The 142,508-nt window shown below is 49.1% G+C and overlaps 3 protein-coding genes across 10 annotated transcripts in view; all 3 read right to left on the reverse strand.

Moving 5' to 3' along the window:
* Nucleotides 1-32,616, reverse strand: part of BMPR1A (bone morphogenetic protein receptor type 1A) — a 142,041-nt gene extending 109,425 nt beyond the window's left edge. Inside the window, exon 1 of one of the 2 annotated variants that reach the window (XM_030862811.3) lies at nucleotides 32,309-32,616. The gene's annotated coding sequence lies outside the window, so the exon portion shown is untranslated. The remainder of the gene's footprint in view (nucleotides 1-32,308) is intronic. The other variant, XM_030862812.3, reaches the window with a different exon arrangement.
* Nucleotides 32,617-50,443: 17,827 nt separating this feature from the next.
* On the reverse strand, nucleotides 50,444-110,291 carry LDB3 (LIM domain binding 3). 6 transcript variants are annotated; one of them, XM_060286507.1, is made up of 16 exons: nucleotides 110,110-110,291; nucleotides 108,116-108,231; nucleotides 98,604-98,755; nucleotides 98,046-98,121; nucleotides 92,479-92,501; nucleotides 91,200-91,403; nucleotides 89,146-89,160; nucleotides 86,457-86,626; nucleotides 85,946-85,982; nucleotides 73,510-73,692; nucleotides 70,255-70,397; nucleotides 64,549-64,963; nucleotides 63,191-63,371; nucleotides 62,455-62,575; nucleotides 58,498-58,613; nucleotides 50,444-53,143 (listed from the first exon to the last, which is right to left on the reverse strand). In XM_060286507.1, exons 2-16 carry the CDS (start codon nucleotides 108,206-108,208, stop codon nucleotides 53,054-53,056), a joined length of 2,019 nt encoding a protein of 672 aa, XP_060142490.1. In that variant the 5' UTR covers nucleotides 108,209-108,231; nucleotides 110,110-110,291; the 3' UTR covers nucleotides 50,444-53,053. The 6 variants fall into 6 exon arrangements, with proteins under 6 accessions (XP_060142490.1, XP_060142491.1, XP_030718665.1 ...); XM_060286508.1 differs by lacking the exon at nucleotides 73,510-73,692; XM_030862805.2 differs by lacking the exons at nucleotides 73,510-73,692; nucleotides 89,146-89,160.
* A 755-nt stretch (nucleotides 110,292-111,046) lies between these two features.
* OPN4 (opsin 4) lies at nucleotides 111,047-120,939 on the reverse strand. 2 transcript variants are annotated; one of them, XM_030862843.1, is made up of 11 exons: nucleotides 120,796-120,939; nucleotides 119,425-119,570; nucleotides 118,830-118,865; nucleotides 118,220-118,353; nucleotides 117,695-117,898; nucleotides 116,867-117,038; nucleotides 116,260-116,424; nucleotides 115,232-115,339; nucleotides 114,197-114,377; nucleotides 112,921-113,064; nucleotides 111,047-111,085 (listed from the first exon to the last, which is right to left on the reverse strand). In XM_030862843.1, the coding sequence occupies exons 1-11, from the start codon at nucleotides 120,937-120,939 to the stop codon at nucleotides 111,047-111,049; spliced, it is 1,473 nt and encodes a 490-aa protein (XP_030718703.1). The 2 variants fall into 2 exon arrangements, with proteins under 2 accessions (XP_030718703.1, XP_030718704.1); XM_030862844.1 differs by lacking the exon at nucleotides 118,830-118,865.
* Between the last annotated feature and the right edge of the window lie 21,569 nt (nucleotides 120,940-142,508).

Raw genomic sequence — 142,508 nt, forward strand, 5'->3', positions numbered from 1 at the left:
TTTGCCTATTCTGGATTTTCATATAAATGGAAGCATACAATATGTGGTCCTTTATGACTGGCTTCTTTCACTTAGCATCATGTTTTCAAGGTTAATCCATGTTGTATGCAGCATGAGTCAGTATTTCACTTCTTTTCAAGGGTGAATATTCCATTGTATAGGTAAACTACATTTTATCTATTTATCAGGTAATGGACATTTGGGTTATTTCCACTTCTTGGCTATTATGAATAATGCTGCAGTGAACTTTCATATACAAGTTTTTGAGTTAACATATTTTTAATTATTTTGGGTATATACCTAAGAGTAGAATTACTGGATCGTATGGTAACTCTTAACTTTTTGAGGAACTGTTAAACTATTTTTCGAAGCAGCTGAATCATTTTACATTCTCACAGCAGCATATAAAGGTTCCCATTTCTCCATATGCTTACCAACACTTGTTTTTATCTGTCTTTTTGATTACAGCCATCCTCATGGGTGTGAAGTGGTATCTTACTGTGGATTTGATTTGCCTTTCTCTGATGACTAATGCTATTGAGCATCTATTTATTTTCTTACCTATTTTACTGGCCACTTCTACATCTTCTTTGGAGAAATGTCTGTTCAAATCCTTTGCTCATTTTTAAATTGAGTTTTTTGTTGTTGTTAGTTACAAATGTCCTTTACGTATCCTGGACACAAGTCAATTATCAGACATGATTTGCATATGAATCTCCCATTCTGTGGGTTGTTTTCTCAACTCTCTTGAAAGTGTTCTTTGAGGTACACCGGTTTTTTAAATTTTGATGAAGTCCAATTTATCTGTTTTTTCCTTTGATGTCGTATCTAAGAAATCACTGCCTAATCCAAAGCCACAAAATTTACACCTATGTTTTCTTCTAAGAGTTTCATACTTCTAGCTCTTACATTTAGGTCTTTACTTTGAGTTATTTTTGTATATGGTATGAGGTAGGGGTCCAACTTCATTCTTTTACAGTTGGATATCCAGTTGCCCCAGCACCTCTGTTTTGGTGTCTTGGAATTGTCTTTTATTCCCTGAGGTATTTCCACCACAGAGCAAATGCATCATGGTAAAAAGTAGCAACAGGAGAAGAGTTATGCCATTATTTTGTAAATGGAAAAGGGGAATGGTAGAAAGGAATGTGGGAAAGAAGAAACCGCTTGAAAGACTGATTCACAAGAAGGTCAATTTTAGGAAAGAGCACATGTGGAAGTTTAGGGTCTATAAATTAATTCACTTGAAATTACCCATGTGTGTGGGTACCTCAAGGAGTTTGTGTCCCCATCCTATGCCCAAGACCAACATTTAAATACTGCTCTAGGGCTTCCCTGGTGGCACAGTGGTTGAGAGTCCGCCTGCCGATGCAGGGGACACGGGTTCGTGCCCCGGTCCGGGAAGATCCCACATGCCGCGGAGCGGCTAGGCCTGTGAGCCATGGCCGCTGAGCCTGCGCGTCCGGAGCCTGTGCTCCGCAACGGGAGAGGCCACAACAGTGAGAGGCCTGCGTACCGGAAAAACAAAAAACAAAAAAACCCAAAAAACTCATCTTATGAGCCCAGCATTACCCTGATACCAAAGCCAGAAAAAGATACTACTGGAAAAGAAAACTACAGACTAATACCACTAATGAATACAGATGGAAAATCCTCAAAAAAAGAACAGTAGGAAACCAAATTCAACAGCACAGTTAAAGTGTAATACACCATGACCAAGTGGAATTTATCCCTGTAATTCAAGGATTATTCAACATGAGAAAATCAATAAATGAGATACATCACATTAACACAACTTAGAAAAAAACCCACATGATTATCCAGCAGGTGCAGAAAAAGCATTTGACAGAATTCCACAAACTTTCATGATAAAAACACTCAAACTAGGAATAGAAGGAAATTATTTCAACATAATAAAGATCATATAGTTGACCCTTGAACAATGTGGGTTTGAACTGCACAGGTCCACTTATACTTTATTTTTGTTAATAAATATGTACTGCAGTACGACATAATCCTCAGATGCAGAAGCATGAATGCAGAACCACTAACTTATTAACACTGTTAAAATATCCATACTGCCCAAAACGATCTACAGATTCAATGCAATCCTTATGAAAATCCTAATGGCACTTTTTGCATGTATAGTAAAGGCCATCTTAAAATTCATACAGAATCTCAAGAACCCCTAATATTCAAAACGATCTTGAGAAAGAAGAACAAAGCTAGAGGCCTTACGCTTCCTGATTTCAAAACATATTACATAGAGCTACAGTAATAAAAACCATGGTGCTGCCATACATTCAGATGAAATATAAAGACAAACGTACAGATCAATGGAACAGAACTGATATCCTAGAAATAAACCCTTGCATATATGATCAAATGATCTTCAACAAGGCTGCCAACACTGCACAATGAGAAAGGACAGCCTCTTAAACAAATACTGCTAGGAAAACTGGATATGCACACGCAATAGAATGAAGAAGGATCCTTATCTTACACAGTATACAAAAATTAACTCAAAATGGTTTAAGAAGTTAAACATAAGACCTGAAACTATAAAACTCTAGAAGAAAATATAGGGGAAAACCTTCATGACATTGTAATGAACAACGATTTCTTGAATATGACATCAAAAGCACAAGCAACAAAAACTCAAACCTCTAGCCAGACTCACCAAGAAGAAAAGAGAAAACACCCAAATATACGCAATAAGAAATGAAAGAGGAGGGACTTTCCTGGTGGGGCAGTGGATAAGAATCCGCCTACCAATGCAGGCGACACGGGTTCGATTCCTGGTCCAGAAAGATCCCACATACGGTGGAGCAACTAAGCCCGTGCACCACAACTACTAAGCCAGTGCTCTAGAGCCCGCAAGCCACAACTACTGAAGCCCAAGTACCACAACTATTGAAACCCGTGCACCTAGAGTCCATGCTCTGCAAAAAAAGAAGCCACCGCAATGAGAAACCTGCGCACCTCAACAAAGAGGAGTCCCCGCTTGCCACAACTAGAGAAAGCCTGCGTGTAGCAACAAAGACCAAACTCAGCTAAAAAAATAAAAATTAAATTAAATCTTTTTTTTTTTTGCGGTACGCGGGCCTCTCACTGTTGTGGCCTCTCCTGTTGCGGAGCACAGGCTCTGGACGCGCAGGCTCAGCGGCTATGGCTCACGGGCCCAGCCGCTCTGCGGCATGTGGGATCCTCCCGGACTGGGGCACGAACCTGTGTCCCCTGCACCGGCAGGCGGACTCTCAACCACTGCGCCACCAGGGAAGCCCCAAAATTAAATCTTAAAAAAAAAAAAAGAAATGCAAGAGGAGAAATAACAACCGATACCACAAAAACACAAAAAATCATAAGAGAATACTATGAACGGTTATATGCAAACATATTGGACAACCTAGAAGAAATAGATGCATTTCTAGAAACATACAGCCTGCCAATACTGAGTCAAGAAGAAACAGATTATTTGACCAATCACTAGAAGTGAATTAGAATCTGTAATAAAAAAAAAACTCCCTGTAAACAAAAATTCAGAATCAGATGGCCTCAATGGGGAATTCTACTAAATACACAAAGAACTTATACCCATCCTTCACAAACTATACCAAAAAATTGAAGAGGAGGGAACACTCCCAAATTCATTCTATGAAGCCACCATCACCCTGATACCAAAACCAGACAAACACACCACCAAAAAAAAAAAAAAAAAAAATACAGGCCAGTATCTTTGATGAATGTAAATGCAGAACTCCTCAGCAAAATATTAGCAAACCAAATCCAACAGTACATAAAAAGGATCATACACCATGATCAAGCTGGATTCATTCCAGGGTTGCCAAGGATGGTTCAACATACACAAATCAATTAATGTGATACAACAGGTAAACAAAAGGAAAGACAAAAACCACATGATCATCTCAATAGGCACAGAAAAAGAATCTGACAAAATTCAACATCCATTTATGATAAACATTCTCACCAAAGCAGGTACAGAGGGAACATGTCTCAACATAATAAAAGCCATTTATGACAAACCCACAGCCAATATAATACTCAAAGGTGAAAAGCTGAAAGCCTTCATGCTAAATTCAGGAACAAGACAAAGATGTTCACTCCCACCACTTCTATTCAACATAGTATTCGAAGTCCTAGCCACAGCAATCACACAAGAAAAAGAAATTAAAGGTATCCAAAATTGGAAGGGAAAAGGTAAAACTGTCACTATTTGCAGATGACATGATACTATATAGAGAGAACCCTATAGCCTCAACACAAAAACTACTACAACTAATAAATGAATTCAGCAAGGTAGCAGGATACAAGTCTCATATACAGAAATCTGTTGCATTTCTTTACACTAACCATATGTCAGAAAGATAAAGTTAAAAAAAAATTCCATTTAAAAACGCATCAAAAAAATAAATAAAATACCTAGGGATAAACTTAACCAAGGAGGTGAAAGACCTATACACTGAAAACTATACAACACTGATATAGGAAACTGAAGATGATTCAAAGAAATGGAAAGATATCCCATTCTCTTAGACTGGAAGAGTTAAAATGTTAAAATGTCCATACTACCTAAAGCAATCTACAGATTTAATGCAATCCCTATGAAAATACCCATGACATTTTTCATGGAACTAGAACAAAACAGTCTAAAACGTATACGGAACCACAAAAACCCAGAATTGCCAAAGCTATCCTGAACAAGAAGAACAAAGCTGGAGGCATAACCCTTCCAGACTTCAGACAATACCACAAAGCTACAATAATCGAAACAGCATGGTACTGGCACAAAAGCAGACATATAGATCAATGGAACAGAACAGAAAGCCCAGAAATAAACCCACACACCTATGGTCAATCTACAACAAAGGACGCAAGAATATAAAATGGAGAAAAGACCGTCTTTTCAACAAGTTGTGTTGGGTAAGCTGGACAGCTACATGTAAATCAATGAAATTAAAACACTCCCTCACAATATATACAAAAATAAACTCAAAATGGTTTCAAGACCTAAATATAAGAGAGGACACCATAAAACTCCTAGAACATAGGGAAAACATTCTTGGCCGTAAATTGTAGCAACATTTTCTTAGATCAGTCTCCCAAGGCAAAAGAAATAAAAGCAAAAATAAACAAGTAGGGCCTAATCAAATTTAAAAGCTTTTGCACAGCAAAGGAAACCATCAACAAAACGAAAAAACCTATGGAATGAGAGAAAATATTTGCAAACGATGTGACTGACTGAGAAGGGATTATTCTCCAAAATATACAAACAGCTCATAAAACTCAATAGCAAAAAAAAAAACAAAACCCAATCAAAAAATGGGCAGAAGACCTAAACAGACATTTCTCCAAAGAAGACATACAGATGGCCAACAGGCACATGAAAAAATGCTCAACATTGCTAATCATCAGAGAAATGCAAATCAAAACCACAATGAGGTATCACGTCACACCAGTCAGAATGGCTATCATCAAAAAGTCTACAAATAAATACTAGAGAGGGTGTGGAGAAAAGGGAACCTTCTTATACTGTTAGTGGGAACGTAAATTGGTGCAGCCACTGTGGAAAACAGTACAGAAGCTTCTCAAAAAATTAAAAATAGAACTATTGTATGATCCAGCTATCCCACTTCTGGGTATATATTCAAAAGAATTGAAAAGAGGATCTTGAAGAGATATTTGCACAACCATGTTCATTACAGCATTATTCACAATAGCCAAGAAGTGGATGCAACCAAAATGTCCATCAGCAGGTGAGTGGATAAAGAAAATGTGGTATATAAACACAATGGAATATTATTCAACCTTTGAAAATAAGGAAATCCTGCCATACGTTACAAACATGAATGAACCATGAGGACATTATGTTAAGTTAAATAAGCCAATCACAAAAAGACAAATACTACATGATTTTAGTGACATGTGGTATCTAAAGTAATCAAATTCATAGAAGCAGAAAGTAGAATGGTGGTTGCCAGGGCTGGGGAAAGGGGGAAACAGGACGTTGTTGTTCACTGGGTAAAGTTTCAGTAGGGCAAGATAAAAAGTTCTAGTATAACAATGTACACATAAGTAACAATACTGTACTGTATACTTAAAAATAGTTAAGGGAGTAAATATACGTTCTGGTTTTTTTACAACAATAACAAACAATAACAACAAAAGTGAAGAGCAGGCACAACTGGATTTATCTAGCAGTGGAGTTTCTCAACTAAGCAATGTAGCAAGTGAGGGCAAGGGTGTTGAGAGTATTTGCAACTGAACAATTGTGACTGACCATAGAATTTAAAATGAATAAGGAGAAGGGATGGGACATAAGGGGGGCTACGGTAAGAAATGACTAAAAGCTAAAAGGGTCAATGGTCCCAGTGAGGTAAAAGGATAGTTTATACTAGAAGGCATGAGCTGAAAAGGTGAGAAGTGAAAATCAGAGAGTACAATACTTGAAACTGAAACAATGGGGGGGGGGGTATAATTATAAGCACATTATTATTGAATAACAGATCTGAGCTATGACCACAGGTGGCTGAAGTACAGTGGAAGACACTGGAAGAGGTCAAGAAACCAAGAGACCAGGAAGGTAGTGGAAGAATACCCACCTAGATGTTGAGATCCTCAAGAATTAGAATAAAGTAGTACTGGAGATAGTGAGCTGCATAAGATAAAATCTTCACAGAATAAGGGGCAATAAGTGGGAAGTAAGCCAAGGTTCAACAGAACACTGCAAGGAGCAGCAGTAGCTGGTATTTTCTGATGAGACGATTCAAAACCACCTCTTTTGTTTGACGTTAAGACTGGAGGGAGAGTGGTGTAGAAGTAGCAAAGAGGGGCAAGGAGGATGACCCATCTCCAGGCCCAAAGGAGAGGTGGTGTGGAAGAGAAACTTCCAACACTTTAGTGGGCTGCAAAAAAATCAGTGTCCTCCAGTGTGAATCAAGTTTCAGTTGCTAGCATTCTTAGTCGGAGGCCCATGACCTCAAAAAATTCAGGAGGTCCATAAACTTAGATGAGAAAAAAATTACATCTTTAGTTTCACTTTAGTTTCACTAACTCCTAACTGAAATTTAAATGTAATTATTTAATTATGAGAGTAGGCAAAGCCCACAGTAGTGTTAGCAGTACCTGTAACTTTGTTACCAAAAGAATCATAGTCTCATCAAATTACACTGTTGCAGATAACTCAGAGTATTATTTATGTTCATCATTATTTAAAAATTAGGGCAGTTATTAAAACCCATCTCTGGGTTATTTAATGAGTTAATAAAAGAAAATACACATTACTGTATCTTAAAATTTTTTAATTACTTTAATAGTGGTATTTCAATATAATTGGTTTCCTTTGTAATCCAATGTATTTTATTTTACACACATTTAAAAACATTAGTCTGTCCAAAAAACATAAGAATGCTTGAGAGCAAGAAGATGAATAGAAAGGTCAGAAAAAGAGGCACCATGAAAAGGCTTCAGGGATTGGAGAGCAGCAGGAAGAACGGGTCTGCCAAAGAGATTATACAGAGGCTTAGAGAATAAAGGTCAATGTGAGGTTAAAAACAATGAGGGAGCTACAGAAAATGTTTCACGAAAAAGTCAAGCTGCAACACAAAATGCATACCACCTGTACAAAACACAAGAAATGGAAATATATTTTTGTAAATGGAGAGGAAATTTTAGGATACATAAAGTAGCACCAGCGGTTACCAATGAAAAGTAAACTGAGAAAGGGCAGAGCAGAAAGAAGTAAAGAGGAAACTTCACTTTTCTGTATTGTTTGAATTATTTACTACGAGCATGTATTACACTAAAAACAAAACTACAAAAAAAACAAACAAACAGAAAAACAAAACTAGTTGTTTTTAGGGGAATCCCTTTTCTGTTTTCCTTACTAGTTTCTTTGGTATTCTTGCAGGACACTAGTAGGAGGCTAGGCCTCCAGGCTCTCCAGGGAACTCAGTGATACATTCTTCGAGGGAATGTTGTCCAGAAACATTTTTTACGGCACGGTGAGATGGGCATCATAGGGAATAGTTTTAGCTGTTTGGGGCTGTCATGAAACAATCAGCCTTGTGTTAGCCCTTCAAACATTTGACTTTTGTGCTGAAGCAAGCACAAAAAATTGGAAGCTTCATCTCCTGCAGCTCTCTCTTCATGATTCAAAGCATTCTGGGACAGGTAACTGCCAAGCAGGCTGGGACTAATAGGTGCTTCTTATCAAACAAAGCAAACACTGATAGCACTTTCAAGCTGAACTGCTATTGCTGGTATATAAGGAGCCTGATTTTTTTGTTCATCGTGTGTTCAGGAACCTTACTGAACTCATTTATTAGTTTTCCAACTTTATCAATTGATTCTCTTGGTTTTTCTAGGTAGATTATACGCTCTGCAAAGGGCATATGCAGAATACAAGTTTTGACTTTCCCTTTCAAATATTTACAGGCATACCTTTGTTTCATTGCAGTGTGTTTTTCACAAATCAAAGGTTTGTGGCAGCCTTGTGTCAAGTAAGTCTATTGATGCCATTTTTCCAACAGTATTTTTGCTCATTTCATGTCTCTGTATCACATTTTGGTAACTCTCACAAAATGACAAACTTTTTCATTATTATTATATTTGTTATGGTGATCTGTGATCTCTGATGTTACCACTGTACGTGTTTTGGGGCACCATGGACCGTGCCTACATAAGACAGCAAATTTAATCGATAAGTGTTGTGTGTGTTCTGACTGCTCCACCAACCAGCCATTCCCCCATCTCTCTCTCTCTCTCTCCTTGGGCCTCCCTATTTCCTGAGACACAACAATACTGAAATTAGGCCAATTAAATACCCTACAGTGGCCTCTAAGTGTTCAAGTGAAAGAAAGGTCGCACATCTCTCACTTTAAATCAAAAGCTAGAAATGATTAAGCTTAGTGAGGGAGGCATGTCGAAAGCCAAGACAGGCCAAAAACTAGGCCTCTTGCACCAAACAGTTAGCCAAGTTGTGCGTGCAAAGGAAAAGTTCTTGAAGGAAATTAAAAGCGCTGCTCCAGTGAACACATAAATGGTAAGAAAGCAAAACAGCCTTACTGCTGGTGGAGAAACTTTTAGTGGTCTGAACCGAAGATCAAAGCAGTCACAACATCCCCTTAAGCCAAAGCCTAATCTAGAGCAAGGTCCTAACTCTCTTCAATTCTCGGAAGGCTGAGAGAGATGAGGAAGTTACAGAAAAACGTCTGAAGCTAACAAAGGCTGGTTCATGAGGTTTAAGGAAAGAAGCCATCTCCATAACATAAAAGTGCAAGGTGAAACAGCAAGTGCTGATGAAGAAGCTGCAGTAAATTAGCCAAAAGATCTAACTAACATAATTAATGAAAGTGACTAAACAACAGATCTTCAATGTATGTAAATGAGACAGCTTTTTTTTTTTGGCCACGCCTCGTGGCCTATGGGATCTTAGTTCCCCGACCAGAGATGGAACCCGTGCCCCTTGCACTGGAAGCACAGAGTCTTAACCACTGGACCACCAGTGAAGTCCCGAAACAGCCTTATCTTGGAAGAAGACGCCATCTAGGACTTGCTTAACTAGAGAGGAGAAATCCATGCCTGACTTCAAAGCTTCAAAGCACGAACTGACTCTCTTATTAGAGGCTAATGCAGCTGGTGACTTTAAGTTGAAGCCAATGCTCATGTACCATCCCGAAAATCCTAGGGCCTTAAGAATTATGCTAAATCTACTCTGCCTATGCTCTCTAAATGAAACAACAAAGCCGGGGTGACAGCACATCTGTTTACAACGTGGTCTACTGAATATTTTAAACCCACTGTTGAGACCTACAGCTCAGAAAAAAAGATTCCTTTTAAAATATTACTGCTCGGGCTTCCCTGGTGGCACAGTGGTTGAGAGTCCGCCTGCCGATGCAGGGGACACGGGTTCGTGCCCTGGTCAGGAAAGATCCCACATGCCATGGAGCAGCTAGGCCTGTGAGCCATGGCCACTGAGCCTATGCATCCGGAGCCTGTGCTCCGCAACGGGAGAGGCCACAGCAGTGAGAGGCCCACGTACCGCAAAAAAAAAAAAAAAAAAAAAAAAATTACTGCTCATTGAAAATATCTGCAGATGATGCAACAGACAGGGGTTTAATCTCCAAAATATACAAACAGCTCACACAACTCAACAACAAAAAACCAAAGAACCCAATCAAAAAATGGACAGAAGACCTTAATAGACATTTCTCCAAAAAAGACATACAGATGGCCAGTAGGCACATGAAAAGATGCTCAACATCACTAATCATTAGAGAAATGCAAATCAAAACCACAGTGAGGAAAAAAAAAAAAAAAAAACCACAGTGAGATACCACCTCACACCAGTCAGAACGGCCATCACTAAAAAGTCTACAAACAAATGCTGGAGAGGGTATGGAGAAAAGGGAACCCTCCTACACTGTGGGTGGGAATGTAAGAAGATCCATGCACCCCTATGTTCATAGCAGCACTATTCACAATAACCAAAACATGGAAACAACCTAAGTGTCCATCAACAGATGAATGGATAAAGAAGATGTGGTACATATAGACAATGAAATATTACCCAGCCATTAAAAACGAATGAAATAATGCTGTTTGCAGCAATATGGATGCAACTAGAGATGATCATACTAAGTGAAGTCAGAAAGAGAAAGACAAATACCATATGATATCACTTATATGTGGAATCTAAAATATGGCACAAATTAACCTATCTACAAAACAGAAACAGACTCACAGACAAAGAGAACAGATTTGTGGTTGCCAAGGGAGAGAGGGATGGGAGAGGGAAGGACTGAGAGTTTGGGACTAGAAGATGTAAACTATATAGGATGGATAAACAACAAGGTCCTACTGTATAGCACAGGGAACTATATTCAATATCCTGTGATAAACCATAATGGAAAATAATATAAAAAAAAAGAATACCTCTAAGTGTATAACTGGGTCACTCTGCTGTACAGCAGAGATTGGCACAACACTGTAAAGCAACTAGACTTCAATAAAAAAAATAAAATTAAGGGCTTCCCTGGTGGCGCAGTGGTTGAGAGTCCGCCTGCCGATGCAGGGGACACGGGTTCGTGCCCCGGTCCGGGAAGATCTCACATGCCGCGGAGTGGCTGGGCCCGTGAGCCGTGACCGCTGAGCCTGCGCATCCGGAGCCTGTGCTCCACAACGGGAGAGGCCACAACAGTGAGAGGCCCGCGTACAGCAAAAAAATAATAAAATAAAATTAAATTAAATTAAAAATATTAAAAAGTAAAAAAATAAAATATTACTGCTCATTGACAATGCACCTGGTTACCCAAGAGCTCTGATGGAGATGTACAATAAGATTAGTGTTGTTTTCATGCCTGCTAACACAACATCCATTATGCAGCCCATAGATCAAGGAGTCACTTCAAAGTGTGAATTGAGTATCTTGTTCATTCAGGGTTTTTTTCTTGAATTTTAACATTTTTTACACAGCAGGTTCTTATTAGTCATCCATTTTATACACATCAGTGTATACCTGTCAATCCCAATCTCCCAATTCATCACACCACCACCGCTTCACCCGCCACGTTCCCCCCTTGGTGTCCATACATTTGTTCTCTACATCTGTGTCTCAATTTCTGTCCTGCAAACCAGTTCATCTGTACCATTTTTCTAGGTTCCACATATATGCGTTAATATACGATATTTGTTTTTCTCTTTCTGACCTACTTCACTCTGTATGACAGTCTCTGGATCCATTCATGCCGCTACAAATGACTCAATTTCATTCCTTTTTATGGCTGAGTAATATTCCATTGTATATATGTACCACATCTTCTTTATCCATTCATCTGTCAATGGGCATTTAGGTTGTTTCCATGTCCTGGCTATTGTAAATAACGCTGCAAAGAACACTGGGGTACATCTGTCTTTCTGAATTATGGTTTTCTCTGGGTATACTGCCCAGTAGTGGGATTGCTGGGTCATATGGTAATTCTATCTTTAGTTTTTTAAGGGACCTCCATACTGTTCTCCACAGTGGCTGTATCAATTTACATTCCCACCAACAGTGCAAGAGGGTTCCCTCTTCTCCACACCCTCTCCAGCATTTGTTGTTTGTACATTTTCTGATGATGCCCATTCTAACTGGTGTGAGGTGATACCTCATTGTACTTTTTTTTTTTTTTTTGCGGTACGCAGGCCTCTCACTGCTGTGGCCTCTCCCGTTGCGGAGCACAGGCTCCGGACGCACAGGCTCAGCAGCCATGGCTCACGGGTCCAGCCGCTCCGTGGCATGTGGGATCTTCCTGGACCGGGGCACGAACCCGCATCCCCTGCATCGGCAGGCGGACTCTCAACCACTGCAACACCAGGGAAGCCCCCTCATTGTACTTTTGATCTGCATGATGTTCAGCAGCTTTTCATGTGCTTCTTGGCCATCTGTATGTCTACTTTGGAGAAATGTCTATTTAGCTCTTCTGTTCATTTTTGGATTGGGTTGTTTGTTATTTTAATATTGAGCTGCATCAGCTGTTTATATATTTTGGAGATTAATACTTTGTCCATTAATTCGTTTGCAAATACTTTCTCCCATTATGAGAGTTTGTCTTCTCGTCTTGTTTGTAGTTTCCTTTGCAAAAGCTCTGAAGGTTCATTAGGTCCCATTTGTTTATTTTTGTTTTTATTTCCATTACTCTAGGAGGTGGATCAAAAAAGATCTTGCTGTGATTTATGTAAAAGAGTGTTCTTCCTATGTTTTCCTCTTAGAGTTTTATGGTGTCCGGTCTTACACTTAGGTCTCTAATCCACTTTGAGTTTATTTTTGTGTATGGTGTTAGGGAGTGTTCTAATTTCATTCTTTTGCATGTAGCTGTCCAGTTTTCCCAGCACCACTTACTGAAGAGACTGTCTTTTCTCCATTGTATATCCTTGCCTGCTTTGTCATAGATTAGTTGACCATAGGTACGTGGGTTTATCTCTGGGCTTTCTATCCTGTTCCACTGATCTATATTTCTGTTTTTCTGCCAGTACCATATTGTCTTGATTACTGCAGCTCTGTAGTATAGTCTGAAGTCAGGGAGTCTGATTCCTCCAGATCTGTGTTTTTCCCTCAAAACTGCTTTGGCTATTCAGGGTCTTCTGTGTCTCCATACAAATTTTAAGATTTCTTGTTCTAGTTCCATAAAAAATGCCGTTGGTAATTTGATAGGGATTGTATTGAACCTGTAGATTACTTTGGGTAGTATAGTCATTTTCACCATATTGATTCTTCCAATCCAAGAACATGGTATATCTCTCCATCTGTTGGTATCATCTTTAATTTCTTTCATCAGTGTCTTATAGCTTTCTGCATACAGGTCTTTTGTCTCCCTAGGTAGGTTTATTCCTAGGTACTTTATTCATTTTGCTGCAGTGGTAAATGGGAGTGTTTCCTTAATTTCTCTTTCAGATTTTTCTTCATTAGTGTATAGGAATGCAAGAGATTTCTGTGCATTAATTTTGTATTCTGCAACTTTACCAAATTCACTGATTAGCTCTAGTAGTTTTCTGGTGGCATCTTTAGGATTCCCTATGTATAGTATCATGTCATCTGCAAACAGTGACAGCTTTATTTCTTTTCCAATTTGAATTCCTTTTATTTTTTTTCTTCTCTGATTGCTGTGGCTAAAAATTCCAAAACCATGTTGAATAATAGTGGTGACAGTGGACATCCTTGTCTTGTTCCTCATCTTAGAGAAAATGCTTTCAGTTTTTCACCACTGAGAATGATGTTTGCTGTGGGTTTGTCATATATGGCCTTTATTATGTTGGGGTAGGTTCCCTCTATGCCCACTTTCTGGAGAGTTATCATAAATGGGTGTTGAATTTTGTCAAAAGCTTTTTATGTATCTATTGAGATGATCATATGGTTTTTCTTCTTCAGTTTGTTAATACGGTGTATCACATTGACTGATCTGCGTATACTGAAGAATCCTTGCATCCCTGGGATAAATCCCACTTGATCATGGTGTGTGATCCTTTTAATGTGTTGTTGGATTCTGTTTGCTAGTATTTTCTTGATTTTTGCATCTATATTCATCAGTGATATTGGTCTGTAATTTCCTTTTTTGTAGTATCTTTGTCTGGTTTTGGTATCAGGGTGATGGTGGCCTCATAGAATGAGTTTGGGAGTCTTCCTTCCTCTGCAATTTTTTGGAAGAGTTTGAGAAGGACAGGTGTTAGCTCTTCTCTAAATGTTTGATAGAATTCACTTGTGAAGCCATCTGGTCCTGGACTTTGGAAGATTTTTAATCACAGTTTCAATTTCATTGCTTGTGATTGGTGTGTTCATATTTCTATTTCTTCCTGGTTCAGTCCTGGAAGGTTATACCTTTCCAAGAATTTGTCCATTTCTTCCAGGTTGTCCATTTTATTGGCATACAGTTGCTTGTAGTAGTCTCTTAGGATGCTTTGTACTTCTGCAGTCCTGTTGTAACATCTCCTTTTTCATTTCTAACTTTATTGATTTTGAGTCCTCTCCATCTTTTTCTTGATGAGGCTGGCTAATGGTTTGTCAATTTTGTTTATCTTCTCAAAGAACCAGCTTTTAGTTTTACTGATCTTTGCTATTGTCTTCTTTGTTTCTATTTCATTTATTTCTGCTCTGATCGTTATGATTTCTTTCCTTCTACTAACTTTGCGTTGTTTGTTCTTCTTTCTCTAGTTCCTTTAGGGGTAAGGTTAGGTTGTTTATTTGAGATGTTGGTTGTTTCTTGAGGTAGGATTGTATCGCTGTAAACTTCCCTCTTAAACTGACTTTGCTGCATTCCATAGGTTTTGGATCATCCTGTTTTCATTGTCATTTGTCTCTAGGTATTTTTTGATTTCCTCTTTGATTTCTTCAGTGATCTCTTGGTTATTTAGTAACGTATTGTTTAGCCTCCTTGTGTTTGTGTTTTTTATGTTTTTTTCCCTGTAATTCATTTCCAATCTCATAGCATCGTGGTCAGAAAAGATGCTTGATATGATTTCAAATTTCTTAAATTTACTGAGGCTTGATTTGTGACCCAAGATGTGATCTATCCTGGAGAATGTTCCATGTGCACTTGAGTAGAAAGTGTAATCTGCTGTTTTTGGATGGAATGTCCTATCAATATCAACTAAATCTATCTGGTCTAATGTGTCATTTAAAGCTTGTGTTTCCTTATTAATTTTCTGTCTGGATGATCTGTCCATTGGGGTAAGTGAGGTGTTAAAGTCCCCCACTGTTACTGTGTTACTGTCGATTTCCTCTTTTACAGCTGTTAGCAGTTGCCTTATGTATTGAGGTGCTCCTATGTTGGGTGCATATATATTCATCCCTTGATCATTATGTAGTGTCCTTCCTTGTCTCTTGTAACATTCTTTATTTTGAAGTCTATTTTATCCGATGTGAGTATTGCTACTCCAGCTTTCTTTTGATCTCCATTTGCATGGAATATCTTTTTCCATCCCCTCACTTTCAGTCTGTACGTGTCCCTAGGTCTGAAGTGGGTCTCTTGTAGACAGCATATATATGGGTCTTATTTTTGTATCCATTCAGCGAGCCTGTGTCTTTTGGTTGGAGCATTTAATCCATTCACGTTTAAGGTAATTATCAATATGTATGTTCTCATTACCATTTTCTTAATTCTTTTGGGTTTTTTTTTGGGGGGGGGTTGTTTTTGTAGGTCCTTTTCTTCTCTTGTGTTTCCCACTTAGAGAAGTTCCTTTAGTATTTGCTGTAGAGTTGGTTTGGTTTAGTGGTGCTGAATTCTCTTAGCTTTGGCTTGTCTGTAAAGCTTTTGATTTCTCCATCGAATGTGAATGAGATCCTTGCCAGGTAGAGTAATCTTGGTTGTAGGTTCTTCCCTTTCATCACTTTAAATATGTCATGCCACTCCCTTCTGGCTTGTAGAGTTTTTGCTGAGAAATCAGCTGTTAACCTTATGGGAATTCCCTTGTATGTTATTTGTCATTTCACCCTTGCTGCTTTCAATAATTTTTCTTTGTCTTTAATTTTTGCCAATTTGATTACTATGTGTCTTGGCATGTTTCTCTTTGGGTTTATCCTGTATGGGACTCTCTGCACTTCCTGGACTTGGGTGGCTATTTCCTTTCCCATGTTAGGGAAGTTTTCGACTGTAATCTCTTCAAATATTTTCTCAGGCCCTTTCTCTCTCTCTTCTTCTGGGACCCCTATAATGCGAATGTTGTTGCGTTTAATGTTGTCCCAGAGGTCTCTTAGGCTGTCTTCTTTTCATTCTTTTTTCTTTATTCTGTTCCGCAGCAGTGAATTCCACCATTCTGTCTTCCAGGTCACTTACCCATTCTTCTGCCTCAGTTATTCTGCTATTGATTCCTTCTAGTGTATTTTTCATTTCAGTTATTGTATTCTTCATCTGTTTGTTTGTTCTTTAATTCTTCCAGGTCTTTGTTAAACATTTCTTGCACCTTCTCGATCTCTGTCTCCATTCTTTTTCTGAGGTCCTGGATCATCTTCACTAACATTATTTTAAATTCTTTTTCTGGAAGGTTGCCTATCTCCACTTCATTTAGTTGTTTTTCTGGGGTTTTATCTTGTTCCTTCATCTGGTACATAGCTCTCAGCCTTCTCATCTTGTCTTTCTGTGAATGTGGTTTTTGTTCCACAGGCTGCACGACTGTGGTTCTTCTTGCTTCTGCTGTCTGCCCTCTGGTGCATGGGGCTATCTAAGAGGCTTGTGCAAGTTTCCTGATGGGAGGGACTGGTGGTGGGTAGAGCTGGCTGTTGATCTGGTGGGCAGAGCTCATTAAAACTTTAATCCACCTGTCTGCTGATGGGTGAGGCTGGGTTCCCTCCCTGTTGGTTGCTTGGCCTGAGGTGACCCAATATTGGAGCCTACCCAGCCTCTTTGGTGGGGCTAATGGCAGACTCTGGGAGGGCTCACACCAAGGAATACTTCCCAGAACTTCTGCTGCCAGTGTCCTTGTCCTCATGGTGAGACACAGCCACCCCAAGCCTCTGCAGGAGACCCTCCAACACTAGCAGGTAGGTCTGGTTCAGTCTCCTACGGGGTCACTTCTCCTTCCCCTGGGTCCCGACGCGCACACTACTTTGTGTGTGCCCTGCAAGCACGGAGTCTCTGCTTCCCCCAGTCCTGTTGAAGTCCTGCAATCAAATCCCACTAGCCTTCAAAGTCTGATTCTCTAGGAATTCCTCCTCCCGTTGCCAGACCCCCAGGTTGGGAAGCCTGACGTGGGGCTCAGAACCTTCCCTCCAGTGGGTGGACTTTTGTGGTATAAGTGTTCTCCAGTTTGTGAGTCACCCACCCAGTAGTTATGGGGTTTGATTTTATTGTGATTGCGCCCCTCCTACCGTCTCATTGTGGCTTCTCCTTTGTCTTTGGATGTGGGGTATCTTTTTTGGTGAGTTCCAGTGTCTTCCTGTCGATGACTGTTCAGCAGTTAGTTGTGATTCCGGTGCTCTCTCAAGAGGGAGTGAGAGCACATCCTTCTACTCCACCATCTTGAACCAATACACCTCGTTCAATCAGTTTTAATCTTTCTTATTTACTAATTAATATTTAATTGCCATGAATTTCCCATAAAGTTTCACATTGGCTACACTGGTATTACAGTGTGGTCTCACTGTAATTTACTTCTAAATTGTGTGACTTCAGTTATGATTGTCCCTTTAAGCTATCTAAAAGCTATTTAAAAGCTATGTCTCTTCCCCCCTGCCAAGAATGTAGGTGTTTTTGTTTTAGATTTTTTGTTTGTTCTGTATGTTTTTGTTTTTTGGGGGAGGTAAAGCATCCTCTTGCTGTTCATTTCTATAGGCACCGTGGTCAGAAAATATAACCTGTTTGTTTTTTGCTTTCTGAAAAATCTACTGATTTTCTTTGTGGAACAAAAGATGCTCACTTTTGGGGACTATTCCGTGTGTTCCAAAAGCATATATATTCTCAAGAAATCTATGTGTAGGGGGCTTCCCTAGTGGCGCAGTGGTTAAGAATCCACCTGCCAATGCAGGGGACATGGGTTCAAGTCCTGGTCCAGGAAGATCCCACATGCTGCGGAGCAACTAAGCCCCTGTGCCACAACTACTGAGCCCTCGTGCCACAACTACTGAAGCCTGCGTACCCTAGAGCCTGTGCTCCGCAACAAAGAGAAGCCTCTGCAATGAGAAGGCTGCGCACCACAACAGAGAGTAGTCCCCCCCTCACCGCAACTAGAGAAAGCCCACGCGCAGCAACGAAGACCCAACACAGCCAAAAATTAATTAATTAGTTTAAAAAAAATGAATCTATGTGTAGGAACTACAGCCAGTCTTCATTAAGGATCTAGAACTGAGAAACGGAAAGCCACTGAATACCAATAGTTATTTTTTCTCCCCAAATAAGGTACACAACACCTTATTTGTTCAATGCATTTGATTCATTCTTCTCTCTACAGATAAATTTCTGATTGCTTAGGTATTTGAATCCCACCACCCTGACTAGGAGCAAACCCTCTGTGTCTAATGGCCTGAACACTCCAGTCACCAATGGCCCAAAAGCAAACTCCTAGGCAAAACAATCCAACTGGCCCCACTTGAATTAGAGGTCCATCTTCAGTCTACTCAACTATGGCCAGGAAGAGCAAGGTCGTTATTGTAAAGACTTTTTAAAGCTCACCCATAGCCAGGTCTCCTCTACTTCCAGGGACATGGAAGAACTACAATTCTTTACCCCCTTGCAGTTAGGTAAGGCCAAATGACTAGTTCCTACTACTAAAGTTACATACATAATTGCTGGTTACAAGATCCTCCAACGTTCTCCTTCCTTCCATAGCAACCAAGAAAGCCATGTATTCCAGAAGAACAGCTACAAGATGGCAGAGCCTCTGACAGGCTTTCTCTCAACTGCTTACTTGACCCAAGCTGAATATGGAATGAGAAACGAACTTTTCACTCTGTCAAGCCACTGAAATTTGAGAAATTTTTTCCTTAATGTGGCATAATTTAGCCTATTCTGATTAATACTGTCCTGTTAACCAATACCTCCGAAAGCTGCAAGGAGGTCAAATTCTCTCTATATTCTCTATTTATAATAAAATTGACATCACCAGTACAAATGAAATTTGGGGACAGAGTCTTTCTTTTCTATAGTCTCCAAATTTTTCTTAAAGTAGTATATATATTTTTTCACAATCAGAGAAAAATACTCTTTAAAGAGCTAATAAAATTTCAATGGAATTAGCACTTTGGAACTAGAAACTTAGCCATTATCTCGTCTAGTCCTGACCGCTTCCATTCTACATAACAGAGAACTGAGACCTAAAGCATGTCCTGAATGAGACTATCCAACAGTCAATACTGGACTAAGGATAACCACTCAGGCCTCTGGATTGTTGAAATCAGTTAAGATAACACATTTTAAGATTTATTCTCTTATCTTTTAAAAATATACTTTCTACGATTTTCCATGGGTCTTTTCCCCCGCTTTATTCTAATTTTTACATATCTCACCACATTCTCAACCTAAATAAGGTTAGGTCCCCTACTAACCACTCTCCTAGTACTCTACACTTTTCTTTCCTAGCACCAATACTGCATTGTCATGACATAACTGGGTGAGTTTGTGTTTTTTTAATCTGGTCTCCCCCACTAGAGCATAAGCTCTATGAAAGCAGAACTCAGGGCTATTTTTATTCACTATTGTATAAACAAGTCTGAACAGTCTCTAGTCTGTAACAGGTGCTCATTACACACTTATCAAGTTGAATTATACTTTCCAAGTCTTAAAGACTTAGAAATAATTACCAACACTAAACTGATCATCTCAGAATTCTTGTCTCTGCTTCCTCAAAAAGACTGTTTCTTTCTCCTTAGAAAAGTTAAGGGCTCTATGCAAGTGCCAAGAAAATAGGAGGTTTTCATAAAGGGTACTGAAGCCTCCTAGAAATCAAGTAAATTAGGAATCAAGCTTTGCGAGGGAGATGGAGTTCAAATGTACTAACAGAAAAACAAAATACACCTATTTTGGTCAATCACACCTTTCCTCCTGTCTTATTAAAAAGGGAATTTGATGTAAAACATGAAACTAAAATTCCCCCACAATCCATCCAATCAAACTTGACAAAGAGGAAATCCCAATCATTTTAATTTCTTGAGACGGACACTTAAATCGTTTATTTTTAGGCTTTCTACTTTTCTAACATATATTTTTAAAGCTATAACATTTCCTCTAAGTATGGAATTAACTGTATCCCAAATTTTGATATGACATGTATTTTCATTATTCTTGAATCCCAAATAATTCCTAATTCTTTTGTAACTTATTTGACCCATGTGTGGTTATTTAGAAGTGCACTGTTTAATTTCAAAGATTTTCTCATTATCTTTTGTTATTCGTTTCTAATTTAATTCCATTATCATCAGAGGACATTGTGAATGATTTCAATCCTTTGATATTTGTTGAGGCTTGCTTTAATGACCCAGCAAATGGGTCACACTCTATCCTTACTGGGTGTGATGTTCACTATATATTATGTTTTTCTGTTGCATCACCTGACCTTCCGTATCTTTACTAATGTTCTGTCTGCCAGTTTGATCAGCAGTCAGTGTGGTCATGGTCCCAACCTAAAAGTTTAGGTAATGTACACAGTGCTTACAATGGGTCAAATACAGTTCTAAGATATAAAATACATTTATATTATATACATATGTTTTATGTATACATATGACATATATATATATATATATATATAAAATATATAAACTTACAACCACTCCATGAGGTAGGAGCCGTTATTCCCATTTTACAGATGAGGAAACAGACACAGAGATGTTACTCAATTTATCAAAACTGCTGATGGCCCAGCTAGGAAGAAGCTGAGCTGGGATTTAAACCCAACCAGAGTCCATGCTCTTAACCACTATATATTTATAACACATGATCCTAGGATAAAATGTTTTCCCTCAAGTAGAAAAAAATTTTACTGAAACAGTACCCGCCCCAAATGGTTAAGAACTATTTTTTTATTAGAAATGCTTAAGATGTGAATTTTAAAAGGATACAAACATTGCATCCTCAGAATCAGGCAAACTACACAAAAACTATGAGTAGAAAAAGAAGACTGAAAATAATTATACTGAATGTCAACAATGGTTGTTATGAGATGCTGGGGATGTGTTTCCTTTTTGTTCTACTTTTCCATGTTTTCTGAGTCCTGAATATGTATCATCCCTATAGTAAGTAAAAACTAAAGAGCATTCTATAAGCACTGACTTAACTGACAGTGTTCTGCCTTAATTTTCAAGAGGTAAAAAATGTTAGCAAAACAATGAATCACCAGAGATAATGGATACTAAAAAGTGCTTTGTAACCTATAAAGCTATTCAAATATTAGTAATTTAAGCATCCCAAAACCAAATAAAAGCTTTTTTATGTCTTTCCCTTTTTAAATTTCAACTGTTTTATTTATTTTTTTAGTTTTTCTAGTTTTTGGCTGCACCATGCTGGTATGTAGGATCTTAGCTACCTGACCAGGGATCGAACGCACACCTCCTGCACTGGAAGGCAGCCTTAACCACTGGACTGCCAGGGAAGTCCCTCAACTGTTTTTAAATGCCTGATTATTTTAAAACGTAAATATTTTGTCTAAACAAATTCCTAAGAGCTGATTTTTGAAGGGCAGAACATTAAAGTACCACACATCCCTGAATACTAACAAAAACGAAAGCAACCAACAAATTTACAACAGATCACACTCTTTTAGTATCACTGAAAATCCCCTGATCTGTAATCTAATAAAATGTTGATTCAGTGCTGAAGATTTCAATAGGAAACCCACATTTAATCCCCCAAAGTGATCTGTTACTTTTGGAAAAGAATTTTTATAACTCCTTAAGAAAAGGGAATAATTCGTTTAAAGATGACTTAATACACACTGTAACACTAAAATTGTCCATATCATAATTAGTTGTAAGAATATCAGCTCAGTCTATTTAGGATATGTTTCTCTTTCAAAGTTTCTTCTGCTATTTCTGCAACAGAACCTATGAACAAAGAACACACAGCTGCCTCGCAGATGTATAATTTCAGTGTTTAGATTCCATTCTTCCTAGCTTCATTCTGCAAGAGATTTTGGATTTTCTATTTCCATATGGTTTTTGACCTCCCTCAGTTTAGGTTCTACCTCCTTACATCTTACTCTATTTTAGTCCATTATTATAGAAAAACACTTCAAATTTGAAACACCTTAATTTTTTTAAAACTTGCACAGCTGAAAAGAGGAGAATATACGCGAAAAAAAGATGAACAGATAACTAGAACAAGACAGCCAAATTTCCAAAACTTTCTATTTCTATTTAGATAACTCCCCCCCACCCCATCCTCTTAATTCTAAGTTTCTTATGTTTCAGGTTCAGACATAAAAGTTTAATGTATGCACAGAATTTCAGCTTTACTCACCTAATTTCATCAAATTCTTAAGTTATGGCAGAAACATTAAGCAGTAAGATTTTTTTTAAATGTACACTGTATATACCAAAATGTTTACAGATGTCACCTTTGAGTAGCATGAATATGACAGATTTTTACTTTCTTCTCGGGGCTTTTCTGTGTTTTAAATTTGTTCAGTGAGCACCACTTCTGTAATAAGGAGGCAAAAAAGGCTTTTGTTTTGTTTTAAAGAGAAACCTGCGAGGAAAAGGATTCTTTTTAAATGTCTACATGCCATAACCACTTATGTTTAAAAATTTTTTATGGAACAACATAAGCAATTTACTAATATTCCAGAGGACAGTCTCAGCATCATTAACAGGTAAAAATCAGGTTTCATTTCTCAACCTATTTTACTCCCAAAACTGCCCCCTAGAGCTTATTCACTTTCATTTTCAATTGATGTGGCAGTATTTTTAAATTTTTTTCTTCCTGTTCTCTCACAGGATTTTAAGTGTATTCTAAGAAACAATACAAATAACATAATTATGTTTTACAAATATCTACCCAATTTCAACTACTTTAAGAGTAAAAGCCATGGTAAAGCTGTGAAAAAGGCTTGTCTTTGTGATCATCATCAACAATTAAACTGATATATGTCTCAGAAATGAGATATACAACACTAATTTTATTTATTTTAATTAATTAACAAATTAATTATGGCTGCGTTGGGTCTTCCTTGCTGCACACAGGCTTTCTCTCGTTGCGGCGAGTGGCAGCTACTCTTTGTTGCAGTGTTCAGGCTTTGCATTGCCGTGGCTTCTCTTGTTGTGGAGCACGGGCTCTAGGCGCACGGGCTTCAGTAGTTGCAGTGCGCAGGCTCAGTAGTTGTGGCTCACAGGCTCTAGTGCACAGGCTCAGTAGTGTGGCACACGGGCTTAGTTGCTCCACAGCATGTGGGATCTTCCTGGACCAGAGCTCGAACCCGTGTCCCCTGCACTGGCAGGCGGATTCTTAACCACTGCAACACCAGGGAAGTCCCAGTATACTCATTTTAAAAAATATTTACGAGAAGGGTTCTGGATGTTTAAAAAGTAACTGTATTCCACTGACCTTTTAATTATCCTTTTTTCTACAATGCACAGGAAACATTAGGAAAGTCAAAGAATGCCAGTCAAAAAGTTACCCATGAAAAGTTTCTAACAAATCTTAAATATTAAAAAGAGGGGCTTCCCTGGTGGCGCAGTGGTTAAGAATCCGCCTGTCAATGCAGGGGACAAGGCATATTACTGAAATGTAGACAATAAAAGTTATCTGTTATCAAGTGACCATATTTTGTTGATTTGGTGTATATTTAAGATACTTCTGGATACTGTTGAAACATTTTTATTTCATGACATTTTTAAATGATTTTTTGAAAAATATATAAGTTTAACAACCTCACCAAATTTTAACAGCCTTTACTTTAACATTTCCCATCAGGAGCTCCTTTCAGCTAGAAATCTAAAATATTCTTAGTTAAATACAAATTTAAGACATTCAAGATCTTATATTCCTAAAATATATTAAAAAATTTTTATTTCGAATAAGAAAACTACCTAAAAATTTCAATATACACAAAACAGTATGACAACCACGCCAAGTCTCCTCCAGACTTAACTTCAAAATTGAGAGTCTGTAACATTGCAGATAATTTACCTAAAGGCTATGCTCAAAAGAGGAGATAAGAAAGCTGAGCATGGAAGAATACCACTGGTCACACGCTATTCCCTTCATTACCTGAAATGACTGCCAGGACAGGAAGAGTGACTTTTCAGCCAAAAGTCAGAAATCCAGTGCTGTCATCAGGACCCAAAGCATTATAAGACCTGCAATTTCTGTGACTAACTGCTCTACATTGAAGTCATGGAATTTTCTTTCTTTTTTTCTTTAAGCATAAAATAACCTTAAGGGTTATCAAGTCTTTTCACTTTTTAAGATAAGGAAACAGAGATCAGATAGTTAATGCAGTATCCAAGACCGCACAGTTAGCTCAGTGGTAGTACCAGTACTAGATGCTAGTTTATACAAAATTAGAAGCCAATACTTAAGTGTTCCACTGCTTCTTTAAAATTTTTCATATTTCCCAAATTATCCACAGTAGGTGTACTGCTTTTATAATTTAAAAAAATCTATTTATTTATTTATTTTTGGCTGTGTTGGGTCTTCCTTGCTGCGCTCAGGCTTTCTCTAGTTGCGGCGAGCGGGGGCTACTCTTCGTTGTGGTGCGCAGGCTTCTCATTGCGGTGGCTTCTCTTGTTGTGGAGCACGGGCTCTAGGCACACAGGCTTCAGTAGTTGTGGCGCATGGGCTCGGTAGTTGTGGCTCATGGGCTCTAGAGCACAGGCTCGGTAGTTGTGGTGCATGGGTTTAGTAGCTCCGCGGCATGTGGGATCTTCCCGGACCAGGGCTCAAATGCGTGTTCCTTGCATTGGCAGGCGGATTCTTAACCACAGTGCCACCAGTGAAGTCCTGCTTTTATAATTTTTTTTTCGCGGTACACGGGCCTCCCACTGCCGCGGCCTCTCCCGTTGCGGAGCACAGGCTCCGGACGCGCAAGCTCAGCGGCCATGGCTCACGGGCCCAGCCGCTCCACGGCATGTGGGATCTTCCCGGACCGGGGCACGAACCCGCGTCCCCTGCATCGGCAGGCGGACTCTCAACCACTGCGCCACCAGGGAAGCCCTATAATTTTTAAAAGAGCAAAAAATGTTTGCTTTAAAAACTACTAAATACTTCCGGGAGCCCTCTCCCTCTCCTTTCTGGTCCAAGGTCTCACTCTATATAGGCCACTTTCTCAGGAAGGCCTTCCAAAGCACCTGCACCCTAAACAGACCAGGTTCCCTTATTACACACTCTTATAAGCTCCCTGTGATTGTGTTTTGTATATCTTAATATAACTATAATTAGATAATTATTTGTGAAATTATTTAATGTCTATCTTCTCTACCTAGGTCTTAAATTGCTGTTTCTCAGGGCTGTTCTAGGCTCTCTGCTGTTATATACCAGGAGTTCCTGAAATGAGGTCCATAACATAACCGTGAAATTATACACTTGTTACATTAGTGTATTTTTCTTCAGATACTCAAAAAATGACCTTTAAAAGGGTTAAGAACCAAAAGTAGTAGATTTATGTTGTGTACCTACCCAGAGCCATCCTTTCTTTGGGGAAACAACCACTTGCCCATCTCACATGGTTCCAAGAAGGCTATTCGTCCCTGACTGCTCCAGTGGGCATATAAGCCAGTTCTGGCCAATGATGGTACCCCAGACTCCATGTAGACCCGATAACAATCTCCCCATGAGACAGAATACATGCACCTGGGAAAGAAGTGCTTTTTCCCTCTCTTGAATCCATAGCAATAAGGCCCATTATAAGCCTAGAGTTACCAGTGGTCCTCTCTGCCAGATGAGGCCAAAAAAGAGGTAAGCAGAGGGCTTCCCTGGTGGCGCAGTGGTTGAGAGTCCACCTGCCGATGCAGGGGACGCGGGTTCATGCCCCGGTCTGGGAAGATCCCACATGCCGCGGAGCGGCTGGGCCCGTGAGCCATGGCCGCTGGGCCTGCGTGTCCGGAGCCTGTGCTCCGCAACGGTGAGAGGCCCACGTATCGCAAAAAAAAAAAAAAAAAAAAAAGGTAAACAGAGAAGAGAGACCCCCGATTACATCATCTGAACACTTAGATCCAGCCATACCTACTTCCAGTCTTTTCAAAAACGTGACGGGCGGGGTAGGAGGGGAGCCTTTTTCCCCTTTAAACTATGAGTTAGGTTTGTCACTTGCAAGCATAAGTCACCTGAGAGAGCCACCCAATTCCCACTGTTGAAATATACAACTTATATAGTAATCACTCCCAAATGTCTACCTCCAGCCCAAATCACTGTCAAACTCCAGACCAATATATGCAAGCAACTGCCAAGTAGAGCTCTCTACCTGGTGTTTCAGAGGATCAAAACTATTTTCCTCCAGAAGCCAGCTCTCCCTCCACTTTTTTCATCTCAGCCAACAACACACATCTACCCTACCAGGTTTCCGATCTAGAAACCTGGGAATCATTCTTGACAATCCCACTCCTCCTCTCTCCCCCAGCTAATTACCAAGTCCTGTCCATTCTACGCCCTAACTACCTGCCACTATCCTAGTCTGAGCCAGGATGGAACAGCTTCCCTACAGTTTCAGTGTCTTCAGTCTTCTTTTCTTCAAACTGATTCTCCGCTATGTAACTAATCTCACAAAACTGCAAATTTGACTATTTTATCCCCACACTTGACATACCACTATCCTCCTTAAGTGAACACCCAATTATATACAGATAGAGCAACAACCAAGCTCCACAGCTTCAGATGTTATTAGTGGTAGGTATAAAAAATGTATACAGTAAGAAAACAAGGTTCATCAGAAACATAAAAGTATAGAAGAGTAACAATGTCCATAATATCAGGGTAGCTCAAATTCACCAGTTTTTAATAAAAGATACTCAAGAATATCTTTCCTTATCTAGTTTGTGCCTATTCATTAGTTCTATATTTAACTGCCCTTATGAACTTGGTTTAGGGACCCCCCCTGAGTCCACAAGATGGATTCCACTAATCATCTGATCTCCTTAAGACCCTACTCTAGTGCTTTCTTCAAAAAACATTACTGGGATCTTTGAGCATGTCATTTTGTTTCTATCAATATTTTTATTTATTTATTTATTCATTTATTTTTGGCTGTGTTGGGTCTTCATTTCTGTGCACGGGCTTTCTCTAGTTGTGGCGAGCGGGGGCCACTCTTCATCGCGGTGCGCAGGCCTCTCACTGTCGCGGCCGCTCTTGTTGCGGAGCACAGGCTCCAGACGCACAGGCTCAATAGTTGTGGCTCACGGGCTTTGCTGCTCCGCGGCATGTGGGATCTTCCCAGACCAGGGCTCGAACCCGTGTCCCCTGCATTGGCAGGCAGACCTGCCTGCATTCAACCAATGCGCCACCAGGGAAGCCCCTATCAGTATTTTTTTAGCACTGACAGCCTTTAAAATATTGGCTATACAGCACTATTTACAATAGCCAAGACATGGAAACAACCTAAATATCCATCTACAGATGAATGGATCAGATGTGGTATATATATACAATGGAATATTACTCAGCCATAAAAATGAATGAAATAATGCCACTTGCAGCAACATGGACGGACCTAGAAATTATCATACTAAGCGAAGTAAATAAGACACAGAAAGATAAATATCAAAGATATTTGATATCATATCAAATATCATTTATATGTGGAATCTAAAGTATGACACAGATGAACTTATCTACAAAACAGAAACAGACTCACAGACATAGAGAACAGACTTCTTGTTGCCAAGGGGTAGGGCAATGAGGGAGGGAAGTATTGGGAGTTTGGGATTAGCAGATGCAAACTATTATATATAGGATGGATAAACAACAAGGTCCTACTGTATAGCACAGGGAACTATATTCAATATCCTGAATCAACTTTGCTATCCAGCAGAAATTAATACAACATTGTAAATCAACTATACTTCAATAAAATTTATTAAAAGTTGGCTATAAGGACTTCCCTGGTGGCACAGCAGTTAAGAATCTGCCTGCCAGCTGATTCACTTTGCTATAAAGCAGAAACTAACACACCATTGTAAAGCAATTATACTCCAATAAAAATGTTAAGGAAAAAAAAAAAAGAATCCTGCCAATGCAGGGGACACGAGTTCAATCCCTGGTCCGGGAAGATCCCACATGCTGCAGAGCAACTAAGCCCATGCACCACAACTACTGAGCCTGCGCTCTAGAGCCCGCGCACCACAACTACTGAAGCCTGCGTGCCTAGAGCCTGCGCTCCGCAACAAGAGAAGCCACTGCAACGAGAAGCCCATGTGCAGCAATGAAGACCCGATGCAGCCAAAAATAAATAAATATATAAATTTATTTTTTTTAAAAAAAGAAAATCCCTTTCTTCAGAAGGGGTTCCATCCAGAATTAGAAAATGGAGAAGACTTCAAAAAGAGATGGAATTTGAAATGGAGCTTGACGGAGGCAGAACTTGTACATACGACAATTAACTATTTATGCAGTCCCAGTAGAGAGAGAGTTATAAGCAACAGCAGAAGAAGGGTGGAAAGAACTTGTGCAGGAAGCAAAAATAGTGGAAGATAAGAATCTGGCAAATCTGAGGCAAATCCCAAGGAAACAATTTCATTTAATAGAAGACACTGGAAACTTCTAAGTGAGGAAGTGACAAGAATGGGATTCAAGATTAATTTAGGCAGAAATGCATAAGTTAACCTGGATAAAGGTGGAAGTAAAGGCAAGAAGATCATAACATTAGGCCAGGTGGGATGAGAACCTGATTCAGCTAGCAGGAAAAAAAAAAAAAAAAAGATTGAAGAGGGAAAATTATCAAATATACAAATATATACACAGGACGTAATATTGTATACAAGTATATCGAGTCAAAGAAATTTAAAGAAAAAAGAATTATGTGAAAACCAAATAACATTAGACTTGAAAACTCAATAAATAAATTTCTGGAAAAAATATTAAACACTAAAATTCACACAAGAAATAGAAAACCTACACAGATCAACAGCTATTAAATAAACTGAAATGGTACTCAAATTCCTCTCCAGGAAAAAAAATATATATATAAGCCTGAATGCTCTTACAGGTGAGTTCTGCCAAACTCTCAAGTAAAAGATAATCCCAGGGGCTTCCCTGGTGGTGCAGTGGTTGAGAGTCCGCCTGCCGATGCAGGGGACGCGGGTTCGTGCCCCGGTCCGGGAAGATCCCACATGCCGCGGAGCGGCTGGGCCCGTGAGTCATGGCCGCTGAGCCTGCGCGTCCGGAGCCTGTGCTCCGCAACGGGAGAGACCACAACAGTGACAGGCCCGCGTACCGCAAAAAAAAAAAGATAATCCCAGTCTAAACTGTTCCTGAAAAGAGAAAAAAAGAAGGAAAGCGGCCCAACTCACTTTGCAATCTATTATAACCTTGTTACCAACATGTATTAAGAACTGTACCAGAGCTGGCATGAACAGATAGAAGAGTGACAATACCATGAAAGCAGAACCAATAGATGTTGGCTACAGACAACACGTGATGGGATGGGGAAAGGACTAGGTTTGGGATAACATCAACAAAAATAAGGAACACCAGGGAAACAAGTTTGGTAAGAAGGACGAGTTCACTTTGAACCTGAATAATCAGGTAGAGGTACGCATAAAACAATTTGAAAAACCAGAATTCAAGGGCAGAAGGGAAATAAAGAATAGAGATTTGAGAATTATTCAGACAGAAGGGTCTGAAACAATGTCAAAGGACCAGAGATGTATGAAAAATGATCTGAAAAGTGAAACTTGGAGAACACTTACATTAATGAGGAAGAAGGAAGAACAGAAAGTGAAAAGGGGCAAAGAGTAACGAGGTCAGTATAATGTCACAGAAGCCCTGTTTTCATCTAGTTAATTCATACTTATCCTTCAGAACTGTCACAGGGTTCCAATGTAACATTTTTAAGAAGGCCTTCTGAGATTCTTCCAACATACACCAGCACCAGGTCAGGCCCCCATTTTAAGCTCTTATAAATACTCTGTACTTTATCTATACAATTATATTTAATTATAGAATTCACTCTTCAATATACGTCTCCTTCAGTAGACTTTAAGCTCCATGAAGGCAAGGCGCCATATCTGTTGTTGCCTCCTACTGACTCGTGTGTTACGTTAGAATACAGTAAGTATTCGTTGAATGAAATGGACAGGTGAATGGTGGACAAGGAAAAGTATTTCAAGAATGATGGGTCGATGTTAAATGCTAAAAAAACGCTCAAGCTGACTTGGAAAGGGGGCTTTAAAAGTGTTTATTAGGTTACAGGTGACCTTTGTGAAGGTGAAATCCAGATAATAAGGGGTTAAGAAGTGAATGGATCGCCAGGAAGTAAAGGCAGGAAAAGTAAACTGTTCTTGGCAATGTCTAGAGTTGGGATTATGAAGGAGTGAATTGTAATTTTACTTCATTTTGCTCTATTTTTCTTAACAAACATGTATCACTTTTATAAGGACCTAATTTATTTTTATTGTTAATATGATTTGAAAAGGAAAGGCAGCAACAAGACAGGTTGAGGGAGTAGCAGACTCAAGGGAAGGTTTTCGTAAACTGAAGCAATCTTAAGCACATTCGTACTTGTAAGAACTCTAAGACAAAAGAGTAACTTATACTCCATTAAGTAGGAAAGAAGAGAAAAATGAAATAAGGTGTTAACCAGGAGGAAGGACAAAAAATATTCTTCCACTAAGATGGAAGGAAAGAAGATGATAAAAGGAATCCAGTAAATTCTGGAAGGAGCTCCCATTGGATGCCTCAATGTTTTCAGGAAAGGATGTGAAGTGAAGAAAGCAGAAAAAGTTTGAAATGAGTTCTAATGTGCGGGCGGGCGGGCGGGGGCGGGAGGGCGGGGTGGTGGTGCAAAACAGGAGTGGAACACTGATTCTGTTAAGAGGTCATTCTAAATTTCAACTGGCCTTTTGTAAACTGCAACCCATTTCTAGCTCAGAACTGCCCATATTTTAGCTTTAATTTTAAATATTTAAATAAAATTCTAGTTCAGAAACTTTCTATTTCAACAACTTAAAAGTTATAAGCATTGATACATTCTACTTTAATTCAGACTTGAACTCCTCTTTTGAAATAAATACAATAAAGGAGCTGTTTTCAACTCAAGCAACAAATGAGCGATCATTTCAAGTATGAGTTTACTGAAAAGCACTCCTAAACGTCAGAGTGTCTGCAGAGAAAGGCTTTTTGTAGTTGTTGTTTAACTCTTCGCATGCCTCACTTTAACAGATCCTGAATAATAGAGAAAATCTTGGGTTCAAATCCCAGCTCATTTAGACAAGTCATACAACCTGTTAGCGTCTCGGTTTCCTCTTCTAAAAAATGAGGAATATACTAACCAGGATTATCATAGGGATTAAATGACGTAACACAGGTGAACGTGCCAAGTTCGTACTATGTACTCGGAACAGTTTGCTAACCGTCTGAAAGACAAAACCTGCAGCACTTTGACCAAATTAAAACATCCGAGAGCCTGAAAGAGCACAAGTCACAAAACGCCAGATCCTAGCACACAGCACATTATGTTTCTTCCCTGACGCAAGCTTTTTTTTTTTTTTCCTTGCCAAACCTTTCCACTAGGAGTCTGGAAAGAGAAAAAAAGGGTTACATTCAATCCAGCAGAAAGTTTTCAGAAACTGAAGTGCAGAATCACAACAGACATGGCAGCGGAGGCAGCGCAGGACAACAGGTGAACCTCTGAGAAACCTGGCACCTTCCCGCGGGCAAGTTTTGCGGGAGGGCTGGCAGTTCCTCCTGGCTCTACCGCCCCACGAAACAGACATTCGTTTTCTCTTTCTTTTTTTTTTTTTTTTTTTTTTTGCAGAAACATAATGGACAAATCGCGAATATCACCCTCGCAGCTCCCGGGCGGGGAGGTGAGCGCCTTTCCCATTTAAGGATTCAAGAATCGTCCTTGGTGGCGGCTTTCGCCCACACAGCCTCCCCAAACTCGGCCTGAAACCCGGGGGTGGGGAACAAAGAGGGGCCCAGAGGCGGGGACGTCGCGGGGGGCAGCCAGGGGGCCCGGGTCTCCGGCAGGGCCAGGCCCGGGGCGGCAGGGCCCAGTCGGCCGCGGCCTGACACAGCCGGGGCAGCGGGGACGCTGCTGAGCGGCCAGGCCCGCCGGCCCCCAGCTCGGGCCTCCCTCGCACTCCCTGCTCCCCCCGAAACTTCGCCCCGAGCCCGCGCCAGCTTCCCTGCCGCGGCCGGCCTCTTCCGACGCGCACACGCACTCTCCGGACGAGCCAACTCACCCGGACCCTGGGGAACTCATCCTGCAGCCCTCGGCGCGGAGCGGGGTGGGCGCGGCGAGCCGCCGGGGCAAGGCGGGGGCCCGGCTCGGCCTCCGCCCTGGGCGTGCAGCGGCCCCAGCCCGGTCGCCCCTCGTGCGGCCGTACGATTCTCGTCTCGCGCTGACGGACGCGGCGCAGCCCGAGCCTTCCTGCCCGCCCTCCTCCCTCCTCCTTTGCCGAGCTCCAGCAGGCGGATTCCAATCTCGGCAGCCGTCGCCGCCGCCGCCGACACTCGCCTAGGAGGGAGGAGTGGAGGCGGGGGGGCCGGCACGGGAGCGGGGTCTGGGGGGAGGGGCGGGCCTCCGCGAGACTGGTTGCAGCGCGCGCGCACTGGGAGGGCGCCCGCCCCGCCCGGCCGGGGACGCGAAAGGAGCCGAGCGCGCGGCGGAAGTGACCGAAGGGTCTGAGGTGCTCGGCGCCCCACTGCCGGGGAGGACGGCTGGCAGCCGGCAAGGGGGCGCCGGGCTGCCGTAGGGGAGGGGGGGTTCTCCTCCGCGCGGCCCCGTCGGCCCCTCCTCACCGAGATGCCCCATTGCCGCTGTGGCGGGGCTGGCCAGTGTCCGGAAGCCGTGTCGAGCAGACGCAGTGCTCGCGCCGTACACGACTGAGCGCCGTGGAACGGCGCGGACATCGTAGCCCCTTGCTGCGCGCTGGCCGGGCCCCCCGGCACTGCCAGTGTTCCGGGGTTCCTTCGTGTGGACCCCTCACCCCGACAAACTCTAACTCAACAAAAATTCTGACACGTGAGGGCAGGTCAGCGCTTGCGGAATAAGCCTAATCGCTGAGAATTCACACGCCACGGCGGGGAACTGCCCGATCGTGGTAGTAGTGGTTGCGACAAAGAAAAGAATAATGTAGCCACAGTACAACCATTATTCACCCACAGCTCCCCGGCTTCTCTTTCTGGGCTCTTTGCCAGCGTGCCGAGGCGCAGGTAGGGAGGTGGAGGTGGACAGGCTCCGAGTGAGCTGCAGGGGAAAGGAGCATTTCCGCGTCGGTCCTGGAGCTCCGAGGCCTGGCCCGCCCGCGGACCCTGTGATGGAGCCCGTGAATTCCAAAGGCATAAGATGAGGAGCGGCGTTAACCCAACAGAACTGAAGTCAGCGGACTATAAATATTGCTCCCTTCTCTACCTTTGGCTCACTCCAGGGACCTCGGGTACACTCCGGAGTCTCATTCCCTCCATTTGGAAAACATAAATAATTGTCACTACCTCTTTTCTTCCATTTGTCCTCATTCTTTGGAAAATGCCGTTAAAAGTATTCAATGTCCTGGATGTGAAGAAAGAGTCTAGGTCCCTTCTTAACAACCAAATGTGACCTTGATCTCTTTGGTAAGTCTTTCAACGAATGTATGGTGTTAAGTCTCTTTACAAAAGATACTCTTTTTTAAAGTTACCTTTATAAAATCACTTTTTAAACTGTGGGTAAAAAGAGGCAAGGAAAAGAATGTGCCAGGCCCTGATGTTTGTGTTTTACACACATTCTCCCTTGAGAGACATTTAGATTCCAGGCCTTTAGATTCCATTTATATTCTTCTTTAAATAGCTAAATTCCCTTACATTCTTGTTTAATGGGTTTTTTTGGTCCATCTTTTATTCTGTCCCCCTTTTATACATCCACCTTTACCCTTAATTCCTCAGATACCTTCCATAATTCCAAGTTATTTTTCAATTCTATTTATTCTTGAATTTTTTTCCTGAACTCTATACCTGTCAGGTTTGAGAGTCATGGATCTTGCTATGCAGGATGAATGTATGTTACATGAGTTTCCCTGCATCTCCTAAAATTTGTCACTTTTTCAAGTTTTCTACATAGGACACTGCTTTGATATCAAGGGAAAGGGTGGACCTTTTGCTTGAGGAGATTCAGACTGATCGACTAAAGAACTCATTGCTGTAAGCTGAGCAATGTGTCATGGCAGATAAAACTATGAGAAGTGTGTTAATATACCCTCTAGAGCCTAGTTCAATTTTCAGACATATGAATCAGTCTATAAAATAGACAACCTCAGGTTGGCAGTTTAGTACATCAAGTTTCCGAAATGTACAAATCTGTGTTGCCTAGGTTGTGTTATATGCCACTGTAGAAATAAAAGCAAAACTGAAGCATAAAATTTTAAGTCATGACATCTTTGCTTCTCTACAAAAGGATCTCCTTTTCAAGTTTTCGGAAATTTTACTAGACATCCTTTTGCTTTCCTTGGATAAGGCCCACCTTAGTGCCCAGGCTGAAATCCTTAGCTTTATCACAGCAGGCAACCTACCTACTGACAACTGAGCAGGGCATGGTGTTTTCTCTGGTTCCTGGCACATGTATGCATGCTGGCCTGTTGCTCTGGTTTGCCTGCCCACTAAATGAACAAGAGCAGCCAGGAAGCCCAAGGAGACATCTGGACACGTATAGTCTGGCCCCCAAACTCAAAGGCAACACCTCAAGGTCCAAATTCAACATTCTCTAATGTGATGGTTTTCCTTTAAGTAGCTTAATAGAATGCTCTGGAAATGGGCCTTTTTTCTCTGCATAGTCTGTTTGAGGTACAGGTCTCAAGAGTGGTAGTTGCATGCCCAAATCACATAGCATTAGTTTGGAATGCAAAATCACCTTTCTCCTACAGTTCTCAGGACCTCAGGGACATTTTCCCTGATCACCTGTCTTAAATTAGCACCTCAACACAGCCAATTTTATTTTCTTTATGCCACTTTTTACTATATGAATTTACCTTGTTCATTTAGTTATTTGTTTATGGTCTGAGTTTCTCTGACCCTCTAGAATGTAAACTCTGTGAGAGCAAAGACTTTGTCAATCTTGTTCTCAACTGTTTCCTCAGAGCCTAGTTCCTGGCACATATCTAGTGCTCAATATTTGTTAAATGAATGAGTGAGATAAGGATAGAATTTCCTGTAAGCATTTCTGAACCTTGTCATCAAGACCCAGGTTTTTATTTATTTATTTATTTATTTATTTATTTTCGATTTTCTTTTAGCCGTGCCACGTAGCTTGCAGGATCCTAGTTCCCTGACCAGGGATCAAACCCGGGTCCCATGCAGTGGATGCGTGGAGCCTTAACCATTGGACTGCCAGGGAATCCCAAGACCAAGTTTTAGAGGGTGGCTTGGACTATGTTGAAAAGGTGAGGATGGATCAGGGAAGCTATGGATTATACCATCTTCAGTGAAAAGGAGACATCTGCTTTCAGGGAAGGCATTAGTTCGATAGAATCATCCAAGTTAATCCATCCAAAGTCATTTTCCTGCTGTAAAGACTTTATGAGGCAAAGTCAGCACTAAGTCATCGTGGGTATGGAGATAAATTAGAGTCCACTAAGGAGGGAATAGTGAAGGGATGCCCTTGACAGAGTGATGCTTTAGGTTGGTTTCAAACCCAATATTAATGGACAAGAGTGCTGTGAAGGGTAGAGGAAACAGCTACATTTTTCAGCATGGACACTACTACATCATTTTATTGGTTAATAATACCTTGTCATGGTTTAGAAGGACCAAGCCAAAACAGAAATTGTGTTTGAGAAAAAAAGATGGTTATATATAAATATAACTCAGTGCACAAGATAGAGAAAAGTTTAAAGATCTGAATTTGTTTTTTCTTTGTAATGGTATAATACTTGATTTCCCATTCTATTTTCACTTATAAATAACTTGCTCCTTTTCCCATTTCCGTTTTCACTTCTCCTTGTTTCAAAGGACTTGTTTCCTGTGATTAAAAGATGGTTTAGTGAGGCTCTTGCTACAAAGTAGTCACCACTTGGTCCTGCCTAGTCCATGGTCTCTGTAGACCTCTCCCTACTATCGGTACACCTTTTACCATAGAGCCCAATCCTCTCCTGGCCCTGTGACAGGAAGACTTCCCAGAGCTCCAGTCCCAAGCCCAGGACTCAGCCTCCTGCTGCTTCTGCTGCCTACTTGGGAAGCCCTAACCTTGGCTCCGTCTAAGCACTGACTTATAGCCCTTTACTTGCTCTTGAAGCTATGGCCTTTTAGCCTGTGTGGAACTTGATTTTCTCTGCTTGTTGTCTGGACTTTGCTCTCTGGAGTCTGCCCCAGCCCTATAACACAGACTCTTCTGTGCACTGATAGCAATGCTTGTTTGCCTTCAGCTTTTTTCCTAGATTCTCTGAGTCTGTATTATATCCATCTATCAGGGCTCCTTTCCCCCGTTACCTCAAGTTGGACATCCTGATGCCTGCTGCTCTCCTGGACTACCACCTGTTGTTTGCTTACTGCTCTCTGGCTATCAGGTACTGCCTAGAGGGCTGGAGTTCCTCCCACCCAACACCTGGAGCTGGGGCCTCCCTACCCCAGCTCCACTCAGCCCTCGGTAAATCTGTCCTTCCCTGTCCTGTAGCAGTTCACCTCCCTGCCTTTCTCTGTCCTGAGAGCAGTGGGTTTATAACCTATTACACTTTATCTTTTAACCGGATATAAATAAAGACAGAAAGTATATGTGTGTGTGTGTGTGTATATATATATATATATATATAAACATATATATAGTTGGTTTTTGTCTGGTTAAAAAATGAAGTGTAATAAGTGCTTGTAATATGTGTATATGTGTATGTGTATATATGTATATATATGTATATTTATATTACACGTATGTACATGTATAACCCATATCTGACTGTACTTACTACTCCTAAACACTGATTCTACTCAAGAATTCCTTTGGAAAAATAAATAAATAAATAAAAAGAATTCCTTTGGCACTAGTAGTCCAGAAATCCCAGCATCTGGAGCTGAGTAAGATTACCTTGTGAATGATCAGTCAAAGAAAGACAAGGTGTCATGATAAAGATTCAAGCTGAGATAACTGAGGAGATAACAATCCTGGATCAGGAATGCTATGTCATTAACAGCCATACTGTATCAACTGTACATGCTGTACCTAGTTATCCAAATGTATTCCTTGGTGTAGTGTGGTGCTACCAATGTGCATAGGCATACTAGTTTATCCACCACATATGTTGGGGTACCTGTCCCTGTGTGGGACACAAAATTCTAGGGGACAGAAACTGTCTTTTTCTCACTCCATTGTTTCCCTAGGATCTAGCACGCTGCCTGGCACACCAGTAGGTGTTCAATAAATACTGAATGAATGAATGACTAAGTGTACTAGGCATTATAGTAGACTCCTGTCCCCTAAAAGCTTAAAATGTAGTAAAATAAGATGTGTACATAATTCCTTTATTTGATGTTTGTTTCTGAGGCAGGATTTATTGCCCTTAAAATAGCTGCTAATTCATTTTGTCCTCTACTGATAGTTTGCCCTCACTCATTTCTTCTATTTTTATCAACAAAGGCAGGGTTGGTTTCTTGGCTTTTGTTTTTAATATTTTTGAGGCTTAGTGTTAAAGCACTTACCTTGAGGGAATGAGAGTCTAAGAAATGCTGTAATGATAGCACGGAACTATCACTGACTATCACTTTTTTTTTTTTTTTTTGCCACGCCATGAGGCTTCATACCAGGGATCAAACCTGAGACCACGGCAGTGAAAGCCCAGAATCCTAACCACTAGGCCACCAGGGAGCTCCCCATCACTGACTTTAAATTTACCAACTCTTCAACAAACAGTGCTTGAGTTCTGAAGTTCCATGTGCTCTTTAAAAAACAACTTCCTCAGATCTCTCATGGGGAAACATCATCAAATATCCAATCAGTAATCAGTAGCTGTCAGTGTTTCTTTTAAAATGTAGGTTTTACATTTGGTTTGCTACCCACCTTAAAATCTGTCTTCCTCGCTGTATACCTGAATTATACCAGCTCTCCTAATTGGTCATTCCCTCTTTCAACCGATCTTGCTGAGTTTTTCCAAATTTCACTTAATGAAATGCCACTGTCATCGAAATCTGAGAACCACTGCTGTATGGCAGTGTTCTGTTAGACTGGTCACTCCACTTCCTGCAGAATGGGCCACATTCATTCTCCTTTTAATGCCATTCTCCTGCCTGCAATGCCCAAGTACCACCTCTTGCAGGAAGTCATCTTTCACGGCTCCATCCTAAACCCCTTAGGCTTTTCTCTCTATGGTCTATATCACTGATGTTTTTGCATAGTTTAGCTGTTCCTATGTCTTTCTCCCAAATATGATTTCATACCTTTATTCACTTACATATGAATAGGGGCTATCTAGCCTCCCAGCCTGGGGAAGGACAGTGTAGAGGGTATCAAAATACACAAGGTATCAAAATAGCAGCCCCAGGCTGGAGCCTACCATTGTGGTAGTCAAAATTCTTGCCTCTTAGTTTTCAAGGTCCAATTGGAGGTGGAGGGGTGGTCACATACTTTTCAATGCATCTGCTGTGCTGCTCTGTCCCTCAAGGTCAAAGAGGGTACTCCTGTTCCTCCTTCCTTTCTACCCTCCCCTGCCCCAGATTGTTAGCACAGTTGCTGTAGTCACTGCACTGAGCACCTCGGGCGGCTACGTTGCAAGACTCCAAGGGGAGCCATCCTGCTTTTTGTGAAAGATGCTCCCTGGAGTTGTGCGGTGCACGACTTGCACCTGGCCCCACTGAACACCATGAAAGAGCCACTCCAAGTGCAGGCAGGGAGCCTAGTCCCTAGCTTGCTTAAAGAACCAGCTTTTTAAAATTATTATTAACATTATATATCTATATGTAACATTATATATTACGTAGATATAGATATAACACTGTATTTTATTATATAACATTATATACCTTTCAGGGCAATTGGGGGAAATGAAAGTGGCAAGATGAATATTTTTTAGAATTAAGTCAATTAGAATCTCATATAAGATGTGTAATTAATCAAAATGTTCATTTATTTGATCAATGTAAATGCTCAATAACAAAACTTATTCTGTTGTTATACTTGCAATAATGCATCATGCTAATCAAATTTTATATATATACCATATTTCATCAAAACTAAGATACCATTAATTATAAGCGCTGTTATTTTATGTACAACTAGGAAAGAAAAGCACTGCCAATTAAACTATGTTACATCATTAATTGTAAGACATCTTAATTTCAGAGGTGATACAATGTCAAAAAATGTGCATCTAAGAATTGATGAAATACAGTGTGTATTAATGCATCTAAAAGGCAAAACAACACCATGCAGTCCAGGAGTTTGAAACGTTAGGTTTCTGGGTTTTTGACGTGTAACTTATTTGTTTATTATGCATGATCCTCGAATAGCCACACTATGAATGTTAACCACAAGAGCAGAGACAGTACAGTTCAACTGCATATAGACACGTAAAACAAAAGTGAATAACTTATGATTCAGTCACACAAAGTTTAGAAGAAATACTAGCATCAAGTCACAAGCTTGGATTACATTACAAATAAAAAATTAACTTTTTGACATCTGCTTATACTGAAAACGTGCAATGACAAGAGAAATGGACATGTTTTTATCTTTGGAAAAAGTCAAACTAAACAATCAGAAAAATCTCAGCGGTGCAGTAGAATGACTTTACATTTATCCTGGAAGCTGAACAATAGTGCTTGCTGCTTATGGGGCCATCAGGAAAAGCCAGCTGTGGATTTCTTTCTAGTACAATTAATTGCTTCCGTTGTATATAAAATCGAAAGAATTGGGTGCTTTAGTGCGGAAAAAGGATATCCTGCTACACTGCTCCTATTTCCTCACAAAAGCTATTATTGAGCCTTTTGCCATTAATTCACATGCATTGGATTATCCTGTGATGAAAGACCAAGTGGCTTTTCATTTTTATAGTCTCTTATCTCCTATTTATTTGGCACCTCTCTGGAGATACCCGCTCTTCTCCCAAGACTGGTTAATTGCTAGGATGTCAGAAGGTAGCTAATGACTGACTTCCTTTTCTGAGACTAATTGTGAGCCCATCTCTGTACGTTTTCTTGGAGTGGCCTTTCTCACTGCTGAGAGATATTCCGAGTTCTGTTATTACTTGAAATGACAGAGGCATTTTCAGTGCCAGCTTTCAATCCCTGCCCACCGTTTACTCTGAGACCAGCAAGTGACTCTTTTATAAATCCTCTGTATAGACCTGCACTGTCCAGTATGCAATAGCCACTTGCCATGTGTGGCTATGTAAATTCTGAATCAGTTAAAATGAAATTAAAATTTTAAATTCAGTTTCTCAGTCTCAGCCCACTAAGAGCTCAACAGCCACATGAGGTTAGTGGCTACCATATGGGAAGAGTGCAGTGATAGAACATGTCCATTTTCACAGAAGGTTCTATTGGACAGTGTTGCTATAAACTGACCTGCTCTGTTCAGGCCTCCTGAACAGTATCTGAGCCCATCTTCTGAATTGATATTTCTGTGCTCACCATTCAAGACAAGTGGTAGAAAGGCTACTTTCAGGATCATCTCTACAGTTTGTTACTTGACAAGTTTCTCTGAACATGTAGAGCACCAGAAATAGGGGGGTTGCTGTTCAACAGGTATAAGGTTACAGTTATGTAAGATGCGTTCTTACCACAATAAAATAAATAGATATATATGTATATTTCTTAACGGTAGAAAACTGACCAAAATGTTAATAGTGTTTGTGGCATCTCCAGGTAGTGGGACCATGATTACTTTTTTCTTCTTCCTATTTAAATGTGTTTTGGGGGGGTTTTATTCAATAAGCACATATTCCTTTCTTAATTAGTAAAAATCACATTTAAGATACTTAAACCCATTCATTTTTTTTGTCACCAGTTTCAAACTAAGGTGGTTTTATCCAGCCCCTGCCTTTAAAGAGAGGAAGTAGTCATTTTGAGCAACTGTTTCTTTAAAAATTAAACTCAGCCAACAGCTTTTAGTTGCGAGATCTGTATTCCCTTCTATCCTAGCATGAAAAGCATCAGAGAACCTGTCCTAGAATCCTGCCAAATAGAATCACAAAACATCCATCTGGAAGAGATGGTTCACGATCACTAGCAATTGTCTCACCCAGGCATTTCTTGGGCATTTTGCCAGGATCCATGCATTTCTAGACTATAGTTCAGAGTCTCAGAATCAAGGCCCAACAGGTTAAGGAGGCTCATGGAGCTGAGGAGAGCTCTATTTTTACCACCGAAAAGAGAACCATAAAAAAGAAATCCTTGTTTCCTAAAAGTTCAGGCATGATCATACAGGTTTAATTAGGAACAGCAAGCTGTTTACAGAAAATTATAAACTGTATAAAGCAGACCTCAGTGAACACTCCCAAAGGATGTCCCATGAACCCTTACTTCTCCAAGTCCAGATTCAGCAGATCTGGCTTGGTGAGGTAGGGTGCCGCAATGCCAGCCAAAGGAGTATCCCAAAAGTCCCCTTCCAGAACTTTCCATGACCAAAGGAGAGGGTCAAGAGATCATGGAAAGCCTCTGTTTTTCTTTCCTTTTGTCCTTGAAACTTGAAGCCAATCCACAATTTCCTTGACTGCTACTGCACCCGCCAAGTAGAGAGACACTTCAGATACAAGCTAAGCAACATTAAATGGTGGGAAGAACACCAACTTTGGAGTCAAAATTCTGGCTGAACTTCCTAATTTTTGACCTTGGGCAGTTTGTCACCCTCTCTGAATCCCAGTTTCTTCATCTATAAAATGAGGATAAATAATACCAATCTAATGAGGCAGATGTGAGAATTAACTGAGAGTATTTGGAAAACAGTTGGCACAGAATCCACACTCAATTAATTTCACTTACCTTTCCTTTTCGTTCTAGGAAGTGATTGGTCCATTGGTGTTCTATTGAAGGGGAAGGAAAACAAACTGTAAAACTCTTAATGAGCCTTACTTCAAACACAGCCCAGTGCAGTTCAGTAATTAGTATATGAGTTTTGCTTCAGCTTGGGGTGGGCCCCAGTTCTTCGTTCCAGCCCTGGCTCAGGAATTTCCTTCTCTAGAAAGCCTTCGCTGCCCACTCCCAAGCTGATTAAGTGTCCCTCCCGAGTAGTCCCGTGGCACCCCAAGCTTGTTTCTGTCCTATCATTTACCTTGCATTCTACTTCTCAAACCAGGGTACCCAGCATTGGGCATGGAGTGTGGGATGTTATAAGGCATCTTCTCCACAGCATCAATTTTATCTAATAATAAATAAAACAAAGGGCATATATATATTTTTTTAAGGCAAAATATTAGATTACATAAGAAATTTCACGAATTCCCTGGTGGTCCAGTGGTTAGGACTCTGTGCTTCCACTGCAAGGGGCACGGGTTGGATCCCTGGTTGGGGAACAAAGATCCCGCAAGCTGTGCAGTGCGGCCAAAAAAAAAAAAAAAAAATTCACAATTGTAGAGGGTTCCTAGAAGACATATGTTCATTGTCCTTTGCTTTTAGGTCTGCTTTTCAGAGAAGTTGGAGAAACATTTATTGCCATATGATAGTGAAATCACACGGTAACTAGTCTGTTTCTCACAGCAGACCGTGAGCTCTGTTAGGGCAGGGATTGTGCCTTATTTGCCTCTGAATCACAAAATTTAGCTACTTAGCATGAGGCCTGGCTCAGAGTAGAGGCTCCATGCAAGTTTATGGAGCTGAACCCAACTCTCTGTCTTCCTCCAGTACTTTGGGGAAACTATAGTATTTCCACCAAGGAGAGGAACTTTGAAATTGTTTAACTGACAGGACTTCACATCGAGTGCCTGTTAGATCACAATCTTAGCTGTACTTTTGGGAAAGGTATTAAACTATCTGACCTTTGTCTTCCCAACCTGGTAGGGTTGTGAAGACTCAATGAGAAAAGATTCACAAAGTGAATTGCGCTTGGCACATAGAAGGTGCATGGAAAAAAGCTTCTTTACTTTTCTTTAAAGTCACATTCTAGTCATTAATCTACAAGCTAAGAGATGATTCTGGTCATTTCAGTCATTCCAAGCAACCTAAAATGGACATGGTACCCACGGCTCAAGTCTCAGCCACGGCCTGGAGCTTCCTCTGCAGCACCCTGGTCCTTCCTCCTAAACCTCCAACCTAATATTACCATACCATCCAACGGCTTCCTTACTGTCTTGGTGACCTTCCCATTACACCTGGGCTTATAAGATAGAGATAATTCAACTAGAAGGTGGAGAAAGATAACCACCTGTTAGGAGTGTGAGCTGCACAGTCAGGACCCATTTCAAGTCTTGCTTCACTGAGTAATCTGATTTGTTCTCCCAACTCTGAGGCATGTCTTGATCCTGGTTCTGGAGACAGAACCTGGTCCCGGACAAATGTTGCCAATCCCTAACTTAGAGCATGAGCCAGGGAATCGGGATCCCCAAATGGCTGTGTCCTTCGTTCTGTTGGCCTGGGTCTGGAGTATATTTACTGGGAAACTAATGAAGCTTAAGTTTCAGGGTCCCGCACTTTCAAAGGCCCCTCTTTATGCTGAGAGTTCCTTGAAATGTTCTAGGTTGAGAGGGGAAGTCAGGTTGCAATCGGAGCATTCCTATGTAAGCTTTTCTGATAAGTTTGCCTAAGAGATTTTAGAAGAAAGACACAGAGAGCCATGATTCCAGGAATTTGTTGTGATTCTTTCTTGTCCTTCTAAATAAATACTCAGTTTTGTAGTTAATTTTGTGTTTGAAATTTTATATTCTTTTTCTTAAAGATGGCTCCACAAAACCTGTGCCTACCTTTCTCCAATATCTCCCTACCCTACAGCTCACCAGAAAGTCACAAGTATGAGAGGAGAGTCCACAGGGGTCTCTGTAGTGATGACTCCATGCGAGGTAGACTCACCCTCACTACCTGCGTTCCATCCTCTCCTACAGGCACATGCTGGGCACCTTGTACCAATTTCCTTCCACAAATGCTAGGACCCTTTAGCATTCCCAAGTACTTCTTTAGAAGTAAAAGAGAAAACCTCTGTTAGCTGACTTCTCCCCTGAATCTAAAAACTATTTTGAAATAGTCTCTTTATACCTATTTTTATGCATCAGTAGACTTTGAACTAGAGAGAGGTAAGGGGATAACTGACTTGCAAATGGAAAGGTAGTCTGTAAGAACTTTTGCTTTTTTTTTACATTAAAAATTTTTTTGAATTGAAGTATAGTTGATTTGCAGTGTTACAGGTGTAGAGCAAAGTGATTCAGTTATATGTATTTATATTCTTTTTCAGATTCTTTTCCATTATAGATTATTACAAGATATTGAATATAGTTCCCTGTACTATACAGTAGGTCCTTGAAGAATTTTCTTAATAAGATGTTTTGTTTTTTTTTTAATAGAATTAGTTCATGAAAAAAGGAACACAGATCCCAGCTAAGCGATAACAAGGATGGCATCCTTTTGTCATTTCGGTTCTAAATCTCTCCAATCTAATGCCTAACTGTAGATGGAACCCTCATGATCATTATTACTCAGATAACCTTTAAAATATATTTTAGAGAGGTTTAAGTAGGATCAAACAGTGAAGTTCATAGTTTAAAAAATACACTGTTTTAAAAAGAAGGCAAATCTCAGAACAGTATATATGGTATGATTCCAATTAAGTAAACACAAAGTGTGTGTGCAGTTTGTGTGAGTGTATATACAAGAATAGGTCTGTGTTTCCCAGATTTCAGAAAACAACACTGTGCTGTATCCACACAGAACTAATGTTTCCCAGACTTTAGACAACTGCATAACACCGTTTTTTTTTTTTCTTGGCCGTGCGTCGCGGCTTGCGGGATTTGAGGGATCTGCGGGATCTTAATTCCCCCACCAGGGATCAAACTTGGTCCCCCTGTAGTGGAAGCACAGAGTCCTAACCACTGGACTGCCAGGGAATTCCCTGCATACAACCTTTGCCCGTATTCATCCAGAACTGCTTGATGAACAACTTTGACATTTTTTTTCAAAAGTCTTCTAGGAAAAATAAAATGTATTCTTCTACCAAAAGTGAAGTCCTTCACTTACAGTCAAATATTTATTTCATCTCTTTGCAACTGGCAGGCATTAGAAGGCATCATCTGGCCTGCCTTACCACAGGCTCCAAGGACCTCTGTGCTCTCTCCCTCCTCTCCTGCTGCCCTCTCCTCACCTCTGCTCTCAAGCCCCGTGCCTTCACTGTGCCCAAACTGTACCCTGAAAGCCTCCACATTTCTCTTACCCTCCACTTCAAATTTTGGTGTGGTTGGTTTCTTCTCAACATTCAGACCTCAGCCCAAATGTCACCTCCTCAGCAGGGTCTTCACTGACTGACCACCCGACCGAAAGTAGCTTACTCCAGCCCCCAACACACCGCTCCGTAGCACTCACTATCTTACAGTGTATTGATTATACACTACTTGTTTATTGCTTGTCTCTTTCCTTTAGAGGGTAAGCTTTGTGAAAGCAGGAACCTTGTCTGTATTGTCATCTTCTATCCCTACAACAAAGCCTAGCCATTTAGTGAGTGTTTGTGGAATGAAAAGTTATACTTCTGTAATATTATTCAATGCTAAAAAGAAATGAGCTAGCTATCAAGCCATGGAAAAATATGGAGGAGAATGAAATGTATATTGCTAAGTCAAAGAAGCCAATCTGAAAAGGCTACATACTGTAGGATTCCTACTATATGACATTTTGGAAAAGGAAAAACTATGGAGACAGTAAAAAGATCTGTGGTTGTCAGGGGTTAAGGTGGAGGGAGAGATGAGCGAGTGGAGCACAGTGAATTCTCAAGCAACTTTATATGATATTATAATGGTGGATACCTGCCATAATACATTTGTTCAAATCTACAGAATGTGCAACACCAAGAGTGAACGCTAATATAAACTACTGACTCTGAGTGATGTGTCAATGTAGGTTCACTGATTACAACAAATGCACCACTCTGGTGGGGGATGTTAATAATGGAGAAAGCCGTGCATGTGGGGGGGCAGGGGGTGTATGGGAAATCTGTTTACCTTCTGCTCAGTTTTGCTATGAACCTAAAACTGCTCTAAAAATAAAGTCTATTAAAAAAAAACGGTATATTGCCCAAGCTGTTGATGGTTTAACTAAGTGTGTAAGTGAAACGTTGAGAAAGATTATTTGACATTAGGATTATCCTGGGAAAGTCAGAGCTCAGGAAAGCCTAAACCAAAACTTTAGGCAACGTTTCCCAAATTGGAGTTCCATACTCTGTTCTCAAATAAGTTAAACAGGTTTCTTTATCGAGGGACTCAGTACCCACACAGCTCCCACGTGTGCTGTGAATCTCTAGGGTGAATAGCATATGCAGCTACTTCCTAGCATTTGATCCAGAACCCATTCTTCATGCCACGTTATCATTCACGAGCTTAAGTCCAGCTGAATGCCAGTGCCACTGGGCAGAGCCACTTTAAACAGTCAAAGTATTTCTCCTCAGAACTAACCCCAAATAATTTAGTCATTTACCTAAATTATTAGATACATAATTTGGCTGATTCCATTCCATGAGAACAATGTTTTCTGTCTATTTTATTCACTATCACGTTCTTAGTGTCCAGAGCAGTGCCTGGCACACATTCAGTGTTCAATAAATATTTGTTGAAAGAATGAATGAATAAGCAAATGAATAAACATTTTTATTATTTAAGCTTCAGGTGTACAGCATTATGATTCAACATCTGTACACACTACAAAGTGATCAATATCACAAGTCTAGTTGCCATCCATCACCATACAGTTGACCCCCTTCACTCCTTTCACCCAGCCCCCCAATCCCCTTCCCCTCTGGTAACCACTTATCTGTTCTCTGTGTCTATGAGTTTATTTTCTTTGTTCATTTTTTTTTATATTCCACATATGAGTGAAATCATATGGTATTTGTCTTTCTCTGTCTAGCTTATTTCACTTAGCATATATCTTCAAGTTCCATCTATGCTGTTACAAATTGCAGAATTTCATTCTTTTTTACGGCTGAGAGTATTCCATTGTGTGGGTGTGTATATACAAACACGCACATATATATGTGCATATATATCACATCTTCTTTATCCATTCATCCATTGATGGACACTTGGGACACTTAGATTGTTTCTATATTTTGGCTATTATAAATAACGCTGCTCTGGCACTATTAACAATAGCCAAGACACAGAAATAACCTAAATGTCCATTGACAAATGAATGGATAAAGAAGATACGGTATATATATACATATATATATATATATATATATACATACATACATACACACAGTGGAATATTACTCAGCCATAGAAAAGAATGAAATAATGCCGTTTTCAGCAACATGGATGGACCTACAGATTATCATACTAAGTGAAGTAAGTCAGAAAGAGAAGGACAAACACTGTATGATATCACTTATATGTGGAATCTAAAATGCAACACAAATGAACATATCTACGAAACAGACACAGACTCACAGATATAACGAACAGACTTGTGATTGCCAAGGGGCGGGGAGGGAAGGATTGGGAGTTTGGGATTAGCAGATGCAAACTATTGTGTATAGGATGGATAAAAAACAAGGTCTTACTGTATAGCATAGGGAACGATATTCAATATCCTGTGATAAACCATAATGGAAAAGAATATGAAAAAGAACATATATCTGTGTGTCTGTGTGTGTGTGTATATATATATAAAAATAATAACTGAATCACTTTGCTATACACCAGAAACATAACATTGTAAATCAACTGCACTTCAATAAATTTTTTTAAAAAGCTGCAGTAGGGGCTTCCCTGGTGGCACAGTGGTTAAGAATCCGCCTGCCAATGCAGGGGACATGGGTTCAATCCCTGGTCCAGGAAGATCCCACATACCACGAAGCAACTAAGCCCGTGCACCACAACTACTGAGCCTATGCTCTAGAGCCCATGAGCCACAACTACTGAGCCTGCGTGCCACAATTACTGAAGCCTGCGTGCCTAGAGCCCGTGCTCCACAACGAGAAGTCACCACAATGAGAAGCCCACGCACCGCAACAAAGAGGAGCCCCCCTCGCTGCAGCTAGAGAAAGCCCGCGAACAGTAACAAAGACGCAACACAGTCAAAAATAAATTAAAAAAAAAAAAGCTGCAGTAATGAAAAAAAATAATGCTGCTGTGAACATAGGTGTGCATATATCTTTTTGAATTAGTTGTGTTCTTTGGATACATACCCAGAAGTAGAATAGCTGGTTCATATGGTGGTTCTATTTTTAATTTTTTGAGGAATCTCCATACTGTTTTCCACAGTGGCTGCACCAATTTACAGTCCTACCAATGGTGTACACGAGTTTCCTTTTTTCCCCATTCTTGCCAGCATGTTATTTCCTGTCTTTCCCATCATGGCCATTCTCACAAGTGTGAGGTGATACCTCATTGTGGTTTTGAGTTGTATTTTCTTAATAATTAGTGATGAATATCTTTTCATGTGTCTGTTGGCCAGCTGTATGTCTTCTTTGGAACAATATCTATTCAGATCCTCTGCCCATTTTTAAAATGGGTTGTCTGGCTTCTTATTGTTGAGTTGTATGAGTTCTTTATGCATTTTGGATATTAACCCCTTATGGGACATACAATTTGCCAGGTATGGCCTTTATTATGTTGAGGTATCTTCCCTCTATACCCACTTTGCTGACAATTTTTCTTATAAATGGATGTTGAATTTTGTCAGATGCTTTTTCTGCATCTATTGAGAGGATCACATGATTTTTAGCCTTCCTTTTATCAATGGATTTATCATGTTGATTGATTTGTGGATGTTGTAACATCCTTGTATCCCTCAAATAAATCCCACTTGATTGTGGTGTATGATCCTTTCAATGTGTTGTTGGATTTGTTTTGCTAATATTTTGTTGAGGATTTTTGCATCTATGTTCATCAAAGATATTGGCCTATAGTTTTCTTTTTCTGTGGTGTCCTTGTCTAGTTTTGGTACCAGGGTAATGCTGGCTTTGTAAAGTATTGAACAAGCAATTTTTATTTGGTCCACAGTTCCTCGGTGAAGAGGGCAGAAATTTTGGTACCAGGTAATTATGCCAAATTCTGATTCACATGGCTCATACTTCTGGGATATTTGTGGAATATTTATTCTTGCTGCTGGTTTTCCCAATGTACTTTTTCTGAATGGACAAGTTGAAGGCATTAAGAAAATGAAGCAGGAGTGAGGAGTTCTGAGCCCACTCTATTGGTGATAATAACAAGGAACATTTGCATTGCAATTTTCTTCCAAAAGTTATTACATTTGGTTCTCAAAACAAAATGCAGGTGTTATTACCTTCATTTTCAGGTAGATATGCAGGCTTAGAGAGACTCTTATGATATCATTCAGGTGGTATTAGATCATCCTTGATCTAGGCTTGATAAGACACTGGTCTTATCATGTCAAAGTCTATGTTCATTTCATGGCACCTGGCTGCCTCCCTGCTGGTTGTGTATATGCCGGGAAGCCACTTCCCCTTTCTGGGCCTCGGTTCATACATCTGGAAAATGCCCAGGTGATCTCTTAGGTTCCAACTTTAAGTTCTGTGACAATGAGCCTTTTTTTCTCCATCATCTCTGTGAAAAATTGCTATAGCTTTACAAAGTACTAAAATAAAAAGATTTTATTTCTCTTTGAAAATCTGATTCGGGTACTAAAAAATCAAATAAATTATGAAAAATATCCCTTTCTTTTAAAGTAATGCCTAGGAATAGAATACCTTGAAAAAGAATGAATTGGTTGTGTTAAACATAGTACCCTCCGAGGGGTCTTCATTATTTTAAAAAAAATGCCGTGAGAGGATTTTACTCTAGCTTATTTCAAGACAAAAGATATGGAAGAAAATAGAGCAACTTTTCTAGAAATCAAGTCATTTAGAACAGAAAAAAAAAAAAAAAACTGAACTATCTAAATAAATCTAAAGTAGCTAAATAAATAAATCTTTCCAAAGGAAAAGGCCAAGCCTGGTCTTCAGGTTATTATTTACTTGGTAAATTCATTTTGTATGCAAAACATTTGTATTATCCGCATATCCTTGTCTGTTTAAACAAGACGATTAAACTGCTGTTGGGCCACATAGCCAAAAGAGCAAGTGAATTATATGTTTCTTCTCCTTAGGGCATTTTGTTTTGTCTCAAACTTTTATTTGCAGCCATATAGAAATAACCTACTTTTGGTTGTCACATGAAGAAACTTTACACAGAAAAATCTGTATTTGCACATCCGTTTTAGGGTTTTATTTTGTTAAAAAGAATTCACACAGGCCAAAAAAAAAAAAAAACATGCAAAATATTTTTGCGCACACTTCTAACACACTATATTCCACTTCTGAAATGTTAAAAATTTAAAAAAATATCCCGAAGCAAGAGTACTTCGGTTGAAAAGTTAACATTATAAAAGCTAGATTCCTAACACAAACACTGCAGACATAAGTCACTCAGTTGCAAAAAGTTAATGTTTATAAATGTTAAATAAATGTCAACAATGAGGAGACAAGAACTGTAGATCCAAAGTGTACTCCCCACCATGAACTATTAAAAATTGTGTTTGGTGTTGTAGGACATCCACGATGTTAACTTGAAATAGACACAACCTTAACCCAACGCTACGCCAAACTTACAAACATCGAGGGAACCATATTCAGAACTACCTCCTTTTCCTGCTACCTTTAAAATGTTTGTTGCCGTTGTTGTTGATTTTGTGTTTTGGTAAATAAAAGAGTCCCTCAGAATCCACACTAGCTCTGAAATGCAGAAAAAACGATTCAATAAATGACGATGACGAAGTTCTCCTTTGAGATTTTACTTTTCTTTTTCATGATCATACACGTTTTAACGGGCACACTTGTGTGTATGTGTGTGTAAAATCTTTTAAACGATATTTTTGGAAACAACTCTAGGGAAATTTTTTCCCTTTCCTTGAGACCAGTCCCTGATAATTTAAAAGCTGTGGGTTTTTTTTTGTTATTTTTGTTTTTTAAGAGAAAACCTGCCTAGAGCCTTTCTGTACAGTCAGCAACCTCCTTGTTCCTGTATATTTGAACTTTCCAAAAATAAAAGAATGCTTGTTTGCAACTCTTGAAAAATCTCCAGGCACTCCCTGCAGATTTTACCCTGCCTGGTGCTTTATATTGACTTTTTCCCTGCACCAGAAGTAAAGAAGGGTCCTGTGGTAGGAGCACGCTTATGTCCCTCCTGGTGCTCCCTGGGGGATGTTGGTGACTTCACCCTTGGGAAAAAAACCTCGGGCCTTTTGTTAGAGACACATCTAGCTGCTTCCTTCCCCTCAGGTAGAAAGGCAGTCCCCTGGAAGCCTCAGTTCTCAGAAGAAAAAGTATTCTAATGCATTCTCATAAAACATTTCAAACATGCAAAGAGAAAATCCAAAACAGGAGTCAGGAGAGAGTAGCAGTGATTTGGAAGAGAGCCTAAATATTGTGCTGAAGGGAGAAACATCCACTCAAACCACCTGCTTCAAGGCCATGTTCAATGAGCATAATAACAGCGCTTCCTAAAAGGGAAAGAGACTATACCGCTTCCAACCTCAAAAACTAAGCTTCTCTCTTTATCACCAAACAGCTTTAAAATGCTTGCTTAACTCAAACTATCACTAATACTTTAAGGAAGTTTGAAGACCCAAGTCTATTTCAATAAATGCTTAAATAATTGCTAGATCAACTCAGCTCATACTTTTTCAAAATATTGGCCAAAATGGCAAACGTGTATATATCATATATCATCTTTCCCTTCCAGCAGTCAACACAATTGTATATAATCAGTGTACTGCTTTTAAAGGAAGATACGAGAAGGATGGAGCAGCTCTCAAGTGGGAGGTCCTGCCAGCTCGTGCGTTCTTACTGAGGTTGGCAGAAAGGAAGGTTCCTCTTCCCCACCCAGAGTTTGGGCATGTTCTCAGCCTCTTCTGCCATCCTGTTTCAGACACTGTCTCTCTCTTCTTTTCCACAGGTCACTAAGCCTGTTGGGGGGAGGGGTGCTGAGGAAGACTTCAGCAGTGAGCAGTCATAGTATTGGGAATGAAACACATGCACAAGACTAGACGTTCATGCTAACGAACCTCGTAAAGCCAAACAGAGGCCAAACACAGCCCAGAGTCGTTTTAAAATCTCCTCTCACAAACAGCAAAGCAAAACTGGAAAAACCCAATTCCACCTTCCCACCACAACTCAAAAAGAAGCTAAGCTTTCTGGGGACATTGGATGTTTCAGACTGAAAGAGGGTAGCTGAAGAGCCCTTCTTTCTTCAGCTGTCTGTGCTGTGAGCCCGACCCTTTCCTGAAGCCCTGTCGATTGCCCAGAGGCTCCCAGAAGACACCCCTCCGAGGTCTGGGCTCCCTTGAGAATGTTCAAGCCTGTGCAAGGTCTGAAGTCTGATGCGCAGAGGTAGCTGCATGACGCGAGTAATGGAATAACACTTCCTTTTTTGGTGAGGAAAGCCCAATCGGTCTTAGCTAACAAGCGCTCAGCTATGGCTCTAAAAATATCCTGCAGCGAGGGCTGTTTGGCACTTCATTTTGTTTGCTGGAGGAGCTCTAAAGAACTCCGCAGAATGCTTCAGATTCTCCATGACTGCTCTGAGCTCTGTCCCTGCTCTGGTGACCTCAGGGAAGTGTATCGCGTGGGGAAAGTTACTTTTTCTTTTTCACTTTTGAGTTCTTGGAACTCTGTCCTCAGTGTTTGGAGTACAATTCCAGTCTTGGATTAATTACTAGCTTGGTTCAGGAATCTTCATTTGGCTTCTAGTCTGAACTATGCAAATACACAATCTGTGTGCAGAAGAAAGGACTAAAATTATACTTCAAAAGGGCTCAGTCACTTCCTGTCTTCTCCCTTTTCCCCCCAAAAAGAAACATCAGCCTCCTTGAATCCTTCGTTGCCAGCAGACACCCTGGGCTCCCTACACGTTGATGGCGTGTGCATGCTTCTTGCACAAGGGTTTGTCCTTCTTGGAGTAGAATGGCTGCCCCTCCAGATTCACGTGGCAGACCTGGGACAGAGAACAGATAGGCATGAGACAGCCCATGAGGCAGGGGGACACAAACAAAAGATTTCAGCCACCCCTTTAAGACAAAGTGCTGTCACAGGCAGATGGGAGAAAAGGCAACAGCCTGCTTCTCCCTACCACAAGTGCTTGACAGCTAAAGCAGTGTAGATGCGTTGAGCTATCTAAAAATCAAGATTTCCAAAAAGGAACATGGAATAAACTCAAGTTAAATTAAATTTAATTAATGGAATACGGAACATATACACAATAAGGTGATCAACTGACCAACTATCCAAAATTTATAAGGAACCAATACAAATTCGTAAGTCAATATCCACAGAAGTGATTAACACCTAAAGAAATATAAAATGTCAGAAAAATGATCCTCACTAATAATTAAAGGAAAAAGTAATTAAAACCTCCATGAGATATCACTAGACACCTGTTAATCTAGCAAAATAAATAAAACAAAAAGCCTCAATAGCTTGTCACCTTTAACCTTATATGACTGGAGCCAGAAAATGAAAAAAAAAAAGTAATCAGTCAAAAGTCAGCAATGCCAAAAGGGGATCAGGCCGATCAGGCCTACTTGTCACTGCTAGGGACACATGAATCAGCACGGCCTTCTGCAGGGGATGTGGCAACACTGAAGAGAAGCCATGAAGATGTGCCTGCCCTGTACCCCAGTAACACCACTCTGGAGAATTTCATCTTGCAGCAACTATTGCACAGAACAGGAAAGCAACATATGCTCAACTACAAACTGAAAAACTACTAATATTTCTCTCAATGGGGAGATGATTAAGTTAATTTTTAAGGTGCATTTTTCCAACGACAGGCCACCACGAAAAAATAAATCAAATATGGCAAAGTGTATGCAGGAAAACACTGACTGAAAAAAAAAAGAGGCAAAATTATATATCCCCATGATGACAACATATGAGTGCAGTCTGAAGATGCTGACAAAATAAAAAGAAGGGAGATCAGTAATATTTGTTGAGACTACTGCGGGTCGAGTATGATGCCAGACACTCTGTATACATGGTCTCATTTTTTTTTTTTTAATCTTATTTTATTTTTGACTGTGTTGGGTCTTTGTTGCTGCATGCAGGCTTTCTCGAGTTGCAGTGAGCAGGGGCTACTCTTCGTTGTGGTGCACGGGCTTCTCATTGCGGTGGCTTCTTTTTGTTGCAGAGCACAGGCTCTAGGTGCACGAGCTTCTGTAGTTGTAGCATGCGGGCTCAGAAGTTGTGGCAAGTGGGCTCTATAGCACAGGCTCAGTAGTTGTGGCACACAGGTCCAGTCACCCCGCAGCATGTGGGACCTTCCCAGACCAGGGATCGAACCTGTGTCCCTTGCATTGGCAGGCAGATTCTTAACCACTGCACCGCCAGGGAGGTCCCTACATGGTCTCATTTAATTCCCACAAAAACTTTATGGAATAGGTATGACTGTTCCCCATTTCACAATTGAAAGCTGAGGCTCAAAGAGCCCAAGTGTCTTGCTCAAGTCACAGACCTAGAAAGTTGTAGAACCTGGGCATCCATATTCAGGTCTGCAAGACTCCAGTTCTAAGCTCATTCTCCCCACACCTCATAGCAGAGAGGGGCTATGTTTACTTGAAATTGTTCTGGGTTTACGGACTTGTATCGAGGTAGTTCACTAAGCTTGCTGGACTACCAGTATGAGGTCTGGTCCTGGGTGGGCAATCTGCCAGTTGCCAGTCAGCTGGGAAGTCACATAGGCTGGGACAGGCCCTAGCCTCAGAGAGGGCACTGAAGATCTCTAGTGGGGAGCAGAATTGGGGACCACATCCAGGACATTGACATGAGAGGAAGTGCAGGTGGAATTCCCAGGTAGAGGTAAGCATGAGGATACAGAAATCACCCTTCCGAGATGAGCTTGGGCCACTGAGCACGTGTCTGCTCCAAGAAAGCTGGAAAGAAAAGTGGCATCATGGTGGTCCCAAGTGTGAGGCCCTGATGGCCCAGTTGAGGACGTTATACCTGAGATCACACAGGGCTGCCAATGGGCTCTGGAAGCCAATGACCTGAGAAAGTGTCTCAAAACATCCCAGGTAGATGCAGTGATATTGAGTGTAACCAGGCTCCTGTGGTGGCCTCAAGCTGTGGTGACAACTTGGAGACAAGTCTAAGATGGTGGCACCCAAGATCCAACTGGTGAGGATGGGTTTTGGGAGAGACAGGAAGGCAGCTCTGGAATGAGTTGGCAAGGAGCTGCTGGTCAACAGCCGGGGCTCTGGCTAGGAGACCCTGCCTGGTCTGAGACAGTGCTGGTTGCTTGTGAAAACTCTGGATGAGTCAGGCTGGAGAGGGTGTTGGGAGACTGAGGACCAAGGAGTGAGGAAAGGCCAGAGCCTCAGAGGTGGCTCACTGATAAGATGAGACTGAGGGAAAGAACTGTCATAGAGAGGTCGTACTCAGTGCCTTGGGCCAGGAGCCTGCAGGTGGGATGCAATGGGGCTCCATGGTGGAGGAGGCCTCCCACCTACCCATCACAGCGGCACAGCAGGGATGGTCCAACCCCCAGGCTCTGTGGTCAAGTGGCAGCAGGGCCTGGCTGGGAAGGAGTGGTGGCCATAGAGTGCTGACGACAGAGTGGAAGGCGATGAAATAGGCCAGCTGCAGAGGCCCCTCGACTGCCCACAAAAGTTACACCACATCACATCCCTTCCTGGTACCCACACCAACTAGATACCAACTAGACTTAAAGGAGAAGAAGGGCCAGTAAGACATGTTTCCCCAACTAAGGTAGGACTCACATCCTTTCCATTAGGACTCAAGTGCCAAAGCCAGACAGGAGGTAAACCCTCACCCTGACCCGCACTGTCCTTCTCAGCCTTCATTTTATGTGCTTGGGACTTTAGAGATGTTGTCTTGTTCTATTCATTAATTGCTCATACATGTCAGCTATGTTTTCCTTTCAAGATTCTAAATTCCTTGAAGGTAGAGACTTGTTCTGGGAGACTTTTGTATTCCCAAAACTCAACTGAATTAGTCTGAAGTATGTGCTCCCCTGAGATCTAACTGATGGGAAAACAGCATGTCAGCCGCAAGAGCTAGTCCTGATCTTCCTTTCTTACTAGTTTTTTTTTTTTTTTTAAGTTACAGGAAAATATATGCTCATTAAAAGTGATTTGGAAATACAAAGTGATGGAAAAAGGAACAAAGAAAACAAAACCCTGAAAGTTTTCCAATCAAAATATTGCTTTCCAAAAATTAAACCATATTCCACTTTGATATAGCTGCATGGGGCAGTGAGTACTACGCAGGGCTAGTTTGGGGGAAGGCGTAACGATTCTCTGTGCTGCTTCTCCAGAGGACGGGATCTGACTGGTTTCTTTGGGCAGACCCTCTGGGCAGTGCTGTGGGTCTTTCACACCTGACTGGAACTTATCTGTAATCTCAGCCTGAACAACCCCAGGCTTTACCGCTTCTTCTTGTCTCTCTCTGGGACTTGTGCCATCATGACTCAGCCAAACACGGCAAGCTTGAGGGAGCAGACCCATGCTCACCTTTGCATGATTCCCTCTCCATGTGACACAGACCTCTCATCAGCCTGCCTTTGGAGAGCAGGCCTTCTACGCCTCTGTCTTCCCTGGACCTCCTCCAAGTCTCTTAGATCTTTCTAGAAGCTGGGTAACCAGATTTGCAGGCAGCATCTTAGGATCAGACAAGCCATGGCTTGAAGGTAAGGGTCAGAAAGCCCTGTACGGTGCCTCGCAGAGCTGTGGCTCTTCAGGGGACAACCCCAAAGCCGGTATATTTATATTGTTGTCCCTTTTTGGAGGGAAGGTCCTGATATAGTTTAAGGACCCTAAAAGGCAATTAGAGAATCTGTTCAAAGGGCTGGAAAAAGTGTTATGGATTGAACTGTGCCGCCCTAAATTCACATGTTAAAGTCCCAACCCCGAGTACCTCCAGTCTATCCAGCACAGGGACATAGCAGTGACCTTATTTGGAAATAGGGTCTTTGCAGACTAAATTAAAACTGAGGTTAAGATGACATCATATGGAGTACGGTGGGCCCTTAATCCAATATGACTAGTGTCCTTATAAGAAGGGAAGAGACACAGAGACAGACACCTGCACAGAGGAGAGTGTCATGTGAAGACACAGACACACAGAGGGAAGGCAGCCTTGTGACAATGGAGGCAGAGATTGCAGTTATGCAGCTACAATTCAAGAAACACCAAGCATGGCTGGCAACCACCAGCAGCTAGGAGAGAGAGCAGGTCCCTGCTGACATCTTGAATTTGGACTTCTAGCCCCCAGAACTGTGAGAGAGTAAGCGTCTGTTGTTTAAGCTATTCAATTGTGGTACTTTGTCACGGCAGCCCTAGCAAACTAATATATGGAGTGAATACAATGCACCCCACAGATGGGAGGGGATATAGAAATGAAGTATAAAAGCTGAAGTGAATTGCAGTAAACATTATGACTATGGTTGTCCTATGTCATAAGTCTATAATAATTGTTCAAGTTTAAACTATGTAGACCTTTCACACGTCCCCAAAATTTACCTTGAGCAACTCTGGTAAAAAAAAAAAAAAAAGCAGTAGTAGTACATTGATTTTCCCAAATAAAGTTTAGTCAATTATAGATTCACATTACAGGGCTTTATCAGGGACGACTGTTTTCTAATTCTAACGCAGACTCTAAATGTCGGCAGGCTCATTGCCCTGTCCCTTCCCCAGCCCAAAGCCCTTGGAAGGAAAACGTCAATCTCACGGTAAAAATGACCTGGCTGTTCAGCAGAAATAAACTGCACATGGTTAATACTTAATCTAGGGCTTATCTCCTGGCAACTATATATCGAGAATAGGACCATTTAGGAAAATGCAATGATACTCAGCCCTTCTAAAGGTTCAGTCAAAAGAAAACTTATCTCAGCTTTTCATAGGATTAGTCAATAAGCTCCAATCTAGTGTTCATGGTGAAAATTTAGGGAAAACCGTTGAATCACATCATCATATCTTAAATGACCTATAACCATGGGAAGCCACCTGCCCCTATTAAATCCCAACATCATTCACTCCTCCCACCTATTGAGAGCATCACTGCTGAGGAAAGCTGCTAGTTTGCCAGATCCTAAGACACTCTTCTGTCCTTAATGAAGTGGAGAGTAACAAAGCCATATTGGTTAATAAATCATTATTAGTAATAAAACTTTGCTCAGCTGTGACATATCGAGGCATCGTGGTATTTGCCGGCTTTTAAAAATGACAGAATATTAGAATGCCAGGGTTGAAAGGGATGTAAAGGGTTGGTCATCTGGCCCCACTTGGTCCCTCCTGCCTCTTCTCAGAAAGTCAGAACCCCAAGCAAAACACATACTGCGCAAATGAAGCAGGTGTCGTGCCAAGTATGCCCCAGGGCTTCGATAAACTTGTCACCGGCCTCAACGGGGAAATCGCAACCGTGACACTTGGTGCTGAACAGATTGATATAGTCTGAAATGAAAGGCAGAGTAAGGACCAGGCATCCAGGCAGGCTGGGAGGAGTGTCCCAGCCACATCGACCCAATGTCAGAACAACCCCCCAAATCACCGGGCTGGGGGCAGTGGATGAAACCTAATTGGTTACTTGTCATCTTGCAGACAAAATACTCAGTTACATGATTGGTTTTTTCCTTTTCCAATAATTTGCACTGGTGTGGTGCAGATTCAGGCTTAGTCACCACCCTGTGTTGGTTTGATCTGCAAACACTTTCTGGAACTGTCATTAACTTTCTGCAGGGTGATTTTCTCCTCTGCTCTGTCACCTCTTACGGTCCAAACAGACCAATCCCAAAAAAGAAAAAAAATCCTATTTCCCAGCAGCTCTGCTTATTTTGGAAGAGTGAGAGCCTTTAACATTTCTTAGAGTTGTAGCATGTTCTTTGCTTGGTCATTCTTCTGTCATTGGGCATCTGTGTTGATAATAAATTTTCACTACTAGAAACAATACCTGAGCTATTTTGTTGGGACATGTTCCCCTCCCCCAGCCAAAGAGATAATAATACCAAATATTATTTACATAATGCTTTACAGTTTACCAAGCATCCTCACGTAGATTGTATTATTTGCTAGTATCTCAATGTCAAGGTCTATGTATTAGTTTTCTTTTTTTTCTTTTCTTTTTTTTTTGTGGTACGCGGGCCTCTCACTGTTGTGGCCTCTCCCGTCGCGGAGCACAGGCTCCGGACGCGCAGGCTCAGCGGCCATGGCTCACGGGCCCAGTCGCTCCATGGCATGTGGGATCCTCCCAGACCGGGGCACGAACCCGTGTCCCCTGCATCGGCAGGCGGACTCTCAACCACTGCACCACCAGGGAAGCCCTATGTATTAGTTTTCTTTGTACTCCCAGCACAGTGCCTGGCACACAAGTCAGTACCCAACACATATGTCAAATGAATGAGTGAATGGATGAATCACTGAATCAATAAATTAATGAATAAACTTAGTCTTGGCGAAATTGTTTTTGTTCTGTTTTGCGGATGAGGCTGGAAGAGGTGAAGGGCCTAGCCAGAGACACACAGGTGAGACAGCGGGCCAGGCCTGTGCTTCTCGGCCCCAGTTGTCTGGGCCTGGTAGTGGGCAGCACTCCCACTGCACTCACTGTAGAACTCTCCCAGATTCTTCTAGAAGAATCTTGATGCCTTTTACAAAGCCTTCATTCTCCTAGAAGTGTACTTGTCTCTCCACAGCTCTGCCACAGTTGGCTTTTTCTTACAGAGGTTTTCTGCTCAGATCTCCTTGTGGACAGTATGCCTAGTCACTGTCTCAGACCACCTGCTGAGAGTCAACATGAAGTGGGGGCTATGAACTATGAATTTGGTATCACAGGTGTGACCCTAGTACATTTTTTAAAAGTAATTAATTTATTTATTGGCCACACCCCACGGCCTGTGGGATCTTAGCTCCCCAACCAGGGATTGAAGCCACGCCCCCTGCATTGGAAGCGCAGAGTCTTAACCACTGGACTGCCAGGGAAGTCCCCTAATACATTTTTTTTAAAAGCTGGTATTTTCCTCATTTATTCTACAAAAGGGGAATGTAATTGGTATTAAATAAAGTTTGTGCATGGGCCTTTCCCACCAGGAAAATAATCTAGTTTCTCATTTATGTATTCCTTCCTTTATTTCTCCTATTAGGTCTTTATAATTTTCTTTGGGACTGGAGGGAGAGGGGAAAAGGGGAGTTGTTTAATTGGTACAGAGCTTCATATTTGCAAGATGAAAACATTCTGATCTGTTTCAGATCAATCAACAGTGTGAATATACTTAACACTACTGTACTGTACACTTAAAAATGGTTAGGATGGATACATGTATATGTATGGCTGAGTCCCTTTGCTATGCACCAGAAACTATCACAACATTGTTAATCGGTGATACTCCAATATAAAATAAAAAGTGAAAAGCCAAAAAAAAAAAAAAAAAACCGTTAGGATGGTAAATTTTATATGTGTATTTTTTCCCCCACGATAATTAAAAAGAAAAAAGACAAGGTCAGAACCAAACACAGTGTCCCATGGTACGGGGACAGGGGCTGACTCTGATATTTTATCTCTAGGGCAGGTTAACCAACAGGCTTGACTTTACCTCACTATTGGATCATCTAGCTCTCCTTTCTTTACTTTGTTTATAAGAATATCACCCTTTATCACATTCAACAAGCATATTAAATTTCTAATGCTCTTTCTAAAATAAAAATTAAATTGTGTTATTTCTTTACTTAAAACATCACAGTGACTCCCATTGCTTAAGGAAGTAGTTTCAAACTGTGCTTCTTGGAGAGCTGTGGGTCTCCCAGAGCAATTACAGAGCTGTGCATCCATTATCTCAGTTAATCCTCACAACAGCCTCTGAGAGTTAAGTGAAGAAGGAGAGACTCAGAAAGGGCAAGCATCCTGTCCATGGTCACACAGCCTGGAAGTGGCCCCTGTGGGCCTTCAGTCAGGGTCTCTCAGGGTGCCTAAGGCTGAGGCTAAACCTGCTTCCTTGCTGTCTTTTCTTAACAGTAGGTGATCCCTTTCCTGGGTCTTCTTAATCAAAACATCATTTTTGAAAATCTTTTTGGGGGGGGTGCTAGGGAGAGGAGCACTGGTAATAGTGTTAATCTATCATTCTTTGACAAGCCTCACGCATAAATTGTGGCTTATCACACATTATGAAAGTTATAATGCTTTTAGTCGACTAACAATAGCAATTTGTATTGGTACCACAGCACTTTTATTAATTACCAATCATCACCATTTCCTCCTAAGAAGGGAAAAGACAGGTGTTATCTTCTCCCTTTTACCGATATGAACTCTGAGGCCAGAATGACTGAGTGACTTATTTAAAGTCATTCAGTGAGCCTCAGAGCTGGAAAGAGAATTCACCAGTACCTCAGAACCCAAGAAGTTTCTTTTATAATTTATTGTCAGGGGGAAAAAAATTTTAATTTTGTTTTCCTTTTCCCCTTGAAGAACTGGAATATTTTCTCCTTTCTGGTTTTAAAGTAAACTAACTTACCGTGTTTCTCTTTTTGCTCTCACATTTGCTACCCAGTCAGTGCAGCTCTGTTATTCTTCATAATCAGCATGTTTCCTTTTCCCTCTTCTTCTTGGTGCTGCTTTGCTAGTTCTATTGTCTTAACTTTCATGTTTTTGTTACCTTTGTTGGAACCTGCCTCAAATCCTTATCTGAAAGAGGCAGGCTATGAATAAATGAGTGTGTGAATGTGTGAGTGACTGAATGGTTAGTTAGCCAGGATGCCCAACTCTAACAGATGGCTTTATCTTCAGAATTTACCGTAATTGACTCCAAGTTATAAGATAACATATAGCGTCTGGGGAGAACAGAGAAACTCCGAATTCAGACAGGGAGTTGGCTGGACGCTGAAGGAACATCAAAGTCTGGTAAACATCACAGGAGCTGGGAGGGGACCTGCATGTACTTGACTAGTTCCGAAGTTTCTTTGGTTTAATCCTCACCACAACTCTGGGAGGCAGGTGTTGATCTCCCCCTCTTACAGATGGGGAGAGTGAGGCTCAGAGAAGTTTAGTAACTCAATCAGGGTTACAAAGCCAGCCTGAAACAGGAGCCTGGAACAGAACCTAGGACAAAGGCCGGCGCCAAAGCCTTTTCAGACTAGACCTTGTGGTCTTCAAATCAAAATCATCTGAAAGGTTTCCTAAGCGGTCACAAGATGCCGACTTGTGGTCCACATATTTGGTGCAGGGAAAACAGCACAGATTGTGTGCGAAAGGGAACACCTACCCCTTTCTCCCAGACTGTGGGGCCTCCCCACAGCACAGAGGTCCTACCTTTCTCACAGTAGGGCTCCCCATCTTCCATGTGGAAGAGGCTGTTCCCGAAGGGCTTCTTGCAGGCTGCACAGACAAAGCAGGTGGTGTGCCACGTCTGTCTCAAGGCATGCATCACTTCCTGGGGAAAAGAGCCTCAGCTCAGGACAGAAAGGTCCAGGAGGGAGAAGAAGGCAGGCTTAACTTCCACACCAGCCCCGGTCACTGCCGGAGCATCCCATCAGGGAGCAGGGCAGGAGAGCCCAAGAAGCGGGCCTTGGACACGCCGCAGAAGGCTAGGGGCGGCAGAGGAGAGGCTCCTACTCGTGCAGCACTTGCTGGGTGCCAGGTTCTGTGCGTGCTTCCATAAGCTGTGACGCTTCACCCTCCCACCCAACCTGGGAGGGAAGTACTATGTGTTATCGCCATTTTACCAAAGGGGCATTGAGGGTCAAAGCCACATGCAGGTGCACGGTGAGGTCAGGCTAGGAAGCAGTAACTTGCTTTGCAGAAGCTCTGCCACCACTTCAATCTGTGTGGCCAGAGATGTGGCCCACGGATCTCTTGCTTCAAGTTCATTTACTCCCTAGTTCATTGGTGGCAAACCAACTCCCTTCTAGGACAGAAATGGAATTGTTCTTGCTCTGTTAGCACAGCAACTTCTTGGCTTCCAAATAGGACCCCACAACCTTGCGGAGGAGGAGAGATTGGTTGGAAAAGAGACAAGGGTCAGAGGAGAGGAATGCAGCCCACTTACCCCCATGATTTTGGTGTTGCACTTGGCACAGACCGGGGCAAAGAACTGCTCATAACACCGCTCACAGTAAACGTTGTTCTGCTCCTCCACAAAGCACACATCTGCCAGGGAGGTCTTGCAGTAGGCACAGTTGAACTCTTCTGGGTGCCAGGAGCGGCCCATGGCTACCAGAAAGGGGCCCCTGGGGAAGCAGAGAATAGTACCCCCTCTAAGGCAGCCCCCAAAGCTTAACACCAGATATTTCAAAACGCTCAACAATATTCACACTTTGACCCTAGAACGCTATAACTTCTGTGACTGTTCTAACGAAATAACAGGAAATTCAGATAAAGCTCCAGGCAAAAAGATGTTGTTTCATCACTTGCAACAAACAGAGGTGGGGAAGCGACTTGGACTTGAACATCCACTAGCAGGGGACTGGGTAAGTATGTTATGGAATATCCATTAGGTTGACTACTGATAATTGTAGTAAGAAGAGCAATGATGACGGTGCTAATGGCTAGCATTTATTAAGTGCTTACTCTGCGCCAGGTACCATTCAAGAAGAAATTTGCATTATTTAACGTGTTTAATTCTCACAACAATCCTATGAAGCAGGTACTATTATGATACGCGTTTTCAGATAAGGAAACTGAGGTACAGGGATGTTAAGTAAGTTGTTCAAGGCTATAGGGCTAGTATGGTAGACCCAGGACACAAACCTGTCTCCAGATTAGTAGTCAGACAGTGGCACTGAAGAAACGCTTCATGTTTTAATTTTTACTTTTCTGAATTTTCTAATTCTTCTCTAATGACTATATTTTTTCTAACGATACTTTATTTTTAAATAAAAGTGTATTTTTCATATACACAAGCCCACCCCCCACACACATATGCACATACTATAAACATACTATATTCAAACAAGTACCACCCATGATCCTTGGCCTCTAAGCATGAAATGACTTGTTTTCCTTTTAGTGTGGCAGATGCCCACCAAAGCCCTGAGCAGCACGGGCTTGTCTGTGGACAGACCCAGGAGCATCTCGAAAGGAAGGAAAGATGGGTCAAAACTAGCACTGTCAGCCAGCTTGCAACAGGCCCAATAAATCTACCATCCGGACCTGCAATTCCCAGAACCCAGCCTTAGTCCAAGGGGGCGGTGCTGGGAGCTTCACCCACTCACCTCGTGGAATCCTCCCAACTCCCCAGGGAAGTGGGTATCGCACAGGTATGGAAGCTAAAGCTCAGAGAGGGTCAGACCAGATGGCAAGCCAGAGGGACCTGAGGCTGTCCTGCATGCGGCCTTCTCCCTACATCTGCCCTCCCGTCCCCCTCTCGTCCCAGCACCCCAGCACAGAGGCACAGCTGGCCCTTACCGGATGATGCTGTTGCAGTGGCCACAGAGCGGAGTCCTGCTGCTGGCTGGGAAGCGCTCCGCCCTCTGCACGGTACCCCTGGCAAGGGGGGACACCTGCGGAGCCGGTGGTGCGCTGTAGGCAGGGGCCCCTCGGGGCAGGCCTTGCTTGCTGACAGTGGTGGTGCTCTTGCCAGGGGCAAACTTCTGAGAGAAGCTGTCGTCTGTCACCCATGGGGGACGGCTGGCAGACTCCGCAGGGCCCCCGCTGTAGGGTGCAGGATTATAGCTTGGGGCTGGCGAGGGGGTATAGGCTGGTGCTGGGGAGGGGGAGTAGGCGGGGGCAGGGGAAGGGGTGTACGCGGGGGCAGGGGAGGAGGTGTAGGGGGCTGGACTGTAATTGGCCCCTGGGGATGGGCTGTAGGTAGATGCAGGCACTGCAAGCCAAAAATACCCAAAGAAAAATGTGTCAGGAATTCATTTCTCCCAGCTTCCCCCGCCCCCAGCCAGAGAACTGGAAAAGACAACTTTAATATTAGAGCAGCACAATGCCAGTTTTTACAGGAGACGCGTCCCTGAACTTCTTGATGGCCTCAATTTGAAGTTGCAGCAGGGAGCCAAGGGAGATAAACAGCCGTCGGAGCAGAGCCCTCGGGAGCTTCGGAGCTTCGACAGGGCTGGGAAGGGACAGGGCTATAAATATCTGCAGCTGTGCGGGGTGCGGCTCTGCCAGGCCTTGGCTGCCAGAGGCCTGCAGGAGACAGGGACGGGGGCAGGGGTGGCCGGGCCAGGCTCATATCTGGATCCCCTGGGCCAGGAAGAGGGTGGGAGTGGGTCAGCTTGGCCTTGACTGGAAGATGCCTGTTTGCACTCTGACCAGTGATTTGACATCTGAAATGCCTCAATCACAAGCGTTTGCTGAACTGGACCTAGTCCAGCCTTTGGGACAAAGCAGATGACGGGACAGTTAGGTTTTCAGGTTCAGGTTTCAGGTTTAGCTACAATCGTTTTCTTGAAAAACAGCTTGGCTTGATTTGTACTGGGGGAAATTCCATTTCGGTTTCATTTGGGTGGTGGGTCTTGAAGGCAGTATTCGGAGGGAAGCTGGGCAGAGATGCTGGGGCGACACAGCCTAGGTGTAGCTGCTCCCTCAGCCTGTGGCTGCCTCTGGGGGGACACATGCTCCCCCTCATCACTTTGGTGGAAACTGATTTAGGGCGGCAACACGAAGGAGCATAGCAGCTGCTCACCCAAAGCCCTCCGAGGCCTGGGCCCTCAAAACCCAGCTTTCTAAGTTTTGCTGCCCCCCATTGTAAAGCCAGCCGGGGCAGACCCAGCTGTGTCCGGCACACATGGTCTCACCAGCTTCCCCTCCTAGGGAGGGAGGTTCCAGAAGCCTCACCTCAGCTTACAGTCTGTTCCTCTGGAAAGAGGCCTCATTCCCCCTACCCCAGGAAGTGTGTCGGGGCAGCCTCCCTCCCCATTCCTGAGTCTGGCCTGGTGAATGGACTGTGCTGATAGATGCTGAGGCAGCCCCCATCAGGCCCCAGCCTGGAAAGGAAGGACATTCTCAGGGCTAAAGTTCCCGGCCTGGCCTTTGGTCTCTCCCCACCTGGTTCCCCTAGGTTACCTTAGGTGGCCTGCAGCCTGCTGCTCCAACCCCATACCTTCTACTCCCATATGATTGGCCCTTCAGAGGTGGGTGACATGGAAACCCCCGTGCTGGGAACGGATAGGGACCGGGCCTGTGTTATTGAAAACAGAAGGGGTAAAACCCTCCCCAGCCCTGCCCTAGAGCCATCCTGGGAGTGACGCTGGCTTCCAAAGGTAAACCTTTCTCCATAAGGAAATCTTCCCACTTACTAAGAGGGTAGGCTAGGTACATAACAGGTCATCTGGGTTAATCCCTTTTACAGTTGAGGTCACTGAGGCTCAGACAGAGCTAGTAAGTGGCAGAGTGAATTTGCAAAACCATTCTTTCTATCACCCCAAGCTGCCTCTGTAAAAAACATGAGTCCAAGTTCCAGAATATTTGGGCGCACCACATTGTGGAGGAGTACCTATCAACCTGGAGGAGGCTGCATGGTCTGGCATGTAGCACAGCCATCAAGAGCCCTGGGTTCAGGTCCCAGCTCTACAACATCCTGGCTGTGTGTCCTTGGGCAAGTTCCTTAACGTCTCTAGGCCCAAATTTCCTCGTCTAAAAATGGCTATAATAATTCTTAGTACCTCACAGGGTTGTTATAAGGATGATGGGAGATAAGAACTATAAAGGCTTAGCCTTGTACCTGGCACTGTGTATGTGTCATTAAATGTTAGTGAAGATGGTGAGGAGAGTGACTCCTGGGTCTCATGGTCCAGATGAACTGTCAGCTCGTCTCACAGCTTGATGGTCACCTGAGGGATCCCAGCCCAGGGAGACTGTGGGATGTAGGCGGTGGGAGATGTGGCACCCCTGAAGTCAGTAACCTGGGACTGAGTCTAATCATCAGTGGTGGTAGGTGTGACATCCCTGCCTGCCTCACAGGGTGGGGACCTACTGGAGTGACATGTTGCAGGCACTAGTAAACCTGTGAAGCCCATATTTGAGGTGTTGTCACCCTCCCTAACAAGCTTGCTCAGCTCCCAAGTGCCTGGAACAGAGGGTCTCAAAATGCTAGAGCAGCTTCAGCCCTCTCTCAATAATGGGGTTCTGTGCAAGATCTTATTTCCTTTTTTTTTCTTTTTTGTAAAGTGGGAGGGGGGGATCTCTGCTAAAAGGGATTAAGAATGAAAGCCCTAATCCTGTGTTATCCAATACATAGCCCTATGTGGCCATTAAGCACTTGAAATGCGGCTAGTCCAAACTGAAACATGCTATAAATATAAAATACACACCAATTCTTAAAGACTTAGTACAAGAAAAGAAAGTAAAATATCTCACTACTAATCTTATATTGATTGTTCATTGAAATGATATTTTGAATATACTGAGTTAAATAAAATATATTAAAATTAATCTCACCTGCTTCCTTTTAAAAAGTGTGGCTACTAGAAAATGTATTGTTATTAGACAGTGCTGTCCTAATCAGAACAACGGTTACCAAGTACTGACTTCTTCCACACGCCAGGGCCCTTATGTGCACTATTTCATGTAATACTCGCTGCAATCCAACGAGGCAGATAGTACTTTCAAGTCCATTTTATAGAAGAGGAGTTGAGGCTTGGAGAATTTAAGAAACGCTGAGCTGAAACTGGCACTCAGGCAGCAGGTCTCAACTCCAGGTTCCCTGCTTAACCACTCCCTAGGCAGCAAAACAAGGTTTAGCACGCCCCTTCCAAATCGGGCCCTTGCCCACTTCCAGCTTCCCTCCAGCAACACTAACCCTATTCCCTGTGTCTGGCAGCCATTCTCTTCCCTCCTCGGAAGGCCTTCCAGACTCCATGATCCACCCCCCTTTTCTAAATCCCCACCACACGAAGGTCTCAGCAGGTCAGAGGCACCCGGCATCTGGGCCCGGGTGGGCTGCTTCCTTGCCCAAGACTACACCCTCCCAGAGCTAGGGCCCTTCCCTTCTTCGAGGCGCAGGCCGGCAGCTTCCCTCAGCCATCAGGTCCCTGGTGAGGAGCAGCTACTTCCCAGGTCCCTACCCTCTGCGCCCTTCAGCCTGGCTGGCCCCACCATCCCCGACGTGCCAGGAGAGAGACTTGATATCCCATCTGCGAGCCCTGGGCTGTTGCTATTTCTGCTTGACGGAATAAAGCCCGTCCAAATTAGAAGGTGATATTTCATCTCTAATTGGCAAGTTCAAAAGCCCCTATCGCACTCGTTGGCTCGGGAATTGTGTAATTAAACAAGGTGATTTCTGACTCACTCCAGGTCGGGCCCGGCTCCTGCGAGCGCACAGCCCCCGCGGGGATGGGGGTCGGGGTGGAAGTGGGGGGCCCTCTGCCCACGGCCCTCTCCCGGGCCCCAGGTGCTCCGGGGAGCGGCCACCCAGCCTCGGCACAGGCGATAAGATCTGGGCTGCGAACTCCACCCTGGACCCGGAGGAGCCCTCGCGGGGAGCTGCAGCTCGGATGGCACGCGGGCTCCCCGCTCTCCCGGGGCCCGGGGTCGGCGGTGGAGAGGAGGGGAGGGGCCCGGGTCCACGATCCTCGTTTCTCCCCACACCACCTGCCAGCCTCCCTGGGACCCCACCCTCAGGAGAGGGGGCAGAAGCAGGCCGGCTCAGGCGCGCGCCGCCCGGTGGCCTCCTTCCCTCCGGGCAGGAATGAGTTAACGTCTGCAAGGCCTGGGAACTCCGCAGAGGCCTGCAGCTCCAGGGCTCCAGCACGTCTCGCCCCGCCCCGGGCTCCAGTGCCGGAAGGAGGAGGAGACAGACGCCAGGGGGTGGCCCGGCGGTGCGCGCCCCCGGAGCCGTGCCTCTCCCTGGCGGGCCTGCAGAGGAGAGCCGGCGGCCGGGGCCGGGGCGCCGAAACCCGGGGCCCGCCCGGGAAGATGCCCAGAAGGACCTGCCTGGGAGCGGAGCCCGCACCCGGGCGGAAATACTCTCCCTGCGCCCCCTCCATCCGCCGCTGCTCCTCCCAGCTCCTTATCACCCTCCCTCCTGTGCCCCCCATCTCCGCAGAGCAGCTGCTTCCTCTACCTCCATAGGAGATTTTTCACCACAGCAGCCCGCTGCAAATTGCTTCCTAATCCTGTGGACTTTTAACCCAGAACTTTGTGTTCTTGCTTCTGAAGAGACAGAGAAGGGCACCTCCTGTGTGCCAAGCACTGTGCTGGGTGCGTCATTTCATCCCCAGAGCACCAGGTGTACATAATATGCCTATTTTTTAAACGAGGAAATACAGGCCTGAGAGATGAAGTACTTTGCCTTAGATAGCAGAGCGGAGCCTGGCACCGGAGTCTGACGCTAAAGCCACGTCTACACACTCAGCACTAATGTCAGAGTATACTTCATAGAACAGAGGGCTGATTGTGGCTCCTCTGCCCTGCACATCAAGTCAACTCCCCCAAGCAAGGTGCTTCCTGCCTCAGTCCCTGTCTTATCTTCCCTTAAGTTCACTGAGCAGGGGCATGCAGGGGAAGGAGGGGTCTAAGCCAGCCTGAGAACCGCCCTGGAACTCTGGGGAGAGGCCCAACTTTGCCTAGGAAAAGGGAAGACAGAGGCTGAGCCCTGGTCCCCGCAGTGACGAGAATGGGGACCAGAGCGATGGAACAGCCAGCCAGTGAGGCCAGCCACCTGGAGACCCTGTGTGGGCCACTCTTCCGCCTGTCACATGTGCTCTCCATGCCTCTAGTTAGCCTGTCCCAGCTGAAGAAACCAAAGACCAGATAGGTGAGCAGTTTGCCCAGCATCACATTATGCAGTAGGCCTGTTCAAAGCCCGTGGCATTTTTGTTACAGCTGCCTATCCTCTGCCTTGAGCCAGATCCAGACTCCTGGAGGAACAAGCCCCTCCCCTCTAAACCCTCCTTTCCTCACCTGGAGCCTGGAAATCCCCAGGCAGGAATGTCCTCTTCCCAAGAGCTGGGAGGCCCCATCCCTGCCTGGCACTGGCCACCTGTCTCCCCAGCACCAGAGGCAGCTTCCATAAGATTCTGGCCCACAATTGGAGAAAGGAAGGCTGAAACCTCATCAGCAGGGCCTCTATAACCACCATCCTTCAGGGGGACGTGGCTTTGGAGATGACCCCTGGAGCCCACGCCCAGCCTAGACAGCCTCCCTTCCCACTCTGCCTCTCACCTGGCTGGTAGACAGAAGGCCGGATACTGGCAGTGGTGACAACCCGGGGCTTGGGTGCAGGGGCAGCTGGGGCCTCGCTGTATGTATGGGCGGCAGGTGCTGGAGAGGTGGCCACGGCGGGACTGTAGGCAGAGGCCTGGGGCCTGGAACCAAGGGGTTAAGAGTTAACAGCCAGAAGGACAGCCCCACCCGGGCCCTGGGGCCTGGAGACACAGCAGGCTGGCTCCCAGATCTTTAAGGAGCCTCTCAGGAGGAAACCTGACAAAGATATCCCTGGGGAGCTGCCAGAGGCTGAGAAGGAAAGACCATGGAGGTCTCAGGGGGAGGAAGCTGCTCCTTGGGTGCTGAGTCTTGGTGAGTCTGGTTAGAGCAGCAGAGACACCTTGAGAAATACAGCCCATCGTTGGTGCCACCACCTTAGGAGAGAGGGAGTAGAGGCACCAGCCAGATAGGAGCAGTGAAAACCCTTCAACCCCTGGGTAGAGACTGTGGAATGGGGGCTGGGGCAGGGAAGGGGGCAGAGGAAGGAGAGAGGGGAGATGGAGATGTTCAGAGCTACCCTACTCCCTCCACCTCCTGACCTTTTGGGGCACCTCACAGCCTCAGACCACCTGGCCTCCTCCCCCTCCCCCTTTCTATTGTTGCTGGAGGGAGCAGCAAAGTCTCAGGTTTCTGGGCAAGAGTGCTCCGGGGAGGTCTCATGGGAGGCCAGGAGACCCCCCCCACCCCGGGCCCCCCCTACACACACTCAGAGGCTCCTCTTCCATACAGGATTCCTGTTGCCCTCCTCCCAGTGGAACATCTGCCGAGAAGCTTAAAGCAGCCTTTTCCCACTTGTGACCCAGGGACCATGGGACCAAAGAGATGGGAAAACAAAAAAGTTCCAGTTCATTGCCCTCAGGAAATGCTGCGCTTGGCCTCTCCTCTTAGAGAACTGAAGGCTCCTACAGCTAAGCAGTCTGTTTAACTTTGTCTGATCCAGTGTTTCCCAATTCCAATAGTCAGTGAACCCCCCCTTTTTTTTTTCATTTACAACTAATGAAACCTTATAGAACATGTCCCTGGTCTCTCCCTGCATCTTTCACATCCTAAGGGGGATGACATGACCACCCCCAGGGCAAATGGGGCATTGATGGGAGCGCTGGAGAAGTGAGCCCCTTAAAATATACTGACCCCTGCCCACCCATGGCTTCCTGCCTGCCTTTGGGCAGAGTCACAGGATAAGGGAATACCTTCTTCTCTAGGGCTCTGGGAGTGGGTTGCCCTGAGCTAAGAACCCACCGCCAGGCTCCTAAATAGATTCAGAAGGGTCTGTGGTGATGTCCCAGACAACTGGAGGTAGAATGAGTCTCAGAGAGCCAGTGTCCCAGACCTGGGGGCTTGCCACGCCAAGCTGCCGTGTTTCTGGCTGAATGAGGGTACTGTCTCCCCTCCCTGGGCTTGCCCTTCTCTGATATACCCCTGTTAAGACCAGTGGAGTAGGAGCTTCAGTGGAAGAGAAAGAGGCCGTGTCCAAGAGGTACCCAGCTTCCACTGTGGCAGGAGAAGGCCAGACTCTCCCACCAGTGGAGGATGCTTTCCCAGCATCCCAGGAACTACAGGTCCTCTGCCAGAGACTGGTGTTGGGGCCGCAAGCAGAGACTTAAGATATCCAGCAAGAATTCTGAGGCCACGTTGGGCGTCCATTTGTCTCCCATTGGCTCCCTCTAGCTCCATCCCAGCCCGTGTGCAAGGAGGGCCCAGAGCGTGGTCCCCTGGCCCCCTCTGCTCTAGCCTGATGCAGGGAGCCCTCCAGGTCCTTCTCCAGCCTCCGCCCAGGCCTCACATCTCTTTGCAAGGCAAAGTAGAGGAAGGGTTTGTCCCGTTGAGGGAGTCCCGAGGGCCCCCAGACACGGAGGCCTGGAGCGGGCGCTGGAGCTTGCCTTTCAACAGGGCTGAGGCCCCAGGGATGAGGCTAGACCATCCACGGGGCCACAGCGTCTAAAGCCCCCCCTTCAAACTGGAGAGGCATCTTCTCACTAGACAGCAGGGATATATCTTATCCTTCTCAAGGTTTCTTCTTTGTGCAGGGAGCAAGGCCTGAAGAGATTACCTGAAGAGATTCCGGTGTGCAGAAGGGAAGCGGCTTGCTACGTGTCCCCAGGAAGCTGGGATATGAGGAGCCCTGGAAGCCTGGGCCAGGCTCACCCTTGATGCTTGAGTTGGGATGGGGAAAGGCTGGGCTCAGCACCACCTGGGTCACTGTGGAGCCCGGGGGTAGGGACGCAGCACACAGGCCACTTTGCCGACCCTTCATGGGCCTCAGGCTGCACCAGGGAACTATGCACCCTGACCTAGAGCCATGTCTTTCCAGCAAAACCCTGGGAGGGGAGTGTGGCGACTGGGAAAGCTGGCTCTGACCCCAAACACCAACTTGGCAGCTCCACACAGCCCAGAAAGAGCTGGGCCTGCCTGGCCTGTTACACCGCCTGGCGGCTCCAGAATGACCTGTCCAGCCCACCCCCTCTGCCTCCCCACACCCTTCAACACACCCCTCAACACACCCCTCCCCCGACTTGCCTGAGTACCCATGAGGGCAAGCAGGGATGCAGCAACCTGCAATACTTGAGAGCATATTATGTGCTAGGTGTTTTATGTACACTTTTTCTATCCTGACCTTATAAAATAGGCTTTGCATTAGTGCCTTAGCAGATGAGGAAACGGAGGTTCAGAGGAGTTACATCACTTTCTGAAGGTTAGAGACAGTAAGTGGTAGAGCAGAGATGTAAATCCCACTCCATCAGGTGCCTCTGGAGTTAGTATGCTTCTCCATCAAAAGAAGGCAAGGTAGTTGCTAAATATCTGCCCAAATCTGACCCGCCTTCAGTGGGTTACCGCAGCCTCCTCCACGGAGGCCTCCTTGATTTCCTTTCTTTCTCTGTAATCCCAGCTCCAGGAACACGGACTTTCCACACAGTCTCCCTTCGTTATTTAACTTTGTATGTGTGTATGTGACTTTCACCTTTCTCCCTAGAGCATGTGCCCCTGGGGCAGGGTGACACATCCCAGTGAGCTTCCCTGAAATGCACCTCCAGTTTCCCCTTCTCTCTCAGCACCAAGCAGTGCAGAGCCTTGGCGTCCCCAGGGCCCTGGGGTCCTAACCACTTTGGATGGACCTTTCTGAGGGCCCAACACAGCTGCCAACAGATGGACCCGGGGGAGGCCTTTCCTGCCTCCCTTCCCCACAGTCAGGGCTGGCACCTGTGGGCCAGTTACCTTGGACTGTCCTCAGGGCTTGAGGCAGGGGCTGCGGCAGAGGCGGTGGCAGCGTGGGCAGCGGCTGTGGCCAGGGGTGGCGAGGCTGCGCTGGGAGAGGCAGCAGCAGGCGGCTGGGCAGAAGCGGGCAGCAGCGGGGTGCTGGCCTGGCTGGTGCACACTGGAGCATGCTCAATGGGGGTGCTGATGAGGCGGACCGAGAAAGACAACAGGTCAAGGACGCCCCTCTGCTGGGGGGCGGTGGCTGCAGAAGAGGCAGGCTGGGTGGAAAGTACCAGCCTTATTGCCAACAGAGCAGGATCTTCCAGAAATCCTGTCCCCAGGCTCAGGGAAAGAATACCCCCACCCAGGACCCCAAGACGGAAGGGCTCAGACCACAGGGAGATCACAGTAACGTCAAAAATATTTTCAAGCCTAGTGAGATTCCCCTGCCTCCCATTTTTGTGTACTTCCTAATTTGTCTTTCTCAACGTGTACTATAAAAACAGTGCGGTCAAAAAGTAGTCTAAATTATCAACCAAGGTTTCTCGCCCATCCTGTTTTCCTTTCTTTCACCCTTCCTCATTTAGTCAGAGGCACGCTTTGCCTTTGAGAAGGGATGATATAATGACAAAAGCAGAGGTAAGGTATGTTGTTGTCAAGGGCTTAAGCTCTGAAGTTGTGATAGCCTGGGCTTTAGGCTGCGAAGCACTCAGGGCACTGATGATACATTTGGAAGATGGGTGAAAGCTACCATGCCGGACAGATCAAGGTCATCTGGACCAGAAAGGGGGCAACGTGGCATGAGGGATTCGAGAATAGAGGCAGCTGTGCCCGTTTTCTGGGCAAACCCTGGGGAAGTGGCAGGACCCCAGGGTCCCCTATGCCTAGGCCCATGGTGAAGGGGCAGGCAGGCCTGAGGCAGCCCAAAGACCTGTAGGCCATCCTGTGGCCTGGGGGTTGTAGACACTTTCCCACACACCTGAGAGTGACACTGACGTGGCCCTGAGCGCCTGCGCATCTGAAAGTCCCTGTACTTGGGAACATGAGAGGTGACTGCTCTGCCAGTGTGGACCAGTGTGACCAGACGGATGGAGATAGCCCAGCAGATGCCAGCACAGGTAGACCATGATCAAGGACCAGGTGCCCAGACTCCCCACCCCACCCTCCTTGGCATTCTGCAAGCCCCTCTTTCCCAAAACCACCCCAGACAAGAGGAACATCAGAGCCTGGGTCGATGAGATTAGATTTCGGCCACCTGTGAAATGAGGGAGGGAATAAAAATTAAATTATAGGAAAGCAAAGAAATGTACATGGGTTGTTGGACTAAGATATGTCTGTACTTGTTACAATGGCGACAGGATACTGCAACTCCTATAGGTGGAAATGAGTTTCCTTATGCTATGAAATTCAATTATTGACCTCCTACTATGTGCCAGGCCTATGTCTTTAATTCTCACAAAAACCCTCTGGTGTGGGTATTATCAATTCTTTTTAATAAGTGAAGGAATGGAGACTGAGAGAATTGAATTGCTCGAGCTCCTAGAACTTTCCGGCAGTGACAGCAGGCTCTGACTGAGGCATGTGGATTTGAAGCCTTACCTAGTACCTCAAGGGGTCCCTCATACAGGAACAAAGAACCTTCTTCATGCAATCAGTCAAGTAGAATCTTTCCCCAACAAAATGCTCTATTCTTATTTGAAATAATTAGAATAATCCTCTTCCCTCTCTGAGTGCTTACCATATGCCAGGCCTTGCCCTAAACAGCTGTATAAGCGGCACCCCATTACTCCATTTGATCCTTTCAACCTCACTGGGCGATTGGTATCAAGATCCTCATTTTACAGATGAGGAACCTGAGGTCCAGAAAGATTGAATCTCTGCTAAAACATCACATTGCTACCAACTGGCAGAGATAGGTGTGATCGCTAACCACTATACCACTTCTCAGACTTTAATATGCAGGCAAATTGCCTGGGAATCTTGTTAAAATGCAGCTTCTGGCCCAGCAGGTATGGGGTGGGGCTGAGAGTCTACATTTCTGACAAGCTTTCAGGTGATGCTGATGCTGCTGGTCCGTGGACCACACTTTGAGGACCAAGGTACTACAAAGGTCTGTCCCAGGTAGGGATGCCAGGGGGCCATGAGCTATTGACCAAAGCGTCACGACGTGCTCTCCTCCATCCAGTCAAGTGTATGGTAGAGAAAGGCATGAAATAGCACGAGAGGGTCAGGGAAGAAGAGGACTGGAGAAGAGGCAAGGCTGAGCGGACTGCCTCAGGGGAGGGCGCACCATTCTTCTCTGGGACTGCATAGGAAACATCCAGGCTTGACAAGGGCAGTGGCCATGCCCTGTGCAGCTCTTTCCCAGCTTAGTGGTTCAGAGAGGAAGCCTTGGACAGCCCAGCTCTTAGGCCTGTGGTGGTACCCAGCCCTGGCCCTTCCATGAGCCACTTCCTCACCCTTCATGAAAGAACCTGGCTTCTGGAAGCCATGCCTGTGAAGTGGCCGCCTCAGAGAAACAGTTGCAGGTCCTGACACCACACTGCTGAACTGGCTGCTCAGAGCCCCATGGCATGGACATGTATGGCCTGGGAAGGCTCCGCCTGACAGAGGACACCCCTCTCCTTTATCTGTTTCTCCCTGACACGGCCACGTGCTTCCAGTGGGCTTCTGGGAATCGAGGACAGCAGTGATGAAAATACCCAGGCTGGGGAAAGTATTCTGCAGGGCAAATAGGAAACTGGCTTTGCCTGTCCCCTGTGCTCCAATTCCCTGTCAGACCAGCTTACCTGCGGCTCTCCCCAGGCATAGCTCCATGTGAACCCTGGATTCTGTGGGGTGAAGCTGGGGCTGGATGTGACCCTACCACAGGGCAGGACCAAGGACATGCACGTGAGCCTGCTGCTTGGGGTTCTGGCTGAGGGGCATCCTATCTAGGACCACTGTCTGCAGACACCAAGCAACCAGGGCCTCGAGGAGGTAGGAGTGGCATTGAAGAGCATCCTGAAGGATCTTGGGTTCTTTTCCAGGTCAGTTCCTGCCTGAAGTTCCCTGAGCCCCCAGAAACCCCAAGGAGGGGGGGGTGTCTCAGAAAGCAAGCACTGCAGAGAACTTACTAGACCCTGGCTTCAGTCCTAAAGACAGTACCCGTCAGATCACCCCAGCCTGGTCTAGGACTCTATAGCTGCCTCCTGCCTTGGTCATAATTCACCTTAAACATCTAAGCAAAAACCAACCCAACCCAACTATATTGACTGCTGGTGGCTGCATGGGGAGGGTGTGGCCAAAGGAGAAACACAGCCTGGCTCCAGTCCCCTTTTCAGCCCATCCCTCTACCCAGCTGGCATCAGGGTGCAGTGTGCTAACCCTGCACCCTGCTCTGTTGTGGTAGCCTTTGGTTATGCTCTTACTGATGACAATGGTACTAGGTATGGAAAGGATAGGGATGGTGTTGATGGTGGTGGTGCTGGGCCTGGGGGTTTGTAGTCATTGGGCTCAGGCTGGAAATGTTGATGATGGTGGAGGTGCTGTGACTGATGGTTCTGGGCGCGGTTTGCCATTACTGGGGTGATGATGGAGAATGGAATATGAACATCTCTGTTGATTGGATGATGATAGAATGCCAGTCAAGTGGTTGGTCTTGAAATTGTTCATGCTGCCACCTGCCTACCTAGCATTCCACCTTGCAGCCTGATGACTACTGCTCAGGGCAGCCCTGACCATGTCACTCTGCAGCTGCGCTGTTGCCCTGCATGACTCCAGGGGCCACACTGACACTGCAGTCTAGGTGATGACACCCCTCAAGAACTGTGCAGTCCGCAACGATCCCCACAGGCTGTAGTGTGACTGGTGCCCTGCAGCTTTCACTCGTTCCACATTGTGTTGGAATACAGTCAAAACCCAGAGCCTGGCATTTCAGCTCCAGACCGCTACTAACCATAACATCCTCTGCACGCCCTCCATTCCAGCCAAAATGATTAAGTCAGGGTTCTGGGACACTGACCCAGCACCTCTGCTCTGTCTGCTTAGAGTACCTGTGCAGCCTTCCATAACTGCACATGCCCCACTCCTAACTGTTCCCGAAGATCAAATACACAGACCCCTTCTTCCAGGAAGCCTTCTCTGATCCTCCAGTCGGAGGAGCGCCCCCTGTCTCTGGACCTCACATGATCAGCCTTGCATTACGGTCAGCCACAATCACATCAGCTCTTTCTGATTCCTTCTGTACCTACAGCAGCTAGGCACAGTGCCTTGACTAATGCCCAAGGACACAGAATGCTGAATGAGGACATCTCTCCCATTTACTCCAGAGGGCTTTACACAGAGCCCTGGCCTGGGGCCACCCAAGGTGCTGCATGCAGTGGCCTGGGGTCACTGGGGAGGCACCAGGCAGGCTGGAAAGCAAACCATCAGGTGGATCCAGGAGGGCTCCGACAGGCCGGGGGGATGGGGACGGGGGATGGGGAGGCCACCAGCTCCGATGGATTGGCTCAGGTCCTCTGCCAGCCTTAGGACACCCACTACCTGGGACCTCTCTCTGTCTGGCAGCCCCCAACCCCCAACCTACCCTTGGCCTCGGAAGTCCTCAGTAAAAGGTCAGCTAAGTATGAGTGTGCTCCAGGATGCCTAGATGCAGGCAGAAGCACCACCACCCTCCCCCCACCTCCCCAGTTGACCCCCTAGCCAGCCTGCCTCGCCTGGTCTTTGCCTTGGCCCTGGAGTCAGACTGCTAGAGGCAGGAAGAGACGGGAGGCCAAGGTGGAACAGGTTGGTGGGGGGCTTTGGGGAGCATCTCAAGGTGGTAGGCAGGACAGAACAGTCTCCCTGGCCAGCTCTTCTAGACTGGATTGCCAAGGTCCCCAGGGTGAGAAAGAGAGCCTGTGCCCAGGCAGCGGGGGTGGGCACGAGGCTGTGGCCCAGTCTAGCCCCAGGGGTGGTGAGGGAGCCCTGAGGGATGGGCCTCAGCACCGGTCATTATTTGCCAAGTGCCGACTATCTCATGTTCTCAGCTTGTGGTTCCCCCAGTCAGGGGTGAGGCTGATGGGCAGACGGGTGGGTGGGGAGGACATAAGCCTGCCAGCCCGGCCCTTCCCAAACGCCCAGGACCAGGACAAGGTCATAGGTGTGTGGAGGCCAGGAGCAAGGGCCTTCCCCTCCTTCCTGCCACCTGAGCAAGTCTCCACCAGCCATACCTCCCAGCTCCTCTCCCCTGAGCCGGGGCCCAGCCCACGGGGGGCCCCCAGCATTTCCCCTGTGAGCCGCTCCTTAGTTCAGGTGTGTCTCCCTCCTGGACCAGGGCTGAGCGTGAGCAGTGCCTTCCTGGGCCAGGGGCTGTGGCACGCTTTCTGATGGGAGGGAGGGACGGCTCGGCCTGCTGGCTGTGGCTGGGTATGGGAGGAGAGGCGCGGGCATTCAGATCCCGCTCCTCTGTCCACGCACACGCTACCCCGAAGGAGGCTAAGGCTGCCCACCAGCCCGCAGCACAGATTCTCACCTGCTGTCCTCTCTGTCTGCGCCCTGCAGCCCTGGGCAGGGCCCTAGGGGTAGGAAAACAGTGGTGGGCAGAGCTCACCAGGTCCCAGCCCCGGCGGGCACTGCCCCTGCACCTCTTCTGTAGGTACCTATCCTCTCCCCGTCTCAGACCTGCCCCCTTTGGTGACATGCACACAGGCACAGCAGGACTGGGGCTGGTTTGGTTCATTTCAAATCCTCTTTATTTCAGAATGAGCATGCTTATATGTACAGGAGAGAGAACTAGGGAGCAGCACACACAGCACAGAGAGGAGAACACTTGCTCCAATCTCACCATGACCAGGAAGGGCCTCTACCTCATCCACCCTGGGGCCTCCTCTTCCTCTATAGGGAGCCCTGTCCTGGGCTGCCTGGGCTCCAGAGGGCACAAAGGAGTGAGGGGGGCCGGGGAATTGGCCTCTTCTCAGGACCCTGATCTATGGGCAGCTTGTTCCAGGATGGCACTAGGCCAGGCTGCCCCTCCCAGGAGCTGAGGTTGGTGGGAAGTGGACCAGTGACACATTCTGTTTCCCTTGGTTCTGGGGTGTTCTGCCAGCAAACCCCATCACGTTCTCTCTGATCTACAGGAAGGTCCTGTACAGGGGAGCAGATGCTTGGGCTATCTGGGGGGTGGTGAGGGTTGCACTGAAGGGTGGGGGTAGAGTGGGTGCAGTGCTGCGTGGGGCTGGGCCTCGGCCATCAGCTCTAGGGCGGGCAGAGAGCACAACTGCTGCAGGTGACTAGCGAAGGTGCCCCCCAGCACAGCTATACATTCTCAAGCATCGCCGTGGGGCTCACATGCCAGATCTGTGTGGGGGAAGGAGGGAGGGGGTCCGGCCTGAGAGGGGTGAGGGGCTCCAGACAGCCTTTTAGCTTTTAACATTAAGGATTTGGGCTGAAAGGCCATGGTGCCAGTTGCGCAATTTGGCAAAACGTGGGCTGTTACGTTCCGTTTCAAACCTTTCCCTGTGGCACAAAGAGAGAAACAGAGAGACAGAGACAGAGAGAGAGAAAGGAAGAAAGAAAGGGGTTAGGGGGTGTGTCCGCCATCACCCTGTCTGAGAGCCGGGGCAGAGGGCATGGGAGGGAGGAAGGGATTCAGCTTGGAGAGGCTTTGCCACCCGGGGGGTACTTTCCAGGGGGTCAGGCAGAGTCACAAGGACCAGGACGGAGGGACAGATGTTCCCGACTTGAGTGAGCCATGCAGAAGGGGCCTGGCTGAAGAGTCTGAGGGCAGGCTGGGCAAATGGGGGGGTCTCTGGGTTCTCCCTGGCCCATGTGGTTAGAGCTGGGCAGGGCTGCTTTGGCTGTGGGCTCTCGGGACTGAACCCCATAGGCAGGTGAGCCTTGCATGGTCTCTGTCCCCTAGCTGGGCATCAAGAAGGAAGAACGCCTGTCCCCGTGATGAGGCTTGGTGAGCAGACCTGCCATCTCCCTGTGCTGCCCCAGTCTCTCCCAACTCTTTTCTGTCCCCAGAGAGAAGCCTTCAAACACCACTGACTGCCCCGCCCACCTAGGGCTGAGCATAGCCAGGCACACACGTGCAAACGCATACTCACAAGGCCGCTGGCACACATACTGAGGGCCAGGACTTCCCACCAGCAGGGCCTCTGGGGCTCAGCCCACAGCCTGCTCAGCTGAGGGCATAGGACAAAGCAGGTAAGGAACGGCCAGAAATGGAGAAATGGAGGAGACAGTGTGCCTGGGAAAGGCCAGGGCCGCAGATGCCAGAACCCTAGATCCTCCAGGCCAGAGGGGCCTCTAACATCCCCCAGAACAGAGGTGCCAATTGGTGGCCCAGGGGCCACATCTAGCCACAAACGCAGTGTGTTTAACCTGGACAGTTTTGAAAACTCATTTAAAAAATTAATTGCTATATCCAGATGATGGAACACTACTTGGCAATAAAAAGACATGCATGAACCATTGGTACACTCCAAAACTTGGATGAACCCCCAGAGAATTAGGCGGACTGAAAAAGCCCATCCCATAAAGTCTCAGGCTGTACGATTCCATTTGCATAACATCCTTGAAATGACAAAATTATAGAAACAGAGAACGGATAACGGGTTAGTGGCTGCTGTGGGTTAAGGACAGGGCGTGCACAGTAGGGAGGTGGGTGTGGCCCAGGGCAACATGGGGGGATCCCGAGGTGATGGAAGTATTCTGCATTCGACTGTATCAGTGTCAACACCCTGGTAGGGATGTATCGTACTATCGTTTTGCCAAGACGCTACCAGTGGGGGTAAAGGCTACACAGGATCTCTCTGTATTATTTCTTATAACTACATGCCAATCTGCAATTGTCTCAAGATGAATAGTTTAACCAATGAATCGCCAGCATGTAAAGATCAGGAAGATCGGCTTTAGGTCTTTAAAAGTCAGAGGATGGGGCAATGCTGGTCTTACGTTTCCGTATGGTAACAGTCCTGTGTCCCCACGTGTACACCTGGCCACCTTCCCACATCTGTATTACCTGACAGACTCTCCCCTATACCTTAAGTCCTGCATATGGGTCTCTGTGTAAGAGCCTGTTTGACAAGAGGGGCCCCCTGCTAACATATTTGAAAACCACTGGTCCAAACTTGCCTAATACCAAGAAGAAGCCAAGGCCCAAACACATCACACGGATAGCCTAAAGCCACACGGAAAGTCAGAGGCAGAATCACGATCTAAGTGCCAGGCATCCCCTGCTACTGCCTCTCCTAGGTTGGGGAGAAGGGGCAATGACAGCAGAAGCCCAGGCCCTGCGGCGGAGCCCACATACCCCTGCAGACAGCACCACAGGCGGCAACAATGGACCAGCCCATAGAGACCACCCAGGACACAGACGCGGCCAGTTTGCCCAGCCAGGCCCAAGACTTTTTCATCAATGCTCAGTGACAGGGTCAGGAACAGTCCTGGAGAATCGGCGAGGGTAGTGAGTCTGCTCTGCTTGGAGCGGTTGGGAAATTCACAGCTAGCCAAAGAGAGAAGCAAGAAGAGGGAGGACGAGAAGAGACGGGAAGAGATTGGAGAGCGGGTGAAAGAGAAAGGGAGGGAGGTCCCAGGACAAAAAGGAGGGCTCAGGTGACACCCGGGTGTGTCCTGGTCTCTCCAGTTGTGAATTTTGAACTTGCTAGGCTGGCAGAACACCGAAGACTGAAAATCCACGAAACTCTCGCTACCAGCCCTGAGCTGCGCCAGCACCAGGAGAGTCTGCCCGTGAGCCGGGACAGAGCTGAGCGTGCACGGGGAAGAAGGAGGACACTGACATGCCCAGGGAGGCTGCAGGGGGAGGAGGGGGAAACCAGTGAGTCCTGGTGCTCTGTTAGAAGTGGGGGTGGGGTGGAGAGGAAACAGAACCTTGGACGGTGGCACGTCGGAGAAGGGACTTCAGAGGGTGTTTACATTGTTTGCAGACGCACTGTTGTACAACGCAACCCTCACCTTCAACTCCTCTGGGAACTGGTCACTAAAATCAACATTTTTCTTAGTGCTTGGGGACCAGGAAGAGATGCGGAGGTCTTTACTGAGGGGAGCATTTATGTAGACACAGAGACTGAACGTGTAGACAGCGGCACCACAAGGTGGGGACCAGGAGATGCCTGAGTTACACACCGGGGCCTTCCAGGATGGCTACGCCCAAGCAGTGGGATCCAGATGCCTTGCAGATTCAAGCCCTGCCTAGGATGAAGCTAGGCTTGCCTGTATTCCCACCCCTGTCAGGGCTGCCCAACGTGGACCCAACCTTCTGAGCCATCCGGAAGTCAGACAGAAGCTGTGGTGACCTCTCTGAGATTAGAGGCTCAGCTTTGGATGGGGCTCTGCTACTTCAGATGAAGGCTGGGAGCCATCTTGTACCCATGTTGAACCTGGCAGTAGGCTGGTGTTTAAGCCCACCTGGACAGTTTGCTGAGGTGCTGGGTCTTTCCTGGGAGGTGAGCCAAGTCTGCAGCTGATGCCTGGACTGTTCAGGGCCTCCCCTGCCTCCCTTGTAAAGATAGAGTCCCTGGAGATTAGGCCAGCAGGTGGGCACTAGAGCCTCGGAGGGAAGCTACTTGCTACCAGATACAGAGACAGCGTCACAGTGCCGGGAGCCAGGGCCAGAGACGAGAGGAGGGGAGGGCAGGGCAGGGCTCTGAGCTGCTCTGGGACTCTGCAGGGGCAGGCCTCGGAGGTGGAGCAGTGACAGATGAGGGGCAAGTTTGCAGGGTCCTCTAACTTGCAGATTACTACTGCCCTTGAGGCCACCAGTGCCCTTCCTGGTACAGAACACCTGGCATCCCTGCCAGCTTTTCCAGGACACAGCAACAGGGAGGAAAAAGCACCCCAGCAGATGTATAAGCCTGTATAGGCTGCCACAGTGCCCAGGTTGCTGGGCACTGGGTTTGGCAAACTCAGGCTGTGCCGGAGTGAGCTACCTGGAAGCGGGGTGCAGTGAAGCTTCTCTGGGGAGGTGCAGCCTTCGTGAGAGACCCTCAGATTCCCCACTGCGAGTCAGGCTAAACTGGGAGGGGGAAAGGCAGAGGCCGTGTCTGTCCTCAGCCAACAAGATGGATCTGGGGGTGCAGATTCCAACTTGGAGGGGGAACAGATCAGTGGGGCTCAGATCCCCAGGAGCAAGATGCCTAACCAGCCTGGACCCAGGGCGGGGGTAAGTGTGTTCCCTTCTGCTCAGATGGCCACTCGGATGAGTCTGTGACCTCACCCGTGACCAGTGGTCAGTTACTACTTCAGGCATTAATCACAAACAGAACTGAACCACTGTACCCACTGGATCCCCCGCCTCTCACTTCTGGGCCACAGGCTGCTTGGGATTCAGGGAAATAAAAACACCTACCTTCCTCCTGTGGCCGTGGAAAGAATGGGCATTTTAGGGGAGGCCCTGAAGACAGCCTTCCAGAAATTAAAGTCAGAAAAAAAGGAGAAGGGCAGCAGGCTTAGGCCCCTCCAGTCCTGGGCAGAAGGCTTGCTGGTTGCCTCAGAGCCTACACTGCAGGGCTAGAGACCCCAGAGGGAGGGGCTGACAGTGGCACAGGGCCTTGGGGGGGCAGGGGGTGGGGGCTGCTTTCTCAGGATGGGGGCCTGAACAGAGGGAGGGAGCAGGCTAGAGTTTCTTCTTGGCACCCCCTTTCCAGCTCTCCCTCCAGCAAAACCCTGCAGGGGCTGAGGGAGAGACTCCAAGACCTGCAGCAGAGTTCTCAAGAGCCCCTGCCTTCTGCTGGGATCTGAATGGAGCTAGTGGGCAGTTAGGCCCCAGGGGGAAAGGGCCTACAGGACCAGGCCGAACAAGCCCCAAGAGATGCTTCTGAAAGGAGGGAAGGGGAAGGCCAACGCCAAGGCCTGCAGACCACCCTTGATACTGCCTTTTGTGTTCTCACTCAATAACTTCACAGAGCCTGCAAATATTCCAGGGAAAATACGGAAGACAAAGGTTCCTTGTAAGTTACCTCCACCAGTACCCTTCCACCTTCTAAACAGTGTCTGGTTACTGAGATGCAACCTTAGATTGACGGGTGGGAGAAACATAAAGTAACCAGAAGGACTGAGAGGGGGTGACGGCGGCTGGAAAAAAAGTGCAGGTCCCTGCTGGTTTCCTGATGGAAGGGACCTGGAGATTTCTAAGCGGTTTGCTGCGGGGTAGGTACTGTAAAGCCCTCCATCAAATCTTCAGTAAAGACTACATTGCCCACTGGAGCATCTCTGTGAGTGGCTCCGAAGAGGAGGTGAGACAAACACAGAAATGGCGCAGGAGCAGAGGAGGATGGGGAGAGCCGACAGCTTAGTCACGCCTCCAATAGCTCCGTACTACCATTTGCACTAAATCAAACACCATCGCATTTCAGGCTTTTTACAGACACACTGCAGGCACCGACAGGTTAAGAACCACCACTGGAACCGCATGCCACTATTAGCAGGCCAGGGAGAACCACACTTCAGGACCGGATGCCCCAGCCAAAGAGTGGGAGCAACTTCAGCTGGCAGAAGTAGGGGTTCGAAAAGAAACTCCACATCAACTCAAGCTGACCCCAGAGTCCCACTCTCCACACAGTCCTGTGGCCACTACACACTGGTTAGCAAGAACAGAAAGCTTGGCCCAGGGTGGAAAGGCACCTCTGGGCCCCAGCCCCTCACACGGAGGCCACCACAGGATGTGCTGGCCCAAGGCAGACTCTCCCAGGAAGGACATGCAGATGACACATTTGCTTCCAGAAGTGTAAGCACAATCACACCGGGCCTCATGCCTCCCCATGGAAGGCCCTAGCGGGTTCCAATGGGTTCCAGGGCAGTGTGCTCCCATCATGCACAGGGCCATGAGCACCTGACAGGCCAAAGGTGTCAGGCCAGTGGCTGGGGCCTCAGGCCTGCCACCATCGGGGAGACCATATTCAGAGACACCTAGCCCTGCACAAGCCACTCCTCATACCCAGGGCTTTGCTTCCTTGCAGCAGCTGTGGTGCTTTGAGCAATTTGTGGAACTGATACCTCAACATGGGTCTGGAGGGTTGAGTCCAAGGGTCAGTCACCCCCGCCCAGCACGGCCCTCTGCGTGCCTGCTTCCCAGTGCCTACCCTTCAGACTCACAGGGGACAGGCCCTGAGATGAGTGGGCAGGCCAGGCAGCCTGCCCGGTGCCTCACAGGGAGAGATGCCCTCATTCTCAACAGCCCAGCAAAGGCCAAAGCAGCCCTGCCCGCTGCCCAGGGACAGAGCCGGGAGAGCCCAGAGTCCTCGTTCGTGCAGCCCGGGCCCAGGGGATAGAGACTCAGCTCCAGGCACCCACCTCACTGACCCGGGATGCACGCCCCAAGCCAGCATCTGCCGGAGCCCTTCAGGGGTCGGGAATTTCCAAGTGCATTAACTTGAGACGTTCCTTCCATGAGTCGTTTGACCTAGGGGCTGCCCTGGGAGGGAGGGGATTAGAACGGGCAAGGCCACAGAGCCTGAGTCCAGGCACTTACCTTGACCTTCGCAAAGCTTCTTCATCAGGGTCTTGCACTGTGGGTAGAAGTTGCAGGTCAGGAGGAATCACAGGGAACATCAGAAAGAAAAGCTACTAGAGCTCGGTGGGCACGGAGTCCCCACCCATGATGGGACAGTTATTGCTCCCTACCTGTGACCTCTGGGCACAGGGCAGGGGGAGAAAGGGGGCACGAGAGGAAGAGGTGCAGGTGGGAGGGAGTAGCCAGAGGTGTGGCCTGCAAAGTCCTCTCATCCCAATCCGGAAAGCAGCACAGCCAGTCCGCTGCCCGCCGCTGGAGTCCAGGAGCCGAGCAGCAGGCTGATGTCACTGTGCCTGCCCCAGGGACCCAGCAGGGGCGCAGCAGGCTGCTAACTATCTACCGAGGCCAGCTCATCTTCAAGGGTGGGGGGCTCGACTCCCCGGCTTCCGTGGGACTGTGGAGTAGGGCCCAGGACCCTCGCTGGCCCTTCATCGTCGCCCCTTCCTGCCACCCCACAGCCCTCCCTTACTATATTCTGTCCCCGTCATCTGGGCCAGGATGCGGAAGGAGCGAGACTGCAGGCTGGAGGAGCGGCGGGCCCAGTCGTCAGCCTCGTCTTCCGGCTTGTTCTGGTTCTTAATCACAGCCTGATACACGGGAGAGGTGCTGTCTACGGTGAGGTCTTTGACAGGAAGGCTCCTGAAATGCAGAGAGAGGCCATGGGCAAGGGCAGGGCTGGAACCCTGCCCCCGACCTCTGCGCCTCCCCCTGGCGCACCCCCCCATGCATGTGGGTAACCCCTACTTGTCTAGATCCACCACGCCCTTATTGCAGGTCAAGCCTGCAATAAGGGCTTGACCTGGGTCCTCAGTGCTCAGGGTGGTCACAGCGAGACAGTGAATTCCGCTCACGGAGGGTCAGGAGGCTCAGAGCCTCCTGCCAGTACCCCCCACCCCCCAGGCTAACGCTAGACACAGGCCTGAAGACCCCCGCCCCCAGGAGCTGTATCTCCTTTAAGGAAAGAAGAGGCAGAAGGGGTCTTCTGGAAGTAATTGCAACCTCCCTGAGCAGGTGCTGAGTTCGGGGCTGGGTGAGGACAGGCCATTTGGGGGGCTCAGAGGCTTCCTCACGGTCAGTCCCTTGGCCTCCTCAAAGCTTGGGATCCAAACAGGGAGCCACCAGTGTCATGACTGCCCTGGAGGAGGACTGTGGGCTCCCACTCTGCAAAGACAGGGCAGCTCGGTGAGGAGGCAGTTGGAGAAACAAGGCAATCAGGCCCCTAACGCCTGGCATCACCCACAGATAGCGCAGCTTCTCGCCCGAGGAACTGGGCGTAGAGCTGCAGGGAGGGTCACTCGTCCTCTGCCCCAGGGCAGCACAGCTTTTTGAGGGGGACCTGGTGACCTTCCCTTAGACTCCCAAGGTCTGGCACATGGTAGGTGCTCAAAACGTAGTTGAATGAACAAATCCTAGATCAGAATCAGAAGGGACCCCAGAGCCCCTTGAGTCCAGGGTCTCTCAGCCCAGATCAGACTTCAGGGCAAGATACATTAAAAGCTTATGGATGACCACTCATCCCAACCAGGGAGGGCTGGGTAATCTAGGCTGCCCAGCCGGCCCTCTCAGCAGTCAGGGTGGGCTCAGGAGAAGCTCACAGCAATAACAGCATGTCTCCCCAGCCTGTGGACCGGTGGCCCAGCCATCTCCTCTTACACATGCCAAAACTGAGGTCCAGAGAGGCTAGCTGACTAGCTCCAGGTTACGTCATGTAGGGGCCCCACTGAGTTAGAACCCAGGCTTCCCAGCTCCCAGCTCAGTGTCCTTTCCATCAGACCCTCTGCAGTGACAGGGCTCAGGAAGGCCACTTATGCCCACTGGGGACTTGCACACCCCAGATGTTCCACATCTGGAGACATGGCCCAGCGCAGACACTCCCCCTGTCCAGCATCGCCCTGCCTGCTGCTATGACTGCCTCTACCTGCCCTTGCTCCCTCGAGGGCTGGCTAGCTGGAGAGGGGACCTCCCCAGTGCCCCTGTCTTCTACCCTCTCTGCAAGGAGCTGGACAGAAGAATTGGCCTAGTCTCCCAGGATTGGTCCCCTAAGTCAACTCAGGGTGGGCTATGAGAGCAGAGGTGGAGAAAGGTGATGGAAGGTGACTGACCAAGATTGGGTGGAGCTACCCCTACTTTTCTCAAGGCTCTGCCCTGGCCTGGAAAGCTACAGGTCTGTCAGCCTGTGGTTGGGATCAGACAGGGAAGACCAGGGAGTGGAGGAGAAGCTGGGATCTCGCTGGAGAGGTCATTTCTGGCATAGGGAGGAGTCTTAAGGGGTCCTGAGACAGATGGAAGGCACTGGCTGCCACTTCCCTGGAACATGCCCTTGACGTGCTCCCTGCTCCTTCCACATCTCCAAGGGCTCAAGAAAGTGAACCCCAGGAGTGAGTCCCTTGGGAGTCACATTGTCGGCTTCCCTTCCCACAATGCTGTGCAAAGACCAGGGACTTGTGGTGCTGCCGCAACAGACACTGGGAACCAGACGAAGCAACTGCTGTGCCTTTTGAGAATCTGGGGCTCAGGAAGAATATCTACAGAGAGGGGATAGAACAGGCCCTCCAGTTCTGGGACCCTGGGTCCGAGGCCACTCTCTGGAGCCACTCCAGCATGAACTTCTTGCCAACAAAAACACTCCAAGGTCCCCGCAACATCAAGATCACCGGTGGGCATTTACTCCACTGTACACTGCTTCCAAGTCTGACTAATCTTTCGCCTCTTATGGGTGGTCCTGGCAGGCGCTGGGTCCTCCAGATCCATCTTCCATGAGGATTTGGGGGATGGCCTCCAACAGACCCCCTTAGCATCCTCTCCCTGAATAATGGCCCCATGTGGATTCTGACATTAAGATCTCTGCTGTCCCAGTGCAGACAAGAAAGGCTGGGGGGAGCCCCTGCAAAGCACAGCAAGGAGAACACGGAATACACCCCCAGCCAGTGTGGTGTCATTACTCTGATTTCTATGTCCATAGTGACATTATTTGGGGGAAAACCCCAAAAGACAAGCACTTGCCTGTAGAGGCCGCGGGGCATGTCATTTACCTGTGAGGTGGGTGTGAGGAGGAACGTGGACAGAACCACTGTCCTCAGGCACATCCCACCAAACCCACACACCATCCCGCAACCAGACAGACGGACGACGGAACAGATACTGTGGGGTCTACTTACGCCAGTGGTGACGCCCTGCCATGCAGAGGAAAACCCAGCAGTGAGTGCATGTCCATCATGGGAGGGCGGGGGGAGGCGCATACACAAGGGAGCAGGGTTAGGATCAGAAATGAGTTATGGGGGAGTGGGGTGGATAAAGGAGGAAGAGAGAGAGAGACAAAAAGAAAACTGTCAGTGAGGAAGGAATCATGGAAATTAACAGCAGAAATGGAACACCTCATGGCAGACAAGGGCAGCTTTTACCCACTGGCACCACGACAGCATCAACCCAGCAGGGCTGAGTTAGAAGGAAAAGGAAGAATGTTGCTTCCCAGGCACGCAAGGGAGGGGAAAAGGATGGGAGGGGAGGGGAAAGGAAGGAGAAGCCTAGATTAGATTAACAGTGCATCATGTTAAAAAAATATATCATGGGCGACCTAGAGGTAAAACCAAATGATTTGTAGTCTTTTCCCAAGTGCAGAAAACATGAAGTTAGTGAACAGCAGTTCTTCCATTATCTTCCACTGTGCTTCCCTTTGGCCAATGCTACCACTTTTAAGAGCACACCAAGGACACACGTGGCAAACAAATGTTAACAGGAAATCCCCGTTAAACTCTTTGGCTTAATCGGGCAGCCCTGTCTTCCTGGGTACACATGAGCAACAGTTATGTTTTTAAACTTGCATGGTCATATTTTCTGCTTTGAACGATGGGATTAAGTAAGTCAACCCTGCCCAGAGAATTCCGCAAAGAACTGCAGACCTGAGCCTGGTGGGTTTGACTCACGGCTCCAGGGCAAGCAACCGTCCACCCCCTGGTGGCCCGAAGGAAGTACTGCGCGCCTGAGAGGGCCAGGCTCCTTTTAACCAGGAGCGCCAGTAAGTCCACACCACGTTCCATCCTTTGGCCTCTGGAACCTGCACTTTATAACCTGCACACTCGTCATGGCCACAAGGGTTGGGCTCTACAAAGGCCAAACGCTATAGGAGTTCTCCGGGACTTCTGAACGCCTCTATCCCTCTTACAACATCTGTTTTTCCTAGTTTCGGAAAAAAGGACAACCATCATTTTAAGATTTCTTGCCTTCAATTGCTGGAGATCCTGACTCAGGGATAAGATGTTACCACAGAGATAATCAGTTCTGAAAGTCAATACTAACAGTATTTCCAAGTAGAATACAGTAAGGGACTCTCTGCGTGCGTGTGTGTGTGTGTGTGTGTGTGTGTGTGTGGAAAGGAAGAGACACACAGAAACAGAAAAAGAGACAGAGAGATAGAGACAGAAAGAGAGACATACACAGTAAGAAAGAAATACAGAGAAGAAACAGAGACTAAGAGAAACAGAGACAGAAAGAAATTCTGAAAGAGGGAGAGAGGTCCACATTAATGTTTGTACTATTACCCATTTCATCCACAAATGATTTTCAGCCAACTCTTTCCCTACTCAGCCCTCAAGTTCTTCAACCATTGCTAACAAGCAAAGTCAGGAACCAAGGATGTCCTAAGTCCCATCGCCCTGAGGCTGAGCTTCCCTGGGGCAAACAGGAGGAGGCGAGTGCTGGGTGCCCCCCGGCTCTGTGGCGGGGCTGACTGTCAACAGCACTGTGGATGGCTGGTCCGGAGGCCCCTTCCCAAACAAGAAACCCACTCATGAACCTGAATTGCCCTCATCATTGGAAGAACACAGCAACTTCCCCCCAAAGAATGGCTTAGTTGTGAGAAGCTGAGGTATCCAGAATGCGACCCTGGTTAACAGGATTCCAGAAGTCTCTTTCTAAACCAGCCCCCTCATGGAGCCTGGGAAAATGCAGAGGCTGTGAAAAGCACATGCTGCATTTCTCCACGCTTCTCCTAAAGCTGACCATGAGATTGACTCTGAAGAGAGAACACCACGTTCTGGGAGGCCCGGGCGAAGGCTGGCTCTCCTGCAAGGGCTGTACCCTGGGAGGATCAAGACGATGGAGGACAGCTGGTCCCGATGCCCAAAGTCTCCGATGGCGCCCAGTGGCCCGGTGCCCTCCTCGGTGATGACGAGGCGGAGGCATCGAGCGCCAGTGGAGGAGGGGGGGCGCTTACCCACTGAAGTCACTGCCCTGGGCCTGGGCCTGCCCGGCGATGGCGTCCATGATGGCGTCCTGGGAGTACATGCTGATGGGCGTGTTGTACTGCGCGTGGATGATGGTGGCCTTGCCGCCCAGCCCCTTCACCTCGATGGGCTTGTGGGTCGACAGGGCCGAGTCCTTCAGGGCGCTGGGGTTGAAGCGTTCCTGGTAGTCGGCGCTGGGGGAGGGGAGCATGGGGCAGGGGAGCGAGGGAGGGGGGTGGAAGGAGAGAAGGGGCAACAGGTGATGTTACACGGCTCAAGGTGAGGGCTGGTGGTGTAGGGTGTGGAGAGAGACCTCCCTAAGCCTGATCCCAGGAAGGCTACCCACCCCCGACCGACGTGGGCGGGCTGGGTCTGGTCGGGAAAATCCTCTCACCCTCCCCGGAGCCCTTCACGGAAGGCTCTTCTTGCCCGTCTCCGCTTTCCCAGCTCCCTGGAGGCCCCGGCTCAGCCTGAGCTACCGCCCAGGGTCAGCAGGGGCGCCAGGCACTGAAAGCTCTCTCACCACACCCGCAGGGAAGCAGAAACGGAAGGGGGTGCGGAGTGGCGGTTGGGATTAGGAGACAGGAGCTGGGCCACGCGTGAGAGGCAGCGGCAGCCCAAGCGGAGTCCAGAACGTCCAAAGGCAAAAAGCAGCCCCACTGGGCACCCGCAGGGATTCTGAGCTTGGTTCCTCCACGAAGGGACTCATCCTGGGTGGCCCGGGGCTCTGCTCCGCCAGACTCTTCAGTGCATGTGCTTCTTCCTCGGAGCAGGGCTTGGGTTCTCAGGCGCCCCCGCCCCCATGTCCAACTTGCTGGGTGGCCCACCAGCTTCTACCCATGGAGGCTTTTCCCTTCAACAGTTAAGCGTGCTCCCCAGGCAAAGACAAGGTCAGGTACAGCCCTTCTGAGTGGTCCGGCCGGGCTGGAAATGTCTTCAGGCTCTCCCAGAACCGGCGTCAGCACGCGCTCCACCCACCGCCCACCGGAGCCAGCCTGCGGTCTAAGCAGCTGCAGCAGCTAATTGGGAACACGGTGGTCCGGGGCATCTGCCGGAGCCCCAGCGCCCCTCCCCACTGCCTTCACTCCATACTCGCAGCTCCACACACATGCAGGCTCACTCAGGGACACAAATGCACCCCCATTCACGCATGCACATACACGTACACATGCCGCTGACACAGACGCACGCTGCCCAGTCCCCCAGACACGCTGTCGCATGCTGGGATATGCAGGCAAGCACACACACGTGCTTTCCTTTGATACTAACTTGGCTGGAGAGTTGGCTACCACCTGGGGGTGGGGGAGAGAAAAAGCAAAGAAAACAGGGCTATCAGAGTGAGCGTCCTGCCAGAGGGTTTGAGCGTAGGGACCTAGGGATGGTCCTCAGACTGGCCATAGTGGAGCCAGAGGCAGCCCAGACTGGCACTGGGTGAGGAGAGTGCGGAGTGAGGAGGGGGAAGAGCTCAGAGTCCCGATCACAGCCGCTCAGTGTGGGTCAGAGATGCCAGCTGCAGCGTAGGTCCACAGTACCTGAAGCTTTGCCAGGGAGAAAGGTTTTTTTGTCCATCGTCATAGGTGCTCATTTACCATGTACATGAATGTCCTACATACACCTTGTCTGTAGACCCCGGCGAGGAAGCTGGAGATGGAGCCCGGACTAGTGATGGCTGCTCCAGGAACGGCCAAGGCCCCAGGTGCCTGCTGGCCGGATAGTAGCTCTGGACTTACCCTTGTTTAATGGGGGACAGCTCCAGGAGTTCTGTTCCCTGAGCAGGAGTTGCAGTGGTGCTGGGGTTTGGTTGCAGTGGGGTTTCATACAGCCCCGGGAGCATGCTCTCTTTCCCAGAGGAGGGTCAGGCAGCCCTGGACACTCCTCGCGGGGCACAGTAATAAGGGGTCTGTGCAGTTCCCAGTAACTGCCCTTAAAGTCCCTGTGGATGGGCAGTGAGGCAGGATGGAGGAGTGAGGAGGCTTGGGAGAAGTGCAGGTCCTGTACTGCAGGAAAACCGCCGGACAAGGCAGCCCAGCTTGGACACTACAAGAGGGACCCCACCCTCACTCTTATCTGAGAGCCAGCCTCCTGGAGTATCATCTACTTGAGGGAGGCATTGCCTGCGTTATGTTTCTTTAAATGCAAATTCCTTGCAGTGGCAGACCCTTGTCAGAAACCTGAGGGGAGAAGAGTGCGGAAAGTGGTGTCCCTTTCCCCACACCCTGCCACTTTCCCATATCTGACCACTCTGGGCTCTGGCTGGGAGAGCCTGGGCCTCAGCTGGCCTGGCCCTGGTCACCCCTTGGCCATGACCCTGGGGATCCAGACCAAAACCAGGGAGACCCCCCCATCCCCACCCCCACCAGTCCCAGGCGGCCCAACTCCGTCTCAGGGCTGATAAAATTCCCTCTGTCCTCCCAGGCTCAAAATAGCTGTAAGTGGAGCTATGTTAGGAAAGGACCATCACAGATCTCCAATTCCTTCTCCATTTTTGGCCAGTGCTGACAACCACAGGATCAGCTCTTGCCCGGACCAGCCCAGTGCCCCCTGTAGAGGGCAGTGCTGGCCTCAGGGGCTGCCTATGCCCTTCCCTGCCTAGGTAGCCAGCTCCTTCTTTGGCATTGATTCCTGCCCCCTGCTTAGCATCTGCCTGAGGACCCAGAGGCTGAGATGCCTGCAACAGACAGAGCTCAGAGAGCGGCAGCCAGGTCTTGGGGAGAATGAGACAAAGATGTAAAAACGCCCCGGGGGCCCTCACACCAACTGGCCTGAGGGACACTGCCCTTCAGTACCAGCCCCAGAGAGGACAAGGATCAGGGCCTGCAGGCCTGGCTGTTCTTTCGCCCCCTCTGTTCCCCTCCACTCCTCCCAAGGGCATACGATCTGCCAAGGGATCCCCTTGAAGCTCCCCAGAGAGAGAGAGTATGGGAAGGAGCTTCCTTCTGCAGCCAGACAGGACAGAGTTCAAATCCTGACCCTACCTCTTCCTAGAGCTGTGACTCTGGACAAGTTACCCACCTGTCTTAGCCTCAGTTCCCTCCTTCATAATACCGAGAGGGTGGTGCCCTCCACAGACTGAACAGAATCCTGAGTGTAAAGCCCTCAGCATGGGTTAAGTGTGTGATGAACACACATGGGGAGTAGCATTTGCCAACCCTGTCTCCTGTGAGGCGGCGGCCTCAGCCCTCGGCTAGCCCAGGTCAGAGGCTCTGCCCTCCCTGCTGGGACCGCAGCATCAGCCTTCACTCTGAATGAAGCACGCACCACATTCCCTCCCTAGCCCGTCTTCCCTTTGAAGAAACTGTTGGACCCTGCTGCTCTGAGTGTCAAGTAATAATCTAACACTCGTCAGGTTCTGAGCAGCCCTTGTGCCAGTGGGAGGGCTTGTCGGGAGTCGGGAGAAACAGGGGTGGGACAGGCAGGTAGGTCCCTGGCTCCATGCAGGGAGAAGTCAGACTGACCTGAGTGCCAGTCCTATCTACCACTCGTTAACTGTGTGACCTTGGGCAAATTACTTGCTCTCTCTGGGTTTCTATTTCCCAGCTGTAAAATGAGGGAATGATGCCCCCCTCTGAAGCTGCTGAGAGAGTTGTGTTAGATAAAGCATATGGATTGTTAACCAGCCCCCAGCCTCGACGGAGGCCTCCGTGAGGGAAGACCTTACCATCACTGCAGGTGGGCCCCATGGAAGTCCAGGTCCACCAGAGCATGACCTCCCTGCTGGGGGCCGGGCCAGAGAGAACCAGGAAGAGCTATCAGCCCACCCAAGGCAGGAGAAAGAGTCCGTTTCTACTCTGTCTTTCCCCGAGCTTTCTGGCAGAAGCCCCTTGCTGGAAAAAGCCTGGGGGTAGAAAGCTTTGCCATCTTGGGCCAGGGAAGCCAGGGTCCAAGTGCTCACACCGTAGAGCGCCCAGCTTCACTCGGGATCCCAGAAAGAGCTATGGGATCCGGGGGAGCTGGGGATCCCCAGGGGAGCAGTGAATGGGCAGAGCACAGATACCATGTGCGGCTAGGTCAAAGGAAGGGTGTGGGCTTGGATCACACCGACCTGGACTGCAATGCTGACTCATCTGTGTACCTGTCGTGTGAGTCCAGGCAGCGATGGCAGGTAGCACGTAGTGAGTGTGCCAGGACAGAGCTCAGCACTGTGCACGTGTTATCTCCTTCAATCCTCCCCATAGTCCTGAGATACGGACAGTCTCATGGAAGAGCCCTGAACCCCTAGCCGCTGGGCCATATGCCTTGACTCAGCCTGCTTCGCCTCCAGCCCAGAGACGATTGTACCAATTGCATGGGGCTATGGAAGAAGTTACAATGAGATAACAGACCTTCAGGACTTGGAAGCTAATATGTGCTCTGCTGGGAGCCTCCCTCCCCTCAGCCCCTCCACAATGCCCACCCTGGCTCTGGCTCTAGTTCTTTTAACTCCTGTGCTCCAAGAGTACCATGAACTAGACCTCGGGGAGCAGGGGGTGGCCTGCTGTTCTCCTGCAGGGCCCCTTTCTCCTCAGGGTCCTGCTCCCTTGCTTCCCCACCCTAGCCAGGGTCAGTCCTGCCAACCCACTCCCCTCACCCTATTGCCCAGTCTCTCTGTACCCAGCTCAGGTGCTCCCTCCTCCAGGCAGCCTTCCCAGACCACTGCCAGACCTAGAGAACTTGCTCTCCCACCTCTCAGGACTCCCAAAGGGGTGGCAACCAGCCTGTCCCTTTGCCCCGGAGCTCCTGGAGTTATTAGGCTTTGCCCTGATGTGAAAGTTTTAGGAGTCAGAGTCTCTTGTATTCAGGCCAAGCTTGGCCACTTAGTAGCTGGACAGCTGGACCTCGACTTAACCTTCTCTGAGCCTCAGTTTCCCTCTCTGCAAAATCCGACACATCGCCCCAGGTTGTGTAAAGCAATGATGGGCCCGGCTCATGGCAAATGTCAATAGGATGATTGATTTCACTGCTCTTAGCCTGCACTGCCTCATGGGCTTGGGGCTGGCCAGAATGAGGCCAGTTCCTCGCTCTGACCACCTGACCAGGCCTCTACGAGCACTGAGGACCCAGATGGCCCCTGACCACCAGTGGAGAGCTGTGAGCCCATTACCTACCCTCCTAGGAGTCCAGCACCTGAGGCCTTCCCTTGGAGGCTCATCTGATACAGCTGAGCCATCTCCCTCAGGGTCTCTGCCGAGTACAGGCCAACGGGGTTGTTATACTGCCTTGGCTGGCTCGAACCCCGCGGGGCTTTCGGGCTTAGAGAGTCGAGGGCCCCCTCCAGGTTGACCTTGGCCCCCGGGCTGCCCCATGGAGGGCCAGCGTCAGAGGCCTCCGTGTGTGAGGAGAAGACGGAGGTCTGAGAGAAGGAGGAGCTAAGGGTCTGCCCGAGCTCCAGGTTGCCTGGGGTGCCCGGGATGGCCCTCGCCTCGGGGTTGGGGCTGGGTGCTGCCAGGCTGCTGTTCGTGTCCAGAGCAGGGTCCTGGCCCGGGGCAGCACCATGCAGGGGAGAGAGAAGAGAGGAGTTAGAGGCCACGCCCATCCCAGCGCTTCAGCGTGAACCTGAAACAGAGGGGTTAGCGCGAGCGCCTAGCAGCCCACCACCCTGGAGCCTGCAGCCCACTGCACCGAGGTCAGGGTAGGGGGATAGAAAGGACACCTGGAAGAGAAGGGTTTTGTCAAAAAGAGCGGGGTGAAGCTCCTGGCCCTGAAGCTGTCATCCACCTGATCAAAATGCAAAGCCCCACACAGAAAGCTAGGCCAAGCCAGCCTGCCGGCAGGGCTGGAAGAAAGGGGGTGCGGTCTCAGGGAATTGTGGGGAGACCCCTCCATCCTACACCTGTTCCCCCTTCCCCTGAATGGGGGCACCTGGTGAGCACAGCCCTGCCTCCTGCTCTGCTGACCCCACTCTGCAATGTCCCACATGGCCGGTGAGAGGGGGCCTTCTGGGCTGGTGGTGAACAGGCAGAGTAGAGGTGCAGAGGGGAAACTGAGGAAGGAGGGGGGCTGACATTTGCTTCCCTCAGTCTGCCTCTGCAGCTTCTCCCCAACAGCCCTCTGCCCATTTCCTCAATCTGTCACCCACTCCAGACCCCCCGTCATCTTCTTCTTGTCCCCTCTCCCCACCCTGCCCATCACCCACTCTGCCCCACTGGACAGGGAGGGTCAGTATGAGGTCCTGAGAGGAGGGGTGGAGAGTGGTGGGAGTGTGTAGTCCTGTAGGAGCAGTGGGTAGGCCTCCCATGCTCCGGGTCCCTCAGGGTTGAGCTGCTTAGAGGGAGCTGGGAAGGGGCCTGGTACCTGCTGGCTGCACCAGCACTTCTGAGTGTGGTATAGGAGCGTGCAACTGGGAGGAGAAAGGGAAACAGGAGGGAGAGAGCCTGTGACACAGGAGAAACCCTGAGGGCCAGCAGGCCCCCCACGCCTGGGAGCTCCTCCTGGGGTGACCAGCTCAAACTGGGGCCTCGGCTTTCATGCCACGGTCACCCCCCTCCCCAGTGCCCTCAGGAGGATGAGGGTCAGAGCCTTGTGGGCACTTGTCCCTACTTGGCTGGGAGAATGGGACCTTTCCTGAAAACACCGCTGCCTAAGTGGATTTCCTGTCAGCCCGCCCACGAGGCCCAGGGTGTTGGCTAGGCACCCAGGCGGGCACCCCTACATGCAGCATTTTACGGGGCTTGAACGCTTCTCCCCAGGGGGTCTGCGCCACCTCCCCGGCATCAGCCGAGGCAGGGCAGGGCTGGGGCCGGGCTGATCCCCCCACCTTGCCAGAGTCAGGCCAGCCGAGGGGCAGGCAGGCAGACCAGGGGCTGCACTCTGGGAACCACGGCCCAGAGTGGAGCCTGCCACCCACAGTCAGCACCTACCTTTTGGTGGGGGATCACAGGCAGAGGGGACTGGATCGGGGGCGCTGCCGTGGAGATGAGAATGGGACGCTTTGACCTGGAAAAACCAGAAATGAAGACAGTTGCCATTGGGTCCGGGAGCTCCTGCCTGAGAAGGACTGGAGAGGGGAGAACATCCGGAACCCAGGGAGCCAGGGCAGAGGACCTGGGTGTCTCCTGGGCCTGACCAGCATGAAGAAGTCACGGCTCTGGGGTACTTTGCAGCCACGGGCCTCTGCTAGGTCTCAGGGAGGCTGCCTGTGCACAGAGGAAGCAGGGAAGACCCTGGCTTCCAGGCCCAGCCGCCCACATACCAGCAGCACCGTTATCCACCCTCTCTGAGGCTCATCTGTAAAGTGAGGCACAGACGTGGCAGGTGCTTGATGACTTGGGCCTGTCCTTCTTCTGGTCCAGAGGCTGTCCTCACTTCCCTGTGCGGTCCGGTAGCACAAGGCTGTGTCCATGCTGGACAGCTCCTTTCCCAGGCCCTTGGTGCCCACACCCAACCTCTGCCCCCTGCTCTGGAGAGCTCCCACCTACTTCTGCAGCGTGAGACTCAGGTTGTAGCTGGCAGACTTGATCTTGTTCTGGGCCTCCAGGTGGGTCATGGTATCTGTGTTGACGCCGTCAATGGCCACCACAAGGTCACCCGGGCTGAGCTGGGACTGGGCGGCCTTGCTGCCCGGTGTGATCTGAGAGGGTAGCAGATGGGAGGTGAACGTAAGAAGGGTGACCTGAGGATGGGCCTGTCCTCAGGGAAGAATCACCAGGAGTCATCCAGTAGAGGCTTGCCATTTTGTCTTTCATTCACTATGACCACCAAGCCTGCTTCCTTTTCCTGGCGCAGAGCTACCACATTTCCTGGTGCTTTGTATCTGAGCGCAGCCATGAGATTAGCTCTGAAATCAATGCACACCACTTCCAGGCCTGCCCCTAGCAACCATCTTGCCATCCTGCACTCTCTCTGCTTGTCAGCTGACTGGATGCAGAGGACCCAGAGGAGGACAGCCAAGCCACTGTCTGCAAGGGACCTGGATAATGGAGTCACTGCTTGGAGGGGAGATGACTAAGGAGCACTGAATTGGATGTTGCATGAATGAGAAATAAACTTCCACTGTGCTAAGAGAACTGGGGGTTGTTTTTTACACCAATCAGCCTACTATAACATCTGCACCTTGAAAACCCATGGCACACTTTCCAGGCTCCAGAAGAGTTCAGCAGCTGCTAAGACTCTGCACCACCATAGAGATGCTGCCAGGCCAGTAGGCCGGCCAAACATACCCTCACAAAAGCATCCTAGCGTAAGTGTGTCGTACTCTACTGTGGCAGGTGTGCAGAGAGGGCTGGCAGGGCTGTCGGGCCTGCTTGCGGGAGCAAGGTCAGCTGGGACATGGAGCTCAGTGCTTTGTGGTTGGCTTCATATTTCCCAAAGGGGAGGTGCAGATGTGGAGGCCAGTTCCCAAATCTTGCCCTCTAGTGACATTACAGAATGCTAGAGTCTGGGGGCCCTACCCCCAGTGTGATCACATAGAATGTCATGGATGTGCCACCCCACCAACCCCCCCCATGCAATGTCCGGAAGACCACACTCCCAGTGAGCACACTCCCAGTGACATGCACGATGCCAAATTCTGCATGTCCAGCCCCCAGTAATAGCACCCTGAATGCCATGGTGGCCTCCTATGCAGTGACATCCCATGAAATGCAAAATTCTGGAAGGCCTAGTGACATCATCTAAAATAGCTTGCGGGCCGGCCCCTAGTGACATTACATGGAGTGTGGTGAGCTTCACCCCTAAAGGCGTCTCGTGGGATGTCGTGGAGACCTTGGCTGTACCCCCTCCTGACATCACACAGAATGATTTTATAACCTGACCCCCACGACATAGTGTGGAAGCGCGCTGTGACATCACATGGGGTGCTGGGCAGGGCTTGCCTCCAGTGACATCATAGGAAAGAGGAGCCCCTGGGAGTCACCCCCCACCGAGCTGTGCCTAGAGGGTGTCCCTTGGCTTTTCCTCCCCAACATGCCCACCAGCCAGTCCTCCTGGCTTCTCTGGGCACATCCCAGTCACCTTCCTGGCTATACCCCAAGGACAAGGCTGGCTCCTAATGCTGGCAGAGGCCATTTTCTGGCCCAGGCTTGGGGACCATCCTAGAAGGAGCCCAAAGAGGTCCTGGGGACAGTCCCATACCCTGGGTGCCAGGCCTCAGTGGGCCTCTGGCCAGATTCTGGGCTCTCAGACATGGATGGAAACTTCCTGCCAGGCCCCTCAGAGGGAACTCTCATCGTAACCAGAGCCCTGCAGTCACCAGCCTTCAGCCCATTCCCAGACAGGCTCTACAGGGTGGGCCAGGAACCATGTGTGTTAACCCAGTGATTATAGCAAGACCAGGAGAACTCTTGCCAGTTGCCGTTGACCCGCCAATTTCAGACCCAGGAACTGTGGTACCTTCTTAAACACTGGCCACCTTGTGCCCTGAGCAGCCTCCCCACCGCCCCTGGAATCTGCTGGGATGAGGCCAGGACAATAGAGAAACAAATGCCTTGATTGTCAGGAAGCCACATTGTCCGGTTTGCCAAGTCCCGCCTACTCTCCAGGCTCCCGTAGGGGCATCTTGGAAGCGCTCGGGCCATCTCAAAACACACGTCACCTTTATCCCCAAATCAATGGCCGTACAGAGCCTCTACTAGTGACAGGAGTGTGTTGTTTCCTTTGATTTAAGCGGTTAAGCAAAGGGTAAAAAACAACAACAAAGAAAAGCAAAACATTTTCTAGGCTGAGAGGGGACTCCTGAGGGCAAACTGAGTTGCCCAGCCAGGCCTGTCCTGCAAGAAAATCACCTTTCCCTACACCTTCTAGCTTCATGTTCAGGCCTCTGCTCTTCGGATATTTTATTATAGATACCTTCAAACACAGTAAGGCAGAACTAATTCTACGGGGAGCACCCGAATACCCACCACCGAGGTTCTACTGTAGCATTTCACTCAACCTGCTGGTCAAGTGTCCATCCCTCTCTCCATCCATCAGTCCATATTATGTTTGAAGCATTTCAGAGAAAGTGCAGACGCCAGGATGCTCCCATTCAGGGTGAATTGCGCCATGCCTCTGCTGTCTTGGTGGACTGCCCACAGGGCTTCCCCACAGCAGGACACCCCCATGCCAGGGCTCCCTGACCCAGGGCTCCCCCAGATGCTTCTAAGCATCCGCAGAGAAGGGGGCCATCAGCCTGCAGCAGGGACCTCCCAGGCAGGACAGCCACAGACCCCAGACAGAGTGGAGGGCCTCATGCCTGCAGAGGTGACCAGAGCTGTGTCCAGGAGATCATGGGTTAAGTGTGAACAAGGACACCAGAATGACATCCAAGAGAGGCTGGGGCCAGACCAGCTAGGGCAAACCACGGGGCCATCTGGAATGCCCTCCCTTCCAGGCTGCCTCGAGGACTTATTTCTCCCTCAGGCATGGGTTAGCTAACATCATACCTTCCCACAGGGCTCCCACCTTCCCCTTGCCTGGCCCTGGCCGGCTCCCCTTCACCCTCAGGTATAGACTGAGCTGATCCTTTGCCCAGGGAAGAGCCCAGGCTCCCCCAGGCTTGGTCAACAGCCAAACCCCCTGAGGAATTTGCCACCAGGCTGGCTCCAGCCTGCCCCTGGCGCCTCTCCTTGCACCTGTGTGTGCTCGTCAGGGCTCAGCTGGCCTGACCTTTGGCTGCCCTGAGCAGGGTTCAAGACCCCTCGGGCTGGTGGGGTGGAGGATGCTATAATCCTCTTGTAGAGAGGTGCTCTGCTAGTTCTGCCCAGGTCTCCCTAGAGAAGGAGGCAGGGACTCTAAGGAAGTTGCCCCTCAGCTCTGGCCAAGGGCCGTCAGATCCCTCCTCGCTCTGCAGGAGCAGCCTGCGTGGCAGAAGGGTGTGGCCACCCTTGAACACTTGCCCAGAGCCCAGGGCTTGTGAAGAGTGCGGTCCAGGTGTGAGGTACCCATGTACCCCTGGTCTGACTCCCCAGCCCCCTCCCTCTGCTTTCCTTGTCCCAGAAAAGACCCAAAGCTCCTAAATCCTTGGAGGATTTCTTTTTCTTTTCTTTAAAGTCTTTCTAGCCCCTCTGTAGCATTTGAAAAATTCTTTGTAATGATTGTTTCATTCCCATTTCACTTTTCACCTTTTCTAGTCACCAGCCACCTCTCCACAGGGAACCCAGCCATGGGCAGAGCTCCAGGACCGAGGTCCTGTCTCGGAAGCCCCTAAGGCAGGCTCTAGGTGTTTGGGGGCCAAGATTGCCACCTAGCCCACCCTCCTTGCTGGGCCATGGTTTAGGGCACCCCAGAGGGGGCACAGGGATAACCGGTGCCAGGGAGCAGCTGTGGCCCCCGTGACCTTCGGGTGCCTTGGGGGGAAGCAGTAGAGCAAAGACCATGGACTGTAGTCTGAGCCAGACCTGAGGTTGCAGTGCCAGCCTCCAGGACCTCTGCGTAAAGACAGCCATGATGCCTTTCTCCCGGGATTGTGGAGAGGATTTCATCACTAAATAGGGCATTATACAAAGACAGTGCAGAGCTGAGACAATTTCAGGGAAGCTCCCAACCGAGGAGGTGCAAGTGCTGTCCCTGACCCCTTCCCCGGGAGGTGCCAGGGGTTGGAGTCTGGGAGGCTGCAGCCCCTGCCTCCAGAGGACACAAGATCGGGGGCTGGCAGCGGGTGGTGTGCGAAGGGCCAGCCCTGACCGATCAGTCCTGAGCCAGCGTCCTGTCCCTAGAGGGGCCTGAGCATCAGCTGGAGGGGAGAGAAGTTCTGTCCAGGGTCCCAGGGAAGCAAGGCACTGGCTGGGGCTCAGGCACACCCATGCCCTTGGCTCCCATTTCCCCGGCTCCCTGGCAGCAGAGGGGGCCACTGGGCTCCGCAGAAGGTCCCGGTCATCACTCCTAGTGCTTAAAGGCAGACAGGTCCCTGACTTCCTTTCCCTCTAGACCTGCCAGTGTAGGTGCGGCAAGGGATGGGAGCCAAGGGCAGGCAGTGGGTGCTGTGGACTGTGCAGCTTCCAGCATCTCCTCCTGACCTTCCCAGGCTGACATCCCAGGGGATTTCCAGGGAGCCCTAAGTGCATTTTACATTGTGTGATTAAATTACTGTCATGCCATGCTCTGTTCCCTTCCCATCTGGCCTCCCCTGGGGCCTTGCTCCGTCCCTTGCCCTCTCACTGGAAGCTTCTGTCTTCCCATGGCCCCTCTCTCCAACCCCACCCTGGCTGATAAGAAAGCCAGAGTCTTATCTGTGCTCAAAAAGCCTCTCCTTACACAGAGGACTTTTAGGGCGGTGAAAATACTCTCTGTGATACTATAATGGTGGATACACGTCATAATACATTGGTTCAAAACCATAGAACGTACACACCAAGCATGAACGCTAATGTAAGCTATGGGCTCTGGGTAGTAATGGTGGCCAGTGTAGTTTCATCAGTTATAACAAATGTACACTCTGGAGGGGGACGTTGGTGATGCGGGAGGCTGTGCATGCATGGGGGCAGAGGCGTTATGAGAAATCCCTTTATCTTCCTCTCAACGTTGCAGTGAACCTAAAACTGCTCTCAAAAAGTTGTCTTGGAAAAAAAAGCCTTAGCTGCTCCAGCTGGCTCCTGCCATGTTTCTCTCCCTTTCTTCACCACCAGGCGAAGTGACCAGCAGGTCTGGCCTCTACAGTCTCCCATCCCTCTCACATCAGCCATCTGACGTTGGCCCCCACCACTCCACATACCAATGACTTCCCTGTGCCAAAGCTAGGGGTCACTGGCCCCCTCTCTAGCTGACCACACCCTTTCCTGGCCTTCTGAGTCTCTTTCTTCTCCTCTTGTCCCCCAGTTCTAGGTCCTGGATGGCAAAGTCTGCTTCATGCCACTTAGAATGGTTCCTGGGAAGAGGTGGATCCTGGCTTCAAAGGGGTGGAGAAGCTGTGTTTGGGAATGGAAGGGCCCTGGGTGGGGGCCTTTCAATCATGGCTAGCCCCTGGACAAGAGGGAGATTCAGGGAACTGGGGAGATATCTCCCGGGCAGGACAGCTGCCCCAGCAGACCCAGCAGACATCACCCAGGAAGCCCTGCCCTCCTCGCACTTGCTGCCGTCTCACAACGTCTTCAGCCCGAGGAGCCCCCAGGGGGCCTGCCAGTGAAGTTGCTCTTGTCCTATGTCCCGGCCCAGGACCTCAGAAGGCCCTCTCCCCAGGACCCAGCCAGCCTCATGCCCACTCACTTCAGGGGCCTCCCGGGGTCAGGAACAGCTCTGTGCACCAGGGAGAAGAAGCATGCTGGGAGAGGGCCTGGCCTGGGAACCTCTAAGGATGTATTCCCCAGCGGTGGGCCACTGTCTGGTTATCTTCCGCATTCGTTCATTCGGGAGCCAGCCCCGCAGCAGCCCTCCAGAGGCTTGCCTGACCTTCAGCATGGCTATAAACAGCACTTGCTGTCAGCACTGCTAGGCGCTGCCCAAGAAACAGCACCATGGCCTCAAAATTCCAGGAATCACCAGTGCAGCTGCCCCAGAAAAATCTCAGCCTGTCCCCCTTCCCCTCTCGGGGACCCTCTGTCCTCTGTGTCGCCACCATAGCCAGGAGAGTCTGACAAATACTGGAACCGAGAACAGCAAAGGGGCAGAGGTGAGCCTGCTGGGCCTGTGGGTAAGGCCGTAAGGAGTGGAGGCCTTGGAGCAGAAAGGTAGGACCCCCCCTGGGCCCAGGCTCAGTTCCACCACTCCCCCATCCTCACAAGCAGCCCATGTGGAAAAATAGGTGTATTTTCATAAGTGCACATTAGAAAGAACTCTCACGTGTACTCTTACCGACGTACCATCCCTATTTTACAGATGAGAAAACTGAGGCTGAGCAGGTGAACTGACTTTTCTAAGGTGACACAGCTGTGAGTACCAGAGCCAAACAAAAGCATACGCCGCTGCCATAAAATCAAGGGCTGCAACTCGTGCGCCAAGAGGCAAGGCCCCAGACCGTGGCCCTGGCCTCAGGCCTAGCTGCCCCGACAGGGGTGGGGGCTGGGCCTTTGGAACTGTTCCCTCTTGGCTGCTCCCACCCCTTTCCCACTTCCTGGAGGACTGGCTGGGATTGGGGGAGGGTGGGGGTGGGAGGGCAGCTCATGTTGCAGGCCCAGCCACACCTGTCCAAGATAAATAAAGGCATTTCCCCTCCACCCTCCGAGTCTCCCTCCTGAACTCATTTCTCTGTGGGTCCTCAGGCTGAGACCCACCGAAGGGAGGACTTGAGGGGCTGTTACTGCCCCAAGGTTGATTCTGTGGGGCTGGTGGGCAGGGTGGGGTGGGTACAGGGGCTACCACCCAGGCTGCACGTGGCCAGCCTTCTTACAGGAGGAGCTGCAGCACACAGGGGACGGCCCCACGCAGTGCTTTTCTACTAGCCCCTAGCCAGAGGGTGAGGAAGCAGGCATGGGGTTACCAAGGTCACAAGAGCGCATGAGCAAGTTGGAGCCTCAGTTTGCCCGGCTCTAAAGTGAGATGCCAATCCCAGACCTGCCTGCCTGACCACCTGCCTCAGGGTTACAGTGCGTGTGCCCAGGGGTGCCGGCCCCTGCTGAGAACGAGCCGGCCCCGCCTCTGCGAGTCCCCCCACCACAATACGTCACTACTGCCCTGTCGCAAAGACCCAGGCCAGGACATCTACTGGCCCTCTGTGGGAAGCAGGTCAGGGCTGCAGTGGAAATAGGATTCTTCCAGACAGCTTTGGCCTTGCATCCCCTTAGGGGAGAAGTTCCTGGTGCAGAAGGACCTGGAGCGCCCCAGCAGGAAATACCACAGCCCTGTTGGGAGGGCAGGGCTAGTGCCCCGAGGCCTGCCTGGCCAGCAACGCTGAGCCTGGGACGCCCGAGCCCAGGGTATCAGCAGCACACCAGAGGACTTATCAAGAAGCTCCAAGCCCTGGGAAGGCCCCAGCGCCCAGTCCAGCTGGTTCCATGGCCTCAGTGATTTGGGGGCACGCCTCTGAAGGGAATTGAGAGACCCATCCCCTGATGCCCTGCCTGAGCTGCGGGTTCTATTTTTAAAAGTCCCCCCTAGTCGTTGGCTCTAGTACATCCCAATACACCCCCTGCCTACAGTGAGGACATTCTTCCTGCTGTCTGTCTAGCTTAAGGCCTCTGTGCTGCAATTTAAGCCCTGGGCTGGCTGGGGCCAGGTGGCGCATAGACCCTGGATGAGGTCATCGGCTATCCTGGGTGCCACTGAGCCAGGAGGCTAATTTCCACCAGGTGGAGGCCTTGAGGATAGTGGGGCTGGGGGAGATCTAGGCTCAGTCCCAGGCGTGGGAAGCTGGTGGACCCATGAGAGTGACGGTGGAGGGTCCTGCCTTGTACAGGGAGGAGACCTGTAACCAGGGGTGTGGGGAGCTGTGCAGGGTCCTGGGGGCAGAGGGGGTGTGTCTGCTGGGGCTCAAATGCCCCTGTGTCACCATATCATCAGACTGAGTGTGTAAGTCTCTGGGTGCCCTTCTAATATGGGACCCTGGGGTCTCCAGGGCAGTGGGTCTGGAGACGCAGGTTGGAATAAGCCAGACCTCCCGCAGGATGGCGGCCAAGGCCTTCTCCCTGGACTAGAGCCAGGCCAGCACCCCAGAGGAGTTGTGAGGCTGTCGTGAGGCTCCCATAACACCCCTGAGTGGAGCTTTCCATCTTAGGGTCCCCCCAAGTGTCCACATTTGGTTGCATAGCCAGGACTGTGCCTCCAGTGGGGACATTGGCTCCCTGCCCCCTCTGCCAAGCACCTTTCAGGCCTTCCCTGGCTGCCCACTTCAGTGCCTCCCCACCACCCTCCCCGTCCCACCCTCAGGCCCAAGGCAAGTCTCCATGCCCTGGAGAAGAAACTGTCTCCCTGTCTCCAGGTGAGCAGTGACCCAGACACCCCTGCCCATCCATCACCCTCCAGTGACAGCCTGGGGCCTCAGCCTGCCCCCTTGTGCCCACGCCAGCACTGCTGGGGCTCAGTCTCAGCAGACCCCACCAGGCAGGGGCTGTGATTGCCCTGTCACCTTTCACAGTCCACCCTGAGCCTTGGGGCCTTCAGCGCCCCTCTGCTGGACTTCCCTTTACTTGATAAGTGTTGCCTGAGCTCCTACTATGTCCTAGGTACTGGTCTAGGTGCCAGGGACACAGCAGTGTTTAAAACAAAGTCCCTTCTCACAGACCGCTTCCTCTCAAGCAGATCTAGCTTCTTGCTTCTCTGTACTTCAGTGTCTCCAGCTGGGCAATAGAGTTACTCAGACAATCTCCAAAGATCTGTGACCTTCCCCTCAGGCAGTGCCATTCCCTGATCACAGACACTGCAGAACACACAGGCCATTTCCCCAGGTGAGCATGGCGAACCAGACTTGAGACGGGCAGGCAGAGCAGCTGTAGGTGAATGGCTAGAACCTCCAGCAAGCGAGGAAGGCCCAGCTCCGCGAAGCCAGCCAGTGTGAGGTCCCACAGCAGCCCCGGGAAGGCGGGGGTAGAAGGCGACTGTTATCTCAGGTCTGGGATGGAGTGGATGCAGGAGACCGGTTACCAGCCCAGCCCAGCTCCGAGCCCTGATAGCAGGGCAGCCGAGGTCAGCAGTCTGTACATCTAACCGTCTGCCCGCCTGTCACCTGACCTCTCCATGCTAGGAGTGCTCTTTCCCCAAAGCAGCTGCCCTCTTCCAGGCTTGGGGGGTACCCTGAGCCCACCCTCCCGGAGAAAGGCTTAGGAAGGCCCTGTACTTTCTGTCCACCTGCCTGCCTGGCCTGCAAACTTGGCATTTCTTTCTCTGCTCAGAACACCAGCCGCTTGCCCATGTTTCATACTCATAATAGGCCAGTCAGCGAGGGTGGGCAACAGCTGTGGCCAAGACCAGGGGCCTGTGGCCGGCAGTATCCAGCTGGGTCCAGTCCCACCCCCAGACCAGGAAAGCGTGCTCTGCTTTCCAAGAGCCTCAGGGAGGACAGACAGATGGAGGGATGGACGCACACACCCTCCTTTGAGCATGCCCCGCCCCTGTGGGTTCTAGGCTGTGGGCCGTGCACACTCACCCGGGATATGGTGAGTGGCATGTTGAAGTCCTTGCCCCCCTGCAGACGGAAGCCCCAGGGCCCAGGCCCGGTCAGGGTCACGCTGTAAGACATGCCGGTGCTGACAGCGGCGGCCTCTGCGGATGAAGGGAGAAGAGTAGAGTGAGAGGACCCTCACGCACCCTGCCTCCCCAGCCCGTACCTCGGCCCCTGCCCCCGACCCCCCGGCCTTGCCTGCTCCGTCCCTTTCTGCCTGGCCGGGCTGTGTGCAGCTCCTGAGAGGCTCCTAAGAATAGCTGGGAACGAATGCCATCGACACTGATATCTGCCCTCTGCTGCTCCCATAAATGGACTGTAACCCTACACTGTGCCCGCCCGCCCTCGGCCTCCCAGCGGGTCCACTGTGACTCACAAGGCTAATATAGCCCCTGGGGAGGGGTGTCCGGCACCCAGCACCCCCCAGGGGGCAGAAGAGGGGCCTGGCCAGGGTAGTGATAATGCTCTGCCCCCCTGCTCTCCTCTCCTTGCTCCCTCCACCCTCTGGAGAGCCCAGACTGCCCAGCTGCCCTCTCTGCCTGGCTGTACCCACCCCCTTGCCCAGAAGACCGTGGCTGAGCTCCCTTGGCCAGAGGCTTTGTGACTTGGGTCTTTGCTGCCCTGTGTTCTCTGGTGAGGACCCTGAAGTTGCCTCTTATCCTCATGGTGGCCCAAGATAAGGGACAACATCAGGGCCCAGAGTTGTCCAACCATAAAAACAATCATCATAATAGCAGCAGCTCTGGGCATGGCCAAGCTCAGCTCTGGACCCTCCACACCATCATCTCCTCAGATCCTGAGAGGCTGCCACTTGTCCCGCTCAGAGAGGTTAAGTAACTTCCCCAAGGTCACACAGGTAGTAGACCCAAGCCATACTGGAGTCTGAGCTCATTCCTATGGGGACTCGTGCCAGATAATGGGCTGCCGGTGGTGGCAGGCACCTCCTGATACCCAAAGCTGGCAGTGGGGGCCCCCTGCTTGCACCCTCAGTGCAGGGTCTGAAAGCAGGTCTGGGGCAGGCCCCCACCCTCCAGACCCTCCGGGGCCCAGCAGTTATTCCTGGCTCTCCTGTCTCATTTGTGCTCTGAAAACTTGACAGCAGCATGGAAAGCTCCAGCTGCCAGCGTTGCATGCCAGGCCCCCGTGCCCTTTGCACCGGAATGGCGGGGGGCAGGGAGGAGAGGAGGAGAGGCCATTTGCTCAGCTGCTGGGACAAGGGGCCAGAAGGGGCCGGGAGGGGAAAATGTGTGTGTTGTGGTCAGTCCATAACCCAGAGACAGTATGTTCTGGATGGGGGCCTAGGCCCCTCGGGACTCCTGCCACTGTGGTCTTTGAGCCAAGATACCTCCAGAAGCCCTTTCTCAGAGGAGACCTCAGGCTCTGTGTGGTCTGGGGGTAGATCAAGGCCCACACTGCTCAGGAAACTGAGGCTCAGGGAAGGTAACTGGGCCCTCTGTTCTCTGCCCTCCTGGAGGGCTCTGGCCTGAGCTGGGCCCTGAGGACTCAGTACTGGCCTGGGTGTGAGAAATTTCCCAGCTGCCAACACCCCACCTCAAACTCTGGGCCTAGCACATACAACATGCATGACAAGAAGGAGTCCCCACTTCACAGGGGCGTTTGGTAACTTGCCCAAGGTCACAGAAATATCGAGTGGAAAAGCCAGGGAGGGACCCGTGTTCTTTCCCCCACTTCACCACCTCCTCTGCCCTGTGTCATGCAGCCCAGCTGTCCTGCCTGCCTAGGTCTGGCCCAGGAGGCCAGCAGCTCATGGCCAGCACCCTGACCTCCCCCATCCCATCCCCTGCCCCTCCCCCAGGCCCCACCCCATCCATCCCTGACTCCAGCTTTATCTCCTCTCCAGGGGAGGAGGGTGTTTGCCCTGCCAGGCGGGTGAGGATCCAGCAGCAGTGCATGACCAGTGTGGGGAAAGGAAGGAGCTGATCCTGCACAGGGATGGGGAACCCTGGGCTAGGCCTTACCTGGAGCTGCAGGCTCTTTCTCTGGACTCAAGCCCCCGTCTGATGCCTGATGCTGCCTCCGGCGAAAGGGAGGGGTAGCAAGAAGGATGCTCTTAAAGGGGAAGGCCAGCCTCCCTCCATCTGCCTCCCCTGGGAGATCCAAAGCCAGCCAGAGAGCAGCTGGTACTCACAAGCCGGGCGTGAGCTGCTTCCCAGTAACAGCAGCTCATCGGGGAGTAGGGATGGGGGCAAGGCTGGTCTTTGCCCCTCCTCCACTCTGCTCCCTGCAGTTTGAGATGGGGTTTTAGGAGTGAAAGTCACGAGGTGGGGGACAGAGGGAGAGGAGGAAGGGAGGCTGCTGTCGGCATCAGAGGCCAGGCCTTGGGTCTCTCTCCCACGGTGGCACCAATAGGTCGAGACTGTGCTTGTCGGAGACCTTCTCCGCTTTTTATTTTTCTACATCCTGCCAGAGCCACACACCCTGGGGTGAATCAGACACTGATTTGAAACAATCCACAGGTGCAGTGAGCGCACTCGTGCACTTGGTGCGCATGCAAATAAGTACACACGGGAGAGCGTGCCCGAGAATGCACATGTGCAGAAGAGGGTGGTCCACGGTGGAAACAGCACTCTGGGGGGAAAGCCAGAGGTGAGTAACGGGTTCCAGCGAGCGAAGGTCTGTGTTCCGGGCCGCGAGAGGGCCTAGGTGCCCACTCTTCAGGCTGAGCCTGGCGCACAGGCTCTTGAGCTGAGAAGTGGGTGCAGACCACTTTGCAGAGCAGGAGTTTTGCAGTTACAGGGCTGCGAATCCAGCACAGCTTGGGTGACAGGGCCACTTCCAAAGCCCGCAGGCCCACAGGGTAATCCTGGGTCTGTGTGTGTGTGAGGGGGAGGTGAAGGGGTTGGACATGTCCCAGGAGACATGGGCATGTCCCAGAAAGACAAACTGATGGGCACCCTACATCCTGGGGTCCAGGCTGGGGAGCAGCCCTTTGGTCTGAAAGCAAACAGCAGACATTTGTTTAGCTCAAGGAGTATCCCACTGGGAGTAGTCTCCCAGGGACCCTCTGTGTTTAGGGGCACTGCGTAACAGAGGGGCGTTGTGTGGCCAGGTTTCGTCCTGGCTGGGGGCTGGGCCTTCTCCAGGCGATGTCCGAGGCCACCTTCAGGCCGTCCCTCTGGGATGTCCCCAGGCTCTCGGACTCCTGGGGTCGGGACTGAGCTCTCCTCACCCCCACCATCCGATTCCCCCCTTCCCTGTAGTCCTCTTCCACATGCTCCGGCGTCTCCTCTCTCCCTGCGGTCTTAAATGCCTCATACCTTGCCTGTCCTACCGACTTCCTCCCATCTTCTCTCTGCCGGCCCATTCCACTCAACCTGTCCTTCCGCAGCCACTGCGGGGAGGCCCGGCTAATCTGCTAAGTTGACCAAGCCCCTCAGTGCCCCGCGAAGCCCTCCAAGGGCTCCCTGTCCCCCAGACTCGTGACTGGAGACCCCTCATGACAGCACCTAGTGGGCCTCCCCATGGCTCCTACCACCTCCTGCCCCCTTCCCTCCTCCATCCCCACCGCCAGCTCCCAGAGCCCCTTGTCTGCCCCTGGGGTCACAGAGAGACATTCTGTCCTGGGACACCCTGCTATGTTTGTACAGGCTGTTTCCTCAGCCTGAACCGCCCAATCCCCGCTCCTCGGCCCCATCCTGCCTGGCAATCCCTGCTTTACCTCCACCTTTCCTGGGAGCCCTTGGGGACTTGCCTCTGCTCTCAGCACCCTGTGTGCTGATACCTCGTTGGCAGTGCTTATCACACGCGTTAGGTGACGGCTGATGTGCTGTGCCTCTCTGCCCGGCGCCCCACCCCAGCCCGGTATTCTCTCCAGGAGAGGCACAGTGCCTTTCATCATCGCCCGGCCAGCCTGGGGGACGCTGCCGGCCTCTGTCCTGGCCTCTGTGGTCATGAACAGTTCCCGGGCTCAGGGCTGGGGCACCTGGGGAGTGGTGCTCCCTGGGGTGGGAACGCTGGAAGAGGCAGGGGCCCCACAACTGCAGGGAGCAGCCCAGGGCTCCCCCTCTCTGGGACAGGCAGGGGAGCAGCCTGGGGGAAGGAAGGCAGGAGCTGGGGGTGTGGTGTGGGTGTGAGTGGAGGGGCAGGGTGGGGAGCTGTCAGCAGAGGGGCAGGGCAGCCTCAGGACCTGTGCGCACGGCGTTTCCAGCGTTCCAGAATACAGCCTTCTCTAATCACCATCAACATTCCGTTCCATAGGCACTTGGGCTGACAGCTGGCCTTCTTTTAATAGCCACAAGTATTCTGGGCGATACCCTAATCTCAGGGCATTCGCAGTGAGCACGTCCACCGATTGCAGCCCCACGCCCCCAGGTACACCCAGTTTCCAAACACAGAGAGGTACGTGCCACCCACACTTGGTCACATGCACAGCTTAGAGCAGACACATTGGGGCACACTCAATCCCATGCCCCACGGTGCCACAGGGACAGAATGTGTGTGCCAGGCACATGGTCACGCACATTTACACACATGACGTACATTCATCGTAGTGCGGTAGCGCCACCACCACCTGCTATGTACGTGCACAGTCAAGGTCACACAGACACACACAGACACTCTCGGGCACAGTCACACTCAGGCCTGCTTAGAACACCTTGGAGTCATGGTGACACCCAGGACCCCCAGGTGAGCAAGGGAAAGCTGGGAGGTGCAGGGAGGGGGTGATTCCCAGAGGGCATTGGGCCTGCTCCCCTTTCCTGGCCGCTCTCTGGGCTACTTGCTCCTTATCCCCGCCCTTTTATAGATTGGCAGGTGCCGGGCCCAGTTACCTTTCCGGAAGCCTCTGCTTCCTGTCCCTGGGACTTGGGAGGGGCCTTGGCTTCCACATCCTCCAGGCCCTGACTGCAGGGGGACCATCCGCTCATTTGCTGGGCAGTCCCCCAAGCAGCTGTTACCTCCGTGTCTGTCCAGCCCTGGGGGAGTGGGAGAGTCCCTGTGAGGTGAGGGGGACATTCTGCATCCCTGCTTCTGCCCCCTCCCTGACCAGGCCTTTCTCCATCCTCTCTACACTTATTCACTGGGGTGAAGCCCACAATACTGTTTACAGGGTTGCTGGTCACCAAACCCTTGCAAACTGTGCGTGCATGTGCTGGGATGTGTGTGTGTGGGTGTGTGTGCTGGTGTGCTTTCTTAAGCATGTAGGATGGGTATGTCTTCATGAGGATCTAGGCCCTCTTAATGGATAAGGTTCACTCCTTGATGTTTACTACATTAGTTCAGGGATGGGTCCTCTGGTAGCTCCTCCCTCAGCCCCTCCACTGAGACCCTCAGGGATGGGGGCAGTGGGAGGAGGTAAGTGGAAGCACTTGGTGAGGCCCAGAGTGGGCCCTGTAGGCACAATGATGGAGGAGCTGGGGACAGGGGCTCAGGTCATAGGGAACTCTCCTGGTGACATCAGGGGGCATCAGAGCTCCAGGCCCCAAGTAGGGGCTGGCATGGCTGACCACAGTGGTGGGGTCAGCATCCATGGGCACCCCATCTAGTCTTAGATGTGGTCATGATGATTTTCCCTTTCAGAGGAGGACAAAGACGCTCAGAGAGGGTGAGTGACCTGCACAAACTCACACAGTAAGGACTTGAACTCAGGCTTGAACATAGGTCCCCCGACTCCAGAGCCAGTGCTCCTTCCACCGTATCCTGTGAGCTCCAGGAGGAGGGCGCTTAATGCTGAGGATGAAGGGTCCTGAGCTAGCTCCTGCCTGTCTCTCTAGAGGCCCATCTAGGGTCAGAAATGCTAGTCTTTTCAGTCTGAGGCTCTAAGGCCCTGGGATAGCGCTGGCATGGAAAAGAGGTGGCCTGGAGTTGGAAGACCCATGTTTCGTCCTGGCCCTGCTGCTGGGTGACCTTGGGCCAACATGTTGCCTCTCTGACCCCAGTGCCCCTGTCTGGCAGGGACGATGGTGTGTGGGAAGGCCGTGTGGGGGGGGGGTGAGGGGCTCTTCCTGCCAGCGTCCCAGGTTCCTGAGGGTCCCTGAGTCTCAGAGACAGCCCCGCCCAGAGGAAAGGATGGCGAGGTGCCAGTCAGTGAGAGCCCAGCCTCCTTACCACCTCACTCTCAGAGCCCAGGGACACCTGGCGCCTCCGTCCAGTGATCCAGCTGAGGTCCGAGGCCTGGCTGCTCAGTGTGGAGCGGTGGGTGAAGCGGTAGCTGGTGTACAGGCCAGTGCGTTGGCCTGACACGCCCAGCAGCACCCCAAGGCAGGGCAGGTGCTGGGCGATGGCCATTCTGCAAGGACAGCAGGTTAGGGGGCTGGACAGACAGACTTGAGGAGATGGGGGTGGATGGATAGACTGATACCGGGCTAATGGGAGTGGACAAAGAGCCTCTGGGGAATTGGGGACGTAAAGACATTGGGGTTATGAGGATGGGCAGACAGACACTGGGTCCGTGGGCAGGGAGGGAGAGCCTTAGGGTGGCAGGTTCAGCCAGATGCTTGCTTTCAGTTCTCGAGTGGCTGACCTAAGCCACATTTCTGCAAATGGGGACCAAGAGCCCTCCTGAGCCGCCTCTGAGCTGGATGGGCTAAGGCCTACAGCTGGCCTCAGCGGGGTGCTGAGTTACTGACACCACCAGGCAAAAGGAAGCACTGAAGGCCCCCTCGTGGAAGAGGTCAGCTGTGCTGGGATTCTGTCAGCAGAGAGCACTGTGGGCCAGAACAAGCCCCAGGCCTCTGCCGGGGCCCGCGAAGTGCAGTGGAGCTCTCCCTGCTGTGATCTCTCCAGGCTGCCTCTGTCTGGGGACCTCTCTTTGTAGCAAGCAGCACTGCTGATCGGCCATCCTGGCTGCCTTTTGGCCTCAGCTCTGAAAATCCCAGTTAGTATTGGACACTGCCCAGGGAACTCTGATGTCCCTCCAAGCTGAGCCTCCTAGGAAGCTGGGACAGCAGAGAGGGTCACACCCGCTCCAGATCCCATCCGGTGTCACTGGCCGCTCTCAGCTGCTAGAGTTTCCCACCCAATGCATGTACACAAGGGACAGGAAAGATGGCTGGCCTCTGCCCCCATTTATAGGCCCAGGCCCTCTCTGCCCATGAGGGTAGGACTGGGTATCTGGGGCTGGGTTCTGGCAGAGGGCCACACCTGTACTTGGGGTGGGTGATGGCATAAATGATGGGGTTGTAGATGGCAGAGGCCTTGGCGATGACAGCGGGCACCGAGTTCATGTAGGGCGTCAGGACATGTGCATACCTAGGACAGAGAAGCTGTGGTCCCTCTGCCAGCTGGCCCTCCCTGGGGACTCCACAACCCACCGGCCCTCTCAGGAACCTTCTCCATAGGCCAACCAAGCCCTGCCAGGGCACAGCCCAGCCTGGTCCAAACCAGCATGACCAAGTCATCCCCGGGGGAGGGACTGCAATGCCAGGGAAAATCCTGATCTGAGGGGAGTGGGAACCCAGGGAGCAGTGGAGGGAGGGGTGCTGAGAAGATGTGCCAGGTTGGGGGTTTCGCCAGGTCCCACTGTCCCTTGGAGCCTGTGCTGCTGGCAGTAAACCCTCCCCACCCCCAAAGACTCTGGACCTCTGCCCAGCTCTCCCCATGCCCCGCTGAACCCTGATGCCTGCTGCGACCCTGGCTCCTTGAGAGTGACGGCACAGGAGGGCCCCAGGCCGTTCCTGCACAAGGAGAAGGTCTCATACCCAAGCACCTGCAAGGACTCATAGTTCTCACTGTCTCAAAGTGCTCCTGAAGTCTGGCCTGGCTCCACGCTGCTGCAGGTAGCAAAGTCCGCAGACTCTAGCCACAAAGGACTAGAGGGCGGGAGGTGAGTAGCACCCTGGCTGTGTGCCCACAGTCTGGGTGAAGAGGAAACCAGAACCTCAGGCAAAGTTGCATATTCCCAAGGGATCTTGCAGGACCTGGCAGCCCTTGCAGGCCCTCAAACCAAACCCAGTGTGGCCCAGAACTCCCCCAGCATGTCTCCTAGTGCCTCCAGGAATGAGACAGGCCTGGCTCCCGTGGGGCATCTCATAGCAGGGGGAGAATAAGCCTGTGAGGCTGGACCTAGGGTGTGAGGACGGCTGGCTTGGGCTTGGGCTGGGGAGGGAGAGGCTGCCCCAGGGTCCCCTTACCCTTCTCCCACCCTTCCAGCCCCTGCCCCAGCCCCTCACCCAGCAAAGCCCATCAGGGCTACAGTGGAGTAGGGGGCCCAGGAGAGCACGAAGAGAAGGATGACCAACAGCTCGATCTTGGCCATTTTCCACTCGTTCTGCAGACGCTGCCGTTGCCAGGGGCACTCACCACCACCCTCGCTGGCCCCGAAAGTCTGGAGAGCTCTAGGAAGCATGCAGAGTCTGGGTCTGAGCCCACTCGGGTTGCAGTGAGTGCCAGGGTCATGGCTGCTGTCAGGGAGCCTTCTTGGACCCGGCCATCCCTTCCAGTGCAGGCAGCCCTGACTCCCAGAAAGTTCCCCAATATATCCAGCCTAAGCTGCCTCCCTGCACTTCTACCTGTCGTGTCTTCTCTTTCCCCCATGCCCCCTGACCAAGGCTGAAGGCCCACGTTTCAGAAGACCGTGTCTCCTGAGACTTTTCTAAGCACCCAGGTTGTACTGGCCTTTCGGCACCCCATCCCATAAGCACATGTACTGAGCTGGTCTTGGACCATCTGGGGCTGGGAGTGCCCTGGGGTGTGGGTACAGATGTGAGTCACGGGCAGCCCTGGCCAAGGGGCACAGCCCCCATCCCATGGAGCCCCTCCTTCACGCCCAGCTCTTACTGGCCCGTCTCCCGGATGGCCTTGAAGATGAAGATGTAGCAGTAGATGATGACGAGCAGGGGCAGGAAGAACACAAAGCAGAAGAGCAGCATGGTGTAGGCGCGGACCGATGGCGTGAAGCTCACGTAGTCCCAGGAGCAAGAGGTCAGCAGCCCCTCGGGCACATAGGCACCTGGGAACCAGGGGCGGGTGCTCAGCCTGCAGGGCGGCGCTGACTTAGGCTCCTCATCCAGCGGGGGCTTTGGATGTGGGGTCTGAGCTTCTCAGACACTGGCCCCGGCCCCAGCCCTGCCCAGTGGAGTGAGGAAGCCGGGGCACGTGGAGGGGAGCTTTCCAAGCTGGTTCTAGCAGGAGACAGCTGGCAAAGTCCACTGCTGCCCAATCTTGCCAGTTTGGAAGAGAGACCTCACCATAACCCCAGGGTCTTACTCCCCCAAGACTTCAGCCAGCTTCCTGGTCCTGCCTCAGAAGGGCGAGTGCCTTGCTGCTGACCCTCCTACCTGCTGAGGCCTCACACCCCAACTCCTGCCTGTCTGACTCATTGCAAACTCAGCATCAGATGCACCTGTCACTTCCCGCCAGCCAGGAACCACGTGGTCTTCCCCTCTGTATCTGGGGATGGGAGCCCAGGTTATCCTCTGATGGTTGACAGTACAGCCTCAGTTCCCCCTGCTGCTAGCCATGCCCCCTGAATGTCCATTTGCTCTGAGACTTAAGCAGTCCCTCGGCCCCTCCTGCCAGCTGGTCAACCCAAGTCCACCTACCTGCCCCTTGAACGTACCCCTCCCAGCCTACCTTCCCTTCCCCTGATTCCCTGAGCCCACTTACTCCAGCCAAAGAAGGGCGGCAGACTCCAAGCCAGGGCATAGAGCCAGACGCCCAGCAGGACAAGCGCCGCCCGCCTCTTGGACACCATCCCGACGGTGGCCAGTGGGCGTGTGATCACCAGGTAGCGGTCCAGGGCGATGGCCGTCAGGGTAATCATGGAGGTGATGCCAAAGACAGCCCCACAGAAGGCATAGAATTCACAGCCTGTGGGCACAGCTGCCTGACCTCAGTCCTTGGCAGGGAGCCCATCAGATACCCCAGGGGAAGGAGGGTCTGTGGATTGCCTGTACTCAGCTCATACGCTCGCCTCTCAAGGAAAGCAGGCCTGGTTCCTCTCCACGCCGCCTACATGCATCTGACAGAGGCTCACGGAAACCTCTTGCTAACTCATGAGACTGAGGGTGACTACCCAGTCTTTGCCCAGGAAGAGCACATGGCCTTCTCATCTGGGCCACTCTCCACTGTGGACATCCCCTGTCCCAACCCTCCTCCTCCCTCCAGCAAAAGGGAGTCCCAAGTGTCTACCTGTCTCTCCAAAGAGCCACTGCTTATAGACGCTGCTGACGAAGAAGACGGGGGCCTGGGTGAAGGACATGAGGAAGTCGCTGACTGCGAGGTTGATGATGAACATGTTGGCGGGAGTCCTGAGGCCTCTGCTCCTGTGAGGGGTCAGAAACTGTCAGGAGGCGCTTCTGCTGGGGAGCTTCCCTCAAACACACGTGCACACACGTGTATGCTTGCACACAGGCACGAGCTGCTGGCCCACAGGCCCATCCCGCTGCCCGGCAAGTACCAGCCGAACAGCTCTGGGGCCTGGCATTGTGGGCTAAGAAGTGAAACCCTTCAAGGCAGCAACTCATGTCTCTCCTGTTCCCCTTCTCCAGTGTTCCTGCAGTCCTCACCTTCGGGGCTGGCAAAGGCGAGAGGAGTTGACGATGGTGCCCACAGGCCAGGTACTTTCACAAACCTCATCTCCCATAATCATCCGTCTTCACATCTACCCCCTCACCCCATTTCATGTTGCAGATAAGAACCCTGAGCTCCCACCTGTGAAGTGGCTTGCGGTCACAAGACTCAGTAAGTGACACAGCCAGGATTCACTCGTTTGCTGGGCACCGCACATATAAAAACCTACTTAATCATCACATTGACTCCATGAAGTAAATCACAACTTCATTTTGCAGACAAGAAAAGTGGACTCAAAGAAGTCCACTGCTCAAGTCGTTTCAGCTAATAGATGGTAGAGCCAGGAGTTTACTTCTCCACGTGCCCGTCTCAGCCATTCAGGCGGTGAGTGGGGCAGGTAGGGAAGGAAGCCAAGGGTGGTGGCCAGGGCTGGTTGCTGAAGGGCTTGAGGACTCAGGATCCTGGTACCAGGGCTGCTCTTTGAGGCAGAGGGAAGGTGCCCACTGGGACAGGTGTTGGAGGTGAGCCGAGAGCAGGGCAGAATAGGCAGAGACGTGTGTGTCATAGGGACACACACCCTACACAGACGGTGTGCCTGGGGCCCAATTAAACGTGCCATTCAAGCTGCCCTGGATTACATTTGGGCCCTTTTCCTGGGTTTGAAGATGGAGGCCTGAGCCTGAGACCATTGGCCCTGGCCTTCCCACCCAGACTCAACAGTGCCCTGGCAGAGCTGGCACCAGAATTTCCACCCTGTGTTCTGCCCTGTCTCTGCATGGCTGGCTGCCCTCAGTGCCCAGGCCCCCATCCTGCCAACCAGGCACCTGCAGAAGGTATAGATGACCGTCAGATTTCCCAGCATCCCTGTGAGCCCCACCAGCAGGATCACCGTGCCCAGGGCATAGTGGGCGGAGTCCGGAACATCGACCGTGGGAAAGGGGGCCCAGGCAGCAGCCTGAGCCCTGGCTGCCTGTGAAGAGACAGAGAAACAAGGGCATCCCATGACTCCATCACCTTCAAATAGTCCTGAGAAGAAGAGTTAGGGTTCCCAATGGGGCAGGTAAAAAACGCTGCAGGCGGGCAGGCTCAGAGCGGCAAAGCCGTTTGTCCACACAGCTAGCAAGTGGCTGAGCTGGAATGGAAACACCGGTCTCCTAAAGTGGAGCCCAAGCTCCTATACCATGGCCCAGATGCAAAAGTCTTCTAGAAGTGTGCTCAGATCACCTCTGGAGACTGGTAGGACAGACAGACACATGTTTGGCAAGCAGGGACATGGCTGGAGTGACTTTATCTTTCCTTGGGGAGAAGGCAGAGCCATCTCCTGGGTGCGTTCCTCTCCTCTGTATGGGCCCCATCCCAAGTGCCCAAGACAGTCAGCAATGGTATTCCAGTCCCCTTTCACTCTGGGGAGGTAGAGTGGGGTGGAGCCCCTCTTCTCAGGAGTCCCACATCCTTCCCAGCCTCAGAGAAGGAGGTTGTACTCTCCCACTATATAACTGGGTAGGGCTGACTTTGACACCTGGTGTGAGAGTGAGAAAAAGAATAGTCTTTTAAAAAGAAAATTCAGGCCTCCTAGTTCACTGTAGGGAGGTCCTGCTCCTATGAGGCCAGTACAAAAGGCTTTAAAGACTCCTCCCACCCCAGCTCCTTGCCAGGGAAGGGAGTGGTTTAATTTCTGTCCTGCCCTGGCTCCTGTAGCTACTGGAGCCTTCCCATCCTGTCCAGAACCTAGGCCAGCATCCCATGGTCTTGAGTGTGCCCTCGTCCCTCCCCAGTTAACGGTGGGGTTGCTGGGGTATGGCCCTGGGCCCTGGCTAGGATGATGGAAGCGACAGCAGGCACCAAATACCTCGCTCTGGGCTGGGACAAACCCAGAGGCCCAGGGCAGGCCTTCCTCTCTGGAGGGCTCTAGGGGGCATCCTACTACGCTCAGAAAGAAATGGACGTGCCATTCCAGCCCTTTGTCCCACAGGGCTGGCCTTTTTGTCCCTTGGAGGCTTTCCACAAGGAAGGAAAACTTGCCACACTCCCCTCTATTGATCTCTTCGCATAGGACAGGCTCAGAGAAGTTCAGTAACATGCCCAAGGTCCCACAGCAGAGCTGTGGAACCTTGTCAAAGCCCCCGTGTGCCCCTAGGAAGAGCACCAGGGAGCGGGAGGGAGGCTCTGCGTGCACACGCTCGCCCCAGGCTTACCGTGGGGCTGACGGGCGGAGGGTGGTCCAGGCTGGAAGTGCTGCTCCAGGAGCTGTCCCACCTGCTGCGGGAAGCTGGGGTGGCTATGCCGTTGGATTCCTGGGCCGGGTCCAGTGGGGCTCTGGTCCCCGAAGGAGAGTTCATCCTGATGTGCGGTGGCCCTTCTCAAGCCCACAGAGAAGTCAAGGGCACGGGGAGCTCAGGATATTAGCTGTGCCCAGCCTCCCAACGTTCCTCCATCCTCAGCACCCCTTCACGGTCCACCGGCTGCCTGCTCCTGTGTCCGGCGTAGACCCAGCCTGGAGCTGTTCTTGGGGCTGGTGGCTGCTCTGTGTCCAGCACAGCACAAAGGAGAGAGTGTCACAGTTATGGCGACTCACAGTCACAGGGTCTGTCCCCACCTTTAAGTAGTGGAGCTGGGGGTGTACATGCCCGATCGCTCGGTGCCTCAGCTCCCTCTGACACAGGTCCCTGATGATGGCAGCACGCATGTGTGAATGTGTGGGCGAGTGAGTGTGCATGTGTGTGTGTGAGTATGAGAGTGTGTGTCCATGTGAATGCGTATGTATGTGTATATTTCAGAAGAGATTGCCAGTCTCCGGCCCTTGCACTTTGTCCTCCCCTCTGGCCAGGCTCTCTTTCTTCCCTGAGCTCATCAAGAACAGCCTCTGCTGCCCCCAAGACCCCCCCCCCTCAGCCTTTCCACAGGGCGCCCTCCCTTCGTGTCTGCCCACATAACCCATCACACCTTCACGACCATCCCATCGAGAACCAAGGCTGGTCCCCCCATGTCACAAATGCAGAAGCTAAGAGGATACACCAGGATATTGCACAATCGGGGGGAGATCAGATCACGAGGCATCTTTTGTTTGTTGGGTTTTGATCATAAACTTTTTAATGAAATTGAAAGATTGAAAAAAAAGAAAAAAAAAAACCCACAAAGCTGGTAGAGACCTGGGAGCTCACCCAGGCCTGCAGGCCTGGTGTGAGTTGAGTATCAGAGAGGTGGAGGGGACCCCCAGGCCACGCCTACCTCTTGGGGGAGGACGGCAGGAGGAGGGTGGGATTCCAGGGGCTGGGGCTGCACAGCAGGGTGTCACAGAGAGAGGGCGCTCACAGGTGCGAGCGGGAGGCTGAGTGGGGATGCGACTGCTGGCAGAAGTGTCACAGTGAGCAGAAAGCAGGTATGAACACCCACCACTCTCCTGATCTCCTGTCCTTCTCAGGTGCCTTGCAATGGCCAAACCTACCTGGAAACCAGAGGTAGGGGGGCTTGAGAGATGTGGTTCCCTCTGACAGAGAGCAGAGCAGGGAAGGGTTATGGAGCCCACATGCGTCATTCCTCCACACCACTCCCGCCTGCCACTGTTGCCAGTAGACAGTGTGGGTCCCCTCCACTCCCACTACTGACCAGGAGGTCAGCCCTCCCACTTCACCTGTGGATGTTCTCGCTCTTTAATTTTCTCACCCCACCCCAGGGGCTGCTCATGGAGAAATGTCCTATGCCCTGGGTGGGCAGTGGTACCAGCTCTCTGCCTGGCCAGTCTCCATAGCTCCCTTGGACCAGCCTGAGCCACCCTTCTGCTCAGCCTGGTCTAGGAGTTTACAGGTGATCACACCCATTCCCCACACCATCCCACTCGCCATGCCAGGGAGATCCGAAAATGTCCAGTGTGCCTTGTGGTACCCGGAGCCCTCGTCCACAGCTCTGCACTGACTCACTGTCTGCTCTTCACGCTTTGCTGGCGTGGCTGGAGTTGGGAAAAGCTTTCCAGGTCCCTCACCCACAGAGGAGTACTAGGGGCATAGGAAGGGAGAGGCCTGAAAGCTGCCCTGGGGTGATGTAGAAGGCCTGGGCATCTGCACGGTGGGGGGGCTCGGGAGGCAGGGGTATGATGTTTGATGTTAGATCAGTGGGCCCTCAGCAGGTATGTAACCACACTTGTTGAGGGACTGTGATCAACCAGCCTCATGACACTGTCCACAGACCCCCAATGCCGACTTTACATACAGGTTTCCTGAGCCCCAGAATTCCTGTCCTTTGCAGAGAAGTCGTGAAAGTCCTTGTAAGAAAAGCCCCCGGGCCCTGCATTTCTGTTGTCTGGTGGTAGCACCCAGCATCTGGGGAGGGAGGCGATCTTTCTGCCCTCCAGTATGGCCTAGCAGGCAGCACAGTAATGCCATTCCCATCCTGTCCACTCCTGGGGATCAATTTCCTCAACCTGGGGCTGGCCGGGGCTATCTGGTTACCCAGAGACTCCTGGGAAACTCCCTGGAGCTGTTGCCAGGGGAATATTAAATGTCTCAGTGAATGTGTTCCTGTAGGCACCTGGCCAGCAGCTCACCTGGACCCTCCCTCACCTGGATCCTGCTGGGTTCTAGGCAAACCCTCTCAGGATAGGGCCCTTCCTTCTTCCTGTGGCCTGAGGGAGGGACCATAAAAGCAGAAACTGAGAAAATCCTTGCTTTTCTGCTGCCTTACATCGTATAGCAGCAGGTGTAGCTCTGCCCTTTTACCTGCCCTGGACTTAGAAGTGCCACCCATTCCCTCCCTCCCCAATCAAGTGCACGCGTGCCCATCGGGAGCCAATTGACCCGGTGCACGCGTGCCCATCGGGAGCCAATGGACCCGGTGCACGCGTGCCCATCGGGAGCCAATGGACCCGGTGCACGCGTGCCCATCGGGAGCCAATGGACCCGGTGCACGCGTGCCCATCGGGAGCCAGCCAATGGACCCAGTGCACGCGTGCCCATCGGGAGCCAATGGACCCGGTGCATGCGTGCCCATCGGCAGCCAGCCTATTGACCCAGTGCGCGCGTGCCCATCAGGAGCCAGCCAATGGACCCAGTGCACGCGTGCCCATCGGGAGCCTATTGACCCAGTGGTCCTGTTAACGTCTCTGTGGCCAGCCTCTCTCTCTCTGTTTCTCTTTCCCCCCTTACTCCCCTTCTGGGGTGCTCCCACTGAGTTCTCTCCTACGCAGCCTATGCTAGCCAAAGGGGGGAAGGCAGGGGGAGAGTCATGGGGCAGAGTCTACACAGCACTGTGGCACTGTATTCTGTGGCTGACTCCTGGGCTTGACACCGCTTGGTGTTCACACTCCTGGCCTAGGGTCCTGACCCAGGCGCTTAGAGCTGTCCCCTATGCCATTCCTACTGGTCCATGTGTGTCATTTCAGCGAGCCCAGCCTGGTGGTCTTCAACTTCATACCCATCCAAGTACCATGCATTCATCAAACGACTACAACAGTGTGCCATGCCCTGGGCTGGCATCCGTCACAGAGGCTGTCCCGGGCGAGCTTGCTAAGTCACAGTCACCCTTCAGAAAGGGGCCTCTTCCTCCCTCCACCCCTTAGCTGGAGGCTTCTGTTGAGGGGGTCAGGGCCAGTTAATAGGTGTGAGAGAGGACTTAGAAAACAAAAAGTCGAGGAAAACATGAGTAAGGCCAAAAGAATAAACTTTTAAGTAGAGAACTGATTACATACCCTAGAGGGGCATGTTGGTGTAAAACAACCCATGAAGTGGGCGATCTTGTATTTCACATACCTTGGGCACACCCAGCAGCCCACCAAAAGCAAGAATTTGCTACCGGACTTAAAAAATGAAATTTAGAGGGGCTTCCCTGGTGGCGCAGTGGTTGAGAGTCCGCCTGCCGATGCAGGGGACACGGGTTCATGCCCCGGTCCGGGAAGATCCCACATGCCGCGGAGCGGCTGGGCCTGTGAGCCATGGCCGCTGAGCCTGCGCGTCCGGAGCCTGTGCTCTGCAACGGGAGAGGCCACAGCAGTGAGAGGCCCGCGTACCGCAAAAAACAAACAAACAAAAAAAATGAAATTTAGAGTGAGCGACGTGGTGAAGGCAGTTGAAAAATACAAACTTCCAGTTATAAAATAACGACTTGCTAAGATGTAGTGTTCAGCATAGTTGATAATACTGTATTGTATATTTGGAAGTCGCTAAGAAACTAGATCTTAAAAGTTCTCATCACAAGAAAAACTTTTCTGTAACTAGGTGTGGTGATGGATGTTAACTAGATTTATTGTGGTGATCATTCTGCAATATTTATACAAATACTGAACTATGTCGTGTACTTGAGAATAATATAATGTTATGTGCCAATTGTATCTCAATTTTAAAAAAACATGAAATTCATTCCTTAGTGCCTTTGACATTTCCTAGTTGGCACACAGAGCACTCTGACTGGGGCACACAGAGAGGCTCCATCTACCCTAGGAATTACTATATACTTTTTCTGACCTCTTGGCGATATGCTGGAACAGCAGGAGAAACAATTTTCTTCTTTAAAATATTCTAGCGGATCTAGAATATCTTCTTTAAAATATTCTAGCAGTTTCCCATGAAGTGGAGCATTTGTCTGAGGGAGAGAGGAAGGGAGGAACGTACCCACTTTGATTTATGACATCCTAGAGCAATTTCTGACTGCTCAGAGAGCACAGGTATAGAAGATACATAGGACAGAATGGAAATCTACACGAAACACAAAGATGTTCTTAGTGAAGAGGGATTCTAGCATATAATGTGTGTCTGGGTCTGTTCCCAGTGACCCCCCACAAGCCCTCGTTTATCTGAACATGGCATGAGTGGCACTGGAAGATTTCTGAACGAAAACCTTGCAGTGGAATTGGCTTTGTCTTTTGATGTGACTATAGGCATGTCGGTTTTGCCGGCAGAATTCCAAAGCTGTAAACACTGTGAATTCCCTCTCACACCAGCCCAGCGCTGCCCCTATCTGCCGTGAGGGTCTGGGAAGTGACAAAGAACGTCTCTGAGACTTAGTTTCCTCACCCATAGATTGAGGTACGAAAACTGCTTCATTCGTAAGAAAGTGCGTAGAGCACACTAGCGTGCCTCCCCGAGGCTCGCAGGGGCTGCCTTGCCTGGGGGGGAGGCAAATTCTATACAGCACTAATGTCTGCATCATCACCAGAGGACACTGGGGTCAGCCCGGCCTGCATCACCGTGTGGAACCACGTGACCTTGGCTGACTCTTGCCCCCTGAGCCTCCTTTCTTACCTATAAAAGGGAGATCGCAATGGCAGCCTCATTGGCGGCAATGATCAAATTTGACAAGAAACTTGAATCACCTGGCACAGTGCCTGGATCACCGCAGCCTTCGGCAGTGTCAGCCCCCAGGTCTTTCGCCCGGTTGCTGAGGCTGGGGGTGGTTACGGGGCCTTCCCTTCTCCCTCGGGGGCCCAGGCAGCTCTTGTCATGGGCCATTTTGTGGCAGAGGGAGCCCCTCCCAGACCCTCTGGGAGGGGGCAGAGGAGCAGCAGGAGGTAAGGCAGGTATGTGGGCCACAGCCTTTTCCCAGAGAGGGGAAGTGAGCTGGCATGAATGGGAGTTCATGGCCAAGCACGGCCAGCCCCACAGCATCCAGAGGTCCCAGCTTCCCCACCTTCAGGGGCCACAGGAGTTAGTTATTTGCAGGGCGGTGACCGGATTGGTAGGGAAGGTGCTCGTTCCCTCCTTTTGGAAGACCAGCTAATTCCAGGAGCTGCTAGCAGTTTTCAGGCAGCCAAAGTTAGTGGCTGGTGATGGCTGGCACCCTCCACATTAGGGTTGTCAAACTCGGCAGAAACCTTCAGGGAGCCCCAAGACAGACTCTGTCCTGTCTTTCCTTCCCTACTCGGGCCAGTTCTGGCTCCAGGCTGAGCTCCCCCTCAGCACACAGATGTACATCTGGGAGGCCTTTGAGGCCTCTCTCCTCTCCTCCTGCTTGCTACCCTGCCCTCTGCCTTCCCATCCAGCCCCCAAGGCACACTGGAGTCACTTGGGAGTTTAACAAATTGTGACACCTGGAGCCCAACTCTAGGGACTGGGTTAGCTGGCCTGGGGTGGGGTCTAGGCATTGGGATTTTTTAAAACGCTGCCTAACACAGAGTGGTAGGCACGGACTCACATCTTTATGCCAGTCCATCCATGCACACACCTGGATTCACAGGTGGCCCCGCCCTGGCCCTCCCACCCACCTTGGCTCTCTGCTCTGTCTGCTCTGCACGTTGCTGCTGCTTTGCAAACTCTCTGTATGGTCAGGCCACTCAAGATGGCTGTTCTCTTGCTCTCCATCCATCCCCTGCCCAACCAGTGCCCGACCAGTGCCTGCTTCATCTATATTCTACGCATACGACTGACCTTCTTCGTACTCGCCCCAGGCCCCAGCTGGTGATTGTTCTCATCAAAGGGGCAGTGAGGGGCGTGCCCCTCAGCTTGTTTTCTCTGGTAACTAGTGAGCCCAGCTGACCTCAACTCCCCTGTAACCGGTAATCTCCCCTCCCCCCTAGGAGCGAAGGCTGCCACCGTGGCTTGCCCACTGTGTGCTGCACTTGGTGGGGTGTTGCTCCAGGACCTTGCTTCAGACATGTAAGATACCCCCATCCTTTAAACCACTGATGTCTCTGTTGCTGACCCCAGGCTCTTTCTTTGGTCTTAAAGCTGGGCGAGTGCAGGCTTACAAGGGGTGCGGCCCAACACTCTCCAACCTGCAACCGCTCAGGGCAAGGTCTGGATTCAGACCTCAACCGCCTGTCTGAGCCCCTGAAAGGTGGGGAAAAGAGGAGGTGCAGGGGCGTCCAGTGCCTGACACCGAGGGGCAGAGGAGCCCAGGAGAGGAGTCTGGCGGCAGGGAACGTGAGGAGTAGAAGCTATGAGGTCGGGGCCGGGAGGAGGGGGCAGGGTTCTGAGCCCGGGGTCTGCGGGTAGAGTTCAGGGTACCCATGAACTCGGGTGAGAAAAAAAAGGATATTGTTGTTTGCACTAACCTCTAGCTGAAATTTAGCAGTTCCCTTCATTACGAACGTGGACAAAACCCCAAGTAATAGTGCCCATGACTTTGTCACCGTTGGAAATCACTGCTCCTTTTCTATGACCGTAGAGTTGTTGCAGACAATGGCGTGATATTGGGCTTACTCATCACTACTTCCTAATTATGGGTCTGCTTAAAGCCCCCACCAGGTCTTTTGGATGATTCGTTAAGAAGCACACATATTACTCCATCACAAGTTTATTATTTAATATTTTAGTAACAGTATCTCACTGTAATCGGTTTCTTTTGTAATTCTGTGTATTTTATTTCATGCATTGAAAACATTCTGGGGAACTCCCTGGCGGTCCAGTGGTTAGGATTCGGCGCTTTCACTGCCATGGCCCGGGTTCATTTCCCCAGTCCTGGAACTGAGATCCTGCAAGCACGGCCAAAAAAAAAATCTGGAAGAGGGCTCCTTTTAAGGCTGCACAGAACCCCAAAGGGGTCCCTGGCACAGTAAAGTAGAAGTGGAGTAGAAGATGGAGTAGAAGTGGAGTAGAAGATGAGGCGGGGGGTATTCAGAGACCAGGAGATGGGGGCCATAATTCCGGGGGCTGGAAGTGGCCTCCCTTGGGTCACCCCCCACAAGGGCTGCCTGGGAGTCTTAAGAACTAGCCATTCTGCTGGGAGACTTGGTCTGTGACAGGCCCGGTTGTTTAGCTTTGCCTGGGTCCCCTGAGCCAGCCGAGCCAGCCGGAGTCTGACAAGAACCTCCTGGTCTTGAGCCCCCATTATCCGTCCCAACACCTGAGCCCTGGTGCCTGGCTGCAGGGCCTGACTTCCCCTTTCCTCCGGTAAACTGCGGTCCTTGCAGCCAGCAGAGCTGATGAACACTGTGAGGGTGCAGAGTCTGCAGGAAGCCTGGGCCACCCAGAGCCTCGGGGTGTGCCAGTTGCCCCGAGACAGAGTCTGAGCAGGTGAGCTGCACTCAGGGCAGCGCCTCACTGGAGAGACAGGAGCTGCCGGGCCTTCCAGGGAGGGCTGGACAGAGCACGGAGCTGGAGGCAGAGGCTAAGAGTTGGGAACCAGGTGCAGGGCTGACTTCCAGTGCCTGGGGCTCCCCCATCCCTTGCCATTTGACACAGAAGAGGTTTCCACTCACCGCATGGACATATATACACTACCAAATGTAAAATGGATGGCTAGTGGGAAGCAGCCGCATAGCACAGGGAGATCAGCTCGGTGCTTTGTAACCACCTAGAGGGGTGGGAAAGGAAGGGTGGGAGGGAGACACAAGAAGGAGGGGATATGGGGATATTTGTATATGTATAGCTGATTCACTTTGTTATACAGCAGAAACTAACACACCACTGTAAAGCAATTATACTCCAATAAAGATGTTAAAAAAATAAAATAAAATTGGAGAATTTTAAACCTTGAAAAACAAAAAAAGAGGCTCCCACTCACGCCCTGTAGCTTGGACCCTCCAGCCAGGCCTGCACCTCTGCTCTTTTCACTCCAAGAGGCTGTCATCTCCACCACGAGCCTCAGCCTTTTCCTGATCATCTAAAAGCTTCTCGGCATCCTAGTTCTAAGAGCAAAACCTTCACACCTTCTCCCACAGGACTGTGAAGGCTGTGATTTCACACCAGCCTGAAGGGCAGCTGCTCCCATCACCCTGCCCAGGAGTTCCGGCTCCAGGACTCGGCATCTGCAGCAGTGGGCAGGGGTGAGTAACAAGTGATGGGATTAAAGAGTGAGAGCTCACGGCCTCCTCCCACCACCCACGCCCCTCTCTGCCCCCCATGAATCCCCGAGAACGGGTCAGGGCAAGGGAATTCCTAGACTTGTTTTATAGTTTTTATTTGTGTGATCTAATTAATACCAGCACTTCCTTTAGAACTGAAATCATACTAAAAAAACAAAAAAATGAAATCTTACTGAAAGGCTTATACAAAAATAGTGCCCAGTCCAGTCGCTTCTACTCCCCTGTTCTCCTTCCTGGAAGCAACCATTTTCAACCCTTTAGTATTTTTTTTTTTTTTTGCTGTTATTTATCTCCATATTAATAAATAAAAGGCTTACGCGCTGAATCTTGTTCAGAAGGATGGGGAAACATTACTTGGATTTTACAGAACCCTGAGCATAAAAACCTAAAAGTTTTTAAAGCGCATCCACCCTCTCCCTGCCCCCGACTCCCTCCTCAAGCCCCAGGTCTAATTAAAAAGCACCATCAGGGGCTTCCCTGGTGGCGCAGTGGTTGAGAATCTGCCTGCCAATGCAGGGGACACGGGTTCGAGCCCTGGTCTGGGAAGATCCCACATGCCACGGAGCAACTGGGCCCATGAGCCACAACTACTGAGCCTGCGCGTCTGGAGCCTGTGCTCTGCAACAAGAGAGGCCGCAATAGTGAGAGGCCCGCGCACCACGATGAAGAGTGGCCTCTGCTTGCCACAACTAGAGAAAGCCCTCGCACAGAAACGAAGACCCAACACAGCAAAAAAAAAAACAAAACGAAAAAAACCCCAACAAAGCACCATCAGAGCTTCAGACCCCTCCCCCAAACAGACAAGCCCTGAATTAGCGTTTCCTCATGTTCAGTTTTCTGACCTTTAGACCTGTTGCACAGAAATGATGTTTCCCCATGAGAAAGAATCCAGGCATGGGGATCCCTGAGTATATTGTTTTCAAACTCACGAAAGAAAGTTGAGCTGCATTTCTCTCCATCACAGGTTTTGCTACCCCTGCGTCTGGTTAGTGTCTCTGGAGAGGCCGGAATCCAGGAGGCCTGGGTGTGAGGCTTCGGATACCTCTGAGCCCCCTGGCATAGGCAAAGCTCCATCCTGGGTTCAGCACCTGCTGAGGACACAAAGACAGATGTTTGCAGGAGGTGGGGGCAGGGCTAGGCCTTGAGGAAGAAACTGGCACCGGGAGTGACAAAGCCTCCCCTTGGAACAGGGCCTCATGCGCCCCTGAGAAGGCAGTATGTGCCTCACTGAAGGCCACATCAGGAGGAGTATATCCCATCCAGGACAGCTCCCTGCCTCCCCCTCGGCCCTGCTCTTGCACCTGGCCTCCCATCCTGTGCTCAGATCTGGTTCCCAACCAGACCATGCGCCAGTGCTGTTTGACTGGGGCTGACCTGAGAGAGGCCCAGGAAAGACTTCCTGCCTGTGCCCCTCCAGCTTTACAAGGTGAGGGACTGTGGCTGGAGCTCTGCAGGCCCTGACTGCACCCTGCCAGCCACTAGGACCTGCTCCCTGCCCATTTGCACAGAGCCCCAGGGGCAGGGGCATTCTTCTTGACCAGCTCTCGAGGGCCTACCCAGACGACCCTATTGCCACTTTTGATTTGAAGTTTTTGGTACTTCAGATTCAAGAACACTGAAATATCAGGGTGGAAAGGGCTCAACCAGACCTGGGAGTAGGGTCAGCAGAATGGCAGTCAAAGGTGCCATTTCAGGCAAAGTCCTAGACTCTGCCTGATTCTGCTGGGAATTCTGGTGTGTAAATTACCTTTGCGAGTTGACCCAGAATCAAGGCAAGGAAGTTTAGTGTTCCTTCCCTAGCAGTTCTTGGCTACAGGCTACCCTGGAGGGACATAAACTCTCAAGCACTCCCAGCTCACTCCAGAGCCCCAGGGACGAGGAAACCCAGATGCCAGTCCTTAGAAGGGGGTGGGTATACAGGACCGGTGAATGCGGGCCACAGGACCTGGGCAGAGCACCAAAAATTTCTACTACATTGAGCAAGTAATTGGAACGAAATTCTCCAAAAGATAACTGGTGCTCGGTGAAGCACCGGATCCTAGAGTGGGAAGGAGGGCCAGAGATCATTACAGGTAGACTCCCAGCTTCTGCTCCACCCTCTGGAGGAGAGGCCCTTCCTCTTGAAGGTTTAACATTCCAGATTTGTCATCTTCTCTTGAGTCCACCAGAGTGTCCTCTCCTCCAGCCTGTGTGGTCGAACTGAACCATAAGCTGCTGGAAGAGTCTTTGGCCAATGTCTTCTCAGATGACTACCATGACCCAAGCACTCACCTCACCAGCCCCCCTGCCCATCCACTCTAGTCGACCTTCAGGAAAGACATTATCTGGCCTGCAGTCTTCCTATAAATCTAGCCACTGCTCCCTTTCTCCATGCTCACAGGTTTTAGAACTGACCAGCCATAAGTGTGAAGGCTTCTAGAATTTGCTTTTCCTGCTTCCTATATAATGGGAAATTTGTCCCCCTCGTCTCCCTTGGCGCCTCCCACCAAAGGCTCTGGGGGAAGGACTGTACCTGTTGTGTCACCGAGGTCTCTCCTGGTGCCCAGAAAACAGGAGGAGGTGCTAAGTGCCTGTGTGTTGAGCAGAACTGATGTCACAGGGCGATTTTTGTAAAACAAAGTGCGAAGAATGAGCTTTGCCTCAGCCTCGATTCCCTGGAAAAGTCTGAGGCAAAAGTTTAGATGTTAACACTTCTTGGGGGGAGCGAATCCCAGGGAAGCAGGAGTGAGGCAGGCAAAGAGGGAGGGAAGCCATGACTGAGCTGGCCCACAGCGCTGTGATAAGCACAGCAATCACTCAGCTGTGTAAGCCATCTTCAGAGGGGCCACAGGAACCACCACGATGCCAAAAAGTCTGCCTCGGGGTTACGGAGTTGGGGAGAAGAATTGACCCACAAACTCCCACCCCCTGGTTGCTGTGTTTACTGGGTGGCCTTGCCAGGAGCTCTCCAGCCCTGCACTTGTGTGTGCTGCCCCCTGCGGCCCCAGCAGGCGTTGGAAGAGCTATATCCCAAGGCCATGGTGGTGCACCTTCAGCACCTGCTACAGCTTGTGGGGTAAGCCAGGCAGTAGGCAGGAGCCAGTGGCGCTCCCCACCTGCCGTCCTGTAGCCCGCGACTCCGCAGGCTGCCTGGAAGGCCAATAAGCGTGCAGGGGTGCCAAGTGGACCTTCAGCTGCTTGTGTCTCTCTGGGGACAAGCTTCAGGACAGGAGGAAGAGACATGCAGCATGAATTGGGGGGACAGGTGTGCTGCAGGCTCAGGTGGCTGGACAGGGCGGCACTAGGCAGACACAGCCTGTACCACAGGGCTGTGCCCAGCTCAGGAAGCTCCCTCCAATGAGGGTCCAGGCATTCCCTGTGCCTCAGGGATGTGGGTGTGTCAGGCTGCAGTCAACACTGACCAACACCTGCTATTAACATTTTGTTTGCTAGTCTCCCTCTCCTGGAGCTACAAGCTTACTTGGTTCATTGTCTACCTTCCAAGTTATTGTAGGTGATGATTTTGTCAAATGTACCCATGTAAAATCGCTTCCAAAATCATCTTCCTTGCCCCATTAATCAATGTCACAAAAGTCAGATTTTGTAAAGACACCCTCAGTCTTTCAGCATCAGTTTTTGTATCAATCAGAGTATGCTAGATTATGTCAAAATCTGAATGACATAAAATAATGAAAGTTTATTTTACTTTTTTTAAGGATTTTTTTTGATATGGACCGTTTTTAAAGTCTTTATTGAATTTGTTACAATATTGCTTCTGTCTTATATTTTGGTTTTTTGGCTGCGAGGCAGGTGGGATCTTAGCTTCCCGACTAGGGATTGAACCCACACCCCCGCACTGGAAGTCAAAGTCTTAACCATTGGACCTCCAGGGAGGTCCCTATGAAGGTTTATTTCTTGTTCATGCTGTATATCTATTGCCAGTTGCTAGGTCCTCTTCACTTTACACCTTCTCACTCTAGGATATAGGCTGATGGAGCAGTCATGATCTTGAATGTTGCCAGACTCAAAAGCAGAGGGATTGTTCTAGAGGGTGACAAATCAGCAATTAGTTGTTCTGTCCCTGAAGTGACACACATCTGCTCAGAGCAGATTGGCCACAACTAGTCATGTAGTACCCCACCCAACCACAAGGTGGCCGGGAAGCGCAAACCACCAGGACCCCCAAAGGTGGAGAGCAGGAAATATTTGGTCAACAGCACAATTTAGCTGCAGATGAGCTGTATAATTGAATGTACTCTGGGTCTGGGGAATAGAGGCCCAATTTTACTCGAGTTGCAGCCCCTCATGAGCCCATTTCCAGACTTAAGAGGCCCCTGACCTGCTTTAACAGCACAAGCACATACTGTGCACTTTTCCCTAGTCTTCCACTGAGGAACCTGTGGTGATTTTGCCAAGTAACTCTACCAGGTAAAGAGGAACCGCCCCCCCAAAACTTTCAGTTACAACTGACCCTGGCTCTGAGATAAAACCAATTCCTTGATACGTAGACCACCAGCTTGCTCCACCACTCAGGGCTTTAAGAGCATCAGAGGATAACTGAAATTTTGGCTAGTCAACAGCAGGCCCTATGAAGCAGCAATCATCAGGGTCTTTCCCCAGTTTCTGAATGGTCAGATGGTCTGATTGCCATGGAACTGCTCTCTGACTTAAAGAGTAGGTCAATTGGGCTTCCCTGGTGGCGCAGTGGTTGAGAGTCCGCCTGCCGATGCAGGGGACACGGGTTGGTGTCCTGGTCCGGGAAGATCCCACATGCCGCGGAGTGGCTGGGCCTGTGAGCCATGGCCGCTGAGCCTGCACGTCCGGAGCCTGTGCTCCGCAACGGGAGAGACCACAACAGTGAGAGGCCCGCGTACCGCAAAAAAAAAAAAAAAGAGTAGGTCCATTGTAACAGGAAAAGCCAAGTAGAAGTCGCTGGAGCATCCCTCCTGGCCACAGAGGAAACATAAAGGAACTTAACTCCTGCTTCCTAAGGATTGAGGTTGTTGAGACTGTGTTTGCCTTGTCTCCTGCACTTGAGCGATTGCTACCAGCTGGCATGAAGGGTGTGTGCAGCTAGGGGAAGTGAATCGGTGAGAACCCAGCAGAGACTCAGATAAAAGGGGACAGGGCTGGTGGTATCCAAGGATGGCCAATAACTAGGGACCACATCCAGAACATATTCAGAGTTCTTTGTGTGGAGGAAGTGAGACACCTGATCAAGGGCAGTGGAAGGAGAAGTAACTTCACAAAATAAAAAAATGTAGAGGGACAAGGGGAGGCAGTCTTCTTGGGAAATGAGTGTGTCATTCTGTAACTGGAAAAGCACCTTATACAACCCAACGCATGACAACTCTTCATCAAAATACCTCAATTTTTCCAATTTTTGTTCATCATGAATACATAAAACTTTTGAAATATAGAGGAAATAGTTACATCTGCATTCATTTAGTTTATTAATTTAGTTACTCATGCTTTAAACCGTATTTTAAAGTGATACTTCAATCTATAAATGTTTCTTTGTTCCATTCCACATTTTGTGAAACAACCCAGTGTCTTTATCACCCGAAAGCCTCCTGTTGAGTCATCCAACAGGTTTCTTGAAAAAGTCATTTCTTGAGAACAGAAAACCAAAAAGCCTGAGAATTACAGCTCCCCACTTACCATCAAAAAGGTCTCAAGGAAATAAGTTTTCAGATGGTGCACTTATTGTAGGTGGAAATGGGGACCCACTTGACCACTCAGTGGAGGTGTGAGACTGGTGTAACACCAAGAGAACACCCAAAGCACTGTCTACTAAAGGGTGGGAAAAGCAAATGACCCTGGGACCTGTGACATGATCACAGCAGGTTAGGTTACGAACAAAGGATCCAAAAGGGTTCCTTAGATTTAAAAAAAAGGAGGGGGAACTTCAATAGATTAAAGGAAATATGTCATGTCAACAGAATGCAGTGTGTGACTCAAACCAACATTTGGAGACAATCAGGGAAATTTTATCCGTGACTGGATATTAGACGTTTTTAAGAAATGATTATTTGCTTTAAAGATGAAGTAATGGAATGGTGTTTATGTTGAAAGAGTCTTTTTTATTTTTTGGCCGTGCCACGTGGCTTGTGGGAATCTTAGTTCTCTGACCAGGGATCGAACCCAGCCCTTGGCAGTGAAAGTGTGGAGTCCTAACCACTGGACCAACAGGAAATTCCTGAGTGCTTTTCTTAAAGATACATAATATCTGGAATTTACTTTAAAATAACCCAGCAGCAGAGGTTGGGGAGGAGACAGAGAGGAAGTGTGTGTGTGTGTGTGTGTGTGTGTGTGTGTGTGTGTGTGTGTGTGTGTGTTGAAGAGGAAAGTAAAGAGGAAACAAGATTAGCCACAATTGATAATTGGTTGCTGAGTACTTGGGGGATGATTACACTATTCTCTTTGCTTTTAAGTATGACATCCTCCAGGGACTCCACTTTCTGGATCTCTTGCTGGTGCTTCCTGTTGGCCGAACCCAACTGGAAGTTAGAGGGCCAGGGCACCCGTGATGCAGTGCATTCGGATCTGCTTCCGAGAAACAGAGCAAGGTGAAGTGTCAGAGGTCCATCTGGGGAGGCAAATTGAAGGATATGCAGCAGAATTCCCTTGGGTAGCATTTTAGAAGCTGATAACGATGTTGAAGCTGTGCATGGAATGTAACTTAGCACTTCTTTATACAAGGCAGGACTTCCCTGGGAAAAGAGATGAGGGGTCAATAACACCTGACCGACCCAGAGACCTTGCAGGCTCAGGTGCTGAGTTCCAGTAATTCTCCCAGTTGATTCAGTCCTGGAGTCACTTGGCTCATGGTTCGAAGTCCTGAAAAGAATGAGTCCTTCCATTGGACAGTCAAGCCTGGGCTGGTGAAGAATAGAAATCCTGACTTCCACGTCCACATGGCAGGCACAAAATCACGTGCTCACCAAACTGATTTGTTTTTCTCCTGGGCACACAGTAAAGAAAGCTACATTTTCCAAGCCCCTGGTATCAAGATGTCTAATTCTGGGCAATCAAATGTGGGTAGACGTGATGTGTGCCTTTTCCAGGGCTGGCCCTTAAACTTCTCATGCAACCCTCCACGTTCCCCCATTACACATCAGCTGGCCAGATGCAGGAGGAGAGTTCAAGAGCCCTGGGGACCATTGAGTCACTGGATGCAGAGAGCCTGGCTCCCTGTCTGCTTGCAGGAGAGTCACCCAACTGGACACCTCTGGCATGAATCAGAAAGAGACCTTCGCTGGGTTGAGACTGAGTTTTGGAGGTTGTTTTTACAGTGGCTAGCATACCCAGACTATCACAGCCACCAAAACTGCACACAATGAGAGAGAAGCAATTTTACAAAAGAAAACCAGGAAGCTATATATGTATTTAAAAAGAGAGAAATGGGGCTTCCCTGGTGGCGCAGTGGTTGAGAGCCCGCCTGCCAATGCTAGGGGACACGGGTTCGTGCCCCGGTCCGGGAAGATCCCACATGCCGTGGAGCGGCTGGGCCTGTGAGCCATGGCCGCTGAGCCTGCGCGTCCGGAGCCTGTGCTCCACAACGGGAGAGGCCACAACAGTGAGAGGCCCGCGTACAGCAAAAAAAAAAAAAAAAAGAGAGAGAAATGAAGTATTGGTCATGTCTTTTACCATACTGTAGATAAAATGATCAATATTTCTTTTTCGCCTTCTCGATTTATTCACATGCTTAGCTACCAAGATTATAAAAATATTTTTCTATCTATTTTTAAGGAGTCTGTGTGGTAGGCAGCCTCCGAAATGACCCCTGTGATCCTTGCCCCTAGTATTCACACCATGGCATAGTCCCTCCTCCAGTATATCCTAACTTATTCATAAGGAAACTGAGGCCCAGGGAGGGGCGTGGCATGTGCAAGGATACACAATGATAAAGTGTCACAGCCAGGACTAGGATGAAGGTCTTCCCGCATCTCCACTGCTCACTATGACCAAAGTCAAAGGCTGACTGTTCCCATGCATTTGGCAGGTGCAGCAGCTGTTGAGTTCCTGCCATATGCCATGCCAGCCCTGTGAGGATGCAACGGATTAGACCTGGTCCTTGTCTCCAGGCAGTGAAACTGACTGAGGAATAGTAGCACCAACTAAACAGGCACAACACTTGCACAGACTTTACCTGTAAGGACTCATTTATTCTTTACAATCCAGCAGGGCCAGTACTATTATTATTCTCCATTTTGTAGATAAACAAACTGAAGCCAGTGAAATGAAGTAACTTGCTTGTAGTCTCACAACAGATAATGGGCAAAGCGGGGATGTGAATATAGGCTGAATAAGCTAGATTCTTGCGGTTGTATGCATACGAGGGGCAAAGGAAGAAGGCGGTGTCTGAGCTGAGCCTGGAAGTGCATTTTGGTAGAGTGGGAAGGGAGGAAGGACAGCAGGAAGGGAAGAACAACGTTAGCCTCAGGCAGATACAGCAACCTAGAGCTGAGTCTCTGTGCCCATGGATCCCAAAGGCACTGGGCCTGCTTCTCTGACATTCCACCCCCATTTTAACCTTGGCTGTGGAGTGCTGGAGGGCCCTGCCGAGAAGGTGACCCATCGATCACCTTCAACTCCTGCAGTAACCGGCCTCCACCAGCAGGGGGTGGAGCGGAAGAGCCCTCGGCCGGCATCCTCAGTACAGCCAGCCCGCCACTGGGTGGCGTTGCGGCTCCTCAAGAAAGGTAAAGGCCCGCCGGGATACCAGCCACAAAAAGAAGTGGGAGCAATGTTGGGTCCTCCTGTGCTGGGCACTGGGGTTACAAGAGGGACAAGAAATAGTTCCTGTCTTCCAGGATCCCATGGTGAGACAGAGAGACACACGGATAACTAATTGTTCTGACGAGTGGTTCCAACTGAAGGGCCTGAGGGGGAGGAGGTGTTTGAATGCTGATACAGGATTCCTTGTAGGCCATGCTGGGACAGGATGGCTGTGATGGTGCTGGCTCCCACGGCACAGTGTGCAGACGTGGTGTGGGGGGAGAGGATTCTGCAGGGCGCTTAGAAGGGTAGCTGGCGGCGGGAGGCCTCCGTCAGCAGCGGTGTGCCTCTGTGCACAGGAGCCTCAGTGCCGCAACCCCGTACCCCCCTCCCACCCCGGGGTGCTCTTTACTTCCGTGAAGCACTTAATTCAGGGACATGGAGAGGCCCCTCGTGTTAGGACAACTAGAAAATGCTGGAAACCCCTGGAAGGGATGGAAGACTAGCGGCCTCCTGTCCTCTCGCTTCCTGGCCCTCCTGGAGCTCAGCCTCCAGTCCCAGCTCTGGTGCCACCTTGCTGCAGGACCTGGGCCCAGATGCCACAGCTCTTGGGGCTCAGTGACTGCATCTGTAAAAGGGGTCTTTCATGTGCACAAATATGTTGAAAATGCAAAACGTTAGTCAGAAGCCACAGGGTGGGGGAAAATAAGTCAAATAGCAACAGAGCAGCCCATGTGGTTTCCTGCTGACCTGAAGGTGCGCCCCGGTCTTCTTTCGGGAGGTGGGGCAGCTGGGGGCAGCAGACTCCCTGTGCTCACTTCAGGACTGGCCAGGGCCCACTGGAAAACCAGAATATGTCTTTGTCCTTGGAGCACAGTTGACCTCCACAGAGTCTGTAAAATTTGATAGGCCCAGCTTTGCAGCAGGGTCTAATATCTGCTGGATATATTTTCATCAAGTTTTTAAAGATGGAACAAAGACTCTCTGTTTTCAAATTTTCTATTCAGAAATTAACGCATCATGATGTTGAAACCCACATTCCAAAGGCTGAACTAAAATCGACTTCCTAAAGAGAAGCACAAGTGAAGATGGACTGGCGGAGGTTAGTGATTGGAGACTTCAAACCCGTGCATCGCAGGTGGTCAGCGTCGGGGTCGGCGGGCTCTTACCACGCACACCCATCACTTGAAGGGGCCGCCTGTTTTTGCCCCCAATCCTACCACAGGCACAGGAGGGACAGGGTGGGTCAGAGGCTGCAGGCCAGGACCCAGTGTATCATTTTGAGCAGATACTCTGTGCCTCTTTTTTTCATTTACAAGTGACGCTGGTGAGAGGTGATAAGGGTGCTTGGAGGTGCCCAGGGTTTGCCAGGGAGGGGCGTGTTCCTCACACTCCCCTCCACCAGTTTCCAGCCCCAGAGCCAGACTTGCCCACCCCAGCTGGGGAGTCCAGGTCACCTTTGAGAGACTCCGGAAGAGGCACAAGGGGCTTTGCTGCAAGCAATATGTGTATAGGGCTGCACAACCTTTTCATTTAAATAGTGTATTACAGATCAATACAAATTGCAGTTTTCCAAATTTGCTTTTAATTACACATTTCTGTGGTTCTGCAAAGAAACAGAAAATTTATATATTGTAACTATCTATTTGAGTAACGAGGGGAGAGGAGGAGGATGGCCTGAGGGGAGCTGATGGGGATTAAGGGAGATAAAGCCCTCTCCTCTGCCTTTGCCCCTTTGCTCCTAAACAATTACCTTTTAATGTTACAAAGAATCATGCAGCAAGAAGGTCAAGAAATGCACTTGGCCCAGGCTTTGTGGTACCACACTCTGTGGTCAGATTGTATGTAATTTCATCCCCAAATTGATGAGGAGCTTTCAGGTCAGACCAGACTAGGTGCAGAAATGCTTCAGCACAGAAGCTGGCCTTGGAGGAGGGGCAACTGAGTTTCCAGAGGCATGATGCAACCCCCAGGAACAGATTTTGTTTTCTGCAACTGTGGGCTCCAGGAAAGGATTTGGGGAAGCTGGGAATTTATCCTATTCCTCACCTCTTCTGCAGAATGCTTCTAAGCCCTTTATGGGGTATCCTGACACCACTGAGTCTTTTTATAAATTTTAGATATGTAGATTTAAGCAAGTGATGTTGCATCTGGTCACTTCATCAGTAAGAGCTTACTGTTGACTTTGTCAGTATCTTGGTGATGTATTATCCTTAATACATAAAGAGCTCATATAAATCAAATAAAAAATGAGAACCCCAATTGAAACATGGGCAAAAGGGATGAAAAATACAATTCACAAAAGGTTAAAAATGCCCAGTTTTAGATGAAACTGGCCCTCACTTTCTATGACTAGGCGTGTAATTTTATACAGTCTTTCAATTGAGAATAGTTTAAAAATTGTTGAATGTGTATACTCTTTTTTTCTTAATCAGTTAATTTATTTATTTTTATTTTTGGCTGTGTTGGGTCTTCGTTGCTGCACGCAGGCTTTCTCTAGTTGTGGGGAGCGGGGGCTACTCTTCGTTGTGGCATGTGGGCTTCTCGTTGCGGTGGCTTCTCTTGTCACAGAGCACGGGTTCTAGGCACGCGGGTTTCGGTAGTTGTGACATGTGGACTCAGTAGTTGTGGCTTGCAGGCTCTAGAGCACAGGCTCAGTAGTTGTGGTGCACGGACTTAGTTGCTCCGCGGCATGTGGGATCTTCCCGGACCAGGGCTCGAACCCGTGTCCCCTGCATTGGCAGGCAGATTCTTAACCACTGTGCCACCAGTGAAGTCACAATGTGTATACTCGTTGATCAGGCAGTTCCAATTCTAGAAATTCATCCTGTGGAAACCCCTGCCCACCTAAGCAGAGACAGATATACAAGGATTTTCCTTGTAGTACTATTTTCTTTATAGGCAAATTGAAAAAATCATAAAAGTCCATCAAGAGTAGATTGGTTAAAAAAATAAAAGAGTACATTGGCTAAACTATGGTATAAGCACACAATGGAATACCGTATAGCTATTAAAAAGGATACAGTAGATCCATACCTGTTTTTGTTTTTTTTTTTTTTTGGCTGTGTTGGGTCTTTGTTGCTGCACACGGGCTTTGTCTAGCTGCGGCGAGCGGGGGCTACTCTTCGTTGTGGTGTGCGGGCTTCTCATTGCAGTGGCTTCTCTTGTTGAGGACCACAGGCTCTAGGCGCTGGCTTCAGTAGTTACGGCACACGGGCTCAGTAGTTGTGGCACACGGGCTTAGTTGCTCCATGGCATGTGGGATCCTTCCAGACAAGGGCTTGAACCCGTGTCCCCTGCATTGGCAGGCAGATTCTTAACTACTGTGCCACCAGGGAAGCCCAGATCCATACCTCTTAATGTATGCCAATAGATCTTCAATGTATTGTCAAGTAAAAAAGAAGCAGATTAAAAACTGGTATGTTCCTGTGAGTTCTTCTAAGTAAAAACAGAAATCTATATATACATAGAAAATCTGGAAAGTTATAGAGCACATTAAACTTTTGCGAGTAGCTAGCTTTGGGAAGGATTTAAAATTTCCTATTTCTACTCTTTTGGATTAAAAAAAAACTTTTGTAGTATTTCTTAGTATTATGGTCAGTAAAAATAATAGAGTTTCCATCTGGGGAGAAAACAAATATTCCAGCACTTTAATCCCTATATCTTTGGATGTTTCCTGAGTTATCTGCCTGTTGTGAATGGGTTTGATATGATTTCAAACCCGCTTGTTTATGACTGAAGTGAAGTTGTTTTAATCTACTTGTTTATGGCAAAGACCAAAAAAAAGTTGTTTTTAGAGATAAAATTGTTTTGATATAAGAATGAAGTAAGTAGTGTCAGGCAGTCATCATCTGGTCTGTTGTCACTGGTAAGCACTCAGTAGCTCAGCTGCTGAGGGACCCCACTGAGAGCTTATTGATAAGAACATGTGAAGAACTGACACAGGCATACCCCAGAGATGACATTGCAGGTTCAGTTCCAGACCACTGCAATAAAGCGAGTCATACTTTTCTTTTGGTTTCCCAGTGCATATGAAAGTTATGTTTACACTAAACTGTAGTCTATTAAGTGTGCAATAGCATTATATCTTAAAAATGTACATACCTTAAATTAAAAATACTCTATTGCTAGAAAATGCTAATCATCATTTGACAACAAAAGGTTGCCACAAACCTTCAATTTGTGAAAAAACACAATAAAGTGGAATGCGATAAAATGAGGTATGCCTGTAAATACGGAGTGTTTGTGGGGCTATCTGAGCGTCTGGGCAGGCAGCCCTTTGCTGAACTAAATAGTCTGGGGGACTGTTAGACATTAGGTCCTGTTAGATAAGGGTGAGTCTTTTACTGGCAGTAGGGAAAGCCTCTCGGCGGCTCCTCCAAGGAGACCATCTCGCCCATCAACAATAGCGCCTTCGTTCCCTAGCAATGTGCTCTAGCAACAAGGGACTTTGACTTTTGTCCTGGCAGCTGGACATCA

Source organism: Globicephala melas, chromosome 16, assembly GCF_963455315.2.
Source record: "Globicephala melas chromosome 16, mGloMel1.2, whole genome shotgun sequence".
In the NCBI taxonomy this organism is placed as follows: domain Eukaryota; kingdom Metazoa; phylum Chordata; class Mammalia; order Artiodactyla; family Delphinidae; genus Globicephala; species Globicephala melas.

Bases quoted from the DNA above. Each gene is read 5' to 3' on its own strand.
- LDB3 (XM_060286507.1), bottom strand. From the start codon at position 108,208: ATGTCTTACAGCGTGACCCTGACCGGGCCTGGGCCCTGGGGCTTCCGT. The intron at 85,983-86,456 runs GTAAGGGAGGGC...TTCTACCCACAG, and splicing joins GATGACGGGGACAGAATATA to TGCAAGACCCTGATGAAGAA. The intron at 63,372-64,548 runs GTAAGGGCCAGC...CTGCTTCCCCAG, and splicing joins CACTGCAACAGCATCATCCG to GGGCCCCTTTCTGGTAGCCA.
- OPN4 (XM_030862843.1), bottom strand. From the start codon at position 120,939: ATGAACTCTCCTTCGGGGACCAGAGCCCCACTGGACCCGGCCCAGGAA. The intron at 119,571-120,795 runs GTAAGCCTGGGG...GTCTCTTCACAG, and splicing joins CTCCGCCCGTCAGCCCCACG to GCAGCCAGGGCTCAGGCTGC. The intron at 115,340-116,259 runs GTGAGGGGCTGG...TCTCTGTCCTAG, and splicing joins GCCCTGATGGGCTTTGCTGG to GTATGCACATGTCCTGACGC.